We start from the raw sequence: 144,179 nt of genomic DNA, 5'->3' as shown, positions 1-144,179 counted from the left end.
AACTGCAGACTGAGGACCTGGTTCCACCTGCTCTTTATTTGGTTGGGCAGGAAAGGCAAAGGGCATAAAGAGCCATCTGAGGTGAAATCCTGGCCACAACGGGATCAATGAGAGTTCTGCCATTGACTTAGTGGGGACAGGATTTCATTCCTCTTTTGTGGCCTGCATAAGGGCCAGGCAAATTTGCGGTCCCTGTTCTCTGGGGAGTGCAGAGGCTTCTCCCTCTCCAATCCTGGGGTGCCTGGTACCCAGAAAGGATGTGGGAGGAGTTGACTGGATCATGACTTTGATCCCCTTTACACACTGGCAAGATGAACTGGCCAGCCATATAAGGCAAAGTGAGTTGAATCCCACAAAGGAGTGCGATAGCAGGTGCACTCACTTTGCATGCTTGGGAGCTTCAGAAGTTTTTTTCCAAATGATACTGTATAGCCCAGAGTTTTTCAGTGAGTAGGTTCATAAAAAGTACTGAATATTTTATTATAATTCTAAAACAAAAATGAAAAACATTCACAGAATAACTTCTGGGTGGCCAAAACCTTCAAAGATGGTGATTTCAAATGTAGTAGTAGCTCCACTCCTTTCATGTCTTCCCAGGAGACCCTGCCACACTATCTTGTTCCCTCATACCTTTCTGTGATGGGGTTTCTCCATCATCTGCTAGAGAAGAAATGAAAACCCAAGTAGAGACATGCTGCATACCTATGGGGTGATTGACTGATGGATTTCCTTCCAGCTGCAGGAGGTGGAGCTAGGTCATGAGCCAATGGTCAGCTGGGCCTTGTAAGGAGCCTGTGTGAATTCAGTTCAGAGAATGTATGGAGGAAATCTGATGCTTTGGGAGTGGCTGTGACTAAGTGGCAGGAACCGAGCTAATTTCTGCAGTGGGCCCCTGGAACAAAGGTGAGCTGTCCAGGGAAGCAGTCTTGGGACCTATGTTCTGGAAAGGAACAGAGAATAGGAGAGACCTACAGGGAGCAAGATAGACTCCTGTTGGGGAAGTCCTGAGCTAAGATCTGTAAGGAACAGGGGACTGGAGAGAAACATAGGAAGAACTGTGATCTGAGCTCAGGAGGGATAAAGAGCTTTTTGTTTGTTGGGACTTTGAGTACCCTGAAAGGTGGTTGAATTTTGTCATAGGACTGGAGGGCTGAGTTGTGGAAGACCTGGTGAGAGGCAGATGGACTGCAGGTGGCATTGGTGTTGCGGATACTAGGGATATTATGTGCTGATGCAGGGAAGTTTGCTCTAAAGGTGAGCATGCCCCTTCAAGGCAAGGCTTTGTTAATCTCTTGACACACACAATTAAACTCATATAACCCTTGTCATTGATACTTATTCCTATATCTATATAATTTGTAATGGGATAAGTTCCCTTATTCAAAGCCCAAAAAAGGGGTTGCTAACCTGAAAGTGATAAGAAACATTGGCTGAGCCCAGTGTTTCTGATGGAGTGAAAATGGCTCTTCCATTATACCTCACTTCTGCTTCGTACTTTGGTATTCTTTACTTACAAATATTTTCTCTTCCTTTAAAGATATAAAGGAAGTTATTGGCAAATGAACTTTAACACAGCTCTTCAGCTGGGGTTGCAATTTAGCTGCCTTGTGTCCTCATTCTCCTGTGAGCCAGATTCCCAAACTGAACTAATTTGCCCTCATGCACCATAGCTAGGGACTCCCAGGATGCACTGCAACACAAGAGGGAATCTGTGATGCATCATGGAACATGCAGTCCAACCAAGAAGCCTGGATCATAGAGAGAAACTGGAGTGGGAGGGGGCAGGCACAAGGCATCCAAACTAAAACTCCCATGAGGCACTGTGGTGGCTTTTCCAACGTGTAATTGTCTGTTTAAACAAAGTTTTTGACTGAAACGCTTCAGTGTTTGACCAAAAGTATGTGTGCACACTCCTCCTTCTTCCCTCTCCCTGCCCTTAAAGACTTCCTTGGAAATCTAAAAATCTAAAAAACAAAATCTTCCCCAGGAAAATGTTTTTTTCCTACCTACCTCTTGTTTTGACCATTCAAATGGTCATGCACTCTAGAGCTGCAGATATAAAATGCTCATTCACATCCCACCTCTAAAACAGAACAGTATTAACTAGACTGCATTAACTTTGCTTTACAGTCACATGAAAACATGTCAATTAACTTGTCATGACTATACATCCTCTGAAATAACTCAATGAATGGTGTGAAATAAAGGTTTCTTATATATCATAGTCCAAAAAATGAATAAGATACATGGGATGATTTGCCTCCTTTTGCTTGCATCTTAATAAGCAGTAATGAACAGCCAGTGATTTCTTTCTTTTCTTTTTTTTAAGAACAATTTTTCATTACTATTAAGGTACCCAAATTACTCTGCCCTGTGGCACTGGGAAATCAAATATATTACAAATCTCTAATGTGCCCTTAAGCATCTGTTTCATTTCATATGGGGTCAAAAACAATAAAATGCCTCAAACATGCTTGTTGCGTGAAAGCTGTTAAGGAGTTAACTGTGAATTTCCATACCTTTACATGTTTGGATTTCTTATGTGTCATCTTAATTCTGAATTTCCTGTTTCTAATGCTTGGTTTTTGGGTAATTGCAATGTCTCTGTAATTGTTTTACCCCTTGTAAATCTATCCAACCTTAACTCTATCTTAATGTAGACTTTTTTTTTTGAATTCTACTTGTAACTGATGAAGCATGAGCTAAACAAGCACCAGCTCATTCTCTGTAGCTGTACTAGCTATGTAGTGCTAACAGAAGTGAGGTATGTATTTTAGTAAGTCTGAATACATCCAGGGAGCAGATGAGTTGAATTGTCACTTTTACATAGGGCTTGGTTGAATGTAGCTTCCCAATTCAATGGGTGTACTATACTTCACTGCTGAGAGGGCACTGACCAGCCAGCTGCAGCAGCACTCTCTGCCCTAGTCCTAACCCAGTGTGAAGGGGAGGCACTGGACAAGGAGATATTGAAAAGCAGGCCTGTCTGACACTCGCCTCACAGCAGTGGCTCCTGTCCCATGGGGCTGAGCCCAGCTCCCTGGTCTGGCTGGTGCAAACTAGTGCACAGGTCACAATGCCACCCAAGTTTGGTTTGGCTGTCCCTCTGTCAGAGGGATGACCAGGTTGAATTTGAGTGAGTGGAGAACCACTGTTGTGATATGAGTGCAAGGTGGACTTGTTCTCCAGCCTAACGCCTCTCTGCTCTCTCAGACCAGGACCAGTGTATTTTCTCCTGTTTTTTGCACTCTTGATTTTATGATTTCTGTGGGTGCAATTGAACCTGTGAACACAGACCAAAGCTGCCTCATTTGTCACTTATGTTGCTGTAATTCCATTCACTTCTTCAGTGGAGCTGTTCCTGACTTAAATCAGTGTCCTATAAGGTCTAATTTGAAGTCCACCTGAGTCTTTCCATACACTTTAATGGGCTTTGGATCAGGCCCCTGGTCTCTTTACTTTAAAATTTGAACTTTTAGCTAGCAGTTCTCTCTGCTGCCAAGATCAAATATCAAGATCAGACCTAATTTTCCACTCACTTACACCAATTTACATTCGTTTAATTCTACGGACAGCAGAGTTAGAATTGTTCACATGTAAATGAGAGGAGAAACAGGCCTCAACTATCTTATTTCATCTTAAACATATCTGCCCTATGAGCACTTACAGTAATGTCCTAGAAATAAATGAGACTCTGGCAATTTTAAAACAATTGGCCTGTTTTACTCATGTTCCAGACCAACTAGTAGTATATTAACTTTACTGCAAGTAGAAACTTATTTTGATATTTTCTTTTATAGAGCATGCCTGAAAAGGTCTAAATATCATAGCTGTGAATCAGAAATAAAGTTAGCAAAGATTTAAAATTACAGTTTTGTTCATTTGTGGTACACATGTTTCTTGTCTTGCAGTAAATCTGGAAACATCTGTCAATTTTTAGCTTATAGAAGAAGCAGAGATATAGAGGACATATGGTGCTAAGGACAACTTATAATTTGAAAATCAAAATAGAACTTCATTTGGAACCTGCATATAAGCCTGTTTAAGCATAAATCTTTGAAACAACCAGTCATCTGTTTTTTTGTTTTGTTCTACAACAAAAATAGTGTCGTGGATGGACTAGATAGTGAACTTTCCAGTGGGTTAGTCTGAGTCTGTAACTGGAAAAATAGAATGGGATTTCTTTTTTAGTTATGAGATTATTGAAACTGAAAAATAGAGGTGGAAGCCCTCCCCCCACATTTATTTTACTATTTTTAATACTTTTTCAAATACTGAAAAAATAACCAACAGTGCACAACATTATTCAGACTATAAGGCACCATCACATCAGTACACATTTATTCGCTTGCAAACTTTGAATATGGGAAATCAGCCCATGAAATGATAGGGGGTGGGAGAGCAAATGCTGCTACTCAATGAGATGGCAGGGATGTATGTGTATTTTTATTCCAACTGGTGAATCTATGAAATTCACAGGCCCAGAAAAATGAATCCATAACTTCCCCTCCCCACAAGACCGTCTCATCTGTGTGCTCCGAGGACTGGGCCGCAACTAACCTCAACTCTACTGTGTTCAGAGTTCATAAAGATCTCTTACAGGGCCTCTTCACCACTGCAGTTTTGTATTGTGGCCCTTTTGAGGCTCTGGTGGAAGGGTAGCATTCACACATGTAATACATACAGGGACTTAACCTGAATACCACAGCTCAGTTTTTGTGTTCCCTTGATGGCAGAAATTCCACCATAATTAGGGGTGCAGTAGTACAAGTGTCTGAAGTCAGGCCTAGAACTACCCAACATCGCTGATAGGGTGTATATAGGAAGGGCCATACCAGCAGAGATATGAGCTGATTTGGATTAAATCCTATGAGATCTGGAGCGTCTTAGATGAAGTGAGGGAGCTCATATCTTAAGATGGAACAAGCAACCAGGAATGATGCTCTCGGCTGCCATCTGGTGCCTTGCCCGGCCACCAGCTGAATCCTCTGACACACAACTTCCCAGACAGGCATGGTAGGATCTGGTTTACACTCTTGCACTTGGTGTCAGGGCCAGCTCCAGGCATTTTGCCACCCCAAGCAGCCAAAAAAAAACAAAAAAAAAGAGCCGCAATCACAATCTGCGGCAATTCAGCTGGAGGTCCTTCATTCCGAGCAGGAGCGAGGGACCCTCCGCCGAATTGCTGCCAAATACTTGAAAGTGCCGCCCCGCTCTGGAATGGCAGCCCCAAGCACCTGCTTGATAAGCTGGTGCCTGGAGCCGGCCCTGCTTGGTGTGAATCTATTGTAAAGCACACTCTTTTAAAACTACATATATTCTGTTACTGATCTGCCAAAGGTTCAGTGTTATCTGCTTAGAGGTCTTTATTTTTGCTCTGAGGATTGTTGCTGTCACTGATACCTAAAGCAGCAAGGTAAATGTGGTTCCCTGCCTACTCCAGTGCAGTCCTCTTTTCAGTACAAGTATGCAACTCTGAGTACAGGTTTTGGCAGGTAACATTTTATTTTTTAAAGCCATTCCCTTTTACTCTATTTGCATAAATATAAGGCTACACATGCACCATTACTAATTTTAGATTCTAACTAGAATTTTTGCATTTTTAAAATCATCTTTACCTGCTCTTAAATATATCCAAAACACTTAAATGAAGCTGGAGAAAGCAGAAATGTACATTTTATCACTGGGTCCCATGTGACTCTAAAATTCCCTACTTGCAGCTAACCTGCTGTGGTGGTCCTATAAGTAAACCTGAGACTGAGTGAGGCTATCCAGGGAAACTGTAGTCCCAAGCTCTAGGTTGCTTGTCCTTGGGGCCTGGGGAGTGGCTGGGGTCCTGAGAAATATGAAGGGTCCACATGGCACAGGGGTGTGGGAGATCAAAATGGGCTGCTGCCTTGATTTTGATCCACAAATTTTAGAAGCAGCTTCTCTGCACATGTGGCCTATGCACTGTCTGTGAACTGGAGAGAATATTAAAGTTCCCATGTTTGTGTCTCAAACAAAACCCTTTTACCTTGACTACACACAGAGGAGAATTTTACCAATGCTGATGAACGAGTCATGCAACCCCTCTGATTTGCTTATGACAACTAATCAGTAGTTAAAACTTAATTACAGCATATGGCAGGTGTGCCCATGAAAATATTATTAATCTTTTGCCTGGAGACTAATACTTCTTTAACATGTGAAATAAGTCAACAGAAAATGGCCTTGGAAGCTAGAACCTGGTTTATATCTCTCAGTAGGCTTGAAACGTAGGGGAATGGCATTGTGTTTTTTTTCTTACTGCTTTATTTTAAATGAATTCGGACTTGCCACCAGCTTTTAAGGCGACGATTGATAGGTGTCTTAATGGGAATTCTAAAAACCCTATGAACAAGGCATAACTAACTGAGAAAATGGAGATAGTGATAACATTCCAACTGCACTTGCTATTACAGTTCCATTTACTGCTCAGTTGGACAAAAAGACGATCTTGGCCAATTGTAAAATAGTATTAAAGAAAAATCTTTGCTTAGCAAGAGAGCAGGCTTCACTTTCTTTTTTTCTACATGTGCCAGAGCAAACATAGGCATGGTAATGGTAATGTACTGTAAATTCCCAACAAGAGCTCTTTACAAATTGTGCTTTGTCCTTAAGCTATCATGTAGCAAACTGATCTATAACCAATTGAGGACAAAAGTATTTTGATGGGCTGTAATTCAGCAAAACCCCTCTTAGGCTAAAATATGTTGTTATAAGCACTCTGAAGGATTGCTTGATGAAATAGACCAAGGTACTGGAACAAAATCGGTTCAGAAAGATAGCTTGGAGCTCAATCCTACAAGGTGTTGAGCAGTCTGGACTGAATCCAGTTAAGCAGATGGTAACTCTCTAAGCATATGCATACTCCCATGACTACACCAGGTTTAAGATAAGTGATTTTTTGAGAGAGCTCAGTAGCCTGCAGGGTCAAACTTTAATGTCTTCTTTTAGGTTGGACAGTCAGTAAGCCTGTACATGCTCACTTTGAGAACATTTCACTATGCCCGCTATCTATTTTGAAACATTCTTTATTTCCATTGCCACAAACCAGTCCATGGTTAGACATTGCTTTGTACACTTATAAAGAGACCCAACAAAGAACTTCTTTTTTGCAGCTACATAGAAATATAGGACTGGAAGGGACGTCGATAGGTCATCTAGTCCAGACTGCTGCACTAAGACAGGGCTAAGTATTATCTGACCATTCCTGACAGGTGTTTGTCTAACCTGTTCTTAAACCTCCAGTGATGGAGATTCCACAGCTTCTCTAGGTTTAACTGTCCTTACGGTTGGGAAGCTTTTCCTAATGTCTAAATCTCCCTTGCTGCAATATAACCCATTACTACTTCTCTTGTCCTCAGTGGATAAGGAGAACAATTCATCACCTTCTTTTTATAACAATCTTTCATGTGCTTGAAAACATGTGCTAAAAAACAACATTTTTTTCAGTCTTCCCTGATAGGTAATGTTTTCCAGACTTACTTATTCTTGTTGCTCTTCTCTGGACTTTCTCCAATTTATCCGCCTTTATCAAAGTATGGTACCCCGAACTGGACACGCTACTCCAGTTGAGGCCTTATCAGCACTGAATAGAGTAGAAGAATTACTTCTCATGTCTTGCTTACAACACTCCTGACAATACATCCCAGAATGTTTGCTTATTTGCAACTGTATTACATAGTTCACTCATATTTAGCTTATCATCCACTAGATCCCCCAAATCCTTTTCTACAGTACTCCTTCCTAGATGTTTCCCATTTTGTATTAGTATAGTTGATTATTCCTTCCTAAGTGTAGTACTTTGCATTTGTCGTACTGAATTTCATCCTGTTCATTTCAGATGACTTCTCCAGTTTGTCAAGATCACTTTGAATTCTAATCCTGTCCTCCAAAGTGCTTTCAACCCCTCCCAGCTTAGTATTGCCTGCCAACTTTATAAGTGTACTCTCTATGCTATTATTCTAATAATTTATGAAGATATTCAATAGAACTGGACATAGGACACATCCCTCCAGGACCCCACTCAACATGTCATTTCAGTTTGATTGTGATAACTACTCCCTGGGAACAGTTTTCCAACCAGTTATGCACCCACCTTATAGTAGTTCTATCTAGGCTATATTTCTCTTGTCTGTTTGAGAAGGTCGTATGAGAGATTATCAAAAGCCTTACTAAAGCTGAGATCGATGCATCATATTTACTGTTTACCTCATCCACAAGACTTGTTTCGCTGTCAAAGAAGGATTTCTTCTTTGCAAATCCATGTTGATTATTACTCATCTTATTTTTTTCTAGGTATTTACAAATTGTTTTGCTCCATTATCCTCCTGGGCACTGACATTAAGCTGACTGGTCTGTAATTTTCTGTGTTGGCCTTATTCTCTCTTTATAGAGAAGAACTATATGTGCCCTTTTCCAGTCCTTGGTTATTTCTCCCAGCCTCCATGAGTTCTCAGAGATAATCTATAATGGCTGAAATCTCTTCAGCCAGCTCCTTAAATATTCTAGGATGTATTTTATCAGGCCCTGCCAACTGAGATCTGATTTTTTCCAAGTGATTCTTCACTTGTTCGTTTGCCTATGTTAGCCTCAGATCCTGCCCCATCTACACTGATGTTCATGACTGGAAACTTTATTTTTTGTGAAAACTGAAACAAGCCATTTAACACTTTGGCCATTGCCATGTTTTCTGCTGTCTCTCCCTCCTGAATTCTCTTTCCTTAGATTTGCTTCCCATGGAATCTTACTATCAATTCTGAGTTTACTGAAGTCCATTGCCTTTATTCTGCTCTTTTTCTTAGAATCACAAACTCATAATTTCATGATCACTCATCGAAGTTGTCTTCCACTTTGATTCTCAACAAGTTCTTCTTTCTCAATCAAATCTCCCCCCAGTAGCTTTCTTCACCTTCTGTAATAAGTTGTCTCAATGTGTTCCAAGAATTTGTTGGCTAAACATGTATCTGGGTAGCTGAAGTCCCGCCATCACCACCAAGTCCTGTGTTTTGGATGAAATGTTTAGGGTTTTTTTGTTTTGTTTTTGTTTTAAATCCTCATCCCCCTCTTCATGTTTAGGTGGTCTATGGACACCTACCATGACATCACCCTTATTTTTTGCCACTTTTATCCTTATCCAGAGACTTTCAATAGGTCAGACTCCCACTTCTATCTCAAATTCAGTGCAAGTGTATACATCTTTGATTTAAAGGGAACAACTCCTTCCTGAACAGGTTGTACCCTTCCAAATCAATATTCCAATAATGAGAATTATCCCAGCAAGCATTTCTGATGCCAGTTATGTTGTAAACTTAACTATTTGCTAGTATTTCTAGTTCTTACTGCTTATACAAGGAGTGTGAGGAATTAGTATGCAGACATTTAAGATATTTGTTAATTTCCCCTCTACAGTCCCTTTTGTGTCATCCCTATTGTGATTGCCCATGTCCCCTAAGATTCCAACTCCATATTTTGGACTGACTTGTGGACTTTCATCTCTTGCCCCATCGAACATAGTTTAAAGCTTCTTCATCAAAGCCTTGTCCTCCAGATGCATGTTCTTTGTTTTTTGTCTACCTGTACTGAGTTAAATACTTTGGGAATATGGTGTTTTCCTGCCTGTTGACACAACACCCTTTGTCCTACACACGTTTGCATCCTATTGTGATTACCTCCACACTTATTGCAAACAAAACTGGCCTCTGTCAGTGGTTTACCCTTATATTTTGTTTACCTTGTTATGCACTCTTCGTTAGATGCACTTCATTTTTCTCTGCTTGCTAACACTTGCATTTGGGAAGCAGTTTTCACTAGTTCTGCAAATACTCACTGTGCTTTGTAACGTGAAGTTCATTCCTCACAATAACCTTGCTTTGACCTGTTATACCATATATAATCTTTAACTAATTTGCACTTGTCAATTTCATATTACTTAGCTTTATTACACGTCTATAATAATGGTCTTCCTTGGCCCCTTGTAAAGCTGTTTTTCCCAAATAACATTTTTGCATGGATCCAAGCATTCTTGAAACTTTTGAAAGACTTTGTGCTTCTAATGGAATGTGGTATAGCTCTCCTGTACTTATGGGGCTCTAATACACAGTTGTGTGGAGGACTTTGCCACTCCAATTTCTCATCAATATCACTTGCTTAAAGACAAATTTGAAAGCAATGCAACCACCTCCTAATATTCCCTGGCAGGGGACCTTCCAAATGCAGGGATTTGGGTGCCTTAATTGACTCCACTTTCACACAGATTCAGGCAAGAAGAGTTTTAATTTCATGGTCCCAGTCACATAACAAGGGCCAGGGTTAAATCTCCTGATACCTAGCAAAGGCTGCTAGCCTCTAATCCCAGTGGCTATTCTTACAAACCCCATGAGCTGTGAATTTCGGAAACTTGACCCACAAAGGTCATTAGGGATTTCTTGGGCATTTTTGGTGGGTGGGGATAGAGAGATTGTTTCTGGTGGAGGCCAGGGAAATTTTGCTCCCTTCTCTCCCTGGTTTGAGTAAAGTGGTGGCACGCCCAAGAGCCATTTTGGTTGTTTGTTTTTGTTTTTGTTTTTTTGTTTTTTTTTTAATCTGGTGCAGTGGTGCTCCCCCTCTTGTTTCAATCTACTTTAACCACTGGCTGAGAGTACCAAATGCACAGGAACAGTTGCTACTTGTGCCTGCTAGCACTGCAAGAGTGAAATGTGGTGGATCTAGTGGTGCTTTAGCCTTCCTCAGGGCTGTGAATGCCTTTGTGCTGTTCAGTAAAGCTTTGTGTGCGGACAGTGACACTTTAAAAAGGATGTTAGGGGATGCAACAGTGCATGCAACACCTCCATGCTGTAGAATAGACAGACACATGGCCAGATGCAGAGGCTAAAAGTTCTTATGGGGAAGGAGGGCAGCTATCAGATTGCTGCCCAGGTAGGTGGCAGTGTTCATATGGCCTCCAAGACCTGGTCCTGACATAACTTTTAGGTGCTGCCAGACACCTCTAAATTTCACCAATGGGAGATTGCCCCAGAGCTCCTGCTAAATTCTCAACCCTACCTCCCCCTCCATGTCACACGTCTTATGCTGGAGACATAGTAGAAAGGCTGAGGTGCAGACCCAAATTGGGCACATCTACACCCTGCACTAGAGAAGTTCTCTGCTGGAATTTGTGACCACATTATAACACTCTTGTGCTACCTGAACAAAGTTGCAGGTGAATCTAATCCTGTGTGTGGGCACAGGACTGGATTAATCAGACCACACTGAGCTTTTCATTAGCCTGGCCCAGAGATACAAACTCTCCCAACCCCCAATCTGCCAACTCAGAATGCTCCCTTGGCAAGAGACAATTTTCCTCTAAAATGTTTTTAGCTTCAGATTTGACCCTTTCTATGTAACTAAAACATAGCTACAGCCTGTAACACTTTATATGTGTATATATAAAAATAAACGTCCTTCACACAATGGAGTTTACCTCAGGCAAGGCTCAAACAGTGATTTCAAGATCAAACATCCCTGTAACTTTAACATTAAAGTTCACATTATCCTACAGACTTGGTAAATCAAATTTGCTTTTCACAGTATTTCACTGAACTAGAAGTGCTTTTATTGTGCTACTCCCTTGTATCAAAAATATTTGTTTGATTGTGTGACAATTTGCTTTTTAAAGAACACAAGTTCAAATGTTCTCAGCAAAAGAAGATCTATGGCCTTCATTTAATGAAAAGCATATTTGAAGAGTCAAAAGAAAAATGCTCTGAAGTTGATACAGTACTTATATTTCCTCAGATGAGAGCCTTAGCATTGAAAAGCTTCTAAAGGACTTCTATAACTGTGACCAGTTTAAAACTTTGTCTGCTTTCCCTAAGCCATCAGAATGGGGACGGGGGGGTGGGAGGGGTGGAATGGGGAGGAAGTCTCAGTCACAGAAGTTGAGCAGAATGAAAGTAATATAATTGGATCATTAATGCAATTTTTTAATGGAATTTGTCATTTATTTTTGGAAACTTCTTATTCAGAAATAACTTTCACTGCACCCTACTTTTGTAAAACTAGCTTTCTCTCTCATTATATTTAGCAACATGGTCTAAGTTGATATATATCACTGGACTAGAGAGCTGGGGTAAAATCCTGGCTCCACTGAAGTCAGTGGAAGTTTTGCCATTGACTTCAGTGGATACAGGACTCCACATCTAGAATTTCTTCCCAAGTCTACCTCTGGCCAGTTGTGACATTGGGCAAATGACTTTACCTCTCTGTACCACTGCTTCCCCTGCCACTCTTATTTTTTACTAGTCAGAATATAGACTCTGGGCAGGATTTGTTATTTTATTTTATTTTGTTTGTTTTGTTTTTGCTTTTGTTGGGATTTGGTGGTTCCCAGTGAGTCTGATGCTGGGTAGAAATCATGGGACTTCGATCCAATGCGATTCAATTCAATAAAGCTTTATTCAACATGTGCACAAAGAGAGCCCCTGGTACAAAGAATCAGACAGAGTCCCTCCAGCAAGCAGCCCCTCCCCTCGCTACTTTATAGCACATGGTGCTTATATAACAAGTTATATAACAACTTACATAACATGAACCTTAACCAATCAGAGTTAAACAAACCCATATATGGGTTTGTTTATCACATGCTCATTGTGCTCCAGTCCACATGCCGAGCTCACACCGCTCCCCATGGCCTTCTCCAGAATGTTGCTAGGCCGGTGAGCCACAGTATGCTTCCCTATGCATAACACCCTGTAAACCACATTTTATTTAAAATAAACACAACCATACCCTTCAGCTCCCCCATTTGGTTTTGGGGCTAAGAACAATTCTTAGACCCCACTAACACCACTTCCTTGTATTTATTAGGAGCAATAATTAGCTTACTTAACTATAATTTTAGGAACAAATAAACTAATACATAATATTTACAATAAAATAATAAGTCCTTATGCCATTGCAAGAACACAACCCAAATCCATTTCCATTTGTTTTTGTTTTTACAGTGGCAAACCCTTTTATTCACTGAATCCGTGTAACTGCCTTACCACTTCTTTCAATATTTCTTTTAAAAGGCTTAACACAATAGGAAGAACTAGATATTTAAGCAAGGCTTGCCTGCCAAAGTTAACCACTCACATTTACACCAGATAGTGGAGTCCTTCCTCACTGCTATATCATCCATTAACTTACATTACATGCATTATTAAGTCAGGTCCCAACATTTGAGATAAGGCTTGTCCTGACTTCAGGTTTCCCATACACAAAACCCATCCTCCCGGGATGGAACATTGGTCCCGTGGGAAAGCCATGTAGTTATCTCCGGCCCTTATGTTACACAGGTGTCTGTGACATGCGAATGGAAGTGGGTGCCCTGACTGAGCCTCCAGTTCAGGAATTAACATCCCTTCAAGGATGCAATGACCATCTCAACATACCCCTGCTATCAATAGGGACCACTCCCCTGCCAGCATTCAAGGTGAAGACATTCAGTTCTCAAGAACCACAGCTGTCACCCAACATGGCACTTGTGGCACGAGTGAGTTTCCTAGCAGGGCTGCAACTTTCATGTTGAACACCAGGATGTTACCATGTCAGGATACTAACACAATTTTTCCACATGTCTAGACCAATGCTTGCTCATACATTTTAGTAGTTCTTAATAGATGGCTGAGTACAGCAGTGAGGACCTGACCAACTGTTGCTGAGTTAAGGTAGTATCTAACTTGATTAGACGTGAACCCCACTTTTACCACAGTAAACTGTCATTCCTGCTACTAACAAATTTTAACCCAGTCCCTAGTATTAGATTTGAGTGATGGCATTTACAACTGATCCAGTGACTCCTCCCCAGGTAATTACATTAATATTTTAGCTACATCAGCTGCAGTGGCCTTAGCCACTGGGAAAGCTTCTACCCATTTAGTAAAGTGATCCATGATCACCAGAACATATTCTTTCCCTCTGAACCTTGGCAAGGGACCAATGAAATCTATTTGTAACTGCTTGAAGGGCTGTGTTGGTCTTGGCTGATGTCGCATTCTCACTTTTAGAGCAGAATTACATTGAGCACACGTTACACACCTTCTCACATAATCATGCACGTTTGCATTAAGCTTAGGGTGCCACCAGGTGTTTGACATACGGTGAATCACCCTCCGTGCTCCATCATGTCCCAACATGTGATACACTTGTATCATAGTTCCCATTAGCACATTTGGTAACACTAATGTGTTCCCTGGACCTCTCCAAGTGTTATCATCACACAGTTTGCCCCCATTATCCATCCATAACCACTTCTCTGCCCTCGGTGCAGCGTGCTGAATGTCCTGTAATTCAAAAAAGATTGCGGTTTTTATGAGGCTGTGTTGCAGCAATTAATTGTGTCTCTTTACTTTCCACTGCTGCTTGTTTAGCTAGTTCATCTGCCCTTCGGTTCCCCTTGCTATGAGGATCTGTCCCTTTTGTATGGGCCTTTACTTTTATTACTGCTACTTCAGTAGGTTTCTGCATGGCTGCATGAAGTTTCTGCACTATCCCTCCATTTTGTATTGGGGATCCTGTACTTGTCAGGAATCCTCGATTTACCCACAAGTTAAGGTAATCATGTACAACCCCAAATGCGTATCTAGAATCATTATATATGTTTATAGCGTGACCTTCCGCATCTTCACATGCTGCAATTAATGCCTGCAGTTCTGCTACTTGGGCCGATGCTCCAGGTAAACTGCCATGCGCCACTAGCTGCCCATCTTGAGTACAAACAGCCCATCCTGTGTGTCACTTGCCGTTGACATAGAAGGAAGAACCATCCACGTATAGGCAAGGGGCATCAGGTATTTTAGTTTCTTTTACCAATGGAAGGTCCATTGGCTCTACCTTAAGGCAACCACGATGCGGGTGTCCCTCATCTGGGCTAGGAATGAGGGTGGCAGGGTTTAGCGATGATGCTCATTGCAGATGTACTGAAGGCATTAGCAAACTCGTTTCCCATCGAGTCCATCTTGCCACATGGACTGCCGAAGATTTCTTTCCTGATAAAATAGCAAGGACAGCATGAGGCACAACAATATTTACATCCTGTGCACTAATAAGTGGTAAGGCCTGATTTAGGGCCATAGAAGCTCCTTCCACTGCCTGGAGGTATGGTGGCATTGCTTGAGAGACAGCATCTAGTTTAGAAGAATAGTATGCTACTGGGCGCTGTTTATCCCCATGTTTTTGCGTTAACACTGCTGCTATATGTCCCTCACTGACATGCGTGTACAATGTAAAAGGCATTAATGGATTAGGAAGTCCCAACCCTGGGGCAGTACTTAGCCTCTGTTTCAATGTGGTAAATGCCTGTTCACATTCAAATGTCCATTCAATTGCATTACGTGGTCCACCAGCACCCTTTAGGAGATTATTAAGGGGCTGGACAATCCTTGAATAACTTGGGATTTGAGTTTGGCAGAAATTGAATAGCCTCAACTCTTTCCTAACTCCCCTGACCGTAATTGGTTGTGGGGATGCATTAATAGCCTCAATGAGGTCAACAGTTAAACGCTTGTACCCCTTGGATATTAGATACCCCAGGTATGATACTTCCTCCTTTGCGATCTGAGCCTTTTTAGCATTACATTTTACCCACTGTCTGCCAAGTGCTGCAGGATCACTTCTAAGTCTTGCATGTGCATTTGGCCATCTGGTGAGGAGACAAGAAGATCATCAACGTACTGTACAATACAAAAAGTCATGTCTGGCAGCTTTGCCAGCACTTCAGCTAACACTCTATGAAACATATTAGGTGAGTTATGAAAACCCGGGCTTAGGTGAGTAAAGGTATATTGCTTCCTTTTAACAGTGAATGCAAACCAAAATTGACTGTCAGGGTGCACAGGAACAGACCAAAAGCCACTGCTAATGTCCAAGGCTGAAAACACTATGAGATCATCAAAAGCATATAAGCCTCCCACTACCATCCACTCCTGTACCTTCCCCCAAAAGGGTAGGCTTGGGTTATTAAGCTGCAAAGATGGCAATTCTTTTAACATGCTCCGCAAGTCAGATGGGCTTATAGGAGTATGCTCTAGACAACTAACAATAGCAGGGTTCCCTTCCCCTTGATTAGGATTAAGGACAGTGTGCACTCTCACTGGAGCCATGACACTAGACTGATAGCCCCGTGTTCCATATGTAGGGTCCAAAGATGCTGAGGGACAAGATCTCTATCCCTGCAAGTCTGCTTCTTTATACTTTTTTGTTTCTGCTTGCAGTTTTTCTACCTCTGCTTCTAACACTTCTACCTTTCCTTTTAGCATATTACTCTTTCTAACCAGCTGTTCATAATCAACAATTAAACACATACCAGCCATTTCATCCTTCTCTTTGCTGTTTTTTAACCTTGTACACCAACAGGTAACATAATAGGGATGTTTAGTTGGATAATCATCATGTGTTGGATATCCTTGTTTCAATGCCTTGTCATACTGAGATAGGACAGATTTCACAGCCAGCAACCTTACATCTACACTGAGGACATCATCTTCCTCAGATAAATATTGTGGTTTATGCACAAAATCAATGTTGCTCGCCTGTAATGGGGGGTGGTCATCCTTTATTTTAATCATACAGCCAAAATATCTGCACAAGAAAGCTAATAAACTTACAACTACAATAGTTATAAAAGCACTAACCATATACTCTTCATATTGTGGATCATTATATCCCTTCATCTTTCCAAATTTATAACTACAATTCTGTTTACAGACTAAAAACAATTTATTCCAATAAAACACACCAGACTGAAATGCTCAATCAGCAGATTAATCCTTTTTCCAATTTATTTGATCTGCACAATTACAATGTCCAATTAGGAGATCTGGGCCTGCCAACACATCAGCTAGAGGTACTTATGACTATACCTGCCCCTTCACTAACTGTTGGTCCTTACAGCCTCTTTGATTTCCCACTTCAACAGCACTTAGTCAGAGGAACTTACAGCTTAGCCAGCCCCCACACTAAGTACAATGCCTTAAGACTGCAAAACCCCCCTGAATTCCCCAGCACCTAGACTTGCTTACTACAAAAGGTGTGAGAGTCACTAGGTCAGAGACACACAACCAAATAAAAAATGAACAATCTCACACTCTAATTTGATTGTAGGTCATGATCCTGTAGGATATTTCAAACCCTGCTCGCTGCGCCAAGAAACTGTTGGGATTTGGTGGTTCCCAGTGAGTCTGATGCTGGGTAAAAATCATGGGACTTCGATCCAATGCGATTCAATTCAATAAAGCTTTATTCAACATGTGCACAAAGAGAGCCCCTGGTACGAAAAATCAGGCAGAGTCCCTCCAGCAAGGAGCCCCTCCCCTCGCTACTTTATAGCACATGGTGCTTATATAACAAGGTATATAACAGCTTACATAACATGAACCTTAACCAATCAGCGTTAAACAATCCCATATATGGATTTGTTTATCACATGCTCATTGTGCTCCAGTCCACATGCCGAGCTCACACCCCTCCCCGTGGCTTTCTCCAGAATGTTGCTAGACCGGTGAGCCACAGCATGCTTCCCTATGCATAAGCACCCTGTAAACCACATTTTATTTAAAATAAACACAACCATACCCTTCACTTTGTTTGTACAGTGCTTAGCTCAGTGTGGCCTCAGTTAGGGCCTCTAGGTGCTATTGTCATACAAGACCTAATAAAATGTAGCTGAAGGCCCATAGCTTTATTTTCAGTGAAAATCAGAGGAAGGCAGGTGTGCAGTGTACTCTGTCTACAAACACTTTAAGCAGTGGTAAATTAATCAACAGTTTAAAAAAAATAGAATATGTTCCAGGGCACTGAAAGCCACTGCTATTTTCCTGAATTTAAACACAAAGCTTACTTTCCTTAATCCACAACAACAAGCTGGGCTTCCTGCAGGGAAGCATTAGTAAAAGACAGCTCTCACTGAAGGACCGTTTGATAATTAAAATAGAGTAGACTCCTACTAATCCACACACCTGATTCACCAAAAAGGCTGTCAGTCTTAGTGGCAAAATAATGCAGTAAAGCTCTCTCATTACTGCATCCTTATTATGACATACTTACAAAATGTACTACTCTGCATTTACTAGTAGTCTGTGAAATATTAACTCCTGCACAATACTTAAAATGGGAGATTTTGAGATGTATCTTCCTTGATTTTGTTATTTAGTCACTTGCAAAGCTGCAAAATGCAGACATGCAAGCTTGTTTACATGCCGAGTAGTCTCTTGCAACATACGTTATCTATTCCACCATTATCTGTATTTATCTGCAACAAAGTATATTTTCCAGACCTGAAGAAGAGTTCTATATAAGCTGAAAAGCTTCTCTTTCACCAACAGAAGTCAGTCCAATAAAACACGTCACTCATCTTGTTTCTGACACTAAGCTCCACATAATATCCATAAAGGCAGTACATTTTCTCCTTCAGACTTATAACTTATGTCTGCCATGATGTCTAGGAATCGTTGTTCTGGAGTCAAAATGAATGAGGTAATATCTTTTATTGGACCAACTTTAGTTGGTGAAAGAAGCTTTTGAGATGCACTGGACTCTTCATGTTTGAGGAAAGGTACTCACCATATCACAGCTAATACAAGGTGGAAGAGATTGTTTAACATAAGTAACTCATGTTCTAAGAGACCATTCAAGATGTAGTGGCTTGTTAACACCTTTGCATTCATGAGACAAAAAGGGGTTGGGGGTATTAGTGGGTTATAAATTTTGTTGTAATAACCCATAAATCCATTGTCTTTATTAAAACCATGATTTGTAGTGTCTAGCAAAATTATGGGTTTAAATTCCCAGCGTCATTTTTTGAAGGTGTTGTGCAGGTTTCCTTTGAAGACTGAGAGGTCAAATACAGAATGATCGTTTTCTGAAAAGTGTTTGCCACTGTGTGGTGATTGTCTGGTTTCACCCATGTAGTTGTTGGGCACTTATTGCACTGGCTAAGTTACACTACATGTTGTGATAGGCACATGTAGGACCCATCGATCTTGAAAGGTGTGTTGTTGGGGTGTTGATCATCCTAGAAGTAGAGAGATGCCTGCATGTTTTTCACCTGTTATATCAGGATCTGGTGCTGCCTTGAGTAGGTGGGCCTTGGTCTGTGGGGCGCTTATAATAGTGAGATTGGGAGTTGTTTGAAGGCCAGAAGAAGGGGTTCAGGAAAGGCTTCTTTCAGGTGGTCCCCACTGAATATGGGTTGTAATTGTTTAATGATAACCTCATATGGCTGTGGGGTGGTAGGTGACAAGAGGGTTTGACAGTTGATGTGCTGAGACCACTGTTCATTGCAATAATCATAGTTTTGCTGTTTTCTTCCACCCATTAGCCTGTGTCCATGTATTTATCTTCATAAGGTAAGATTAAAAGCTTGGGGAAGGGACTTTCTACCCCACACCCTTTCTTTTATTACCTGTGTATACAGCAACTAGCATGATAGGACCTTTCTTCCTCAATGGAGTCCTCTCATAATACAAATAATTAATGATAACCCATGATGGGTTGCTGTGACAGCATGTTTGTTTGTACGTGCTTAGCACGATAGGGTCCTGGTCCATGACTAGGTCTCCTAGGTGCTACATTAATCCAAATACAGCCCTCCTGCACTCTGCCCCAATGGTGTCCCCTTTAGGAGTATCTGCTAGGTCAGACAGCAGTGAGCTTTTTTCCTGATGAAATCGCAACAGAATTTCCATGACTCTACATGAGTGCCTTCCTGATCTTAAACTGTCAGGGTTAGGTTCAAATTCTTCAGATGGGAGTTTTGAAAAATCCGGCACATCCCTAAGTGAGTTGTTCCAACAGCTAATGACCCTCACTATTAAATATTTGCTTCTTATTTCTGTTCTGAATTCATCAAGCTTCAACTTCCAGCTATTGAATTTTCTTACACCTTTATCTGCTAAAGAACCCTCTACTGTTACTGTAGGTACTCAGGTAGGTGTGCACATCTTCTTCAGGTCACAGGAGGTGCATGCATGCCTTTGGATTTGCAACTAGAAAGAAATGAATGTCACAGGTATGGTTGTCAAATAGGTAATATTTAAAAAACAGACACTCCAACAGGAGTGCTGGAACCTCCCTTGCCCTTCCTCTTCCTCCCTCCCACCCTCCGGCTCTGCCCCATCCACTGTAACGATGCTGGTTCTGGTGGGACCCAACTGAGAGTATCAATCCAGGACAAATTGCTTAAAGCAGAACAGTTACAGCCCAAGGCTGGGGTTTCTATGCACACCAAGGCAAACTGAACCAGCCAGACAGAGAAGACTTTGGTTTTACCTCACTGGCAAACCATAAGTCACACAAACAATTCCTTTAGACACTCCCATTTCCCAGTATCACCACCAGTGCCACTCATTATGGGGACAAATGGTTATGAAAACCAATACTCCAGTAAAAGAAAAGAGGTTCTCTCGATCCCAAAGGACCAAGCCCCCGATCCAGGTCAATATACAAATCAGATCTTACCCACAAATCATGCTGTTGCCAATCCTTTAGAATCTAAAGGTTTATTCATAAAAGGAAAAGGATATAGATGAGAACTAGAACTGGTTAAATGGAATCGATTACATACAGTAATGGCAACGTTCTTGGTTCAGGCTTGTAGCAATGTTAGAATAAACTGCAGGTTTAAATCAAATCTCTGGAGTACATCCACAGCTGGGATGGGTCATCAGTCCTTAGTGTAGAGCTTCCATTTGCACCAAAGTCCCTGCAGAGGTATGAAGCAGGATTGAAGACCAGATGGAGATGGGCCATCAGCCTTTTATAGTCTGATGGGTCTGTTCTTGTCCAGGTGTAAGAACACCTCCTTGATCTTACTGTGGAAAATTACAGCAAAATGGAGTCTGGAGTCACATGGGCAAGTCCTTGCATACTTTGCTGAGTCACAAGGTGTATCTGCCTTCTTTCAATGGATCAGTTGTATAGCTGATGGTCCTTAATGAGCCATCAAGCATGCTAGGAAGCAGGCTAGGCAGAGCTCACACCAGCTTGTCTGGGGTATCACCCAGAAGCAAAGCATAAGTTTGAAATACAGACAGTATAGAGTCAATATTCATAACTTCAACTTCAAAAATGATACTCATATATAGACAGCATAATCATAACCTCTCCATAAACCCCTTACACGACAACCTTTATACAATTTTTGCTGCAAATATGTAACAGTTATGTATACAGTTACAGATTGTCAATAATGTCACACATTCCTCTTCTTTCCCCCCCACCACCGGCAATTGCTCACTGCTTTTGCCCTCCCAGCTCCCTGCCTGGGTCAAGGGGAACTCTCCCATGGAGCCAGGGCTGGGAGCTGCAGCTGTCCAGTGCAAGTAGGAGGCACCCCCAAAGGAATAGGGGTGGTGAAGGTGATGACCCAGTGCCTCTCCTCCTTGCAGTAACCGGACTTTAGGTGTCCAGTCAGTAGATCTGATAAGATACCATCAGGTCCCCTTTTTGGGCAGACTCTGGTTGAAAACTGGGCACCTGGCCACCCTAGTCACAGGGCTGATGGAATGGCCCCATATGCAGTCTGTGGATGTGGGGACCTACAGTATGTGCATCCTACAGGGCAAACTCCTCAGAGGTAGATGGGATATCCATGTACACAGTCCCAGAATACTGGATATTCTAGTGCTTCAAGGAATGGTGTAACTCTACCTCTCCTCACATGATCTTGCATGAACTGTGTATGCAAAGTTACACAAGTGTGGGCAGAGCAGTGCAGTCCATTATCGTGTCCATATCTGGGTTTGTCCAGTATCAGATGGGGGTTTTGTCTCGCTACCAGATGGGGGACAAACATTACAAAAGTAGGACTGTCCAATTTAAAACTGACCGAGTGGCCTGCCTATTGGTAGGCCACAGGTGGCCTCAGTAGTCTTAGGCAAGCTTTCAAAACAAAATATAGCCATTCTCCCTCATACACAAAGACCTAACTGACCCCTGTATGTTATGGTCACCTCATTATGAAGAGGGCCAGCCTGAGGATTTGGAGAAGAGTTAGTAAGATTATTTGGGATGCATCCAGGACCGGCGCCAGGGCTTCTTGAGCCCTAGATGCACGGCCATTTCGCTGCCCCCCGTGCTGGTCCCGTGGCTCCGGTGGAGCTGCCGCAGTCATTCCTGCAGAGGGTCCATTGGTCCGTGGCTCCGGTGGAGCTGCCGCAGTCATGCCTGCGGGAGGTCCACCGGAGCCGCTGGGCCAGCGAACCGTCTGGAGGCATGCCTGTGGCAGGTCAACTGGAGTCGCCTGCCGCCCCCCGAGCAAAATGCCGCCCTCCAATAATCCTGGCACCCTAGGCAATTGCTTAGGCTGCCTAAATGGTAGCGCTGGCCCTGGATGCTTCCCAAATTTTACTAATTCACTTATAAAAAGTGGAGGAAAATGTTTACTTCCTACTTCCCCAGGTGCAGATATGGAGGTCAGCTGCTTGTGCTGGGGCCTGTGTGTGGCATTTCAAGGAAAATTATCATGGATAATCTGGGCACGTGGAAGCCACTATGTCTGCAGCCTCTGGAGTCTTTTGTGTGGCATCCAGCCAAAATCTGGCTTGACACATGGTTCTCTACAAACAGCAACTGTTTAAGTTTCACAGCCCTCTTGCTGTGTGGCAGGCAAGTATTAACTCCATTTTATAGCTGAGGGAACAAAAAGGTCAAATATCTTGACCCAAGCTTCAGAAGGAGTTAGTTTCAGAGAGAGGATTAGAGTATGGGAGTCCTTGTTTCCATTCTCATAATCTAGTCCCTGCTGCTGTTCTGTTTCAGGAGTGTGCCCTCTACACTGGCCCTAATGGGTTTAATGTAGGCCAGGTGGGCCAATTAACCTACTGGGCTGCAAGCTGGGGGATATTTAGACTAAAAAAATCCCTAATTAAGGGAAGCTAACCTGTACAGGAACAGGCAGGGTTTCTATAAAACCAGGAAGCTAGTAGCAGAAAGAGGGCTGCAGTCACTCTCACTGAGAGAAGTGAGTGAGTAAGAAACGTAGAGCCAAGCAAAAGGGTTTGGCTAGAAGGGTGGAGAATGCAAGCCTGGGATAGGCAAGATAGGGAGTAGTCCAGGGGAGTGGCAGGAAGGTTTGTGATTGCCTGGACCTTTGCTACTGCAGATAATGCCCTGGAGCAGATGCCCCAGAGTACAGGGTGGGTCTGAATTCACCTACTGGCCATTGTGTGGCTCAGTCCTGGCAGTGTACTTGAAGGCTGTCTGGGACCACGTGAGGGAGTGGCCCAGCCAGGGCAGTGGATTTAAAGACTGTTTAGGAGGCAAGGAAGACATTGATATTACTCTGGAAGGAGAGGACTCTTGTGGCTTGGCCAGAGGACAAAGCCACAAAGATGAGGCACTGCAACTCCTGAGGAGCAAGAGAGGGTGTGCAGAGTGAGATGACAGGCCAAGGAACTGCAGGAAGAGAGCATCAGGTTCAAAGAGCTAATCCCAGAGTGACCAGAAGCAGGCACTGCTGAGTAGTGAGTAGCTGACCCCATTAATCTCCTTGTGTCCAAAGGTGTATCAGCTGTCCCACAGATGTGCTTGCTGACTCTGCTGCAAGGCCTCTGGCTGGGAGTGATCTTGTGGTGTCCTAACGCTGTTAGACAACTAGGTGATGCTGCTCCCCATAGTTGCAAACTAACTTTGGTCCCCACCAAATCTGAGATCTGATGCCACAGTTTTCATGGATCTCAAAGGCTAGCCCTGAGCACTTCTAGCATAGACCTGGCCTAAGGAACTCCTTACCACTACTTAATCCAACTTCACACTAGGATGAGCGATCATGAAGAATTTCCCCCACCCCTCCCCAACTGAGTGAGATGAGCTATATTGGCAAAAGTGTAATTTTGCTAGTATAGCTGGGTCTAAGCTGGCTTGCTGGCACATCTATGTTGGTCAGCACTGTGATTGCTGACCAACATAGCTATGTGCCAAGAGTGTTTAATGTAGTTCTGGCCATATAAGGACACATCTGGATCAGGGAAACTTGCTCTAATCCAGAGGCTCCCAAATTCTTTATTTGTGTGTGTGGGGGGGGCTCCCTTTAGAGATCTCATGTCCCTTGCATACTTGCCCCCTTCTAAGAAACAGTATTTCTGTGGCAGCCCAACCCAGCCAGGCCATTCAGCTGCTACTGACCTGCAAGTATCCTCTTACTCGGATGTGCTCCAGACAGGCAGCCCCAGCAGGACACACATTGCACCCATTCTCCCCAGAATCACTGACAGGCCACAGGCTTCTCTGACCCTGACACAATCCCTAGCATGCATGCACAAGAGCATAGGAGGAACCACCAGTGTGGGGCCATGTGCATCAATCTCTGCAGAGGTTAGTGAGCTGGAATGAAGTGTCCCCCACCCCCTCTCAGAGAGGCCATTTCCTTTCATCCTTCCTATCTCCTTGTTCTTCCAGCCTGGCAGCAGTGGCTGGAACAAGTGACTTGGTGGCTAGTGAAAGGAATTGTTATTTTATCGATAATAGTTTGAAGAAACAAGAGAATTCTTAACCAGTCAGGTCCTTCTGTCCTCCTGGAAACTCATTGCTCTTCCCCCTGGGAAGTGCACCCCACAGTTTGAATATCAATGCTTTAGTGTTACTATACTGAGTTACACTGGTGCAGACTCCTAAAATAAATGCATTGCAGCACCAGAGCAAGCTCTGTCTTAGGCTTGGTCTACACTATGCGTTTAAACCGATTTTAGCAGCGTTAAACCGATTTAACGCTGTACCCATCCACACTACGAGGCCCTTTATATCGATATAAAGGGCTCTTTAAACTGATTTCTGTACTCCTCCTCGACGAGAGGAGTAGCGCTAAAATTGGTATTACCATATCGGATTAGGTTTAGTGTGGCCGCAAATCGATGGTATTGGCCTCCGGGCGGTATCCCACAGTGCGCCACTGTGACCGCTCTGGACAGCAATCTCAACTCGGATAAAGTGGTCAGGTAAACAGGAAAAGCCCCGCGAAATTTTGATTTTCATTTCCTGTTTGCCCAGCATGGAGCTGTGATCAGCACGGGTGGCAATGCAGTCCCAAATCCAAAAAGAACTCCAGCATGGACCGTACAGGAGATACTGGATCTGATCGCTGTATGGGGAAACAAATCTGTTCTATCAAAGCTCCGTTACAGAAGAAGAAATGCCAAAGCGTTTGAAAAAAAAATCTCCAGGCTACGCAGTGCTGCGTGACAAGCATAACGGGAAGCCAGAGACTCAAATGGAGGGAGGGAGCGGGTACTGAGGACTCCAGCTATCCCACAGTCCCCGCAGTCTCCAAAAAGTATTTGCATTCTTGGCTGAACTCCCAATGCCTGTAGGTTCAAACACTTTGTCCGGCATGGGTCAGGGAATAGATCATCAATTTACTCCCCCCCCCACGTGAAAGAAAAGGGAAAGAAATAATTTCTTGACTTCTTTCAATGTCACCCTAGGTCTACAGAATGCTGGTGGTAGACACAATGCTGCAGCAGTGAAGAGCAGTATCCACTCCTCTCCGCTGCCCGGTGGCAGACGGTGCAGTAGGACTCGTAACTGTCCTTATTATCAACCCGTGAGTGCTCCTGGCTGGCTTCAGGTGAGGCTGGCCGGGGGCGCCTGGGTGAAAATAGGAATGATTTTCGGTCATTCCCAGTAGATGGTACAGAACGGCTGGTAACCATCCTCATCATAGCAACTGGAGGCTGAGCTCCATAAGCCCCCTCCCTTTCCTGTGTAAAGAAAAGATTCTGTACTGCTTGGACTATCATAGCAGTGGCATGCTGGGCTCCTCTCCCCCGCACCACTTAATGTCCTGCCTGGACTGTCATAGCACAGAGAGGCTGCCTCTCCCTCATTTTATCTCACTAACAAGTCATTGTTTCTTATTCTTGCATTCTTTATAACTTCATGACACAAATGGGGGGGACACTGCCATGGTAGCCCAGGAAGGTTGGGGGAGGAGGGAAGCGACGGGTGAGATTGTTGCAGGGGCACCCCCTGTGAATGGCATGTAGCTCATCATTTCTGCGGGATCTGACACGGAGCAGCTGTGCTCTGTGATACACTGGTTCTCAAGTACACTTGCCCCATATTCTAGGCAGGACTGACTCTATTTTTAGAAACTATAAAGGAGGGATTGACTCAGGGAGTCATTCCCAGTTTTGCCTTTGCGCCCCCGGCCGATCTCAGCCAGGGGCACCCATGATAGCAGCAGACAACACAGAAGGACAGATAACCATCATCTCATTGCCAATTTACACCGGCAGCAGACGGTACAGAATGACTGATAACCATCTCTGCTATCATGCAAAAGCAAATGAATGCTGCTGTGTAGTGCTGGAGTATCGCCTCTGTCCTCGGCATCCAGTACACATACGGTGACTGTAAAAAAAAAAAAAAGCTGAACAGGCTCCATGGTTGTCGTGTTATGGTGTCTGCCAGGGCAATCCAGGGAAAAAGGGTGCAAAATGATTGTCTGCCATTGCTTTCCCGGAGGAAGGAATGACTGACGACATTTACCCAGAACCACCCGCGACAATGATTTTTGCCCCATCAGCCACTGGGTTCTCAACCCAGAATTCTAAGGGGCGAGGGAGACTGCGGGAACTATGGGATAGCTATGGAATAGCTACCCACAGTGCAACGCTCCGGAAATCGACGTTAGCCTCGGACCATGGACACACACCACCGAATTAATGTGCTTAGTGTGGCCGCATGCACTCGACTTTATACGATCTGTTTTATAAAACCAGTTTATGTAAAATCAGAATAATCCCGTAGTGTAGACGTACCCTTACATTTCTACAGTGCAGCTACCACTTGACACAGGTGCTGAAACTGAGTGCTGCTGCACCCCATGGCTTGAAGTGGTTTCCATCATATACAGGGTTTACAGTTTTGGTTTAATGGCTCCTAGGACCCCCCCCCCACTATAAACATTTTACAGCACCCCTGTAGCATGGGGGTGTCTGCGCTAGTATAGTTACACCAGTGCAAAAGAAACACACAAGCAAAACACACTGGAATTTGACATCAACATTATGATTTACTACAGCACTTCTGGGTGATTGACGGGAGATTTCCACTACACAAGAAATTGCTGAGAAAGATTTGGTAATCCATGCAAGTTTATTACAATTCTGTGTTGATCCTGTGGCTGTTCTGTCAGGCTGTCACACATAAGTCATGGTAATTTAAGCACACAAAAAGAGGGGAAATACATGCTTTTTATGAATCTGAAAAGTAAAATTCAGCATGACCCACCCATACTTTATTCCATATGGTGGAATAAATATGATAAGAAGTTTACTAAAACTGCTTTAACCCTACTGCATATAGCAAAGCCATTCCTCTACACTGCTAATGTGCAATGTTTTGCTATTTGAAATGCTAGTAATTTTAAAAATACAGGATTATTCTTCTGCTACAAGAATAAAAAGGTTGCATATCAAAGAGCTCCTCTAGCATAAACATGTTGAAGGACAAGGTTTAATGGAAAAAAAACACAAGGAGGTGTTAAAATTTGGGGTTAAGATTGATGTTTTGTTCAAAGTATTAGTGTTTCCTGAACATCAACACTAAACAACTTAAAGTTAACACTGTTATTGTTTATCTATACTTGAAAGCAGCAAAGAATCCTGTGGCACCTTATAGACTAACAGACGTTTAGCATGAGCTTTCGTGAGTGAATACCCACTTCGTCAGATGCATGTAGTGGAAATTTCCAGGGGCAAGTATATATATGCAAGCAAGCTAGAGATATTGAGGTTAGTTTAATCAGGGAGGATGAGGCCCTGTTCTTGCAGTTGAGGTGTGAAAACCAAGGGAGGAGAAACTGGTTTTGTAGTTGGCAAGCCATTCACAGTCTTTGTTTAATCCTGAGCTGATGGTGTCAAATTTGCAGATGAACTGAAGCTCAGCAGTTTCTCTTTGAAGTCTGGTCCTGAAGTTTTTTTGCTGCAGGATGGTCACCTTAAGGTCTGCTATAGTGTGGCCCGGGAAGTTGAAGTGTTCTCCTACAGGTTTTTGTATATTGCCATTCCTAATATCTGATTTGTGTCCATTTATCCTTTTCCATAGAGACTGTCCAGTTTGGCCGATGTACATAGCAGAGGGGCATTGATGGCATATGATGGCATATATTACATTGGTGGACGTGCAGATGAATGAACTGATGATGGTGTGGCTGATCTGGTTAGGTCCTGTGATGGTGTCACTGGTGTAGATATGTGGGCAGAGTTGGCATTGAGGTTTGTTGCATGGATTGGTTCCTGAGCTAGAGTTACTATGGTGCAGTGTGCAGTTACTGGTGAGACTATGTTTCAGGTTGGCAGGTTGTCTGTGGGCGAGGACTGGCCTGCCACCCATGGCCTGTGGAAGTGTGGGATCATTGTTCAGGATGGGTTGTAGATCCCTGATGATGCGTTGGAGGGGTTTTAGCTGGGGACTGTATGTGATGGCCACTGGAGTCCTGTTGGTTTCTTTCTTGGTAAAGAAATTTCCACTACATGCATCTGATGAAGTGTATTCACCCTCGAAAGCTCATGCTCCAAAATTTCTGTTAGTCTATAAGATGCCACAGGATTCTTTGCTGCTTTTACAGATCCAGACTAACACGGCTACCCTCTGATACTTTACTTGAAGTTATCAAAGGAAATGATACATATTGAATCATGCCTTTGTGGAAAAAATATCTAACCATGAGAAGTGCTTAAACTGCTCAAAGGATTAATCATTCATTATCTAAGATTTTTGTTACACAACAAAAATAGAATGGCTTGTAGTAGCAAATGTGGTGTGCAAAATTGAATCAATTCTAAAGTGTTGAGCATATATGAATACCTCCCTCCTCAAGAACAGACATCTACCAAACTCCTCCTTGCAGTAAATTTAGTTAGAAATACAGAGCTATAGCATTTTATTGTTTTAAGGTAGAACTACATGAATTTAAATGGAGATTCTTTTTTAAAAAGTGACTGTATGATAAAGCTCAGAGAACTACATTTGTACTTTGACTGCAGTGGATTTATATTAGTTTAAATGAGAGAAGAATTTGGCCACAAAAGTGTTTTTTTGTTTGTTCGTGTTTTGGGCACAGATGCATAGAATGAAATGTATTTAGTGGGAAAAAACTTAATATGGTTTAACAATTGCAAATATTTCCAGTCGCTAAATTTATTCAGTACAAAGTTCAGGCTCTCTCATGAAGTCTGATGTTGGAACTAATTAGCACACAAAAATGTGAACTGCTTAAATGCATGATTTGTAGTATTCACAATTTTTTGCTTCTCCAATACCCCTCTATGAAAAATCTTCCTGTTAGCTGCCATGAAATATGATTTTCTGAGCATGTTTCTGGATTAGTTTAACTAAACTATTTAATTCATATTATAAACTATATTTGATATGAATTCTTTTTATGTAAATATCAGTTTTTATTAAAAAAACCAAGCCATATAATTTCAAGGCATAATTTAGATAGCTTGTTAGTGCTGTGAAGTACTGTTGATGGCCCATTAAAGAAAGGTAATTAAAAGAATTAGTGAAGTACTAGATAAGAATTTCAAAATTCTTTATACAGTAAACTCATTTTGTGTTGTAATAAACTGTCATTAGAAATAAAATGCACCACCTGGCTCAATTAACTATATGCCTCTGCTTATTACTTGACTACATATGAGAGCTAGAATACAATCCTATACGAGAAGGGGAAACATGGGCAGAGCATCCAGACAGAGGGTCTCCCCTCATACTCCCAATGGGCCTTGAGGTAGGGACTCAGAGGTAAGTGCTGAACAGACTGGCACAGAGGTGCTTTGGATAATGGACTGTGTCAAGTTGAGGAGGGGCCAATAGATCACATTTGAACTATTCTAGTGGCCAAAAAATCCCTGCATAGTGCACACAGATGGGTTGCAGTGTCCTAGCCTGGAATAGCAACCACAAAAAGGGGCCAAGGGGACAAATAGTGCATTCCTTATGCAATGAGAACACATCCAATGAGGTAACCGGAAGAAAAGGAAAATTGACGGTAATGAAAATAAATCAGAAGCTAGGAATTGTAGAATATTTGATATGGAAAGCAAAAGGCCACGAGAAATCTATGGCCAGCAGAGTTTAGGACAATAGGGAGTTTAATATTAAACAAGGAAACCTAACAATAGTATTGGTCTGTTACTAGATGGTGGTAATGCAGAAAAAGCTGAAGTGTTCAAGAAATATTTCTGTTCTGTATCTGGGGAGAACATTTTCCATTTTGCTATTATCTCTGGAGGATATTAAACAGAAGCTACTAACATCAGATATTTTTATATCAGCAGGTCCAGATAACTTTCATCCAAGTGTTTTAAAAAGAGCTGGCTCAGGAGCTTGCTGGACATTAATGTTGTTGACTTTTTTCCAGTAAGTCTTGAAACACTGGGAAAGTTCCAGAAGGCTGGAAGAAAACTAATGCCCCAATTTTTAAAAAGGGGTAAATAGGATGACCTGGGTAACTTAGACCTCTCAACCTGACATCAAACCTGTGCAAGATAGTGGAGTGGCTGATATGGGACTTTTTAATAAAAATTAATGTAAATCTATATGGGTTTATGGAAAATAGATCTTCCGTAACTTGATTTATTTTCTTAAAGACATTACAAGTTTGGCTGATAAAGAAATAGTGCTGACATAACATACTTTTGTATGGTGTTTTGACATGGTATCACACAACATTTTGATTAAAGAAAAATAGAACAACATAATTAATATGGCACCCATTAAATGGATTACTAACTGCTAAGCCTCAAAATATAATAGTAAAGAAGAAATAATCAAGTGTTACCCCTGTAGGGTACTGCAAGTTCTAGGCCCTATGCTTGTTAACATTTCTTATCAAGGACCTGGAACAAAACAAAACAATCATTGATAGTTTGTAGATGACCCACACATTTGTAGAGTAGGGTTGTTAACTCTCCTGGTTTTGCCTGTGTCAAATTAGGCCTTATCTCTCAGAAGCTACTGAAGCCAAATGAGGAGATCTTAGGCTCTAAAAGTCTGGCAGCACTAAGGCAGGATTCCTGCCTACTCTGCCCCCGCTGCTGCTCCCAGAAGTGTCCTGGAAGTGTCCAGCACATCCCTGCGGACTTTGGGGTGGGTGGATAGGGGTTCTCCAAATGCTACCCCTGCCCCGTTGGCTATGTCTACATTACGCAGCTTTTAGTGACAAAGCTGTGTCACTACAGTCGTGCTGCTAAAAGTTGTGCCATGTAGCTGCTGTTTGTCTGCTCTCCTGTGAACGAAAAATCCCACGGCAAGTGGTGTTAGCGTCGTCGGCAGGCGAGTGGTACTGCCTACAAAGAGCTGTTCACACTGGCACTTGTCATTGGCAAAACTTTTCTTTTGGGTGGAGTTAACACCTCTAAAAGACAAAAGTTTTGTTGTTCAGTTGCCATTGTAGACATAGCCTTAACCCCACTGCACCACCACCCGGAAGCTGCCTGAGGTAAGCATCTCCCAGCCAGAGCACGCACCCCTCACCCCCTATTGCACCCCAGCCCTGAACCCCCTCCTATAACCTCCCTCCCAGAGCCCACACCCCAACTCCCCACCCCAGACTTGAGCCTCCGCCTGCACCCAAACTCGCTCCCAGAGCTTGCACCCCGCACCCATTCCTGCACCCTAACCCCTTGCCCTAGCGCCATGGAACTGAGTGAGGGTGGGGGAGCACAAGTGACAGAAGGAGAGGAGATGGAGTGAGTGGGGCAGGGCCTTGGCCTCGGAGAAGGGGCAGGGCAAAATGTTTGGGTTTGTGTGATTAGACAGTTGGCAACCCTATTCTGGAGACGTAAATAAGGAAGAGGACAGGTCACTAACTCAGTGATCTGGATTGCCTGTGCACAATTTACAAGCAAACTGTGTATTTTAATACAGCTAAATGGAGAACAAAGAACGTAGACCCTACTTACAGCATGGGGCATAGGCGCCGACTTCCCCACTTTCCCCTGGCTCAACACCCCCTTGCCCCTGGCTCTGCCCCCACTCCATCCCTTCCATGAAGCCCTGCCCCCATTCCAACCCCTTCCCCAAAGTCCCTGCCCCAACTCCACCCTCTCCCTGCCCCTATTCCAACTCCTTCCCAAAATCTCCCCCTCTCCCCTGAGTGTGCCACATTCCCACTTCTCCCCCTGCCTCCCAGCACACTGCCAAAGAGCTGTTTGGCAGTGGCCGGGTGGGAAATGGTGGGAGGTGGGCGGAGGAGCAGGGACACAGTGTGCATGAGGGGGTGAGGAGGAGGAGATGGGGCAGGGGGGTGAGGGGAGTTTGGCTGCCAGTGGGTGCAGGGCATCCACTAATTTTTCCCCATGGGTGCTCCAGCCCCAGAGCACCCATGGAGTTGGCACCTAAGGCATGGGGGACTCTGTCCAGGAAACCAATGATTCTGAAAATGACATGGAGGTGATTGGTGCATAACATAAGCTGCCACTGTGGTGCTGAGGCTAACAATGCTAATGCAATCCTGTGACACATAAACCAGGGACTACTCAGTAGGGGTAAATGTTATTTAACTCCATATTTGGCACTGGTGTGACTGCTGCTGGGATACTTTCTCCAGTTCTGGTGCCCCAATTCAAGAAGTAGAAACATAAAGGAGGATAAATTGGCAAAGGTTCAGAGAAGAGCCAAGAGAATGATTAAAATATTAGAAATCTGCCTTATAGTGATAGAGTAAGCTCTTTGAATCTATTAAACTTGACAAAGGAGGAGAGGGTGACTTGATTACAGTCAATATGTATCTACATGGGGAACAAATATTTTAATGGGCTCTTTAGTCTAGCAGAGAGTGTATAACATGCTTCAGTAGCTGAAAGTTGAAGCTAGATAAATTCAGGCTGGAAATAAGGTGTAAATTTTTAATTTCACATTGGAACATGTGACAAGTCTGAGAAATGGAGTTTGAACCAGCAGTCTGGTTAGTATTAGCAACAATTACATTGCCCCAAGGAAGACCTAATTGGTCAGGAGTGTATCCAATTATTAGGCCAGAGGAAGTCAATGAGCTAATTAACCCATCACAGGCCAGTGTTTAAAAAGAGGAAGGGGAAGGGGGAGAGAGAGAAGGTAAGCGAGAGCCTGGCCAGGGGAGTTGCCTGAGTCTAGTCACCCTCAAACCACTGCCCCACACATACAGTGCAAAGGGGTGGATGCATTGATATGTATTGGAGGAGAGAGTGAGACATTGTAAATAAAGGACAGGCCAGTGTTTACAAACAAGAAGGTCTCAGAGTGGTCTGTGTTCATGGGAGAGGCAGGAATATAGGAATTACACCCTTATCGCAAAATAATTTACTACCATTTGTGGTGGATTCCATCACTGACAACTTTTAAAGTAACATTTAATGTTATTCTAAATTATAGAATAATTATCTAGGAATTATTTTGTGGATGTTTATAACCATGTTATACACAGACTAGATGATCACAATGGTTCTGACCTTGGAATCTATGAACACTTTATTTTAAGGTTGTAAATTTCTTGGAGCAGGAACCATGTGTTTCTCCATGTTTTGTATAACATGAAACCCACTATTACTCTGTAATATTACAGGAGTTTTCAACCTTTTTCTTTCTGAGCCCCCACCCCCCCTATAAAAACTCCATGGCCCACCTGTGCCACAGCAGCTGTTTTTCTGCATATAAAAGGCAGGGTCAGTATTAGGGGTAGCAAGAAGGGCAATTGCCAGGGCCTCAAACCACATGGGGCCCTGTGAAGCTAAGTTTCTCAAGCTTCACCCATGGGTGGCAGGGCCTGGACCCCTAGCCTTCAGCCCCATGAGGTGCGGCTTCAGCTTTCTGCCCTAGGCCACAGCAAGTCTAATGCTGGCCCTGCTTGGCAGACCCCTGAAACCTGCTCGGGGCCCCTGGACCCTTGGTTGAGAACTGCAGTAATATTAGACTGCATATTGCCATCACTAAATGGCAGTTCAGAGCACTTAATTCAAAATCTGAGTACGCTCATGAAAAAATGAATATATTGTACATCCTGCCTGCCATTATGGTATACATTTTGACATGTACAAATTATATACACATCTAACCAGAAATAGAAAATATCACCTATGTACAGCATGGCAAGTGGAACTGTAACTTTTGCATTTTCTTGTGATCTTAGCTATGCCACTTTAATATTATGTCAGTATAGATTTTTGTATTTCAAATATAATTTTTTTAAAAAAAGAGAAACTGCCTGCTCTTAATGGTAACATTTAAATGGTCCCAAGTAGCCTCTGAAGATCTCATCTCATAGAGATAAAGTGGTTTCCTACCTCTGATACTTCTATTTATCTGGAGACCATTGTCTGAGTCTGGGTTATCAGAGCAAAGGTACGCCAGTTTTCTTTGCTGTTTGATTCAGTTCTCATTAATGTCACTAGTACAACTTCTGTTGACTTCAATGGGTGCTGGTTCTGGACTGGGCCCATTTTCTGAATAACTATTAGCATTTGTAGATTATTGTAGAATGTACCAAATCTTAGAAACCATGCAACAAGAGGGGCTTCAGTCACTCATGCAAATGTGTGGGAGAAGGTTCTGCTGCAGTGGGGGACACCTCAGATTCTCATGAAGGAACTTAGGAATGAAAATTGTAAAGCTGAGTTGAGGGTTGGAAAAGAGCAAATTAACATTTTAAAAGGTGTGATCTAGGGAATTACAGACCAACAAGCCTTACATCTGTACTTGGTCAATTGGTTGAAATGAAATAAAAAAACAAAAAAACCTGCAAGATCGTGATGTGATAGGGTCTAATATGGTTTCTGCTAAGGAAAATTGTCACTAATCTCTGAAGTCTTTGAATGTATCAGAGTAATGGTTAAAAAATAACTGCTTGATGTAGGGTTTGTTTGTTTTTTCCCCTCTCTCAAAGGGCTTTCAACAAGATTCCTCACAAAAGAAACTAACCAGTTGTGGAGGAGAGTCAAAGGTTTTATCAAGTGTAGGAATAAACAGTCAATTTGTATCATAGCTAAAAGTTAACAATGGGGTGCCTCAATATTCTGCACTATATTTGGAAAAGGGGGATGACTAGGGATGTAATAATTTGCAGATGCCAAAGATAAATAATTGTGTGCCAATTCAGAAACAACTGTGAGAAACTTTGAAGGAACCTAAACAATGTAGATGAATGGGAAATTTGACAAATGAAGAACATTGTTGATTAAATACAAAGTAATGCACAGTAAAGGAGGAAAAATAAATTACTCTATATACATTATAGGCTTGTAAACCTCACGGATCATCAAGTTCAGGCCCCTGAATATAAATCTATTAAGCTCCATCTTAAACCTAGTTAGGTTGTTTGACCCCATAATTCCTAGGGGGAGGCTGTTTGCAGAACCTCACTCTACTGATCGTTAGAAATCTTCTTTTAAGTTCCAGCATAAATGTATTCACAGCCAGTTTATACCCATTTGTTCTTGTGCCAACATTAAGCTAAAAGACAAACAGCTATTCTGCTTGCCTGGGGTTGACTCCTCCCTCCCCACCCCCATGTATTTACCCAGTCAAACTCCAGGGATTCCACATGCCGTTGACATGTCAACTCTATTGGAAGAGAGTATAGCAGGGCCATAGGAGAGTAAATACAGCCCCAAGTGAGCCAGGTTTTGACTGTCAAGCTTTACAATTTTCTACTACCCATGTCTTTTTGTTTGGTCTCCCTCTGCTTCCCGAGTTTTGTTTAGTATTAAAGGGCCACTATTCATTTAATACCAATTGTCCCTGCAGTAGTCTGATAGTAACAGCCTATGGAGTGCCAAGCCAGCTAACAAGTATATACAATAATATTGAGCAGAGTGAGTTAGGATTTAACTATACCTTGCTAATATCTTAGCAACTGCTGTCCAGAGACTTATGCATATACTTAACTTTATGCATGCCAGTAGTCCTACTGACTGAAGGGACTACACATATGCATAAATCTTTGCAGGATCAGGGGATATGCACGGTCAGTTAATGTTGTTTTTATCCTCTAAACCAGGAGTCAGCAACCTTTCAGAAGTGGTGTGCCAAGTCTTCATTTATTCACTCTAATTTAAGGTTTCGCGTGCCAGTAATACATTTTAACATGTTTAGAAGGTCTCTTTCTATAAGTCTATAATATATAACTAAACTATTGTTGTATGTAAAGTAAATAAGGTTTTTAAAATGTTTAAGAAGCTTCATTTAAAATGAAACTAAATTGCAGAGCCCCCAGGACTGGTGGCCAGGCCCCAGGCAGTGTGAGTGCCACTGAAAATCAGTTCACATGCCACCTTTGGCGCAGGTGCCATGGGTTGCCTACCCCTGCTCTAAAACAACTGCAGCCTGCCAAGGTGCAAACGTGGGAGCAATTTGTGCTATCACCCCTCCCCCCTTTTAAAAGAATCTCTTTAAAATAAAATGTATTTTCTTACTGTCCCAGTGCTGCAGGGTGGTTGAAGAGATTTTACTGAAAATTCCCTCTTCTTACCCCACCACAATCTTCAAGTCATACCATCCAGTGCCTGCTTGGGGACATTGGGTGTATTGGGGAGGGGGCAGTATTACAAAAGAAATTGTTTTGCAACCTTGTTCCAGCTGTAAGAAACACCTTTTTACCCACATCGAAGAAATTGCTAACTGACTGCAGAGTGGATGACTTAATTCATGCCGGGTTGTTAGTGCCAAGCGCTAGTATGACACGGGATTTGCGAGCAGCGCACTGACCCTAGCGGTACATGCACAATACGCAGCCGTCCCCTTGGGGCTGATGCCTCCAGCCTCAAACGAAAGGAAAGAGGATCCCTGAGAAGTTTTCTACGGGGCGCGCCCTTCAGCGCGGGGAGATGCTACCACTCCATCCCCACCTCCAGCGCCAAAAGCAGCATTAAACCTCGGGGCGCCGGGAAAGGCTTTTAAAGTTGGGGAGGCAGCCGTCTCCGCCCCCTGGCCACTTATTGGCTGGGCTGTGCTCATCATTTCCTCGCCAGGGAAAGGGTGGGGCCAGCGACGTAGAGGAGCCTGGCGCTGGTTGCTGCAGCCACTGCCTGCGCCGTACACTGGGAAGAAACGTGAGAGTGGCTGCTGAGCCAGAGTGAGCCGCGGAGCGTCGGTGCGCACACAGGCTCCGGGCAGCGCCAGGGGAGAGGAGAAGGACTTACTCCCCCAGCCGAGGAGCAGCAGCCGCCCCCGCCGCCTCTGATTTCTGCCCATAACAGCAGCATCTCTGCCCTCTCCTTTTTTTTTTTTATTTTTGCAAATTTGCGTAGAGTCTTTGTGTTTTATGTGTGTTTGTTTGTTTTTTTTTGCACGCCCCTGCTAAACAAAGAGAAGAGGGGGCTCTGGGAGAAGACATGCGTTCCATCAGAAAGAGGTGGACTATCTGCACGATAAGTATCCTCCTGATCTTTTATAAGACAAAAGAAATAGCAAGAACTGAGGAGCACCAGGAAACGCAACTCACAGGGTAAATGCAAAGCCTTGACTTGTAAGGATTTGACAAAGGAAAGGTAGCATGTGAAATTTAAATGATCCAGGGTCTTTCTTACTCTCCTTCTCTCCTCCGCCCCCACCCCCCATTTCCTTGGTTTTATATTCTAGCATATTTCAACTTTGTGTTTATAAGCGTGTGGTATTGCTTTCATGTTCAGATGACAAAAGCAACCAGCGCTGCAGAATAGTCTCGTAATAAAGAGTTTGTCTTTACTTTTTCTCTTTAAATCTAAAATCAAAGTGTGATCTGAGGGTTGTTAAATACCCCACGCCCCACAAATGGTTGTTTTTTGCGCGCAGAAAGAGGCTGAAGGAAGTCGGTTACTTTTAAATAGAAGAGGGTTCATCAGTGTCGTGTAGATTTGAAACGGGTGGCACGTTAGATTTGTTGTTTTTGTGATCTAGGCAATAACACATTTTTCTAAGAAGGTTGGGGTGGGGGAAAGCTTTTTACTGAGGACTTGGGACACCTTTCTGGTGGTTACACTGGCCATAATAATAGAATCAAGTTCCATTCGTTTCCTGGCTGGAGTGAGAGAGCAGTAACGAGCTGTTTCTTTCTGCCTTTGTTGCTTTGAAGTTTGTATAGCAAATTGTCGTAACTTTGGTGATGGCTGTTGTTGCTGGTAGCCTGTTCCTCGGGGATCCGAGAATAGATTATAAAATCCCCTTCACTCTTCAGATGTTTCCTTTTTGCAAACCTTTTATTTCACAGCCCACCGCCTGTTTCCTTCTTCTCCCGATCTGTGATTAAGACAAAAGCTGCTTGCTGTCTTCCTCTTGGTTTATTGTCTTCGGTCACTCCATTTTTTTTAAACTTGAAACTAACGTGAAGAAGCTGGTTTCTTAGCCAAGTCTTTGTTTCCGTCCACCAGAGATGATTGTCGAATTTTTATTCTTTTATGATTTCTTTTTAAAGATAGCCAAGGACTGCAGAAATGCGATAACGCAGCGGAATTTAATACTTGGTTTTTATTTATGTCACCAGAAGCGTAAAATCGATTTTTTTTTTGGAAGCATTCACGGCGGGTTTTTATTCATGAATGTTTGCACACGCCCAGAGCTCATTGGTTTGGAGGCGCAATATAAATGCAAAGCAGTGTTACTTATTGTGAGGGTGCATTGGGAGTAGGGGGAGAGGAAGAATAGGAGATCCCCAGTGAATCATTAACAGGAAAGAGAGAGCTCCCTAAAGGGCTCGTGGCAAACCACTGCCCCCGTACGCGTGCCCTCTACGAAGGTGCCATGTGTGAACGCGGTGGGGCTGTGGAGGTATTACCCAGAAGGGGCATGGCTCCGTATGTGTATTTCTATTCATGCATACAATATGGTTCCGTTACCCATGTGCGGCTGGCGTGGCTGGGAAGCAGGATGTGTGCATGTGCGCGCCCCGGAGGATGGAGGGCCAGCCGGTGGCTGGTGTACGTCCTTCTGTTCCTCCTTGCAAGTCTGCCAGTGCCTCGGAGAGGTTTGATCCAGCCGCTGACGGGCACAGCTGTGCTAATTTGAAGGAGGCGAGTGCATCGCTTCCCCAAGCTCCTTTCTATGCTGAAGGGAGGCGAGTGCATCGACCCTTCCCCACCCTCATCTCTAGCATCCTGTTTCCAAGTTCCTTGACAGGTAGCTATGCTGGAAGGAAGCCAGTGCATCGCTTCCCCCTTCACCCCGACCAGGGTTCCTGACAAGCAGCTGTGCTGCTGGAAGGAGGGGCGGACATTGCACCGCTGGAGCGCTTCCCCTGCTCCCCCTATGCCTGGTTGCAGGGACCATGACAAGCAGCTGTGCTCAGCTGCCAGAAAGGTTGCTGCCGGCGGACTGGAGCAGATGCAGCAGCAGAGCAGCAGCTCCGGGCAGGCTTTGTGGTTGCCTCGTACGTAGCGTGTCGGAAAATTTGCATTGCGAGTGTTTCGCTGCAAGTCGACAGGAAAGCGCTGCCTGTCTCTTTCAACCGCTGAGCTGAGCTTAAGCCTCAGAAAGAGGCAAAAGAACGGAGCCTTTGTTAGCGCAGGCAGGTTGACCCGGTCATCGAAAGGAGCAGGCACAGTTCAGATAGCAGGGCTCCTCCTCCTTCATTAACTCCACTAATTACAGAGCTGGGGGGCCAGGCAGATTGTTCCACTCCTGTCAGGCTGCAGTGAGCTTGTTTCTTTCTTTCCCTGCTTTTTTTCATTCTTTTTTCCCCGGAGCACAGAGTTAAGCCTGGGAGCCCCTTTGTATTTCATATGATTAATAATGTATTGTTTGGATCACCTTTTATAAAGGGACACATAACTGGGCTATATAACCTTTTCTGTCTTGCTGCAATTTGGTATATTAAAATCTAAGGTTTAGTATAGTTTCTTTACAAAAGTAGATATTATAGATACTCACTTCACTCTCAACTCCTTTTCCCATTTACACAGGATCAGGGGTGCCCACAATTCCTCCCCACTCCTTTTGGACCATATCTTGGAGTTCGTTTCTCTTCAAACTTCTCTTGATGTCTTTGTATGTATTTGTGTATATATAAAGTTAAAGGTTTAGGTGTGTTCCCAAGAAGACATTTAAAACTAGCTAGCCTTCTTTCTCACTAGCTTAGTAAAGATAAACATGTCTCCTAATAAATATATATGTTTATATAAATATAAACATGTATCCTAATATATGTGGTTTTTGGGGCACATATAACTGAATGTATTTAAAATCAGTTTGAAAGTAGTCCCTAACTGTTGTAATAATACATAAAACTGGTGTCTCAGAGTCCATGATTTTTAGTGTCTAGCAAAGTTATGAATTTAAGCTTCTAGGTTTGTCTTTTTGAAGATGATGTGTTGGTGTGTAGGTTTCTTTTGAGGATCAAGAACTGTTTTCACCCACATAGTTCTTATGGCATTTGATTCCCTGCATGAGGTATACCAACATCTTATGATAGGCATATGTAGGACCTGTGGAACTCTGAAAAGTGTGTTGTTGGGATGTTGATAATAATGGCAATGGAGATCTGTGTTCCGGTTTTGCATCTATTGTTCTGGCAGGATCTGGTGCTGCTTTGAATTGGTGTGTCCTGGTTTGTGGGAAGCTTGCTTCTGATGATTTTGGTGAGGTTGGGGGTTTGTTGGAAGGCCAGAAAACAGGGGTTGTGAAAGATTTCTTTCCGGAATCATATTAGGCCATATTTTACCCAAGATTGATTGTTTGGTCCATTGATATAAATGGATATTGTATATCTCCAGAGAGTTTATATCTCCAAAGTCAAGAGAGTCAGCAGCAAGGTTGATGCTTTCAGTCCTAAATTGCTCTTTGTCTTCCGGTAGATTTCCCACTAACATCAGTTGTAGTTCCACACAAATCTGGAGGGTAGAATGCGACCTAAATTATTTGTTATACTTGTCAGACGATTTACGCAAAGAAAAATTTCAGGGTGTTTTGTGACACGTTTAGCTTTGTGTAAATGTAGCTTTTTCTTTTTGTGTATTTACGATATATAGGGGTAAAGAAAAGGGATAAGGAGAGCATTTTTATGAGTAAGCAAATTTCTACTGCATTTGGAGTAGAGCTTTAATGCAGAACATTGGGACTTTCAGCTCCTGAAAACATATTTTTTTTAAAGTTGTTTTATTGCATCATATTTGTAGTTTGTTGTAGCTGTAGAGTACATCTTGAAGACTCAAGTCAACCACATTTCAAATAGTGGAGTACTTTTTAGGTACAAGTTACTTAATTGCTAATTCTGTCATGTATGCCACCCTGTGAAAGTGCTTAATGGATTTCTCTTAGCTCAGCATAAACCAGAATCCTCTCCAATGTATTGTTATACGGTATACTTTCCTTGATTTATTTTGTTAATTTTCCTTTAGACGCATGTACTGTATCGTGTTGTAGGACAAATATATGCAGTAAATATATTCCCTGCTATTGTAAAGAAACTTTACTGCCTGTGGAGTCACAAGGAAGTGGTTAAATGAATTCTGATTTGAGATCTTTCCCATAGAACATATGCAGATAACTTTCATTGACACTAATGGGATTATTCCAGGTGGACTTTTGCAACATCCTCCTATCCACTTCAAGTTAAAATAAATCAAATAATTTGCACAAAGGTGCCAGACCTATAAAATTACTGAGTTGGTTTTTCAGTAGATGACATCTTACCTCTGAATTAGTACTACATCAGTGCCTCAGCATGATAGCAGTGGGGCACAGGGTTGCTAGTAGTGTCTTTTTGATGAGTTGTGAAACTGTTTGGCCACTTATTGGCTTTTTAGTGACTATGATTTTTTGAAATGCTACCCAGATCTTAGCTTAGGTAATTACATTAGCCTAACTAAAATTCTAATGCAGTTTAAATTCTGTTGGATTCATCACTGTAGACTAATCTGTTTTGTACTGTTTGTATACTGCCAAATATTATTTTTTGTAGTGCTTAGGAGCCCTTTCCAGCCAGGATCACATTTGTTCTAGGTGCAGTGTAAACACGAAGACAGACTTGGACCCAAAGAGCTTACTGTCTAACAGCTGGCGTGTTCCATTTACTTGCTTTGAGATGTGTTGACGAAAAGCTCTATACTGGAGCCAAGTATTAATTTTATTATTTATGTATTATTTCAGAGGTGACTGTGTTTCCTTAGTAGGCAAAGCGATTCCTGTACGTAGTTGGTAAAGTCATTTGAAATGTTATTGGATGAAAGGCACTCTAACTCTAAAATATTATTATCCAGTAAGGATTAAAGCAGTGATTCTCAACTATTTGGAACTCAGGAACCATTTGTAAATCTTGATGGACTGTCATGACCCAGCAAATAGATTTAGCACAACAATTAATCTGGTTTACTAACTATTTCTTACTCACTATATATAATATACACATTAATATAATAAGTGACATATGTACACCAGGTGTACCATAGCAGCTGCTCCTGTCCTGTGGGGCTGGCTGTGTTTTGCTTCCTGCTCTGGGTTTTGTGGTCTCTGGAGTTTCAGTGCCACTCATGTTTGGCCCAGCCTTCCTGATTGGAGGGGTTGGGAGCATTTGGAAAGGGGTAATTTCTGTGAGTGGGATTGTGAAGTGGCATGTGGGGTCGCAGTGCCAATCAAATTTGGCTGAGTTGGCCCCTTGTCATCGTGATGGAGGAGTGGTTAGGCCAGTCAAGAGTGGTGCTGCGATCCCATGCACCAGGACCAAATCTTCCCCCACCAGGCCTTGACACAACCTTTCGATACATTCTGGTGACCCAATTTTGGGTCATGACCCATAGGTTGAGAAACTCTGGCTCAGTGGTCCCCAATGTTTTTCGTCTGGCGGGCACCAGACAGCGAGCCATAGAAGACCATGGCAGCGGATGAGCATCCGCCGAAATGCCGCCAAGTGGCATCATCCAGAGGTGTCGCCACCAAAATGCCACTGAATTTTGGCGGCATTTCAGCAGCGATGCCTCTGGATGGCGCTGCTTGTCAGCGGCAAGCAGCATCATCCAGAGCCATCACCGCTGAAATGCTGCCGAATTTCAGTGGATGCTCGTCCACCAGCCAGTACGCGGGCACACTTAGATGGCCCTGGCGGGCGCCATGGCACCCATGGGCATCGCATTGGGGACCCCGTCTCTGGATTAAAGAACCTCAAGTTTGAACTCAGGGCTCCAAATTTTGTCTCTTATCTCTGTGCTGGGGTCAATAGGATTACCTACAAGAGAGAGAAATTTGATTGTTGTTCTTGCTATTTTTATTTCTAACTTCTTAGGTGTCCTATTAGATTTGTGCAATTCTTTGGCCCTCAAGCTTCCCACACACCAATTCAATAATTACAATTATTATTGTCTAGTTTTTAATTACAATACCTCTGTACATGTTCATGATCATCAGCCACCACTTCCTCTAGTGCACAAGGTTTTTCCACCTAAAAAATGTCCACCTCTGACTCTGCTTAATATGTAACTATAATAAGATTATTCTTTGACACTATATGGCTGTGTGAAACGTGTGTGTGCAAAAGTTCCTAAAAATCAAGCTTAAGTTACTGTGGGCATATTCTCCCCCTTGTTCCAAACTTGTACAGAAATTCCATGAGCATATCAAGGAAGAATATGCTCCAGTAGCTTGGAACTCCACATGTGGGGGACTTGTAGTATTATTGAGACAAAAGAATTGATGTGCCCAGCATATGCATAATAACTGAGAAATTGGGTGGGTGGGTGGGGTTGTTTGAAAGCTAAAACGTAATGCATAGCTTAGTAGTTGATGGCACTATGTGATGTACCAGGAGTACAGGTTCTGGCCCACATCTGGTCAGTTTGGGCCCACATTCACAATAAAAGCTTCCTCTGTATTTAAGATATATGATTTTAAATAACTTAATGTAATTAAAGAGTTTGTATATTTTTCAGATTAAGCATTTCCTTGTATCTAAAATACCATTTTGTTAGGTGGAATTTATTTTCTTGAACATGTACAATGAGTGGAGATGGGGGAGAAATTCTTGCTGCTTTGCTTCATGGATATAAATAAACCTTTACTAGTGTTTTGTGATGTGTAGAGAAAGCATCCCAGCAGCCCCAACCTTACCTTAATGATGTCTTTTCCGTATTGCATTTCAGAGATGGTGAGTTGAGTTTGAGTAGATCAATGCTCAATAGCTCTGATAAAACAATTCAAAAGAGTGGCGCTTCAATCTTTCATCGTTCTGTAGAAGGCTGGAAAATCAATTCTTCTTTGGTACTGGAGATAAGGTGAGTGCCCTGAATAACACACAGTTAATTTCATATTACTATAGCCTATAATTCTCTAGGTATAGCAAACTTATCTAGAACTCTTGATTTACAGTTTAAAGGTGGTTGTTGCTTAACAAAATACTGTGCTAGTTCTATTTAATGTTGCACGGTGAATGGCCTGAAAAGAAGTAATACTTCCATCCTCATGTATAAGAATGAATAAATGGGAGCTTTAAAGAACAATGATTGTGCTTTGTGAGGGAGTAAAATAGTAGTAATAGGGACACTTTGTGCAGTTTCCTTTTTTCCGTTAAGTTACTTGAGGCCAGAATGTGCCTGACCGTGCAGTAAGAGGAAGCCACAACCTCTCACTCTAGATGGTTATAGCAAGGCTTCCTGGACCTTGGGCCACAGCATGGGGGATAAAGAATGGGAGAGCACAGGGCTGTGGATATGGTACTTCCTCCCCCTGTCAAGCAAGCAGGGATCAGAAAGGGTAGGGAATGTGTGGAGCCTTGGCTAGCAGAATTGAGCCAGTAGGGGTGGTAGAATAAGCTATATCCAGTGAAGGACTGTGGAAAATTGCCTCTTTCTGTGTTGGGGCAGCAGGGCAGTCTATGTACTGGCCCATATTTGGGGCATTGAGAAAAAATTCAATCTAGTCCTTAAAGTGGGGCATCTGTGCCCTTCCTGTCTAACCATTTCCTTTTTTTAAGGGGCAAATCCTGAAGTCTTTAATCAGGTAAAACTTCTTATTTATGCAGGAGTAGTTTGCCTGAATAAACGTTTAGTAAGGACTGCTATATTGGGCCCAGTTCTTTTATGTCTTGAATTCTAAAGCAAAGGGAAGATATTAATAGCTCAATGATGATTAGCATGTGCAAAGTTTTGTGGTAAAAGGAATCTGTGGGATACTTATGACTATGGAGATTTTGAAAAGCTTATTCTGTGAGTGACCTCAGTGCCTCACCGTCATAACAGTTACTGAACAGTGATTGTGATGACTTGCATTTCAGTGATTTCATTGCTTTTTAAGGAAATAATAATTCTAAATTTTAAATTAAACATATGATTCTTAGATTGGGCTACATCAGATATTAATTATATTGATTACTGAAGAATTCCCAGTTATCACTCTGAGGTTTGACAGGTTCTTGTCCCAAGATCAGGCCTTGTATTAAAGTTACTATTTAGTTTGGAACCTCAATGTGCACAGTTACAACATTCATACTTCAGGAAATATTTGTAATTGTGACCTTGCTAAATGTATTCATAAAGCACTCTAACCCAGCAAGGCAGATAAAGATAATACAGACTGTACATCTGAACATCCATGTACTCGCACTATCCCTTGCAGAACAACCCAAAATGTTTGCCATTATCTTGCTCATCACCATCTTCCTCATCACCAGTGGCCATCATCTTGGCATCTCCCAAGGGCTACATCTCTGCCTTCCCGATCACATAGGCTGGGATACAATTCTTATGTTACGCTGATGCCACTATATCTAGTGCATATTCATTTGGGGATTTTCCCCCTCTTTCTTATTTGTATTTCCTCACTCTACTAATTTTGAGGTGCCCTTCTCACATAGGTTAGTATATGAATGATCTCAACTTACTATCATATACCTCAATTCATTGCCTGTGATGCTCTTGTGGTCAGACATCCGCAGATGTTCCCATCCTAAAATATCGAAAGCTGGTGTTAGCTCAAGTTCCCGTGGTTGGCTGGTGGTGTTATGGACAAACTTCATCCTTAAATACACTCTATTCTGGGTTCCCCAAAACTTAAGGTTGACCTGTTAGGCCATTTATCTGCACCTAAGTTCATAGGCCTCAAGCCTTATGCTAATTGCTGAAGCCAGTGTCTTAGAGGATACAGACCTGTAGGTTCCTTGCATTACTGCTGAAAAAAATAAATGCTAAAGCTAGTTCTACCGGCTGCAGTGATCAGTAGATGAACTCTAAAGTGAGACCTTTTACCTTCTACAGATACTTGGTCCCATTCTTCTTTCAGTTACACCAGTGTAAATTTGGAGTAAGTCCAGTGATTTTACTTACTCCAATTTTATGTTGGTGTGACTGAGAGCAGAAGTAGCACCACATGTGCTTTCTCAATTTAGTCCGTATATTGTTTTCTTTACTAGTACTAAGTTGTACCTTGATGTGTGAGTGGTCCCACTGAACTCTAGTGGGGTAATGGACAGAATAAAGTACTGCTTAGAAATAAGGGTGGCAAAATCTGTCTCTTAAGCTACTTTTTGCTTCTCTTAGTACTCTGAAGCCTATATGACTCATGCATAGTTGTTAATAGCTAAATTTTGCTCTAATTTACATCTAGTGTAAATCAATGTAATTCCTGTATCAATGAGATTATTTCAGATTTACATGGATGTAATTGATAGAACAATTTGAAGTGGGGGTGGTGAGTGAGCTCAAAAGAACACCTCTTGACTTTCAAATCCTAGGCTGTAGACCAGGCCTTTGTTATAGTAAGTTTTAAAAATTACACAATGGCTTATTAAAATGATGATGTAGGCTATAGTGTCATCCCAGGAACACATGTGAAGAAGAGCACATGCTTTCTTTTAGTATAAGTAGGAAATATTCCACTACACCAGTGTGAAGACTTGCAATAGCTGCTGAACACTAAATGGCTCCTGTCTTTTTGAGCTGTAGTGGTAATGAGCATGAGCATCAAGTCGTGGAAGTAGAGGATCCAACAGAAGCTTTTAGCGGAATATGACTTAGGGCTGTATCTTGCCCTAGTCGTCAGTGCAAGGGGGATCAGGGATGCTGGCAGATGCATCTCCTTTCCGGGAATCCTTACTGCCAGGGTACAAGCTAGTCAACAATGGTGGACAAAGGTTGGGAACAACTTCTGCAGAGCTGACCATGCCTTTTGGAAACAGTCCGTTGCTATATCTGGTCCCCTTTCTGACACTCTCTAAACACTAAGAAGAAATCTTACTCTTCTGCTTTCGCAACAGGCTCTCTGTGCAACCTTTCCGCCCCATGCATACCAGTAAATAGGATCTGTCCCTTAATATTTTGTATACTGTTGGAGTCATAGGGACTAATTTCAGAATGTCTCTAGCAAACGCCTAGAGTGTTTTTCACTGCTAAAGTAATTGTTTATCTTTCCAAAGTACATTAAAAGCACTATGTAGATCATGAAGATGATTCATGCTCCTATTATTGCAACGGTTAGTGTGAATAAAATGTTTGTACTTGTGGTGTGAGGTATGCCATAGCAAATAACAGAGAGAAACACACAATAATAAAAAAAAAAGCTAGTACCTATTGAATAATGTATAAAAAGTTGTCAGTTCTTTGCAATGGAGAGATAATTTGTGAAACCCTTAATGTACAGTGTACGGGCATTTTATAAAACCCATGACGGCAGCCACTGCTGTGTATTACATCAGCTTGACACCCACCATAAAAAGTTCAAAATATGAAAAATTGCTGAGTGGGATTTGCTTTCTATAAGGATAGCATGTTTCATTGTGTGCCTGGACCTAACCACTAGGCAGTTGAAAGTCTGATTCATTTTGTACCATGTCTTGAGCACTCTCCATTACCATTTTTTACTTGCTCCAGTAAATGACAGCTTTCCACTATCCACAGAAGTCCTAACTTTTTTTTATTTATTTATGTATATTGAATCAGATTCTTGATGTCAGATCCACACTGGTGGGAGGGTGAGTAGCTGCTAAGCTGTTCGATGATCAAGACTCTGTGGGGAGGTTTATGTCTGAGTTCCTGACATATATCAACTGGCCCTTGTGGATCCTTAGCCCTTGTCTCTTAACCTGGGAATTAGCAGAGGCTAATATGGTAGCCCGTGAGAACATGCCTGGGGGGGGCGGGAGGGCGCAGGTGTGGAAGGAGGCATAATTAGTTAGTAACTGGAGGTTGCAGCAAATCTGCTGCCTTCCCAGTTGTGACTGTGTGGTGTTTAGATGTTGCTTGTAATTATTAGAACTGGGAGCACTGGCTGTTGGAAGTCTGAAAGGACAGGAAACAGGAAGGAGGGGAGAGGAGTTGAGGAGGCAGAGTAAGTTACAGAGGGTGCAACAGCAGCTTGGTAAAGCGGTTTCCACTTTAAAAATAAAGTTCTGTTGTAGTTTGTTAGTACCTTACCTGGTTGATACGACAATTTGGCGAAGAGGATGGATCTTCTGCCTCTGAACCTACCTGCACCCTTTCTGCAAAGCCCAGGTGAGCCTCCAATTGCTTTTACTGCCTGGATCCATGTGTTGGAGACTTATCTGCTTGCAATCAGTGCTACAGAGATTTCTGAAGCAAGAAAGCGTGCTCTGCTAATCCACTGCCTTGGAGCAGAAGGGCAGCATATACTTTACACTTTTTCCCTTGCAGATGATAAATGTGAGACTGCATTCACTGCATTAAAGAACTTCTTTGTGCCAAAAGTGAATGTAGTAGCTAATCACTACAGATTTCACCAGCGTGAGCAGAAACGGGGGAGACTATAATGCAGTATATTGCTTCCCAGAGGAGTCTGATTGTAACTTGTGACTTTGGGAATATGGCAGATGAGATGATTAGAGACCAGCTCATTGAGAAAACAACCATGCTTCGTGTCAGAGAACGCTTACTTCTAGAACCACAACTTACAGTAGAAAAAGCAATAACCATTGCTGCTCAGATTGAGTCAGCTACAGCTGAAGCCAAAATAATGAGCAAGAATACAGGAGGCACAATCCAGGCTGTGACTCCTTTGCAGAAAAGTTTACTATTGCTGCAGACAAGCTATAGCAGGAGGAAAACTAATGAAAAGCCACTGAATCAGCAAATTCAGAATACAATAAAAGCATCCTTTCGCTGTGGATCCCCACACCACCTTGCAAGCTACACAGGATGTCCAGCAAAAATAGCTCAGTGCAATCATTGCAAAAAGATTGGGCATTTTGCTAAAGTATGTCGCAGTAGCCAGTTCAATCAACAAGTGCATGCAGTAAAATACCAGATGTTACTGTGCTGCACGTGGACAAAACCACTACTGCACATATTCCAGGAGAGAGAGAATGCACTGCAATGTTTCCGCCATACCCTCAGGCACATCACACTCTATTCAGCTAATGTTGGACACTAGCTCAGCAGTATCTATACTACCTGAGTCCATCTATTTGCATTACTTTAAAGATGTGCCTCTTACTGAACCCAAACTTTATTTGGTGTTCTGTTTGAAAACATGGCTGTCTGCCAGCAATAGTTACTTTTGGTGATTGCTGTGTAACTGCAGAGTTCAACATTGTCCACACAGGCACTCCTGTCCTTAGCAGAGATTTATTAGCTGCTTTAAATCTCAGGGTGGTTAATGGACGAATTGATCTTCCTCAGCAAAGCACTCTTGCAGTACACACACCAGTTTCAGCTGGGACCCAACACCAGGTTGAGGAGAAACTTGGCTGTGCTTATGGGTTTCTGCATAATGTGATGCCTGTAAGGCAGAAATTACTGCACTTATCATTTTCAGTCAGGGAAGATGTTTCAGAGGAACTTAGAAAACTTGTTCAAAAGGACATTATTGAAGAGTAACTCCTTGGAATGGGTTTCACGTATAGTAGTGATGCAGAAGAAGGGTGGAGGCATTTGCCTTTGTGTGGACTTACGGGAGCCAAATAAAGCTATTGTGATTGACAGCCATCTTCTTCCTCACTTAAAAGAAGTATTTGCAGAACTCTGTGGAGCAAAGATGTTTTCTACTCTTGATTTGCAGAGCACATACCACCAGGTTATGTTGCATGAAGATAGCAGAGACCGCACAGCATTTATTACACATGAGGGACTATTTTGTTTTAAACATGTTCCATACGGTCTCGCATCAGCCCCAAGTGCCTTCCAAAAAAGTCATTGATTCTGAAGAATCAGTGTAGAGTTCAGTGCTATTTGGATGATATTATCGTGTTTGGAAATACTACTGAGGAGCATGACAGTAACCTGCAGTCTGTACTAAAGTACATCAACAAAGCAGGCCTCAAGCTCAATAGGTCCAAATGCAAATTTAGACAAACTGAATTCTCCTTTCTGGGGCATACAATTTCACAGGCTGGACTAAAACCTGATCCAGATCATATCCTGGCAATTTCAAATGCTCCTCCTCCAACAGATTTGCAAACCTTACGTTCCTTCTTGGGTATTACCTCCTGGTATGCAAAATTCATTCCCAATTATGCTTCTGTCATTGAACTGTTATGAGAATTACTACAGAGAAGTTCAACCTTAGTGTGGACAGTGGATGCACAAGCTAGTTTTGAAACGGTGAAAGACTTGATTGTATATAGTCAAGTACTTGCACTATTTAGACCTGCATTGCCACAATTGTAACTACTGGTGCTTCTGATTATGGACTTGGGGCTGTCCTCGCACAACTTCATGAAGATAGCACAAAGAGGACTGTTGCTTTTGCTCCAAGGACACTAAGTAATGCTGAGAGAATATTCTACAGTCAAAAAAAGAAGCACTTGCTTGTGTCTAGGCTACTGAAAAATGGGGAAATTACCCGTGAGGCCGCACGCTAAAGTTGCGCACAAACCACAGCCCTTTGACGATGTTGCTCACCATGAAAGGACTGGGAAGAGCAGGATATCGTATTGCTAGATGGTCTGCAAGACTATGAACTGGAATGTAACCCTGGAAACAAAAATGTGGTAGCTGACTCTTTCTCACCTGCCTTTGCCTTCACCAGATCCTCCACCAGAGGATGAGGATAGTAGTTGCGCTTGTAACTGCAGTAAGAGTGCTTGTAATAAGAAAACCATTTCAAGCTGCTTGTTCAGCATGTCCAGTTCAACAAAAACTACGGGAATTTCTGACAAAGATGGCCCAGTAACCCTAAAAACCTTGAACCGGTTTTGCTGCCTTTATTTTAGAGTTTGGGATGAACTTTCTTTGCTCGATGGCTGTGTGCTATGAGGTACACACCGGCTACTTGTGCCTGAATTACAGTTAAAACTCACAGCTGGCACACGATACTCATCAAGGAATTGTCAGAACCAAACAATGACTACGGGATCTATGTTGGTGGCCGGGGATGGACTCTCAAACTGAAGCACTCATAAAATCCTGTGTCACTTGCCAAATGCATGATAAGATAGCAGTGACGTGTACCCCTCCATTACAGCCTGTTCCTCTTCCTAAATCTGCATGGGAAAAGAGTAGCGATTGTCATTGTAGGACCCTTTGATACTGCTTCAATTGACTGTCGTTATGCCATCACTTTAATAGACTATTTCAGTAGATGGCCTGAGGTAGCGTTTACATCGCAAATATCTTCTGCTACAGTAATTAAGTTCCTCTCTTCAGTTTTTAGCAGGGAAGATTACCATTATCTGAAACCTGTTCTTTGGGGTTGTCAATTTACTCCCCTGGAGTTTGAAACTTTTCTAGCAGAGAGGAACATCTTACACAGAAGGTCATCCCTATATTACCCTCAAGCCGATGGGGAAATCGAACAGTTTAACAGAAGTTTGAAAGGGTTTGCAAATGGCTAAACTGGAAGGGCAATTGTGGATACCCTTCACTACTGATATCTTGCAGGCATACCGAGCTACACGACATGCCACAACACAAAGATCACCTGCAGAATTACTGCATGGGAAATAGATGAATACTGAGCTGAGCATTGCTGGATTGTTAAAGGCGTGACCTGAGCCCCAACCGAGGATGATGTGAGGAAAAACAGTTGAACAGAACCAAGCAAAGTATAAGGCTTTCACAGACAAGCAGCGGGTGCTAAGGAACCAAAGTTTGAGGGTGGTTCCTTCATTAAATACAAAAGCCTGGAATCTTACGCAAAGGGGATCATAAATTCACAGCTCCTCTTAAAATCATAGGTGTAATGTCCCTTCTTCTCTATTGACTTTCTGATGGGTGGGTAAGGAATACTTCTTATCTTGCACCTGCCTATGCACCAAGAGGAAATTATGCCAATGCCCAGTCTGCACTGGATGACTTCACCGTAGTATCAACACAACACGACACTGCATTGGAACCAGGGCTTGAGAGACGGTCTCTCAGACCCAGACGACCACCTGTCTGGACTAGACTGTTATGTAGTAGCTACAGTGTTTTGAGTGTAATATTTCTGCCAATAGTATAGTGTCTTGTTTCCTATTTGTTCCTGTGGTTAGAACAACAATGTTTATTTTAGTTGAGAGAGTTGAGAGGCGGGATTGTGGTGTTTAGATGTTTAGATTATTAGAACAGGGAGTACTGGCTGTTGGGAGTCTGAAAGGACAGGAAACAGGAAGGAGGAGTTGAGGAGGCAGGGTGAGAGTTAGAGGATACAGCAGCAGCCTGGTAAAGAGGTTTCCACTTTAAAAATAAAGTCCTGTTGAGGTTTGTTAATACCTTGCCTGGTTGATTTGACATCTTAGATACAACCTCCTAGATGTTCAGAGTCCCACTCAGTGTGTGTGACCACCTTCTTCTTTCACCTCCCTTAAACTGTAGGGGGTTGAATCCACTGAGGGAAAGCAAGGAGAAAGTTACCCAAGTGTCTAGTGTGCTGGGTCAAGGAGCAATGAACGGAGTCTCCTGTTAAGTAAGAAGAGTGGAAGCCTGCAAAGTGCCCAGCCAGGATTTTAGTACAGGAAACGTCAGTAGCTGTTTTTTGTAAACAATCCTGCATCGGTACTCAGAACTAAAATGATTGCCCTCACCTTTGTCTTCATTCGTTTGTGAAGTCCATCAATTAGAGTATAAGTTCCTCAGAGAAGGGACCTATTTTGTATGTGCCTTCTGTGGTGGTGCTCCTAGCACACAGATGGGCACAGTTTAAAAAAAGAATGAATTGGATCGGATAAACTTGGCTTGCAGCAAAGCTTATGAACCACGCACAACAAATTACATGTACCAAATGTACTGAATGATTCTGTAGCATCTTTCTAAAGGAGCAGTTAGTAATGTGTGAGACTTGCTAGTTGCTTTTATATATTTTGACATTTTGTTTATTCTATACAAAAATATGTACAAGGACCAAAATAGAACTAAAAAGCCCAAAGTTGGGTTCAAGTGAAAACACATGCAAGATTTGCTATTTTTGTATTCTAATTAGAGAAATTAGTTTTAGCTACTGTCAAAATGATCCGTGTGATATTTAAAAATCAGACTTTGTTTACAGAGATGCTTTAAGGCAGTTAAAAACACATGCAGATATTCTTAAGTGACCTTTTGCCTTTAAGTAATCAGCAGCAGTTCCTTGGAGAAGTTAAACATGAATCTCTCTTTTTTTTAATAGCATGCAGAAAGCTCATTGCAATTACTAAATATATATACTCAAAAATGTACAGTATGTAAATCAATTGTTAGAAGTGCTAAGTTTCTTAGTGATCACTATGCATAGTAAGAGCATGAAAAGAAATACAGAAAAATAAAAATTGGTTAATCAAATTAAAGTATGCATTTTTCACTTTTTCAAAAATATTAAAAATCAAATACACTCTCATTTATCCAAATAGCCCAGGGGGCGAAGGTGATGCTAGCCCATTGGGGGCCCTAAGCAGAAATGGTTTTGGCCCCTACCCCAACACAAACTTAAAAAAGCAAATGGGGGCTCCCTTGAGCTGATCAGGACCCTAAGCAATTGCTTATTGCTGCTTATTCCTGGAGCCGACTCTGCTGGGCAATATCCAAAACTTTCAGATGACTAGGCATTTAGATAAATGGAAGTGGTGTTAACTAATTTAAGACTGCATGGGGGGCACTATGTGGATTTGGATAAATAGTATTTTCAGATAACTGGAAGTATATTATACTACTTTCTGTTCGGATGCGCAGCTGAAGGCAAGCCCAGTTGTTCCCTGTGAAACAATAATGTTTTTGTTTCTCCCTCTTAATATAAACATTAAAAAAAATCTGTATTAACATAAGGCCACAGTCTGCTTTCAGAGACATGTGTAATTCCTATAGACTTCATTAGGAGTCAGTGGGGGAGGAGGAGGAGGCAAAATTTTGCGCCAAAATGTTTATCTAAATCTGTATTCAGCCAGATAAAGAAGTTGAGTTAATAATACCTTTTCAGGGAAAGCGCCATTTAATTGACAACAAATCATTTTAACTAAATCTTCCATAACTAATTTTGAAATTAAGAACTTCCTCTGCATTCCGGATGGTATATGCTTAATGAATGGTAAGAATTAGGCTAATGTCTTTGCCAGGGCAGGACCTCTCAATATAGTTCTAACAGCTCTAACACTACAGTGTTTCTGGGGTTCTGGCTTCCTAGATATTTATGGTGCTCTTTGGCAAGTTCGCCTCATGAGTTGTTTCTACTAGAGACAACTGGAACATAAACTCTGACCCTTTCTGGAAACTAGGACTTCCAATGCTAGCTGGCTTAGGGATGTGAATCTTCGTGGGAGATAGGTGAAAGCAGGATATGTGGTCTCTGTGGATCTTTCTGGGACATTTGAAGTTGGGAGATTGTTCAAGAAAATGGACCAATCATTAGTGGGCTGCAAATTAATCCAAAGCCTTTAAGTTAAAGTCTACCCACCCAACTCTTCTTCAGTCTACACAATTCTCAGACAGAAATTGGAGAAGTTACCGTTGTTTATGGTACTATGGCACAGTACAAATATTGCATTTTGAGCTTTGTAATGATAAACTACATCTTAAGAGAAAAATGCCAGTTTATTAAAAGGAGTCTATAGTCTATCTCCCAGAAAGCTATAAATAAGTGTCATCGCTAATAATTGTATATTGCTTATTAAATAATCTGCAGATATGCCCACAGTTTTGATAGAAACTGAAATCAGAAGTTCATATTAAGAGTGAACTCTCCAACAAATAATCATGTCAGCAACAGAGCTATCTTGTAAACTTCTCTGGTAAACAAATCTGTAAATTCTGAATGATCTCTTATTCAAATTATTTCATACATATGTATGAAAGACTTACATTAACTTTAACGGGAGCTGGATCAGGACCTTCATGCATTTAAAAATTAGATAACTAGTGAGTTTATGCTGTGAATTACCCACATTCAGATTAATAAATACAAGTCATAGTTCAAGCCAGGGCGCTTTCTATCTAATTTCTTTCGTGTTAATTGAGGATAGAAAGTTAGATTCATAGATTCTAGGGTCAGAAAGGACCAATGTGATCATCTAATCAGACCCCCTGCACAAAGCAGGCCACAGAACCCTACCCATCCACTTCTATAACAAACCCCTAACCTATGCCTGAGTTATTGAAGTCTTCAAATTGTGGTTTGAAGACCTCAAGCTGCAGAGAATCCACCAGCAAGTGACCCATGCCCCACGCTGCGGGGGAAGGCGAAAAACCTCCAGGGCCTCTGGAGGAAAATTCCCTCCCGACCCCAAATATGGCAATCAGCTAAACCCTGAGCATGTGGGCAAGTTATTCCCCACTTGGATGCCTTAACATTTAAAAAGACACAGTAAAACAATACATGGGAAATCCTGTTTATGTGCAAATGTAGCTGCACTTTTGCTGACACATAATAGCCAGGTGCCTCTTAGATATTGAAAGTGTATATCGGGTATTGAAAAGTGAATCTTCCCAATCATCCCTCTTCCCTTATGATTCTTATTTCACTCAGGTCCTCGAGAGTCCTTTTGACATTTTCACCTATTCATTGAGGCTGTCCATTGTAGCCACTGTCGTTCTAGATGTAGTCACCATCTCCTTTAAAAAGCCCCAACTCAGAAGGCTGCATTCCTATGTAATGAATATTTTTATGAGGATTTTAATTCAATCTGCTCAAATGTTTTTCTTCGTTCATTCTTTTTCTAGTCATTTACATCTCTGTTGCAGGTGCCCACAAAAGTAGGCACATCAAACCCACGGGACTTTTAAATCTATTAAACTTATGGGCTGAAGAAAGTCTTTATCTTGCTTTACAAAAAACAAAACAAAAATCACTTGCCTTGCCATTTACATCATTTACCAAAAGCTTAAGGCATTTAAGGTTTTAATATCTCCCATTCTGCTTCATTAATCTCGGTCCCTCATACATGCTACATCATGAGATGTCCTTGCTCTGATGCTACTTCATACATTCACAAGAGCCCTAAAATATAATTTAAAGGTTTTCTCTTTATTTTAGTTAGGTTTAAGATACGTGAGATAACATTAGAAAAAAAAATCTTACTGTGTTTCACTTTCCCTTAGGCTTTTAAGGTAAATTCCAGGGTTGCAAATGTCTTGTAACCAGTTTCATTATCAGACATTCTCTTGTATCTTGAGGCAGTGACAGGGTAGCTGACTGGCCTACATGATGATGATGTGTTTTTTGTCCCTTCACCTCTGGAGGTTATTTCCCCCCTTTCATTTCCAAGTAGGTACTTCTAAATAGCTTGTACAGCAGTTAAAACAGCAGGAGGGTTTTCCTGGTAAGTATTGATTCTGTTCTAAGGATTAGAAATGCAGAGTCCTCAAAGTGACTGTAAGAAAATGCTATTTTTACTCTCAACAAAATGCTTGTTGTGCATCCAGAGTCTTATCTGCTGACTTGAATGGTAAAAATGTCTCTTACAGCTTTTTTTTCTCCTGTTAGAATTGCAGAGCCAATGCTGAGGTAGGATACCTTTTTAGGGAAAGCACCATTTAATAACAAATCTGCTTTAACTAAATCTCCTTCCATAACCAATTTTAAAATTAAGAGCCCTCTTCTGCCTTCCAGATGGCATATACATAATGAGCAGTCTCCAATAAGCTTTAGTAAGAGTTAGGCTAACGTTTTTGCCAGGTCAGGCCCTCTTGGTGTAGTTCTAACCCCGCTTCTGCGTTCCATTGAGCACCTGCTTAACTTCAGACATGTACTGTAGTCCCATTAACAAATGTAAGTACATAGCTGAATAGAGATGGACTTAAACATTTGCTTAAATGCTTTGCTGATTTGAGACTTGTAGCTGGTGGTATTTATACAATTGGGCTCTGACAGAGTGGACCAGATCTTTTCCAACTTCTTCATTATCAAGGAAATTGTTTACTCAGGCCCAGTCTACATGTACAGTAGCACTGGTGATTTTAAAAACTGACCTAGTGAAAATGGTACAGCTTTGGCTGTGGACAGTCTTAGATTGGTTTAAACCTGGCTGTTTGCCTTGCAGAGGTGCAAGCTCATAGATTCATAGACTTTAAGGTCAGAAGGGACCATTATGATCATCTAGTCTGACCTCCTGCACAATGCAGGCCACAGAATCTCACCCAACCACTCCTGTATCAAACCCCTAAGCTATTGTGAAGGCCAAGACTATAACAGGGTTCAAAAAAGAACTAGATAAGCTCATGGAGGAAAGGTACATCAGTGGCTATTAGCCAAGATGGACAGGGATGGTGTCCCTAGCCTCTGTTTGCCAGAAGCTGGAAATGGGCGACGGGATGAAACACTTGATGATTACCTGTTCTGTTCATTCCCTCTGGACACCTGGCATTGGCCACTGTCGGAAGACAGGATACTAGCCTAGATGGACCTTTGATCTGACCCAGTATGGCCGTTCTTATGTTCTTGTAACCCTTTTTTGTGTAATGAGGGGCTCTACAAACCCCACATCACAGCCTTTATTTTTCCAGATTTAAATCTTTGAGTGTCAGCACAAGGGTACTCTTAACTTGGTTTAATAGTGGCTTATTTTGGTTCATCTTAAACCCGTTCCCAACTGACTTAAGGTCAACCAAAATAAGCCAATATTAAACCAAAATAAATGTGTACATTAGGGTTTGCACCAATACAACTGAACTTGTTTAATGAAACCACTGCAAGTTTGTGAAGAAGAGGCTTAAATTGAATTTAAACTGATTTAAGTTACAAAACTGCAATTTCTCTGTGTAGACAAGTGCTAAATTCTAATGAGTTATACATGTGCAAGCACGCTGAATAATACCAACTTGGTGCTTAAAACTGAAGGACATGGTGATGAGGAACTCTGTAAATCTCTTAAGTGCTGTTCCAACATGATAATGAATCTGTAAAAAGAGACTGTGACGAAGCCAGACTTATCTCCTGCTGATTTCCATGAGAGATGCTCAGTTTAGAGGTTAAAAAAGGGTTTTATCTAGCTGCTAGCTCTGACAACTCGACCAAGGCTGTGAGACCCATGCTAGTTCATTCCTTGATTTTTGACACACAAGGCTACATTGAAATCCTTGCAAATATTTTTTAATTTACCGGTTGTTAATAAAATAGAATGATGCATTTTATTCCGGAATCTGTGCATTAACCCACATGCCAGATAGTTTTCTAAAATACTACTCAAAACCAGTTACCGCGCATGTGCACTGTCCAATTTTTAAAACTTGAATCTATAGTCACTTAATTCTTTAACATCTAGTGATTAGACTGTCTTTGAGTAATTGTCACATGACATTTTTTTTAATCAAGACCATAAGGGTTTTTAATGGAGCTCTGACATAACTTTATAGCACCTGAAATGGCATAGTCCAATACTGTGGAAATGAAAATCTGAAACCTCACACTTTTTTTTATGTTATGTTTTATACAATATTACTAGAAGATGAGCTGATTGTGAGGAATGAATACTGTCTGCCTGTTTCTTTCAAAATAGGAAGAATATTCTTCGATTTTTGGATGCTGAAAGAGATGTCTCAGTGGTCAAAAGCAGCTTCAAGCCAGGAGACGTAATTCACTATGTGCTAGACAGACGTCGCACCCTGAACATTTCTCAGGATTTGCACAGCCTCCTTCCTGAAGTTTCGCCAATGAAGAACCGTCGGTTTAAAACATGTGCAGTTGTGGGCAATTCTGGCATCCTCCTGGACAGTGAATGTGGAAAGGAGATTGACAACCATGACTTTGTAATAAGGTGAGCTTTCATCTGCTGCTGGGGATTATAACCTGCTATCTGTCACTTTTGGGGTTGGAAGAGGGAACAGGCAGAAATGCTTTAACCTGAGAGATCAATTATAATTATTTGGAGTTACTGACTAATTTATCTGAAGTGATATTTTCACTGTGATATGCCTAAATTTAAATACATTTTTTGAATGAGAGGTGTGCATATTTGGAGGTAGAAGACAGATTCCAATTACTCATTGCCTGTGTTTGTTCATTTGTGTTATTCCAGATAAATGCATTATTCTGATAGAAAAGTTGTTCATGTAAATGGAAAATTTTTCTTTTTCCAAAATCTCTCTTCCCGTCTCTTGGCTAGTAGACATGGCCTAGCAGTAAATTACTGAATTACTTTATATACGGGGCGGGGGATGTCAAAATTTCATTGTGAGGCATTGAAATTTAGTCAGATGACTTCTGGTATCATAATTGAAAGCCACACACCTCACTCACTTCATATTGCTCTGAAAATATATCCCCACAGCTGGTACAAAAAAATATTTTTTTTTTTAGTGTAGACACTCAAACATGCTCAGCCTCAACAAAATTTTGTCTTCACGGATCAGTGGCAAATTAAGAGCAGCTACTGCCTCCATTTGACAAGCTGTCATTATGTGAACATACACAGATAAATTTAGGCAGTCTCCATTGGTATGGAATAAGGAGGGTGAAATGGTGATGGTAGAAGATTACTATATATGTAGGGTTAGCTCACATCACTGCTTCTGTTCCTGTTTTTCCTTTTTCTATTTTGTACAAAGCTGGTGGTCAAAGAAACTTGAAAAGGATGGGGTTTTTGAAAGGAAAAATTATAGTTCTTTTCTTTTCATAATGTTAAGGCTGGGATTTTCAAAAGCTTTCAGTGGAGGATGGACATCTAACTCCCTTAGGCAGCTTTGAAATAAATACATCACCTTTTTCCTAGTAGTAACAATTGCAGGAATTATTGTGTAGTATTTTCTTCAAAGGCACGATTTTAGGCTTGAATAGAGAAATACAGCAAGCTTTTTAACAGGACTTAAGAAAACCTCGTTAGTATATTGGGCAATGTGAAATACATTTCATCATTATGCACTTCATCACAGCTAGTTATCTCATTTTATAATCACTTGTATTAATCTGCGAAAAGAGCACTTTTCCAAAGATGCTAATAAAAATGGATACAAATTCTTTGGACTCTTATGGAAAAATGCTGCATGTCATTTAGGGTTGCCAGAGACATGAGATGCTCCTGCACCTTGCTAACTGAAGGGCCTGACTTCTGTTTTTGATAGTGACGCTGCAGAAAGCTGGGAGGATAGAGACAAGAAAATTATCAAGAGTTGGAAGCGATATTACAATGTCTGTCTTCACACTCCACCTTTCATCTCTCTGTTCTGTCCTACAACACGTGACCCAAACACTGCACATGCAGATATAGGAGCTATATTTTATTTTGGAGTTTTTCCAGTGACTGGCCAGAGACTGCCCTTTCCTTTTCCATGCATGTTCGACTTATACTGAGAATGCTTTGATTCTGCCAAGTTAGAACTCCTGCTTATAGCTGAGAGAGTTCATTATAAACAGTCCATTGCCTAACTGCATTTAGCCTGTAGCTCTTTTCTTGATGTTATGCCCTCTTGCAGGTTTAATGTGTTTGACTTGACAAGCTGCATAATGATGCAGATACCATACTTTCTGCAGGAAGTTCTTCTATGTGAAGGTAAACTCATGATTGTCCCTCAAAAAGGCCTGGATTCAGCAAAGTACCTAAGCACGTACAGTATTTAACTTTATCGTGTGCTTAATTCCTGTAGATGTCAAAGAACTCATTGCTAAGACCACCTATGCCTATCCTCAAAACACGTCTTAGCTAGTAGTGAAACCAGAGGATGAGATCTAATATGAATTTTGAACTAACAAAGAATTTGAGCTCTGTGGAATAGAGGAAAGTAGGTTTGCAAAGGTTCAATCTACAGAAATTAGCCTGTGAATGAAAGGAAAATGATAAAGCTCAGTATAAACATCAGGAAGCAAAACCTGCAATTTAGATTGGAGGCACATGTGTTACTTCAATGCAATCCAATTGCATCAGAGGGACCGCCATAATAATCAGTATCCTTAGTACTCCAGAATAGGGTCAGATTAGCCAAGAGTGAATCCTTCATATGAACAAGAGGCAAGGAAATGGGTGTGACACTTTGGAGTATGTATGGTACAGAGATTTTATTCACTGATCAGACCTTAAAACTCTTCAGAAGTGCACAGAATGTGTATGGCTAAACTGCATTCAGAGACTTTTCACTGCTTAAAGTATGTAGTAAGGAAGTCCTTTAGGAATTATGGGAGAAGACTGAATATATCTCTTTGCTAGGAGGGGGAGAGAAAGGAACCTAATAAAAGTAAACAGCACTCTATGCTTCTTTCATGCTGGATAATTGTATTGCTGTAAGGGCTCAGGTATGAACTCCATGATCTGACTTTGCAGATTCCTTTGCTTTTGGTTGATTTCACTGAAAAGAAAATATATATGCATCTTATTCACCATGGTTTTTTTTTTTTTGCTTTTTCTGTAAAAGCAGTTGTATAGGCTATATTGGGCTCACAGTTGACCGTACGGGCTCACAGTTGACCGTACAAGCTAAGGAAGAAAATTTCTGTAGACTCTTAACAGTTTTGTGTAGTATGAACAAACCATTTTAGAGAGATTCTTATATTGTTTTGGTGAAACTAAATATTATTCTGTTAATTTTGGTAATACTGTGTTTTCCCCTTAAGAGATTTATGAAAGGAAATACATAACAAAAAGTGTGTGTGATTAATTAGAACAGGAGTATCTTGATCACACTACCCCTAATATCAGTGGTCTTGTTAATTTGATGGGGGCAGTGATAGTGAAAATGAGACCAGTGTCTGAAGGTAAAGAAGCTACTTCAGACATTCTACAGTAACTTCAAAAATCTCACAAAACTAAGTGATTGGGCAACAAAATGGCAAATGAAATTTAATGTGGATAAATATAAAGTAATGCACATCGGAAAAAATAGCCCCAACTATACATACAATATGATGTGGGGGCTACTTCAGCTACAACAAATGAGGGAAAAGATCTTGGCATCATCGTGGATAGTTCTCTGAAGACGTCCACGCAGTGTGCAGCAGCAGTCAAAAAAGCAAACAGGATGTTAGGAATCATTAAAAAAAAAAAAGGGGATAGAGAATAAGACCGAGAATATTTTATTGCCCTTATATAAATCCATGGTATGCCCATATTTCGAATACTGCATACAGATGTGGTCTCATCTCAAAAAATATATACTGGCATTAGAAAAGGTTCTGAGAAGGGCAACTAAAATGATTAGAGGCTTGGAACGGGTCCCATATGAGGAGAGATTAAAGAGGCAAGTATTTTTTAGGTTGGAAAAGAGGAGACTAAGGATGGATCTGATAGAAGTATATAAAATCATGAGTGGTGTGGAGAAAGTGATTAAGGAAAAGTTATTTACTTGTTCCCATAATGTAAGAACTAGGGGCCACCAAATGAAATGAATAGGCAGCAGGTTTAAAACAAATAAAAGAAGTTCTTCTTCACACAGCACGCAGTCAACCTGTGGAACTTGTTGCCTGAGGAGGTTGTGAAGGCTAGGACTATAACAGGGTTTAAAAGAGAACTAGCTAAATTCATGGAGGTTAAGTCCATAAATGACTATTAGCCAGGATGGGTAAGGAAGGGTGTCCCTGGCCTCTCTTTGTCAGAGGGTGGTGATGCACAGCAGGAGAGAGATCACTGGATCATTATCTGTTAAGTTCACTCCCTTTGGGGTACCTTCCATTGGCCACTGTCGGTAGACAGGATACTGGGCGGGATGGATCCTTGGTCTGACCACTATGGCCATTCTTATGTTCTTATGTTAGTGTTTAGATTGTGATACAGTAAATCCAGCAATCTTGAATTACAATATGATGGAATTGGATACTACATTAAAGATAACCTGAAAATATTAATAACCAATGAAATATGACTTGGACACCCTAAAAGCATTATCAAGGGGAGAAGGAAGCATTCACTATGTAGCTCATTTAAATTTTATAAAAAGAACAGGAGTACTTGTGGCGCTTCAGAGACTAACAAATTTATTTCAGCATAAGCTTGTTTGTTTGTTTATTTATTAAATAAATTTGTTAGTCTCTAAGGTGCCACAAGTACTCCTGTTCTTTTTGCGGATACAGACTAATGTGGCTGCGACTCTGAAATCTTAAATTCTATAGTATCTTGTCTTATCTCTAGGGTAGTTATCCAAGGTCATTAATAACTGTTCTCCTTTCTCTGAGACATCACAGTGTGCTGTATGCTGATGATATCTGACCTATCATAGTCAATTGGAGCCTACAGCTAGCTAAAGAAGAAAATAACTAGGTTGTGTTTAGAATATGTTTATTAAGCCACATTTTTAAAAATAGGTACCTAACATAGAGAGAAGTGTATGCACACATGGGAACAAACAGGTAATTGTGCTAGTAAATTATACAGTTGCAAGAATGCAATTATCACTCCTCTTTACAGAGCGCTAAAAATGCATATGTAAACACACACTTTTTTGCAAATGTAGTTGTATGCTTTGTCAGAGTAACTGTCTGTTTCTACCATATTTAGGGCACATCTTAAGCAGCTATATTTGAGATAAAGTATAACTCTACACATGCAGGACTTGATTCTCTTCATGCACCTGTGTAAATCAGGAGTAACTTCTTTAATGTCAAGGGGCTAGATCTTCTGCTGGAGTAAAGTGGCTTAGCTCTGTCAAGTTCAGTAAAGCTACAACAGCTTAAACATCAGAAGGTCTGACCCAGTTGAGTTAACTTGGTGAGAGAGGAGAATCAGGCTTCTGTTCTCTTAAAACGATACTGATTGCAAATTGTTTTCTCTCTTCAGATTCTTTCCTCGTCACCTTTTAAAGCTAAGTGTATCCAAGTAAATGAGCACTGATCCCTGCATCCACAGTACTGATGTGATAAATCACAGCATGTAGTATTTCTGTATGATACCATGAAAAGGTTCCTTAAGAACACCTGTCACTCCATGAAAGGAATCAGTGCTGTAAAAAATAAGATAATGCACTGATTGCTCGCAGGTTGCTGAGAAATGGCCTGGCTCCACTTGCTGCTGTTCTTCAGTTCTCTAGCTGTTGAATCAGATGGCTGTAAGATGGTGCTCCTGTCTAAGATTAAAACATGTCAGGCTTGTTCCTCCACTAAGGATGTTCTAAACAATATTTCTATTGCTGTTGCTGTCAGGTAAAAAAATACACATGCAGAAAGATTCACTAGATCTTTGCAGCTCTAAGGACTCATTTCTTTGGTTTCCTTTACCTTTTTGTCTTTCCTGTCCTTTGTCTGCATAGTCTGGTCATGCTCTATCTTTAGAGATAAGTTGCAAGTACTTAGAAAACCAACCAGACACTGGCCATAGGACAACATGTGCTGAATGCCCCCAAATAATGAGGGTGAAATAGGCATTCAGGGGACACATGATTTTTAACCTTAACCATTTTTCTGTTTTAAGATGTCTCAGTCATGGAGTACCAGCTCACACTGTCTGAGTTTTTTTCAAGCATGAACTCTGCTAATGTCGTTATACCCACTAAAGTGTATAGAGCTAACCTTTGTAGAGTAAGCAAGTGGCAATTTTTTTGTTTATATGGTGGTTTTAAGACCTTTGTTTAAAAATATTAAATTATATTTTTAGTCATATATTGTAAGATAATTATAATGTTTCCAAGTATCAAAAAGAAGAGCCACTTGGGTACCTACCAAAAAATGAGTTCAAGATTCTCTGATTTATTTATTTTTTCTTCTCTATAACAGTTCATGATTTCATGAGCACACAAGATAATTCAGTTTACTTTTAGGTTGAGAATGTTAAGAATACTGAGGATTTTAGAAAAACAGCTTCGTTTTTTCCACAGGACTTAAGGATTCTGATCACTCAAGAAACCTTTGATGGAGCTGCAGATAGTTTATTGTGCTTGTGCAAAGGACTAGATTCTGCCAGGCTTACTGACACTGAGTAGCACCTTATTCCACAAGGAATCCAGACCTAAATATATTAGTGTGGGCTGGATGGTACACTTAGATTTATCCTGGAGTAAGAGACAACACCTACTGCTCTGCTTAAGGAGATTGTGGCATGCCTGCTCCCCTCTTGTTTGGTGTGGGGAGTATGTTGTGAAGTGGCATCTGAGATAATGGCAACTACTGCATGTGTATTAAGCAAATTGTTGTTTCACATAAACCTACCAAATATTAATTTTGATAGTAGATATTCCATGGAGAGACAGGCTGAGCAGAGAAAAGGATTTTTCATTGTATTCCATGACTTTGACTCTCTCACAGCACCTCAGAACTGTCCACATAGTAAACATTTAATCAGTTGTGGGTTTCTGTTGCATCTTAAGTACATTTTACGAGAATACTGTATTTATGCATATATGATGCAGTCCTTACTTGTACAACTAGTTCCATTTGGCTTTATATAGGAAAATGATGCATCTCTTTTAGGCTAGGTCTACACTGGGGGAGTCGACCTAAGATACCCAACTGCAGCTATGAGAAGAGCATAGCTGAAGTTAGTGTATCTTAGATCAATTTACCTGGCCGTGGGGATGACAGCGAGTCAACCCCTGCCACTCCCCCATTGACTCAGCTTCTGCCTCTCGCTGCGGTGGAGTTCCAGAGTCGACGGCAGAGAGATCAGGGATTGATTTTAATCATGTCTACACTAGACACCATGAATCGATCCCTGATAGATTGATCACTACCTGCCAATATGGCAGGTAATGTAGACGTTCCCTCAGAGACCGACAGAAAGACACTTGCCCCAAGGTCTATTCATGTGAGTAAGGATTTGTAGGATCACTCTACATGTATGACAAAAAACAGCTCTCTTGTAGATTGCCATTGTGAGTCAGATCCAAGTAGATAATGGTTAAAACTCTACTGTTGCAAATTGATCGGAGTGGACAGCCCTGAGCCCTTTGACTTAAGGGTCTGCAGATATCAGCTTGTAGGATCAGGGCCCAAATTTTGACCAGCTGATGACTGCTGGGCCTCTGAGATGAGTTGATGAGCTCAGTAAGTTTCAATATGTGTTTGAATGTATCAATCAATTAAAAAAAAAGATGTGAACTACAAGAAGCACTGGGAAATGCCTTCAGTGCCTTTCAGGTTGCAATCTGAAGTGTGCAACCTCGGGGAAACATCAAAAACATGTATTTAAGTCATTACAAGGATCACTGCGTGCCAGTGATTTGAAATGAGTGAATCATTCACATTTCTGCCAGTTGAGAAAGGGGAGGGAGGAAGAAAGGTGGGAATGGGGCATCACTTTCAGCCTTTTGGCTGAGATCAAGTGTAGTACTAAGATGTGAAAAAAGTTATCTAAGTTATAACTGTGGTTATGAATGAGGGTGTTTGGGAGGGGAGGAGCAGAGAGCAGGGGGTTGAGTCCTTCCCATGTTGGGGGAAGGAATCTGGCTATCTTTTTAACCAGTCTTTTGAATGTCTTACTGAACTTATCTGAATCTGATTAATGTGCATGACAATCCCAAAACATACCATTTCCGCATTTGTATGGTTTAATTTGTTGCTGCGCATCGACAAAGTGAAATGGCCCCTGGTGTAAATTAAAGCAGTCCCTAGCTGCTCAAAGTAATGGCAACCCATCCTGGGCTACCATGCTGCCTAGAATCCTCATAGTACCAGTATGGGCCCACCCCTGATTTCTCTCCGGTTGTGTCCCCAGCATGCCCTCTATGCCAGGGCTAATGCAGGAGAGGGGGAGCAGTATATACCAGGCCTATGTTGTGCCTGTACCAGGGGAATATTCTCATGTACAGCAGTTGTATGCCTCCAGAATGGTGGATGGAATCTTTCTCAATTTTCAGAGAAATTCTTTAAATTTAGAGAAAAGGGATACCTTAATAAAGTTACCTACTGTACATTTTCATATCTCCTTCTGATATTGTATTTACTAGCCAGGAGCTGTTTGTCTTGGCCCTTGTGTTTTTTTGTTTTTTATAGCTTCACTGGGAGTGATTCCTAAAAGTTAGAGGAACCTGCTCTTAACGGTTAAACCACTTACATCTATCATAACAAAGACAGGTTATATTTCCCATATATTTTCTAATATCTAATATCTACTTTTAACCATAGTACTCTACAAAGACTAAAATTCAACACACAAGCCCACAAGCAAGCCAAATAAAAATAATGAGAATTCCAATTTCTCTGTAAATTTCATCTTCATGCAACAATTACTGCTTCTGTAATCCAGTAGGTTCCCCAGATTTGTACTTCTGCTTCTGAGGCTTCTGGTCAGGTGCAGTAACATTTTTTTTAATACTGTTTCAATGAGAACTTATTTCTCTTCTAAATCTCCAAACTACCCCTACCCCAATCTTTTATCTGACTTCCCCCAAAAAAGGGAAACAGTCACAACACTTTATCCCATCTGTCTCCACTGAACTCCACATGCTACTAATATGCCATGTTACACAACTCTACTTAAGGTGTGGTGTTCTCTCAAAATTGTATATGTAAAAACAGCATTTTGGAGTTCCATGTTAATTATCTCAGATTTTTAGTGCAAAAGTGCACCGTTTAGAAGTATAAAGATACTCCCTGACCTCTGCAATTGCTATTCTTGCTGTCCCTTCTTTCTAGGAAGCAGATGGATCTTTGTTGCATGCAGGGTGGATTTGATTTAAATCAAATTGATTTAAATCACTAGTCAGGAAAACTCGATTTAATCATGGATTTCTACATGAAAGTGCATTCTTGATGGTTGTTATAACCTTAATATGTATTCTTCACAGCTCAGAGGTAAATGTGGGTTTCATTTTCAGAGGTTACACACTATACATTTTTAAAGTGATTTATTCTGAAAACTTTTCAGATTAGTTTTACAGCTGTATCAGAAGATTGGTAAATGAAATAACAAACAATCACTAAAGGTAAATGAAGCAGATATTTATGAAGTCATTGGAAGGTGAACTATCTCCAATTCAACAAGTTAATCATTAATACTTGGAGGATTTTCTTGCCATGCTCTATTAGATTCATAGAATATCAGGGTTGGAAGAGACCTCAAGAGGTCATCTAGTCCAACCTCCTGCTCAAAGCAGGTCCAGTTCCCAACTAAATCATCCCAGCCAGGGCTTTGTCAGGCCTGATCTTAAAAACCTCTAAGGAAGGAGATTCTACCACCTACCTAGGTAACCCATTCCAGTGCTTCACTACCCTCCTAGTGAAAAAGTTTTTCCTAATATCCAACCTAAACCTCCCCCACTGTAATGTGAGATCATTACTCCTTGTTCTGTCATCTGCTACCAATGAGAACATTCTAGATCCATCCTCTTTGGAACCCCCTTTCAGGTAGTTAAAAGCAGCTATCAAATCCCACCTCATTCTTGGGGGAGGGATAGTTCAGTGGCTTGAGCATTGACTTGCTAAACCCAGGGTTGTGAGTTCAGTCCTTAAGGGGGCCACTTACGCATCTGGGGCAGAAATCAGTACTTGGTCCTGCTAGTGAAGGCAGGGGGCTGGACTCAATGACCCTTCAGGGTCCCTTCCAGTTCTAGGAGATACAGGTATATTTCCATACATTCCACAGACTAAATGACCCCAGTTCCCTCAGCCTCTCCTCATTAGGGGGCTGGAGCACATGGCTTATCATTTTTGTTGCCCTCTACTGGACTCTTTCCATTTTTTCCACATCCTTCTTTTAGTGTGGGGCCCAAAACTGGACACAGTACTCCAGATGAGGCCTCACCAATGCCAAATAGAGGGGAATGATCACGTCCCTCAATCTGCTGGCAATGCTCCTACATTAGGAGGAGGAGGAGGAGATCAGCAGACAGACATCTAAATTGTGTTATTTAACTAAAACGATGTTAAGTATTCTGAATTTTTTTCTTCAACAGTGAACATAATATTTTTAACAAAACAAGCATATCAATTTTTGAATTTAGTTAAACACTCAAGTTTTTTAAAATTGTTTTTGTTAAAATTGTTAACTAGAATAGTTAAACAAAATATTAAAAAAAATTAAATTGACTGTCAGCTGTTAATTATGTTATCTCTGGAGGGACGCATCCACAGTTTGGGAACTGCAAAACTAAGCATCTCTGATGGTATATTCTAGACTGAGCACTGAGTCCCATTGGGTAGATAGAAAGATTAACCTAAATCTATACAGAAACTCCTAATCCATGGATCCCTAATCCATGAACTATTGGAACTCATTTGCAAAACTCTTCTTAAACATTACATGAAAATATTGAATTTATGAGGCTTATTCCATGATGAGTTATCGTTGAGCTATAATGTATCTTTATCTTTAGATGGATTTTTTTGATTAAATGCTTTTTGAGGAAAAAACCTGATTTTAAATTTAAAAAATCAGATTTTATTCATTTAAAAAATAATTGATTTTTATCCACCCTGGTTGCACATCATCTTCAGTAAGAGAGATTTTGCCAGTCAAATTAGGCCCTCAGTTTTCCAATGTTCACTGTCTTTAAATTATTCCCTTAGCCCTGGTCTATACTACAGTATTAGCTGGATGTAAGGCAGTTTATGTTGACCTAATTATGTCATTGTACATACAATGGCAGGAGCAAGGCTGCAGTAAGTGCCCTACTGCACTGACATAGTAACTCCATGAGAGGCATAGGGCTTATATTGATGTAGTTAGAGTGATGCAGTGCCCTGCAGATACTGCATTACTTATATCTATTGGCTGTCATTCTTGTCAATTTCTGGCTCTGCAGTTGGGCTGCTGCCTGGTCTCTGCTCCAAGATGGGCTGTCACCCAGGCTCCCAACTCAAGATGCTGCTGGGCTTCCCTCTCCCTTTGGGGAACCCTACTGTGACCCAGGTCCCAACTTCCTGCTCTCAGCCAGGCTGATTTGGGCTGCTGTCCAGGCTCTCAGCTCCCTGCTCCCTTCTGGGCACACAGCAGCTGACCAGACTCTGGGTACAGGTCTCCCAGCCAGGCTCCTGGTTCTGCACTAGGGTGACCAGATAGAAAGTGGGGGAAAATGGGGACAGTCTGGGGGTGGTGGTGGTTAATAGGCATCTGTATAAGAGACAGCTCCGAATATCATGACTCTCCCTATAAAATTTGGACATCTGGTCACCCTACTCTCCACTGGGAGCACGGCAGCTGACTAGATTTCAGGTGTGGATCTCCTTGCCAGGAACCTAACTGCCCTCCGAGGCTCTTGGCTGCCTGCTGGGAGCACGGCTACCCCTGGAAGGGAGCTCTGTGTCCGGAGACTGGTCAGCTGCCCCATTCCCAGAAGTGAACGGGGAGCCGAGAAGCCCGGTGCAGCTGCCCCATTCCAGGCAGGGAACTGGGCTACTGGCAGGGAACTTTGTGTGGGGCTGTGAGTCCTGGCTCTCAGCCCCTGACACTACCCCTCTTAAGTTGGTGGAAGCACTTCTGGTGAGGAGACACACCGCTGACAGAAGAAGGGCAGTGTGGACATGAACCACCACAATAATTACTGTGGTGGCTATAATTTGCCCTAACATAGGTCAACTTAAGTTTACAGTGTAGACATGCCCTTAGTGAAACCTGTGCATTCCCCTTGCCTTTAGTGAGGTTTTCACAGGTGTAGGTAATTGGAACTTGATAAACAACTTCTGTTGATTATTCACCAGAAAGAATAGAATCCAGCTCGGTTACTCTTAACTGTCTTGACTTTGTAGGAATAAGAGGTAGGAAAGCAGTAGAAACTTTTCATTGCGAAAGTAAGCAGTTACAACAAGGAAAGCACACAGGCAGCAGATCTGTTGAGAAGTTGCCAATTTTACAAACTCACTCTTCAGAGCAGAACTGCACTTTAAGGTGTCATGTGACTGTGTGATAGACATTTCAACAGAACCTTTAAAACTCTCTTCCTCTTCATGCTCTACAAATGCTTCAGCCCATTGTCTGTCCTCTTTCTGCAAATTATTCTGTTGTGTACTAAAATAGCTTTAATTACAATATGTGAGTACTGAGTGAGAATAATGTCGAGAGTAATATTGCTCACTTCACTCAGTGTTTACCTATGCATAGGTCCCAGCTTTCTCTTGTTTTTTCCCTCCTGTATCTTAGCAAAAATTTCAGTGTAGACTTGTCAGCACAAGATTTAGGGTGATACTTTACCCTTTTTTTTGTCTTTGGATAATACTATCTCAACTTACGTTGTGTCTTTTATTTTATTTAAAATATATTGCAAAGTATCATAAATATAGATGGCACTTCAAAGACAACTTTTCAGCTTCTGCTGACACTTTCTCCATCATAGATTCTGATGCTTCTGTTGCTTCTCTTCCATACATGAGAATTACTACTTTGCCAGCTGATTTAATCTTTTTTCTATTGTGTTCCCAATTACTTTTGTCAGACAAAACAGTTGCATAAAAATAAGTCATATCTTCAGCTGTTGCTCTTCTTTATTTGGTGCCTCTGAGAAGTGAGGAGGGCAGAAGTGACTACTACCACTACTGTTTCCAGTCTTTGGGATGACTGAAAGCCCCTGGTATGAGTTGGAGCAGCTCTGAGATTATTCTTACTTTGTTGCAGCCGGAAAGTTTCCATTTGAAGTTCTGTTTCGGCCCAGGATTTCTCTAGCTAGGCCTTTTCCATGTCTTGGCGTGCCTGCTGTGCCATATGCCCCAGAGTAGGTGAGGTAAAACCAGCTTTAGAAACTTTTCATTACCCATGGGAATCATCAGTTCAGTGAGCACCTAACATGGCCGTTGACTTCATTTGATGATGTCAGGGTCTCAGCAGTTTTGAAAATCATGACAGTTGTTTAGGGATGTCAGGATTTAGAAGCCTAATTTAAGACACTCAGTTTCATAAATCTTGGTCTGTACGTGCAATTTGATGTAAGATCAGTCTAAATCAATAAAACAATAACGATGGGTGATTTCAGCTGCCCATATGAAGGCTAGTCAAATATCATAACAGGATATTAGGGAGACAAGATGGGTGAGGTAATATCTTTTATTGGATCAACTTCTGTTGGGGTGAGAGAGAGAGTCTTCCCTCTTATCATCAGAAGCTGGTCCAATAAAATATATTACCTCACCCACTTTGTCTCCCTAATATCCTGGGACCACCATAGCTAGAATACTGCATACAACAGATAGGATTTAGATAAATAGTTTATTGATATCAGAAATGACTGCTTTTTAGAACAGCTAGTTCTAGAGCATGCCAGACTGGATCTTGTATTTTTTAATGGTTTTCCTGGGAGAGACACCTAAGAAGAATAGTAAAATTTCCATTAATGGTTAAGATACTCATGTTAGTCACTAGCAAAGAATGTTCTAATGCAGAACATCCATTAATATTTTTTCCTTCAGAAGTTACAAAACTCTAAATTTACCTTTTAAAAATCACCATTATTCAATTACACTGTAAAACTCTCCTAAACAAAATTCTATAAAACAGTAATCTGAACTCAAAAACCGCAAGTTATCAGTTCTGTAATAAATCTGCTTCCCTAGCCCCCTTCTTCTTTTGGTAAGTTTTGTGGTTTTAAAAAAAACTAACCCTTCAGTTGCTGCAGCTCCACCAGCATAAAAAGTCCCCCTTTTTCCTTTTGAATATCTTAAGTGCTCCTTCTTGCTATTCACAACCACAAAGATCCTTTTTCTGTATGACTGGAAAAGAGAGTTCCCCTTAACCCTCACAGAAGTGTAAATAATTGTAATATTTAACCTCTCTTCCTTCACTGAGTGACATAATGGCTCTAAAATTACCTATATTAAAATAGTATGAAAAGGCTAGTGGTGTGAGATCTGCCCTCTAGACTAATCCTCTTATATAGAGTCAGTAAAACTACATGTATGCAAGAAGATAGAGACAGGGTGAAAACTACAACTTAGTTTTCTGGCTTTCCGTGATTAAGATCTCATTCTTGATATTTCATTTACTTAGTTTTTTGCATATACTATGCAGCAACATTCAGTGATATGAATTTATTTCTTTATAACCATGTCAGAAGAACTCTACTGGAAACAAGAGTAGCTACTCAGTAACTCATGGGTAGCGGTGCAGCAAGGTCTGCTGCCAAAGAAGTAAATAATATGTCATCACTTTTTCTAAGTATTTAATACCCTTTAAACCTTCCCTGTTACTTCATTCTGTGGCCTCACGTCAGAAGAACCCATATCACAGTCACTATATTATTGCAGGAACAAGGAACTTAGTGGTCATAAGTTTAAATTCCTGTTTCGTAAACAACTTAAAAATAAGCGTACTAGAAATGAGGAAACTTGTTGGCAGCTCACTTTAAAGAAGGCAAAATTTTTTTTTAAATAAAACCTGAATTCTTGTAACAAGTCTTACAGAAGGGAATAATTAACAAATGATAACATCACCGTGATAGACCTTAAGGGGCAGACCGGGCCCCTGTACATCAGTGGCAGATAGGAGCTGGAATTGTGCTACCACAGAGGGCCTTGGGAAAACTCCCCCAGCACAGGCACATCGTATTACTTCTATAAGAAGTTCTATGCTGGCTCCCGTGCATACCCAGCAGATGGGAGAAAGTCTTAGGAAGTGAGACCATCACTTTCAGGAATTCTGGGCTATGAAGACTGTGGAGTAGCCTAGAGAGAGCTGCTAGGAGCTTAAATTGCCTTAAATTGGAGCAGCCGGTGCTCTAGTTTATGGCAGGAACCACACTGGCTCCCAGATCATCCTACAATTCTGAGGGCTCCAAACTATTTGCTTTTCAAATCACTGCTATTGCCAGACCTCTTCCGTTCTTTTAGGAAGAAATACAAATTCCTTTTTAAACTAAGGGCTGGGGGAAAGCCAACAGGTTTGGAGAGCGCACCGTTCTCATAGAGATGTCCCGTAGGGGAGTCTCTATTAAAGGGACGTCTCTGTATCCTTATAAAAAGGTGAGGATAGATGTTGATAAAATTCAGGTAGGAACAAATGAAAGAGTCCCATTCAGTTACATCACATAATTGCAGACAACTAAAAGTGACACATTTTATAAATGCTTGTGTAAAAAAGCTAGAAGTAAGTTGATGATGATATCAATGTAACTGGCATTGCAGAAACCTGGTTGAATGATGATAATCAATGGGATATGGTAACACCAGGGTACAAAATACATAGGGATGACAGAGTAGGTCATGCTGGTGGGGGAGTGGCATTATCTGTGAAAGAGAGTCAAATATAGTAAAACAATTTAAACGAATCAAACTGTACCATAGAATCTCTATAGATAGAAATTCCATGCTTAAATAATAAGAATATAGCAGAAGGACTATACTACTGACTACCTGACCAGGATGGTGATGGCGATTGCGAAAAACTCTGGGAGATTAGAGAGGCTATAAGATGGGAGTGGGGGCGGGAAACTCAGTTACAATCCCTCATTATTATCTTCATATTGCCACAGGATGAGATGCAGAGATAAAGTTTCTATACACCATAAATGACTGCTTCTTGGACCAGCTAGTCCTGGAACCCACAAGGGCATACTTACAGGATCTGGTCTGAGAGGTGAATACAGATGAATCACTCAATAATAGCAACCATAATATAATTAAATTTAACATCCTTGTAAGGGGGAAACATCAAAGAAGCCCACCACAATAGCATTTAACTTCAGAAAGGGGAACTATACAAAAATGAGGAAGCTGGTTAAATGGAAATTAAAAGGTACAGTCTCAAAAGAGAAATGCCTGCAAGCTGTATGGAAACTTTAAAAAAACACCATAATAGAGGCTCAAATTTACTGTATACTTCAAATGGGGGTGCGGGAACCCCAGAGGACCAAAAAGTGCCACCACGGCTAAACAGCAAAGTAAAAGAAGTACTTAGAGCAGTAGTGCCCAAACTTCTCTTGTTATACCCCACCCCTTTACACAGTAATGGAATCTGTGTGCACCCCCTTCCGTTACCACACAGTTGGCTCAGCAGAGGAACAGGCAGAGCTGAAGGAAGAGCTGGGCTGGGGGGTGGAGCTGGGGCTGGGGACAGAGCAGGGGGTGGAGTAGAGCTGCCGCTGAGGCACAGCGGGGCTGGGTGGCACTCCATCCCAGCCCCCCAAATGTTCCTCTGAATTCCCCCCCCAAAACATTCCTCTGCACAGTTTGGGGAACAGTGAGTTAGAGGCAAAAAGGCATTCTGTAAAAACTAGAAGTTAAATCCTATTGAGGAAAACAGAAAGGAGCATGAACTCTGGCAAGTGAAGTGTAAAAGTATCATTAAGCAGGCCAAAAATGAATTTTGAAGAGCAACTAATAAAAAATACAGCATTTTTTTTCTAAGTATATCAGAAACAGGAAGCCTGCCAAACAGTCAGTGGGGCTACTGGATGATTGAAGTGCTAAAGGAGCAGTCAAGGAAGATAAGGCCATTCTGGAGAAGCTAAATTAATTCTTTGCATCAGTCTTCACTGCAGAGGATTTGAGGGATGTTCCCACCCTGACCCATTCTTTTTAGGTGTCAAATCTGAGGAACTGTCCTAGATTGCGGTGTCAACGGAGGAGGTTTTGGAACAAATTGATAAATTAAATATTAATAAGTGAGGCTCAGGTGGTGTTCACCCAGGTGTTCTGCAGGAACTCAGATATGAAATTGCAGGATAGTCAATGTGGCACCAGCTTTTTTAAAAAAGCTCCAGAGGCCATCCTGGAAGTTACTGGCCGTTAAGCCTAACTTCAGAACAGGCAAATTGGTTGATTTGAAAATGTACTAAAGAACAGATTGATTGGACATATGACTGAACGTGATTTTTTTGGGGTAGAGTCAATGTTGTTTCTGTAAAGGGAAATCATACCTCACCAATCTATTAGAATTCTTTGAGAAGGTCATCAAACATGTGGATAAGGGTGATCCAGTGAATATAGTGTACTTGAACTATTGACAAGATCCCACACTAAAGGACAGGTCATGAGCAATAAGCAAAAATTCATGGAAGCCTGCGTCCTATCCCTGACTTTTACTAAGAATACCCTGGGAACAAGGGGGGACAAATAGAGTGCTGCCAAGGTTTGCAGCTGCTCCAACCCCAGGGTGGCTGACCCAACCCAAGCCGCTGCTCCGGTGGGTTAGGGACTGCATCTCTGGCAGCCCTAGGGCTGATTGCTGGTCAGTTGTCACTGCGGCCCTGGGGGAAGTTACCTCCATGACAGAATCATAACCTTAGACATGGGTTAATAAGGCAGGTCCTCTCATGGATCAGTAACTGGTTAAAGCACAGGAAACAAAGAAGAGGAATAAATGGTCAGTTTTCAGAATGGAGAGAGGTAAACAGTGGTGTTCCCCAGGGATTGGCACTGGGGCCAGCACTAGTCAATATGTTAATAAATGGTCTGGAAAAAGGGCTAAACAGTGAGATGGCAAAAATTGTAGACGATACAAAACTAGTCCAAAGCAGACTACGAAAAGTTCCAAAGGGATCTCACGAAACTGGGTGACTGGGCAACAAAATGGCAAATGAAATCTTCTTGCAAAATATTGCACAGTAGTTGGGATGCAATTTTCCTTACGTACAAAATTATGGGATCTAAATTAGCTGTTACCACTCAAAAAAGGGATCTTGGCATCTTCGTGGATAGTTTTCTGAAAACATCTGCTCAATGTGCAGTGGCTGTTGAAAAAGCTAACAACATTAGGGACCATTACGAAAAGGATAGATAATATCATGTCACTGTATAAATCCATGGTACACCCACACCTTGAATACTGCATGAAGTTCTGGTCATCCCATCTCAAGAAAGAATTAAAAAAGGTACGGAGAAGGGCAGCAAAAATGATTTAAGGGTGTGAAACATATGAGGTGAGAGCAAAAAGACTAGGGCTTTTCAGCTTGGAAAAGAAACAGCTAAGGGGTAGAGATCACTGAGGTCTATAAAATCATGAATGGTATGGAGAAGATGAATAAGGAAGTGTTATTTATTCCTTCACATAACCAGGGATCACCCAATCAAATTAATAGGCAGCAGGTTTAAAACAGCACACAAAACTAGTTCTTCACGCAACGCGCTGTCAAGTATAATTCCCAGTTCTGGACCTTAGCGTCCAAAATATGGGTACTAGCATGAATTCCCCTAAGCTTATTTACCAGCTCAGATCTGATAGGCTGCCACCAATCAGGACTTAGAGTAGAGCACCTGATAGACTCTGGTCTCCCCCAAAAACCTTCTCTGGGGGTCCCAAGACCCAAATTCCTTGAGTCTCACGACAAAGGGAAATAAACCATTCCCTTCCCCCTCCCAGCTCCTTCCCGCCCTGGGAACACTAGGAGATCGCCTGATTCAACTTCTTGAATCACCACACCGAGAGGAGGGTTACCTTCCCCCTCCCTTCTTCCCCTTCACCCAGAGGCCATACAGATTCAAGCTGCGTGAATCTAACACAAAGAGAAAAGTTATCCTTCCCTTCTCCCCACCAATTTCCTGGTGAGTACAGACACAATTCCCTTGAACCTTAACTAGGAGAAAAAAATCAAACAGGTCTTAAAAAGCAAAACTTTTAATAAAAAAAGAAAGAAAAAGTAAAAGGTTTATCTCTGCACTTTAGATGGTAAAAAGTTACAGGGTCTTTCAACTTATAAACAATAGAAAGAAACTTTCTCCAGCAGAAACACAATTTAAGCTACTTCCAGCAAGTACACATATGCAAATAAGAAAACAAATTAAAAGACTATAACCGCCTTTTTTCTTACTCACAATTCTGAATAGATAAGAGACTGTAGCAGGGAGATTGGCAGAAACCTGGTTGCACCTCTAGTCCCATCCAGGACGCAGAGAGAACAAAGCCAAACCCAAAACCCACAAACAAAGGCTTCCCTCCATGAGATTTGAAAGTATCTTGTCTCCTGATTGGTCCTCTGGTCAGGTGTTTGCAGGTCACTGTTTGTTAACCCTTTATAGGTGAAAGAGACATTAACCCTTAGCTATCTGTTTATGACACGCGCAGTCAAGCTGTGGAACTCATTGCCAAGGGATGTTGTGAAGGCCAAAACTTATCAAAAAAGGATTTGATAAGTTCATGGAAGACAAGTCCATGAATGGCTATTGGACAAGATGGTCATGGGTGCAACCCCATGCTCTGGGCGTCCATAGCCTCTGACTGCCAGGAACTGGGAGTGGATGACGGGATGATCATTTGATGATTGCCTGTTCTGTTCATTCCCTCTGAAGCACCTGGCATTGGCCACTGTTGGAAGACAGGATATAAGGCTAGATGAACCATTGATCTGATCCAATATGGCCATTCTTATGGTCTCTCCTTTTTTTTGCTTCATGCTATATGTAGTCCAAATGCAAGGCAGTGAAGCTGTTTTGTATTAAGTATGCAGACGTCATAGTGATGTGCTTTCTGTAAATAGACAGATGAGCAGGTATTACTCTCTCTGGTAGGTTCTGTGCTATCCTTGCTTTTGTTTTTTGTTTTGTTGCAGTGCACATGAGCCTTGAAGTTCAGTTCCAGATTTAGATACATTCTAGAAGTTCAGGGGCATCTGGATTAAGGTTTCAAGTTTTGGTCCATTTTAGAGATCAGGACTGTATCTGTATTACCAAAGTTTTCAGGCTGTGAGGGGGAAGGCTTTGGGGTTCTTGGAGCCAGTTTAGATGCATCTGTAGAGTTTAGGTGACATGAATACATATCGATTTTCCAACAACAGGTTAATCTTAATATTTTGGCTTCCAGAGTACACCTCGAGTTAATACCATATGATGGGCATATTATTCTTTGATCCACAAGGAATGGTTTGCTGAAAGAGGAAACACTTTCACAGCAGTGTTCTGTGCAGGTTCTGCTTGATGCCAGCAACAGTTGCCAAACACTTCTATTTCAACCAAGGAGCCTGTATTCTACAAATTGCACAGATCAGATAATGGATCAACACACTTAAAATGTATAGGGCCAAATCCTGAGATCCTTGCTCAGTTTTTACCTGTTGCTTTACATTGGAATTTGTCTGAGCAAGGAATGCAGGATTTGGCCCATAAATACTAGAGTTGGATATGTACATTTGGGTCATCTAGCCCATTCCACTGCATCACTGTGGAATAATAAAATCTGTATTTGGCTGTGGCTTCCATGAATGTGATTGCAATACCTTCTTTATGAGGTTATTCAGTTCTGCAACTTCACTGTGCGACAGGCTTAATTGGGCCATAAAACTAGCATAATGAGCCCAGCCTGGATAATTTCTCTGTAAGAATATACAGCCTCTCATGATGTAGGTGACGGGGGCATGGCCAAAGGAAAAGAAGTACATGCAATGCTAATCTTTTGGCAGCATTTTTAACCCCTTTGGCCTCCTAGATTTTAAGTTTACTAACAGTAGTCCTCAGGCTGTTCTGACATGGTTTAGGGGACTGTTCGTGGACAGTGCTGTTGGAGGATCAAGGGTTTAAGCACTTTGTGTGCACGCGCATAACCTGTACTCTGTACATCTCAGGATGTGGTTCATTATATGGGTTCCCAAATGACATGCAGTGTACTTCAGTACTTTGTTTCCTTTTGTGGTGACAGCATCACATTGCATGCTCATGTTCACTTTATTCTTTCATGTCACCCCCAATGGAGTATTGTTTCCTAATACTTTAGAATATTTTTTCTCCCCAAGTGAACCAACTCATAATTTATCTATTAAATCTTGTTATCTTAATTTCTGACTGTTACTCTACATTTTTTTTGAAACAGGCTACTGAATTTACTTGTTAATTGTGCTAGTCCATCCATCATTTTGTCAGCCACTCTGATCACTGTCCTCTCTACTCCTTCCTCTAAGTCAATGGTTCTCAACTTTTCCAGATTACTGTACCCTTTCAGGGGTCTGATTTCAGCCCTGGGCGGTGGGGCCCAGGCTTTGGCTTGAGCCACAGGTGGTGGGGCTTGTGCTTCAACATATATCTTAGCTTCAAGGGCACATGCTTGCCACCACCTAATGTCAGTCCTGCACTTGCGACCCCTCCCCCCCCCCGAACCCATCCTGTGACATCCCCCTTCTCCCCCAGGGGTTGCGACACCCACATTGAGAAACACTGATATAGTATATAGAAAAGTATAAACAAGTCATGGTATGACATTTTAGTTTGTATCGACTTTGCTAGTGCTTTTTATGTAGCCTGTTATAAAACTAGGCAAATAGCAAGATGAGTTGATGTACCCCCTGGAAGACCTCTGCGTATCCCCAGGGATACACGTACTCCTTGTTGAGAACCACTGCTCTAGGTCACTTATGAAGATACTAAGTAAAAATGGATACAACACTGACCCTTGTTGAATGCTTCAAGATACTGTTACACGTGGTCACTAATAATTACTCTCCTCCAGCCAAATCTGTATCCATCCTTCTACTTTTTGCATATTTTTACATGAGTACTTTTATCCAAACTATATTTTTGCTTTCTAATTGAGACTCCACTTGGAACTGTTTTTAATATCTTTATATATTATGTCCATTATGTTTGTTATAAATACACACGCAATTTAGTTTGACTTGAACCTGCTTACCTTAACTATCTTCTTGCTGCTTCTTATCCTCCTTACTAGGTTCTTGAATCCTTATTATTCACTCTAGTTAGGTTGGTTGATTTTTTTTTTTTAATATATGATGCTGAGGTTAGATTTATTGGCCAGTAATTTCCTCGATATCCTTTTTATGGGATGGTGAACCAGCTGAGTTAGGATTTTGGATATTGTCTTCGTTCATCCAAGAGGAAGAGTAGTGAGCTGTGGAACCCAGATGTGTTGCCTTGTATTCAGTGGAGTGGATACTAGTGAACACATGTATTATGATCCTTCCCCACCTGTTTACTTTTTCCCACAGATAAAGACCATTATAGTTAAACTTTCTGCACCTTCAGACCAAGAAGAATCTTTCTAAGAACTGGAGGATAAAACTAGTCAGTGCAAGGGAAAAACAAGGAGCTGAAGCTGCTAAGCTGTTTTTTCCATATAAAAATATTTATTCTTTCAATCTCGAAGACCAGAACCATTTCCCAATGTGAAATTTAATGGATAAAAAACAAAGAACTAAATAAAACAACCTCTTTTTTTGGTAACATTCTTGTTACCAGGGCAATCCCTGTTTACATTGCAGTCCCTTTAAAAATAAGCTGCAGTAAGGAATTTGTGAATACTGTGCTGTAGCATTGCAAATTTCCGCAGGATGTGATGAGGTTTTGTCGATTGTTCATAAGTAGAGCCACTCATCTGCTTCCTGAAGTCTGTCTTCAGTGTAGAATATAATTGATATTTCTGTCCTGTTTTCATGTTCCCAACTTCAGTACATGACTTCAGGGATTTTCTATATTCAAGTCTGTCCTCCTGGGCATTGATGAGTTAGGCTTGCTTCCTTGCAGGTTGACTTAAGTAGTGGTGATACTGTTTTTGTTAAGATGGTCATGTGTCTGTGAAGCTTAAAGAGAGTTGCTGAGATCTGGGAGAGAATTGTGTTTGAGAGTGGTATTTTAAAAGTAGTGCAATAGGAAGAAAACAATATTGGGGTAGATGGGCAGGAAATAGCCCAGTAAATACCACTATAGTATTTATTCTCCCTTGTTCAATCTGGCTGAGTGGTAGCAGGGACACTCCTGCAATAGCCTTTTATTAACAGGAGAAATTTAAGTTTAATTTGAAGCATGTCATTTAATGTCCAGTATGGGAAAATATTATAGTGAATCAGCTGGCTTATTACTGGGTATCCACCTTCTTCCCTGGCTGAACTGCAGTGAAAGGATCTAGTGAATGGAACATAATGTGTTATGCAGTTTAACGCTGGCCAGTAGAAAGCGCCGTATAAACATCTGTCAGGGATGGCCTAGGTAAACTTAATCCTGCCTCAGTGTGCGGGGTGCCCAAGATGATCCCTGGAGGTCCCGTCCAGCCCTACATTTCTATGGTTTTGTAATCCCTCCAGTGCAGAAAAGGAAGAGAGTTCCTGAGTAGGGTGACCAGATGTCCTGATTTTATAGGAACAGTCCCGATAATTGTGGCTTTGTCTTATATAGGTGCCTGTTACCCCCCCAACCCCTGACCCGATTTTTCACACTTGCTATCTGGTCACCCTATTCTGAAAGCAGAGGAGAACAGGCTCAGGAGGGCATAAGAGGCTGTGCCTGTGTGTGACCAGGAGTAGTAGGCCAGAGTCAGCAGTTGAGGGCTTTGAGGTAAAGACTGGGTAGCAGGTGGCCTGAGAGCTGAGCAAGGAAGCAACATCTTTCCTGTGGCTGTCAAGAGATGCACAGGTAAGCAGCAGTAGCAAGATACATGATGATGGCCTGAAAGTATTTGACATGGGACTACAGTACATATGGTTGGGAGGATTATGATGTGAAGAGGTCTCAACAAGACATGGTTACTCTTTATACCCCTCTCTTAGGCTGCCCCAACGACTGGGTTAGGAATGGTTGGGTTGACCTTTTTGTGGCAGCCATATAATGTAATTGTTCCTAGATTATTCCTCTCCCTTTATTTCTGGGAACCCTAGTGAAGTAATCTTCAGTTACTTCCTCAGAATACTTGAGTGTTAATAGGGACTCACTGAGGGCTAAAACCTATTGATCCTTGTGCTTAGAGCACTTTCAGTGCTGATCTCTGTGCTCATATTACATAGAACATGCTCCCAGACCTATAAAGGAGTCTGGTGTATCACAGCAATACCCTGCAGTGGGGTTGGGTGCAATTCATTATGGTTAAATAAACAATAAGTGGAGTAAGATGCATACCTTTTTAGTGACTTGAACTGACAGCATGATAGAAATGAATTAATTGGGCAAAAAGCTGTGGTAGTTTGAAATATGGTTAAAAATTGAATATGTGATTAAAATATGACACATTCTTATTCAGATACCATTCCTTTTTCCCATGCCATTCATCTGAGGTCCCGATTCAGGAAGGCAATCAAGTATTTTTTCCATGTATTTGTATTCTGGTATGCAGTAAACCTGTGCTTTTCTTTAAGCATCTGCTTAAGTCCATTGACTTCAGTAAGATTTGAGTCCATGCTCAAAATTAAATACGTTTACTGCTTTCCTGAATCAGGATGCTGTCCTGAAACAGGTCTGCAGAACAGACAGTAGAAAACAGTTGATGTCAACTAATAAAACAGTTATGTTTATTTAAGTACGGTATTGCAAGCATGATACATCACAAAGGTGGTGCATTAGAGACTCCAAAAAGGGTTTGAAAACAGATATAGGAAGTTATCTACATATACTTAGATCTGTGTGCAAGGGCAGTGGCTGGTTTTATAAGGTTCATGTATGTGTGTCTGAAAACATGAAGTCCTAAATGGAAACTACAACAACTAAAAGCTTTAGAATCTGAGCCTTCCAAAAAGAATAAAAAATGACCTGATTGTGGATTCTTGAGGGTGGAAACGTGGAAGTGTGCAATGCAGCTAGTTTATTGATCTAGAAAAAGATATATTCTGCATGTCATTGTATGTGAAGTCTAATACCAGATATGAATGTATTTAGACATAGATAGTTATCATTCAGAAAATGCAGTGCTGAATTCCAAGAAAAATCCCAGTTGCACAAAGAAAGAAGACCATTTTGCTGATAATGTAACAACTAAGTCTCTAAAATGTTGTTAATTTTTTTAGAACCCAAAGCATAATGTATGCAAATGCTGAATATCTCTGTGGAAATCATTCACATCCAATTTTACAGAAAGGTACCTATTTTTAAGTATGCTACTCTGAAACTTTCAGAAAGGCGCATACAGACATCTTATGTAGTGTGCTCTCTCTCCCTCTCTCTCTCGGTGTGTGACCCCACCCCACATTACTGTAGTATGTGCATGTCCAAAGTATTTAAAAAAATAGATTCTGAAAGGCATTTTAACATAAGATTTCCAAGAATCCTATGGAAATATAAGTTGATTAGTAGTGGCAGTGTGGTGTCAAAAATACAGTTGAAGACTATTGTGAACATAGTCTCGGATGGGTCAGTTAAAATGGCAGAAACAATTGTACCATAAGCTGCTTTGTGAAGAACATGCTATTTTTAATTTACATATTTTGCAAGATTTTGCATTGCCTCTAGACTGGGATATAAGCTATTAAGCTATTGAGAAAACATTAAGTACTGCTATCTTCTGTTCTGTAAGCCACAGTTTTGGAGAAAAAAAAAATCTGTTAAATAGATGGAAAGTGAACGAAGTCTGATAATACTATTATAAAGCAATCAGCTGCTCCCAAGGTAGTATTGTTCATTCTCCTAACACAATTCTATATTGCTGTAACAGCTAGTATTACACTGATATTCTACCAAAATAATATTAGTGTAGGCACTGCACTAGCATAGCAACATTGAGGTACTTCCATGAAATTAGAGTTTCACAGGGCATTGTCTTACTTTCACTATCACAAAAGTTTTTCAAACTGAGTATCTAAAATGATTCTCTTAAATTCATAATTATGTACCTAAAATAACTGACTAGATTCTTAGAGGACCAAGCACCAGTACTGAAGATACACGGCATGTCTAACAATAAAACCACTTATTTAAATTCCTCTATCCATATAATGAGGCACCAAGGTTTGAAAAAATTGCTTAAGGTGTTTAATAACAAAGCAGGGACACCTCCATTACCAAGGAGTGAATTTGGGCTGGCTTATTACCTTTTCTATCCCAGGGTTGAAAAATCTCATGATGCTGCCTGTTATAAAACATGTACCGCCAGATACATTAGATCAAGAAAGTACACCATTATAAAACATAACCTTTTGCATTAGGTATGTTTCTCGTGAATTGGCGATAACTCACAAGGTATTAGCCCTTATAATTATTTTTCAGATTTATGGGGAAATTACATTTAGGTACCATTTTCTAATTGCAGAAAACCTTTGTAATTGAAGAGAGATGATGCTACCTAAACAGTACTGTAGTTGCCAGGTCAGAAGAGGTTTGTCTTAAAGACATATTGGCCAAATTTGTGTCAGTGCAATGTTCAGCACCATATCCTTCGCATCCATGTGATTCTAGCACTTGTATGTACAGGTAATAGAATTTGCATTGCAAATCTTGTTTCTTCTTAAATGAATTAACCTCTATTATAATAACTATTATTTATATTACAGTAGTGCCAAGGGTCACATTCAGAATTAGCCATTGTGCTGGCACCTGTACAAACTCTAGTGATTTCATTTGAGTTACACCACAGATATGAAGTGGACCCAATGTTTTTCCATTTCAACTCCTACTTCACACTTAACTTTCTTCATTTAAACTTACACTGTTTGAGAATTATTGAGAGGATGGCTGCTCTTGTGATTTTAAAGCACTAGACTGGGACGGTAGTGTTGTCAGGATAAATTCAGTGTTTTCCAGGGGCACATTTGTGATACTGATGAGCACCATAAAATAGTCACTACATGAAATTTTCTGACAATTTTTGCTAAAATTACATCTTATTTTTGTCACAAACAAAAAGATTACTCAGTGGAAGAGTAGGAAGATTTTGTTGCAAGGCAACAACTGCAGAAACAAAGAAATGAGTAAGAAAAACCCTACCTATGTTGATACTTCTGTGTCCTATACGTATATGTAGTAAATAGATTCTCATATTCTTCTGGAGATATATTTTGTATATTAAAAGTTTTTTAAATGCAGTTTATTCTAGAACAGATTTTAAATATTATTAGGTGTATAATATGTGGATGTGTTACTAATGATGAGCTTAATGGCCAATATATTACAGTAAAACGTTAAGAGACTGATCTCTTTTTGCTTAGTTGGTGATTATTAAAAGTTACATGTTGGTGGAAAAGGCCTGAACAAGCTCAAAATTGGAGATAGCAAGGGGTCACTGACAACTGCAGCTGGTCTAAAAACAGGACATAATTTTCACAAAAAAGTCAGTCTTCTGGTCAAAACTTGAAACTTAGATGAAAAATGTCCTCCAAATCGTGATTGTCAGAATTTTTCAGCCAGCTTTACTGACAACTAAACAAACCCAAACCAGTTTGATTTTTCTGACAGTTATTTGTGATTGGTATGAAATGATGTGCTGTACAAACTACATAATGGATAACAAAAATACATGAATTTTACTTGATTGGCATGACTACCTTTAAAGAGCTTCAGCTGTCCCCAAGGAATTTAATCAAGATAGGTTAAACAACTGCACATTAGTGAAAATAACAATAGCTGTAAGAGACATATTGTTATTGTTAAGCGCTTGTCTAAGTATTGACACATTCTGTTTGAACACTAATTATATGAACTTTAAACATACTGTACAGTATCTTCTTCACTGAGTTGGTTACACATAATACCTTTTTTAGAACACGCTGGGAACATCCAGGCTGTATACAGTGCTAAGTAATATCATGCAGATTACCGTTGGTACTTTTTTGCTCACCTATTGTGAAACAGTCTTACATGTTCATTTTCAGTTTTTCCTTCATGCATACCCTTATCTAAGTTAATGGTTCATATCTATTTTCATTTGTCCACTAATTTTTTCCTCTTCAGGTGCAATCTAGCCCCTGTGGTGGAGTTTGCTGCAGATGTGGGAACTAAGTCTGATTTTATTACCATGAATCCATCAGTTGTACAAAGAGCATTTGGAGGCTTTCGGAATGAGAGTGACAGAGAAAAATTTGTGCATAGACTATCCATGCTGAATGACAGTGTCCTTTGGATCCCTGCTTTCATGGTGAAAGGCGGAGAGAAGCATGTGGAGTGGGTTAATGCATTAATCCTTAAGAATAAATTGAAAGTGCGAACCGCTTATCCATCACTGAGACTTATTCATGCTGTCAGAGGGTAAGTGTCTGTAAAAGACTGGACTGTCCTTGGCACAATGGAACTCATAACTAAAATTTCCAGTAAATAGAAAAAAGCTCTAGTAAACCTCTAAAAGGGTTTATGGTATATCTATTATTTTCATAATGGATTGCATTTGTTGATAAAGCTATTTGTTTGGTAATAAATGTCTGCTCGTTGCGTCTGTTCAAAGGTAAACATTTGGGGTGTTTTAGTAACTTTTCTTTTCCGCCTTCATGAACACTTCTATTATCATACGGAAGAATTACTGAAAAATAAGGTGAATTCAAAGCATGGGTGGGAAGCTTTTGACACACAGAATGCAATAAAAGTGCTTCATGTTCTCTATTGGGCCAGGCTGTGGAGGACAAAAATGATTGGTATTTCATGAGAGAGAGTTAGATTCCATCTCCAGAAATGGTATACTACAGAAGAGTCTGTCTGGCAGATGTAAAAACCTGAGCTCCTTTCAAAATGTTCCCTGTTTTGTCCTGAATTGAGAGCCTTTTGGGCCATCAAAAACAGCCAACTAGTCAGAATAACTGAAAGCTTAAAAGTAGTTGTTAAAAGCTAGGTATGTGTCCAGTGGAGCTAGGAAACTGTTTGTTTTCTTTTTTTTTTTTTTTCAACCAGATAAAATTGCATGTGCTTCTTGGATGTGGACGTTGTAACTGTCATTCATGTCTGTCATTTTAAGATTAGATTACCATGATGCACATAGGGAGATACCTTAAAACGACGAACTGGAGTTGGTGCAATATTTCAGCTCATCTATTAAGTGCAATACCTTGCTGTGAACATATTCAGCCCATGTTCCATGAACTTCACTAGTGACTTGTAGGTTTTCAGGTGTCTGTTTTGATTATACAGCCCTAAACAGCTTAGAACCTGCCTGTCTACCAGACCACTGCGGCTGAGATCAGATGAGATGTTTGAGCTGAAGTCTCACTAGTAGGCCTGAGAAGGAGCTGCTGTGGCGCAGTGCTTTCCATGAAAATTGGTTTACAGTTCGCTCACCTCCCAGTCCAAAGAGGTTAACTTGAACTACCTTCAGATGGCAAACCTTGTCTTTCTTCTTCTTCAGCCAGTTGAGAATAGGAGGACAATTGTTAGAGAGGGAGGTAGATTTGGCATTGAATTGCCTGGTTGCTGTTGGTGGGTTGTTTTGAATTGCACTGCTATACTTTAATTACATTTGGACACTGATTTTGTTGAATTTTCAGGTTGTCTCTAGTGTGCCTGGAACATATGGATAGGTGATCTTTATTTAAAGTGTATAAATCTGAATGAATAAATACATAACATAATAAATCCTTTAAAGTAAGTCCAGTTTCAGTTAACAAACAACTGTTGTAGTAGTAATAGCTTACATTCTCAAAAATGACTAGTTACTAGGGGTGCTTTCATTTTGGGTGGCCAACTTGAGGCACCTTGAAGGGGCCTAATTTTTTAAAAGCACTGTGCACTTACCCTTTGAAAATCAGGTCCCTTTATTGTATCTTAAATTGATAACCTATAACTCAGTCACCAAAAATCACTAGTCAGTTTTGAAAATTTAGGCCAACAATTTTAAATCTGTTAGGATTACCCTATTTGAGACCCCATATTTAGAAAAGTATGGGATTTGAGCTCCTGTGATGCGTCAGGAAGCCTGTTAAATCTCTTTCAAATCATTACTCCGAAGTCAGTTTTGGGGATGGAGAGGATTAATAATCTTTTTCATTTGGACTTCTAGCTGCACCCTGCAGCAGGTGTGGAAGTCGTCATTATTCATTGTTCTCATTTACAGTATGAATAAAAATGAAAGTTCATCTAATGAAAACAGAAACTAAAAGTCCTGGGTCTGATTCATCCCTGATCTAACTGCACTGACTTCCACAAAGTGACATGAGGAATTAATTTGGCTTCATGTGTCTGATTGACAGGTAGCATACAGATATCTATTGATTAAATTTAGAGTCAATATCCTTCTAGATTTCCTAATAGACAGACTTTTCTGGCTTTTAAAAAATATAACAATAAGATTTAGTACTAAATACAATTTATGCCTCTGAAAAAAGTACCATCTCTTTTTCATGTTTAGAGATAAATCTCAAAAGCTATCACCACAGTAGGTATCTGGTCTATGTATTTCAAGCAGAACAATTTGTATGTTATAGCAGTGGTAGAAGTTGATAGGCAAAGGTTAATTTTGAAGATTGATTTTATAAAAATAAAATTTATGCCTAAATTTCAGTTCCACATTCCCCAGTGACAAACCTATAATGTGAAAACATGAAGTAAAATTTGTGTTCTCCCTCCTCCCCCCCCACCCTCATGAACTCACACTAACCTTGTAAAATAGTTGGCTGTGAAAAGGTTTGTATAGTTACCTTGTCTGACATCAGTAATAGCTTGAAACAAATACAGAACCACTGATTGCCACTTCATGTAGTAACTGTTATTTGCATATTATGGTATAGTAATTTTGAGGAACATTTAGTACATGACAATTCTATTTTTATTTTTGTTCCATTCATTTTTATTTCAAACCCTATGTGAATTGTGTGTGATGATCTGTGCTCTCCTGAGAAGACACATTCCAGAAGCAACACTCCTAAAATTCTCTTATGTGGAGGCTGAACTTGTCTTCTGTATAACAGTATTTTTTCCTATGCTTGAGCACAAGTCTTCATAATTTACTGTCTAATAAATAAACTGTGATAATTAGTGGAGTCCTCAGCTACTGCAGAAGTGAAAGAAATAGCATGAAAACATGTAGAAGATTGCTGCTAGCTCTGCGGTAAAAAGGAAACAGGATATGTACAGCCAAATACTCTGCTTGTTTATTTTAAGAAAAAGGGTGGGGTGAGACGTGTGAAAAACCATCTAATTTATTGTATACACCAGCTAAATAATCTGTTAGACATGGTATATTTTACATCAGTGTTTGAAACAATCGGAGGAGATCAAGTTTTAACTTTTGATTAAAGAAAGATATGCAAGGCTGAACTCAATGGCTATTAGCCAGGATGGACAGAGATGGTGTCCCTAGCCTCTGTTTGCCAGAAGCTGGGAATAGGTGACAGGGGATGGATCACTTGACGGTTACTTGTTCTGTTCATTCCCTCCAGGGCACCTGCCATTGGCCACTGTCAAAAGATAGGATACTGGGCTAGATGGACCTTTGGTCTGATCCAATATGGCCATTCTTGTGTTCTAACTGTAAAAAGTGGTATTGTCTGGTCAGGTACTTTATTTTACAATATGGTGCTAATTGTATATCCATTACTTTTGTGACCCTTGGTTTGTTAAATATCAAGACTCTTTTATAGTTTTCATATCCTTGCCCCTGAATATACTGTGGTGATTTTCATTAAGGACCACAAAAAGCTTGGAGTATACATATGTGAACGTGACTTTAGAATCATTCTCCCAAATTAACATTTGCATTTTCTCCGAAGACATAGAAACTTCCTTTTAACTTTTAAACACATACAAGACTTCATTGTTTTACATTTTATTTTGCATTTAAATAATCATTTATATGAAGGTGGCTTTTTAAATTAGACTTCATGATAAGAGTATCAGTCTGCAAATCATTAAGGCTGTAATGTTGCTTTTTTTTTTATGTTTTGAAATCCTTCCAAAGTTATATTAGGTGAAACATGGAGAGATTTGAATAAGACCATGCTAGAGACATACTAGGAAGATCTTCCAAAGTAGTATCTTGAACTTAAAATGATAATCTAATGGGGATAAATAAAATGTGCAATTTGATGTTTAAATGACTCCATAAAGTTGTTTTGAAAGAAAGGAATTTTCATCTCTGATAGAGAAGAGGCCCTTTATGGCTTACATGTTCACTGGGTTTTTTTGTCTTTTGAGGGACAGAGCACTTTCATAGAGTTCTGATGTGCAAACTGAGACTCTTTAGTGAGACTTTATTTTTTTATTAGATTTGCAAGTACACTTCTACAAAGGCCTGCAAAGTAGAACAGTATATTATTTGTAAGATGGTAATGCTCAAATGCTCCGTCAGCCTTACGATATGTCTACATTGTAATGAGGTGGCTGGCTCAAGTCAACTGACTCAAGCCTGTGGGGCTCAGGCTGCAAAATTGTAGTCTATACATTTTGAGCTCAGGATGGAGCCTGGGCTTAGAGACCCTATTAGAGGAGAGAGTCTCAGAACTTGGGATTCAGCCTTAGCTCAACTGTCTACACTGAAATGTTGTGGTTCTGCGGCCCGAGTCAGCTGACCTGGCCTCTGAGACTCAGTGCTGTAGTTTTCTTATGGCAATGTAGACATCCCAAATACAATGGATCTCTGTGGGTGCTTTACAAACACGCATTAAGAGACAATCCCTACCCCAAGGAGCTTACAATCAAATTGTAAAATATTCATTTTTTTGTAGAACAAGCAAAACTTTGTCTTGTGCAACTCTATATTTAATTCAATGTCAGGAGCCCTGTGGTCTGACTCACCTGAAATTTTCATTAAAATTTGGTGCTCTAGGGAGACCTGTGGTCTAAAACAGGCTGGATGACTTTGATTCTTGTTTTCAACTTGATGTGTTGAGCAAGGGTTAAAGAAATTTCATGTTTCATTGTGTAGGCTGATGACTGCAGTGTTCAGGAAGGAATCACCCCTGCTCTCTGCCTATGAACAGCATTGCCAAATCTTCCAGGGGCATTGTTTTTCCTTCATCTTTCTGTGACCATCAGGTTTAAGCAGTTTCCAGAGACAGGATATTAGACTTGATAGACTACTGAGGTGATCTAGTATGACCACATTATATCTTCATGTGTACTGGTGTATATAATAACCAGACAGTTTTGCAGTGATCACACATGGCACTAAACCTTTTTCTTCTTACTCATTTAACTCTGTTGTCTTTAATAGAATTACTTTTAGCTGGATCTGGCCACTTTTCTTATTCAGAATGTATCCTAGTCTCCCTCCACGGTATGAGAGAATTTAAAGAAAACTTTTTTTATTCTGGTCACCTGTGGGCTGTTTGGTTCATAAAAAAGGTAACGTGGTGTTTGAAAAAGAAAGTGCTTTTTGCAGATTTCATGCTCTATTAAACTTCTGTGAATGATGGGTATTGCTCAGAAATCTCATGATGATTTAAAGCATTGTATGGACATATTATGTAAATACTAGGTCCAGTATGATAACTGCATTTTTAAGCCACTGCATATATTTAGTGACCTTTACATTCAGATTCTGACTTAAGCAGTTCTTGCCCAGGATGATCAAATAGTTTTATGCTGTAATCCATTTCCTGTGGGCAAATACAAAGAAATTTTTCTTAAGCATTGTATTGCTTGCTCAGATATCATTTTATATCACTACTTTACAATTTGGGGCACAAAGAGTTTTTCTTTGTACAGTTGCATGACTTACTTACGCATTACATCTAATAGCTTTTACTGAACTTTTATGTAATTGTGCATGCATTATTGACAAAATAATTGAGGTAATCAATATCCCATGGTGTTCAAGATTAACGGCAGGAAGTAGAAGCTCTAAATTAAAGGTTTAATTGATTTAAATGATTCACTCTCTTTAGCCGCTGACCAGAAGGTTAATTATAGGGTAATTCCAGTAAGCAAACCACACAGCTTTTAAAAATAATTGAATTGAACAAAAAAATTCAGAAAGATGAAACGGGGGTTTATTTATGGACCTGAGACTTCATGCTGAGCTGTTTGTGTTTCTGTTTATTTGTGTTTGTTTTTAATTATACACCATAAGACAGCTGAATAGGAAAGTAAGTGCAGTGTGTACATGTAGGGTCTTCTTCAAGTACCTTGTTGAGTCAAAACGTCCACATTAAACAGGAGACAAAGAGATGAGTAGAACTTACTAGGACTGGCTAGCATTGTGGGCCAATTGCTGCTCTTCATTTCCACTAATGGAGGGCAATTAAAACTAGCAGAGCAAGGGATGCTCTCTTCCATGGCATGCTGCTCTGCAGACCACATGGATAACTGAGCAGCTGTTAACACTGCTCCAAAGATCATTAGGTTCCAGTGAATTCCCTCTGCTATTACATGGCCACAGAGAGAAGCAAACAGTGGCACCAAAGCTCCTGTAAGAACTACACCATCAGGGAGAGAGGAACCAGCAGGCAACGTGGAGGGGCTGGATAGACGTACACATAGCTCCAGGAACTGGAGAGCTGTGGCACAGAGATCCACAGATCCCTGGGTTCTGTGGGTCTGAAGGTCTCTTCCCTCTGATTCCTCCACAGTCTTCACTCCTCACTGATGAGAGTATGCAGTGAAACAAAAGAGAGTCAGTAAAACAATTTTACGGTCTTTTATACTACTCTTCTATGAAGTGAAGCTGCCTTATCCAGCCCTGTTCCTCTCTGGGAGTCCAAAAACAATATTCTCATGTGCATCTTAATTTAAATGTAATGCATGATCCTGACTTTTTTTTTTTAGTTGCAACAGTTCATTCCCTTGAACTGTTCGCCATTCAGCATCCACATCACTGGAAATTTCTTCATGCCTTCATAATCTTTTCTGTAGGGGAAATCACATAACCATTCTTCAGGCTTTCCCTTTATTAAGATTTTCATCTTGCCACCTCTTACGAAAGATAGTAATGAGCTTGATCTTGTACTCCCTACTGAGGCATAATTCCTAATGAAGTCTTTATGAATTTTGCCTGAGTAAACAGTACAGGGTTGTACCTATTCATGGTCATTTTTTTCAGTGCAGAGCCCTTTTCCTTTATAAGTTGAGACAAACAGCTTATTTTGAAGGGAATGACCTTATATACATCTTCACTATCTCTCTGATGTCCTTCACAGTGGGCAGTACAGAAAAATAATACTTTGTGAAACTCAAACATGCATAAGTCAAATTGTTCTCCTGTAGCTCTATGCTAAACAATTGCTGGGAGGGATCAATATTGCACTTTGTGGTTTGTTCTGTTAACATTCTTTCTCTATTTTTGCTGCCAAAGTAGCAAAATATATATATATATATATTTATATTTTTGGAAAATAAAAAATATAAGTTACACAATTAGTCTAAAAATCATATATTGTTTATGTTTAAATACAGTAAATGCCTTAACCTGTCTTTCTAAATATCTCACAATGAAAGATTTCTTTTAAAAATGTCCGTACTGCTTTTTTCTGTTTTTGTTTTTTGTTTTTTTTTTTACATTTTGTTTCTAACTCAGGTTGCTAATGAAAATACGCTAGTCAGGGTAATTTGTTTTTTAATTGTCAGTTTCTCCACAAAAAGAACAAAGAGTACTTGTGGCACGTTAGAGAGTATCAAATTTATTTGGGCATAAGCTTTCATGGGCTCAAACCCACTTCCTTGGATGCATTCAGTGGAAAATATAGTAGGAAGATATATATATGCACGCCCACACACACCCACCCACCATGAAAAAATGGGTGTTGTCATACCAACTCTAACAAGACTAATCAATTACAGTGGGTTGTTATCAGCAGGAGAAAAAAACTTTTTTGTAGTGATAATCAGGATGGCCCATTTCAAACAGTTGACAAGAAGGGGAAAAATTAGCATGGGGGAATAGTTTTTACTTTGTGTAATGACCCATCCACTCCCAGTCTTTATTCAAGCCTAATTTAATGGTGTCCAGTTTGCAAATTAATTCCAATTCTGCAGTTTTTTGTTGGAGTCTGGTGTGTGTTTGTTTTTTGGAGAATTACACTTTTAGGTCTGTAATTGAGTGACCAGAGAGGTTGAAGGGTTCTCCAACTGGTTTTTGAATGTTACAATTCTTGACATCTGATTTTTTTTTTCATGTTTTCTGTGTATATATATCCTCCTACTGTAATTTCCACTGCATGCATCTGATGAAGTGGGTTTTAGCCCACAAAAGCTTATGCCAAAATAAATTTGTTAGTCTCTAAGGTGCCACAAGTACTCCTCGTTCTTTTTGCTGATACAGACTAACACGGCTATCACTCTGAAACTTGAGTTTCTCCACAATTTCTCATTTGGGTTTTTATGCAGTAAGCCTCTATTGCAAAGTTTTAGTTACAGGGATTTAACTTTTTATTGGAAATATTTCTGTTGGGTTTTACAAATGCTAAATTTTAGTTGAAATGTGATTTGGCAACGTATTTTTAATGCAGTAATGGCCTGATGATGTGAGGTGCAGGGCTGCAACTCACATGAAAGGTTGTGACTTCTGAGCATCTCTGAGCCCGCATGGATCTGACTCTGAATTTACTTACACCAATTTTACACTTGTGTGATTCAGGTTTAGTGGAGTTACTGATTACTGTAAACAGTGTAGTAATCCTCAGTGCATTACAGGAATGCCACACTGGAAGAATAAAAAGGAAAATATCACTTTCCAATATAAAATAATGCTAATATAGATTGTATTATTATATTTCCCTTCAACCTTTACATAGAATAGCATTAGAACTGGCTTTGCAGAGAGTCCTTAAATGGGATACCAGAGTACATCTTCTCTACCAGCCGTATTGGGGGGTAGCAGTCGATTTCTCAGGGATCGATATATCGCATCTCTTGTCGACTCCGGAACTCCACCAGCGCGAACAGAGGGGAGCCGCGAACATCAATCCCGCGCCGTGAGGACTGTAGGTAACTCGATCTAAGATACTTCGACTTCAGCTGCGTTATTCACGTAATTGAAGTTGCGTATCTTAGATCGATCCCCTCCCCTCGTGTAGACCAGCCCCTAGTTAGCACTGATTTTGTGAATTAACACAATAAGCCAAATTCTGTGGTCCTTACTTTGAGTCCATGCTCCCTCTGCTGACATGAGTAGAAAAGTGAGGTGAAATTGGGAATGAGAGCTTTGGAGGGTGAGAAGATGGAGCTGGATGTGCTGTTTCTTCCCCTTTTAAATAGTGGGAGAAACAAGTACAAATTAATGATCTCAGCTAACCATCATAGATGTCCATTCATTGCCATGGCACTTTTGTGGTCAGACATCTGCAGACGTTCCCATCCTAAAATAACAAAAGCTGATGTTAGCTCATGTTCCTGTGGTTGGCTGGTGTCATTGTGGCCAAACATCCCTCTTAATCATTCTATTCCCAGTTCCCCAAAACTTAAGAGTGACCGTTAGGATATATATTTGTGACAAAGTTGGTGGCCTCAAGCCTTAAGCTAACTGCTTAAGCCAATGTGTTACAAGATACAGGCCTATAGGTTCCTTATGTCACTGCTAAGTAAAATAAATGCTGAAGCTAGCTCTATGGGATACCCACCCAAATTGGGGGATAATATTGGGGAGAAAGTGCACATGATGATGGTGGGAGGTTTCTGCCCTTAAAGGTAATTTGCAGAATATTTAAAAATAATTTAGATTTGCGTCATCTAGTGCTTCTACATCAGTGGTTTTCAAATTGTTTTGTGGGGACCCAGGTGAAGAAAATTGTTGATGCCCGTGACCCAGCGGAGCTGAGGGTGAAGGGTGTGGGAGGGGTGAGGAGCTGGGGCAGAGGGTTGGTGTGGGGGAAAGAGGGCTGTTGGGTGGGGCCGGGAATAAGGGGTTCAAGGTGTGGGAGGCGGCTAAGGGCTAGGGCAGGGGATTGGAGTGCAGGAGGGTCATGGCTCTGGGCTGGGGGTGCGGGCTCTGGGGTGCGGGTGGGGATGAGGGATTTGGGGTGCAGGAAGGGGGTCTAGGTTTAGGGGGCACTTAGGGCTGGGGCAGAGGGTTGGGGCATGGACTTACCTCTGGCGGCTCCCAGTCAGTGGTGCAGTCGAGTTGCACCATGGACCACGCTGCTCCCTGGAAGCGGCCAGCAACAGGTCTGGCTCCATGAAACTCTTGCCCGCAGGCACCACCCCTGCCAGTCCCCATTGGCCAGTTACCAACCAATGGGAGTGCAGAGCCAGTGCTTGGGGTGGTGGCAGCATCTGGAGCCCCATGGCCCCCCTGCCTAGAAGCTGGACCCGCTGCTTGTCACTTCCAGCGCACAGCACGGTGTCAGAAAAGGTAAGCACTAATCTGCCTTAGCTGGGCAGCACCGCCGACATTTTAACGTCCTGATCAGTGGTGCTGACCAGAGCAAAGAGACCCACCACCTTACATGCCGCAACCCAGTAGTGGGTTTGCGACCCATTGTTTGAAAAACACTGTTCTACAGGACATATAAGAAAATGCTATAAGATTTGTTTGTGTTATTGTTTTAAAGTTGATTTTTACCTTAGATATTTCTAGAGTATTAGCTTACCTGGTATGATCTTACCTGGTTAGTAGTAGGTCTTGGAAGATGTATATTGTTAGCTCTCACACATTATTTCAACTTGTAAAGTGACAGGATAGGGATTTTGAATATTTAACCAAGATTTTTTTCTCTAAATTGTTAGTTAATGAAGTGAAGTAGGAATAAAATAAATTGAGTTTTAGTCTGACTAAATATCCCTTTCTCTCTTACCATCTCAGTTTATTTTCTTTTGGCTATTTTGTCATAATTTCACTAGTTCTCCAGTCACCATTGAGTTCTCCAGACAATATTAGATCTGAATTCCATACACATAACCACCTTCCATTTGAAAAAACAACTAAGTATACCACCACCACCACAATCATTTTCAGGTCTTTATTACAGAGGATGGAGAAATGAAACAACCACAACAAAAAACATAAGTCTGTTTTTTTTATTTCTAGTGTGAGTCACCTTTACACTACATTCCTGGGTTTCACCGTTTGACTTCAATGAGTTGGATCCAGCCGTTATATATATATTTCTGCATAGGTGATTATGAGGTATAGATGATGTCACCACAGATTCTGACTGGTACCTTTTACCTCACTACAAATCACAGCATTGCTTATTACTTTATATGGAATTTTAAAAATAGCCCAATCCTGTTGCCAGTAAATCCAATGGGAATTTTGCCATTGGCTACAATGAGAACAGGACAGAGCCCTCACAATTTTAAGCTAAAACAAATTGGTTTGGTTGTCCTACTGTTAAAAATGCAGCAAAAATTCCAATCAAGAGGGCTTAAGTATGCCTTCAGTTATGACCCATAACAACTCCTGATTTCAGTGGGAGTAGTGGGCATATATTTGAAGGAAGGATTTGGCTCAGTCTTTTTTTTTCTTTTGATAGCTCTAACGTATAAGTCAAGTAATAAATAATCCATTATCCTTTGTGTAACACATTCTAAATCCACTGTTTTTAGTTTACATGTAGATTTTTAAGAATGGTCATTTGGGGATCTGTTTTTCATATAGCACATATTAATTTGAAACAGTAAGAGGAGACTTTAAATGCAAGATGTGGGCTTGGTGCCTAAAAACAGAATTAACTGGTTATTTAAAAGTTATGACCATCACCCTTCTTAAAGTAAAAATGGAAGTCAGTCTCAATTTTCTGATAGAAATCACACTTGAAAATATACCCAAATTCACATGAGCACGGTATAGAGAATGGGAACAGGAGTCTTATTTCATGTAGTTTGCCCCCCATCAAAACACAAATGCACATCAATGACAATGCTGAGGCATAGAAGTTATTGCTAGCACTTTTTTACTTTTTAAATTCGGTTGCTGTTTGTGTGCTAGAGATGGAACTGGGGGATTTCCATTCAGAATTAGTAATCATTTTCTGCTGTACTGTTAAATACTATCTGTAGAAATAATCTGAGATAAGATGTCATTTTTAGCAAATGCAGTAACCGTTTTCCACAGTGTTTTGGGGAGGAGCATGACTTTGTGTATCTGTTTCAATCTAAATATGTGCACTGTTGCCAGAGAGCTTTGCAAAGAGGAAGTTGTGGGTGTATCAGAGTTGTGCCAGAATGCAAAATGGGTACATTTTACACTCATATAAAAATCATGTCTTCAAGTAAAACTTATAAAACTCACAAGGATCTTAAGATGTACATGTGTGATCTGAAAGTGGTATGACTTTTTATCAGAGCAGGATCCAGTTTCTCATTATGTTCCCACACATAAATCTACTTCAGCAAATATTTGAAACTCTTTGGAAGGAAGACTCATAATCACAGGTTTCTGATGCTTAGGCACAAAAATTCTTCTCACAACACATGGTCTCAGTTTTTGTTTCTTTCCGTCTTAGCAGAAATGTCAGTCACAAAAAGATCTGTTATGGAGAAACTTGTAATGGTCTCCAGTTTCATAGTGTGTCTAGGAGCTTCAGGCATGATGCACTGGTGAATGCGGGCCACCAGCTTCAGTGATAGAACTCATGGCCTGATTGACTTCAATGTGTGCTAAATGAGGCCATGGCTACACTGGCGCTTTACAGCGCTGCAACTTTCGCTCTCAGGGGTATGAAAAAAACACCCCCCTGAGTGCTGCAAGATACAGCGCTGTAAAGCCTCAGTGTAAACAGTGCTGCAGCGCTGGGAGCGCAGCTCACAGTGCTGCAAGCTACACCCATAGAGGATGTGGAGTACGTGCAGCGCTGGGAGAACTCTCTCCCAGCGCTGGTTGGGAGAGCTCTCTCCCAGCGCTGGCGCTGCGACCACACTCAAAACTTCAAAGCGCTGTCGCAGCAGCGCTTTGAAGTGCAAGTGTAGCCATACCCTGAGTGTCTTTCCAATGAAGTCAGTGGGCATTGAATGGGGTCTTCACAAAGGAAGAAAGTCACTGGTTAAATTGATGTCTCCCTAAATCCCTTGGGTCATTTCACAGCATGACCCAAGGAGGAGGGAGACAATGGGTGGGAATCTGGGCCTGAATGACTTGTCCGAGGTCAAACAGGAAACCTGTGGTAGAGCCAGGAATTGAACTCCCTGAGTGCCTTAGCCAGGAGACCTCTGTAAATAGTTGTGGGTATTCTGGCAAAATATTTGCCTACTAATATAGTTAAGAAAGGGTAGATTAAAAAAGTATTACATCGATTTACGAGTGTTAGGCTTTTTCTGTTTTTGTTTTTGGTATTTTTCTTTTCAATTTTTTTAAACTTCTGTGCATGAAACATCTGGGAACTGTGCCAGTATGCACACACACTTAATTTCTATAACATTGATGATGAAGTTGAGTAGTTTGAATTCAAACTAAAGATCTCACTTCAAATTAGTATTAATTATATGGTTGTTGGTAAATAAGTAAGGCCATTGGCAACATGCAATGACTTGCAGCTTATTTATTCAAGTAGACATTTTAGTATTTGCTTGAGGGGTATAAGCAACAAAATTAATAATATTTGCATTTTAAAAATATTAAAATAGATTTGCACAGTTTCATTTTTAAGACTGGCTTTCATGCAGTTCATTGGAACTGGTTAGCTAGTTTACTGGAAATTAGTCATGACACTCTTTTATTGAGTTGATTTATAATAGTAATAACGGGCATCTTTCCACTTCGACATCTTTGTTTTATATTAAAAACTCATAAAACCTGCAATAAGAAAATAAAACAAATGATATAATAAACCACACACATATACACACACCCTTATATTTGCCTGACAAGAATTAATAGTTGTATAATAAAGCCCCTCAATCATACTCCATTATCTCGATTTCCCAAACACCCAATAGAAAAGATGGGCTGATACAAAAAGCTATCGAATCTGGGTTTTGTCAGACCAATGACGGAGGCTAGTCATGGGATCCTCATCGAGAACATGCTGCCAGCCATCCCCTGCTGTGCATCACAGATTCTTTTGTGGTTAAGTGTTTGCTCAAGGAATTAATAACGGTATCTAGAGCCTTTTATCTATATGTCACAGGTTTCTCTCTGAGCTAGTCCAGCAGTGATTGGCAGTCATTGTCAACTGGTGGCTATGTGGCCTGTATGAAACAGGTTGGTGGTCTTGGCCTAGTTGCTGTTCACAATTGGTGCTAATTACACTTATGTTAGCAGAGAAGTCAGAGACTGAGTGGACATGGAAACTAGGAAGTAGACTGTGGCATTTTGGCTTGGCAGTTTGTGGAAGCTTGTGGTGCCTGTAGGTGTGCTGTATGCGTTTTATGGGTGAATAGAGAACTTCATTTTGCCAGGCTGTCAGTCTGGCATCTTTCACAGCATTAACTTCCAGTAGGTTCTGATTCAGCAAACCATGCCTTTTGAGGAAAGCAGTTAAGCATATGCTTAATTTTAAGCATGTGTTTAAACTCCATTAACTTCTGTTCATAAGGACTCTGCTGAATCTGGGTCCTAGATTGTAACTTGTACCTCTTGGGTTATTTATTTAAGTACTTTCTTTGTATACGTATCCACCATGGCTAATGCTGTGGATCTTACAGGGAGGTCATGGATTCCGTGACTTTCCAGGACCTCCGTGACTTTTGCAGTGACCAATGCAGCTGACCTCAGTGCCGTCTGAGCAGCTAGGGCAGCCCAAGGCTGGCCGCACTGGCCACTGTTCAGGCAGCCCCAGGGAGCTGGTCCCAGGTGCTGCCCGGAGCAGTGGTCCGGGAGCACCAGCAGGGCCGTGGGCTGCTGCTCCTCACCCGGAGCAGCAGTGGCAGGGTGGCCCTGCGCTGTCTCCGCCACTTTCCTTTCCCCCCAAGCAACAGCATTTGCGGGGCCCTGGGCTCCACTCCACCCCAGCAGTGGCAGGGCCCAGAGCACCCACCTTCCAGCGCAGCAGCACCTCACCCCCGCCCCCTAGCACTTAAGTTTTAGTTAGGTGTATTTTTAGTAAAAGTCAAGGACAGATCAGGGATCATGACTTTTTGTTTATTGCCCATCACCTGTCCAGGACTTTTATTAAAAATACTCATGCCTTATCATAGCCTTAATCGTGGTTCTTCTGATTGGCTAATAAAAATACACTGACAACTGGGATATATAACTGCAAAATCCATAGTTTTATATCTGATTAATATGTCCTGGTTTATTGTATTTATCAAATCTAATTCTCTGTAATGAATATTTTATATGTAATAATCTCTAAAAAGGAGACCTTAAATTGTCTTGATTTAAAGAAAAAGCGGTCGGATTTCCAGCTGTGTGATTGTAGTTGTTCTAACAAACAACACCAAATAATAATAAGCATGTGTTTCACCATATGTATCTGGAACAGTCCGTTAATTTTAAACTGCATGATGTGTAGTTTTGAACTTCTCATCAGATCTCAAAAGTAAAGGGTGCTCACCACATCCTTAGTGTATTGAACATCCTGCAGTGTATTTTCATTTTTTTACATTTTTCCTTTTTATCTTAGTGTTGACAGTGTGTCCAAAAGGGAGATGCATTGGGATCTTTTCTATAGAGAAAACACGTTTCTTGGAAATTAGCCTAAGAGCAATTATCTATGTTATTAGGAAAGACTAGAGCTAATGGTGGAAGATAGAATCAGTGCAAGTTGTTAACTTTAATTATTCCACTCCAGTGGTATGCTTTTGCAATTTAAAAAGAACAAAACACGGATAAAAGGTAATTTGTGATAATGCTTGAATAAAATAGTAACTAACTAACCTCAATAAATTTAGTTTCTGGGTAGAACGTGTTACCTATTTATCTGTTTGTGTCTAGATCTCTCTAGTTTCTTGCTTTTAGTTTGTTAACTTCAATAGACTAGGACCTCTTTATTTTATATTTAGTTAGGGGTTTTTTTTGTCTTATTTTTTTAAGTTTTAGGGTCTTTTTATGCAGGATTACCAACCTAAGAATGAAGGCAAAGTATGAAATATAATTTTTTAAAGTTCGAATAAAATACCGCAATGGATTTTTTTGTTTGATTCGCATAGTATTACTGATTTAAATATTCTTGTCAAAGATCAAAGTAACAAATATTGCAATAGTATCAGATTAGCTACTATAGTCAGTCAATATTAGTTTGACTAATTCCTCTACTTGTGTTACTTTTGTTTCCAAGTCACGGTTTTTATACTCTTCATCTTTTCACAAACGTTTTGATGTCTGTCTCATTATCTCTTTGCTGTTCTCCCTTTTCCTCAGTCTTGTGCTGTTTTAATTCTCTTACAACGATGCTTACAGAATGAAAATGAAATATTTAAAGTATATCTAACAGAAGAATCTAGGGATGCTGACACTTACTCATGTGAGTAGTTCTGCTGACTCCAATGGGACTACCTAGCATGAAAAATGACTACTCAGTGGAGTATGTGTTTGTGGGACCAGGCCCATTGTTTCTCTTAATTTTAATCATAACACTACTGTTGCTGCCAAAGAGATTGGTTTTATGCTTGTGCTATCAGCATGCTTAACTGCTCCGACCTTGTGTTGAATTGGCATTCCGGTGGACTAAGGGGTGTAGTGGTTCACTAGCCTTTAACCTCTGGAGATTTTTATTAACAGTTGACTTAGCTCACCAGTGAAAATGAGTTTAGAGGTTTTGATACAGTCTCCAGTGTATGTTTACCCACATCAAAAGGAACTGTACAATTCAGCACCATTTAAAGTCTCTGATCTGAGGAAACAAGGGCCTGAAACAGCAGAGATGTGTCCTAATTGAGGTGCACTGGCAGAGCTACATGATCAGTGTAGCACAGCTCCGTGTTCACATTATACTTTTGCCCAAGCTATTTGTTAGTCAGTTTCATGAGCATCAGCATTAACTCACGTCTCCAGGAAGTATTGCTACCTTCTACTTGTGATTTACAGCAGGCTGTGGTAGCTACGTTTTATTAGTTACATAGTGCCATAAGAGTATGTGATTCGTAGAGTGCACTTGCTGTCAGACTATCCAAACTTTTTGAAGGTTCTGCATTTGTTAAAAATGACATTTTTGCCAGTTGATCAAGTTGCTTCAAATTCTGGTCTCTTTCACTAATTGTCAGTTAAGATTTGGATAAATGTTAATTTGATTTAACCTGACCTGATGTGACCAGACTAAAGAGAGCTCCTAGCTCCCTCATATCCCCATCCTCATCAACTCACGCACATACATTTTCATCTCTCCTTTCTGACCGTTTGGCTGTTTTGCTTTGCAGAGCTGTTTTTCTGCCTTAAAGAATTCCAAATATTTTCTTTCCTGACTTTTTGTTAATAAAAACATTTTAATCAAGTGTGATCTTAGACCCTGATCCTGTAAACTCACACATGCTTAACTTAGCCTCTGTGGTGTTCCTAGCCTCTGTTTGCCAGAAGCTTGGAATGGGCGACAGAGGATGCATCACTTGATTACCTGTTCTGTTCATTCCCTCTGGGGCAGCTGGCATTGGCCACTGTTGGAAGACAAGATACTGGGCTAGATGGACATTTGGTCTGACCCAGTATGGCCATTCTTCTTAGTTTATGGACTACTCACAGGAGCATATGTGAAAGTTTTGCAGTATCAGGGTACTTAGCAAATAGAGTAAGAAAACACTAATGCTGATAATTTTCAACCAATATTAATGCACGATTTGTTCACTATGTGTAGGTACAGTCCATGTTAATTAAAAATAGATTCAACTAATTTCTGTGCTTTAAAAGAGCAAACTTGCATTCTCTGAATAATCAGTGTTTACAAAAATATTTTGCAGAAAAACTCTCAAGTCTTTGCATGTTTGCATGTGTGTGCGAGAAGAGAATTGAGACCAAAAAAGAATTAAATGAGGAACCTTTCGTAATTTCACAGTAATGACTTACCACTTTTAGGACCAAGAATGTGAATTGATGACTTTCTTTGGACAGTTGTTTGAAGCCAAAACCTGAGGCAACACCCAAAGCAATTAAAAAACAGTTTTTGAGATGCACAGTAAAGAAACTTGTGAGGAAGATAATAATCAAGCATTATACAAGGTTTATATGTACCTATCCTATCTCACAGAACTAGAAGGGACCCTGAAAGGTCATGGAGTCCAGCCCCTACCTTTGCTGGCAGGACCAACTTTTCCCCAGATCCCTAAGTGGCCCCCTCAAGGATTGAACTCTCAACCCTCGTTTTAGCAGGCCAATGCTCAAAGCACTGAGCTATTCCTCTCCTGAAAGATCATTAAGTCCAGCCCCCTTCCTTCACTAGGCAGGACCAAGTGCTGATTTTGCCCTAGATCCCTAAGTGGCCACTCAAGGGCTGAACTTACAGCTTTGGGTTTAGTAAGCTAATGCTCAATCCACTGAGCTATCCCTCCCTTATGCACATCAGTGTGCCCCTTAAGTGTGTGAACAGATGGTTGTGGAATGACTAAAAATGACATGTGAGCAACATGAGCCTACAACCAACAATTTGGTACGTGGCACATATGAACTTCACCACTGATCAGAAATGCCATTTCTTTGGAGAAACTAGTGAGGTAGGCACTTTCTTAAGAACTTAGTGACATTGCATTAAGGAATAGAGTTCACATTCGCTGCTGGTGCTACATCAGTGGAAGACATTTGCCTGCCAAAATAGCTTCTGCTTTGCGCCGAGGTAATTATGCTGATGAGAGAGTGCTCTCCCATTGGCATAGTGCATCTTCACCAGACATGCTACAGCAGCACACCTGCATCGGTGCAGCATTGCCGATGTAACACTGTAGTATAGACTTGCCCTGAGATCCAGACAGGACATAGGCCAAATCCACAAAGGGCTTAGGTGTCTGGGGGAATCTACAAACCCTGATTTAGGTGCTCAGGTGAGAGAGACAGGGGAACATCTAGTTTCACCTGGTTTGAGGATCCCGCTGTGGCTTAGACATGAGAGAGGTGCCCAGGCCCCTATAATGAGGGATTGTGTGCATGCCCAGAGCCAAAACCATAGGTGCCTAGGGGACATCTACAGCAGAAATTTAGAGTAGCAGCCATGTTAGTCTGTATCCGCAAAAAGAACAGGAGTACTTGTAGCACCTTAGAGACTAACAAATTTATTTGAGCATAAGCTTTCGTGGGCTACAGCATCCGAAGAAGTGGTCTGTAGCCCATGAAAGCTTATGCTCAAATAAATTTGTTAGTCTCTAAGGTGCCACAAGTACTCATGTTCTTTTAGCAGAAATTTGGGCACCATTGGATTTTAGGCACCTCTGAGGGTTAGTTGGCAGTTTAGTGGGGATTTTGAGGTTCTCAGTGGTGCCTACTTTCTGGATTTTAGGCACCTAGGTCCTTTTGTGAGTCTGGGCCTCAGTTGCTTCCTAGCTATTTTGTAATCTAGGAAATATCCTCCTTTAAGCAATTGTAATGAAGCTTTCAGCTTCTAACCATACATCTAATTGTTGTTCTGCTGATATAAAAGTGCATCACTAATAATATAAGTTCCTGAATTGGTTAATTATTGAGATTTTTAAGGACATGCAAATGTTTTAGAGACTGGTTATGTTGGTAGACTAAGAAACAGGTATGTAAAATTAATCCAATATATAAAATGAATCTCCAATTTCACCCTGGAAGTAAACGATCTGTAATCAGAATAAATGCCCACTATGAAAACTAAAATTAGAACACAAAACTAGAAATTAGGATATATACTGTTAATCAAAACTATCTAAATGGTACATTGAAAATGAGAAGTGAGATGAACAATCGAGAAATCTGAAAGAGAGCAATGAACTCCATCATATTAAAGTTTTTCATTTTGATAAAAGCAACAAAACTGACAAAACACTTAGGTGGAAAAGACATAACAGTGTTATCAGAAATCCTATCTAGTCAAGGCACAATAGTATAATCTTGCTGAAATAAGTGAAGAATTTGTAGAGTATATTTGAGTCCTGTATAGTTTAGAAAGGGAAGATTATCCACTTATGTTCTTTATAATGATGCACACCATTATTAGGATGCCTCCAAAATCTCATTAGTCCAGTCATCTGCTTTTCCTTCCTCCTGAAGCAGTAGAAGTTTTTTTTTTTTTAATGTATTTACTTTCTCTCTACTTACCTGTCTCCTGCTTCTTTCTCTCTCTCCCTTTTTGCCTTCACTGCTTTTTCTTTCTTTTCCTTTTTTTGTGGTTCAGAATAGCAGTTGAGGGAATGATAATTGGAAGTGAATTTAACACTTTGTTCTGAGGGCAGAGAGATTTGTGGTCCTTCGTTTCTGGGAATGAGTTTCAAAGCCTTGGCCTTGTTTCCAAATAAGACTTTTCAGCTACTCTCAGGAACTCCATCTTTGAGCTTCGCTGCTTCATAGTTCCTGGGGAAAGTCAAGGGAAATCTTTTTGTCTTGGAAAGCATCTGTGGTGCATTGGGCCAATTCCATGGAAGGCATTGAAGACCAGCACAGAGATACTAAATACTGTCTTTAGCTAATAAATTTGGGCCTGCTCCTGATCCTACTGCCATCAATAGTAAAACTCTCATTGACTCCATTTTGAGCAGGAGACAGATCCTTGATGATTGACTGCATTTATTTGACAGCTTCTTAAAAATACCTTCATGTTTCCATTTTAGTTGTGTTGTTTACTGTGGCACAGGGTAAGATTTTACACAAATTTTGGATAAGATTAACATATTTTCTTTCTAAAATAACAAACGGTAATTTATCTTGTAGCACTACATTTAATGTAAAGGAAAACAAGCTCTGTTGCTATGGCTCCACAATTACAGAGGAAAGCCAGCATACATTTAACCATTCCTGAAAAATACATGTTATAGCACAATTTAAAAAAAATCTATTTAAGAGTCTATATCTTAATAGTCATAACTACTCCCATAGCTTGCTATCCTTCTAATATTTTTATCTAGGAGAAAACAGTTTTGCAGCTTTTTGTATGTTATTGTTTAATTAAATTCTTCTAAACATCTGATTAGGTGGTTTTGTGATTCATCAGTGGAGTTCTTAGGTCCGGTAGACTGTGATCTAGTTTAAATGTTCACTTCCAGTATGAGTCATAACTGTTAATCACATGAATAGTTGCAAATCAGTCAGTAGAACAACGCTCATGGGGGAGGATTGCTTTCATGAGTAGGAGCTGCAGATTGAGCCTTTTCTCAAGTCAGCAATTTGTATTGTTTTTACAATGTGTGCTGAGTGTATTTAGGTCTTTTCTGAGTTAAGTAACCCTAAGCTGAAATAGTTTTATGCATGTGTGTTGATCATTATTTAGGAGACATTCTAAGCATGTTAGTATTTTGCTCCCAGATTATCTGCCTTTGTGTAGTTCTTAATAACATTAGTAACCAGAAAAGTTAGATGGAAGTTTAAGGATAGATGTATTGCTCCTTCACCAAAAGCATGATATGACAATTTTGTATAACTTTTAACACAGTTATGCTGTTCTTATTTTGAGATGTTTATCATTTTGGAGGCTGAGTCAGTACTCTTTCCGCAGAAATATTGCAAAAGGAAAACGTATAGAGGCTCCTTGGATAGTATGCATAAGTTCATGTTGAGTTCATTTCACCTGTGCTTGAAAAGTAATATAGGATGGTATTTTGCCATTACATTTATAGTGTGACACCTGTGTGTTTGATCTTCAAGAGAGATCAGTACATTAATTTTTCTTAAATTCATCTAAAACTTGTTCAGCAGTGAAGTCCAAATTGAACTTGTTACTGTATCATGGGTCGGCTTGTCCATGTGGGATCTTGTCTTCTGAGCTTCTAACAATCAATTTTAATAATTCATACTTGACACTTCAGCAGCCATTATGGGATATCAGTCTATTCTGGTTGTGTTTTATTCAGTGATATATAGGCTTATATTGTGACTTTTATTTATTTATGTTTTATTTTTATTTTATTTGGTCATGTAAAGTTAGCCATTTGGAAAACTTCACAAACAGATTACTTTTTAAGAATCATCGATGCACCTACTCTTCGGTGGGCTTTTTAATGTTAGTGTGGATTTACAGCCTATTTGAATATACACAGTAAATTCTTGTGTGGGAGCAGGACAGTGTACCTGAATGCGTAAATGTAAATTTTAGGCTTACAATTTTTAAAAAACAAAACAAAACATGCCTTTTGATGTTTTTGATAGTATACAATTTTAGCTCCTCTGGACATTCCTGAAAACACAGAGCTAAATTCTGTTCCCCTTTAAATCATGAATTCTGCAGGTCTAAATATAGACAGAATTTGCCCCAGAAGGTTCAAAACCACCTTAAAAGGGAAAACATATTTTCAGGTATTTCGTTTAACCTGGACAGACAAAGACAATGAGCAAGCTTCAGCTGATATAAAGTACAGGTAGAGGTAGGTACAAAGGTTGTTTAAAAGCTCACATTTGCAGTTTCCCAACCCTGATGCTGCTCTGCACAGGGCCATCTGGAAGGCAGTTCTAACGTATGCTAGGTTATAAAGGCAAGTTAAATGCAAGTCAAAGCACAGCCAAGGGCTGGTGTGGTTCAGATGCATAGTAGTCAGGTCCCCTATCTTTTTGCCATGCCTACTTTTCCACAGTGCACTGATTGCAGGGAGGGGTGTGTGACATAAGTGCCCATACATCGCATCTGTGTCACTGGAGTATCACCCTTGTACTAAGGTGGTCTTCTCTAGATGATTGGCTAAATTTGCTCTCAGCCCAGATTACGCCCCCAGAGTACTGTAAACCAGCTACACTATAGCAGAGAATTTGGCCATTATTTTTAAGATTGTACAAACTGAGCTTTCATATATTGTTAGCTGTTTTGTCACAGTCACTAAAACTAATATTTGAAATGTTTAAAGTTCTCCACAGTGGTGATTAAGATGAATACACAATCTTCTTAGCACTTTCATGCTTATTCATAACAAGATATAGTACCTCTTGTAACTTGGTTGTCTTTACAGCTTCATTCACTGATTTTTTTTTCCCTTCATTCTCAGAAGAACAAAAACGCTATCATCAAAAACCCAGGCTAATGGTCTTTTCATTCACCATCTGCTTTATAAACAGGAACCTAAATTTGCCTGAAAATATTTAGCAGAAACCACTTGGCACCAAGTCAGGTCAAAGAAAGAGGAAAGGGGGCAATAACATTGACTAAGCTCATTAAAGAAAGACTCACAGTTTGAGCAAGTGCATCTCCCTTTAATAAAGTGCCTTACTACTTTTGATAAAAACAGTTTTGTCTTGTATACTAACTGCTTGAGAATGCCATATAATAAATATTGAAAATTAGCTCATAGGTAAGCACTCAACAGTGCTTCCTGTGCTCTTATTGTACAAATGTAATTGGCAACAGTTTAACCTCTCCTGGGCTCCGGTAACATGGAGGAGGAAGCTGCATGATTCAAATGAAGAAGAGAACAAAATCTGTAGAGGGGCATAGGCTGGGACCTGAAGTCCTATGGGAAAAAATAGTATGTGGTCATATCATAATGCCAAGTTTTTTAATTAGGGCCAAATTAAGTAGCACAGGCAACCTTAATTCTAGCATTTCCTAACTTTTGAGTGCTTGACTTTACAATCTTAATTACATTCTTTTAACATAGATTTCTTGTGTGTGTAATTATATGTATATTTATTAAACAATAGGGAACAAAGTTTGTCTGTCTTTATACTTATAAACATATTGTGCTAGTTTTCATTAGCCTATAACAGCGTGGACTGTGCTTCAGTGGGGTTTCAGAATGCTACAGGACATGTGCCAAGATTATTAATGGATAGTCTGATAGCCAACAGCTGATGCTGTTACTTTTTTTTTTTTTTTTTTAAGTTTACTCTTGGTTTTGTAGCTATGCTGTGTTTTCCATCCACAACTGAATAAAATGGTGTAAAATATATGAAATAAAATCTACTCCCATCACCATTTCCATTTGATTTCACCCTTAATAATGTCAGTTCAGATTTTCAGTTGTTTAACTTCTCATGCAGGAATGTGTAATGATTAATATGGCACAATTTTTGCTAGTCACAGTACCTCAACATCTTTTATCTTACTGGGATGAAACCACTGTTCTGAAAGGCTGTCTCAAAACTTTGCCGTACTTGAACAATGCAAGATGGTGAGGACAAGGCACCATTAGACAAATCCATCCTTACGTCACCTTTCCACCATGATAGGATTTCTCAAAGTCTATTGTCCATGAAAACTTTATTCTAAGTGTGTCTGCCAGACTTGTTGCCAGTCACTCCTCTCCTAAAATCTTGTACCTGGGACTTCTGCATCAGAAGTTCAATAGAAATTATACATTAAGCTTGTAGTAATAATCCTTAATGCTAAACACTGAAAATGTAAACAGGTCTCATTTATATGAATATTTTTGTTGTGTTCTTTCTGATACATAAATAATTTACCTCACAAATCTTTTTAAATCTTAATATTACAGAATGCAAGGCTTTAATGGCCAATTCAGCTTTCTATGTAGTATACACTCAGTATACTAATCTTTGTTTAATGCCATTAGCCAAACAAAAAGAACAGGAGTACTTGTGGCACCTTAGAGATGACCAGATTTATTTGCGCATCAGCTTTCGTGGGCTACAGTCAAGTGGACTTTAGCCCACGGAAGCTGATGCTCAAATAAATCTGATTGTCTCTAAGGTGCCACAAGTACTCCTGTTCTTTTTGCGGATACAGACTAACACGGCTGCTACTCTGAAATTAGCCAAACAGTATTTTGCTAATGACTTCTGTTTTAAGATGACTAATCAGGATATTTAAATTGGCAAATTGCTACTATGTACATCCATTTTAAGCAGATATGCAAATGCTTACTGTCATTGCTTTTTGAGAGGCATGAGGGAGTTTGGATGGAAGTAGTTGACTTTTTCACTGCCTGTTGCAACTTTAGGCCAAGAATGGGAAAATTCAAAGTGAGAGGGTATCCTGTCGTCAGGCCTATGCCTGCTGTATGCTTCCTAGGGCTCCAAGAGTCAATATTTGATGTGGATTACTTTCTCCAAGAAGGACTCTGATAATACGTCTCAGTGGGAGTAGCTGAAGTACTCAGTTAACAGGAGGATTCACAATCTGTGATAGTTTAATGGAACGTGATTTAGCAGCTGCTGTGGTGGAAGAAAGGTGGGATTTCTCTGTTTCTTCAATAGCCAGGACATAAGTTTGTATTCCTTGTACTGGGACATGTTGATATCTGTTTGTTTTTGGTCACTGATGCATTGTCTTCCTTTGTACTTTTTTTGGTCAGAGATAATCAGAAAACAATAGAAACCCTTGGGAACTTTGAGGAAGGAGCAAATGTTTCAATGCCAGAATATCAGCTGTTGTGGTTAATGATGACACTAACACTGAATGGTCATAATGACCTACTTGGTCGTCTTTTTTACGGCCTTTTGATGAATTGAAGTAATATTCAAGGATGTTTTAGAATTTGACTGAATCCAGGAACTTCTTGTTAATAGGGCTGCTCTGTCTTGCCAGGAGACTTGGGTGGATTCTGATCTTAGCCTGAAGGAGACGATAGTCTGTTCAGGACTGGTGGTGTTTCTTGTTTTTTCTATGTCCACAGCCAGTTTGAAAATCAGGTCTAGGACATCGATCGCTGTGAATGTAGGTCCAGAGATAACCTGTGAAAAACTAAAGATGCCAGCTGCATTTTCCAGATCCTGAGTACAGCTGCCTTTTCCTTTGCTGCTTGGAATTCTTAATCTTACAGAGACCATACTTTCAAACCATACTCCTAAAAATAAATAAAAAGAAGCTCTCATTATAGCTTAGATTTAACTGAATGTGTTCACAGGCAGGAAGGGAAAGGTGCAAAATGGTTATTGATCAAACAATTACTTGCAACTTTAAGGAATTTCCAAAAATTAAGCCTTAATTGAGCTCATAGTAGAGCAGTTATTCTAGTAACTAACAATTTTAGTCATATAATCCAGGACTAAATGACAGAGGCCAGGTAGACGAAAAGGTCTATTTTAAAATCAGTTCAAACAGTGATTGGGATCTTGGCTTTGCAGAGGTGAGATGTGTTCATTCCTGATTAATTTCAAATCTGATTTCTAAAGAAGGCAGTAAGCTTCAAACTGCTCTAACCTTTTTATTCATTTCACATCTTGTGTTCTTTGGATCTGTATTTGAGCTGATCTCAAGCTGCAAAATTCAGCTACAGATTTAAACCCACCCCATATTTTGACTATGAAGTTTAGTTTGGGCCCATGTCTCATCTGTATGAGTGGGCGAACAATTACATTTTTCTCAGTATGATTTGGATAAGAGTTTTGACAAGTAGAAGAAAGTTTCCTTGCAGGTTTTTAATTCCTAGCGTAAACTCTACTAGCGATAGACTTTGGTATGCTGGGGGTGTTTTTCATTCTAGCAGTAATAGAATATTCATCTCTGTCTCTTGGAAATAACTTGTACTAATTCCTTGTGCCAAAAATATGGAAGTGTCTCTATATATTGCAGATTTATTTAATGAACATTTAACTCTGACATTCTTACTAGAGTCGCTAGGCATCTGGTTTTTGATTGGAATGCCTGGTCAAAAAGGGACAATGGTGGCTCCGATCACCCCCCGCCCCCTGTGTCCCTACCCTATCCTGGAGCCCTCTTCTGCACCCTTAACTCCTCATTTTCTGGGACCACCACACAGCCAGCACCCCCCGCTGGAGCCCTCACCCCCTCGCACACCCCAGCCCCCTGCCCCAGCCCAGTGAAAGTGAATGCGGTTTGGGGAGAGCAAGCGAGGAGGGAGAGGGGCTGGAGTGAATGGGTGGTGCGGCCTCAGAAAAAGAGTGGGGTGGAGGCAGGTCCTCTTGAAGGGGCAGGGCAAGGGTGTTGGTTTTGTGCAATTAGAAAGTTGGCAACCCTAGTTCTTATATGAGTGAAATTCACCCAGGGTAAGAGGAGGCCATGGAAGTTTCCCAACAAAAAAAAACGGAAGTACCTGGTTGGGCTTCTGAGGGAAAGGCAGCAGTGTAGTAAGTAAGCAGCTTGATTCTGCAACCTCCTGCATGTAGTGAGCCTGCCACACCAATTCTACGTAGCCCTGCAACACCTGTTTCTGCTGAAACTAGATCCCAGGGTTTCAGCTTCAGCCTATGTTGAGCAGATATCTGTATCTGTGGCTTGAAGTTCTTGAACTAACTATTGCTCAGTCTGAAGTTGTTTTCAGCTCAGGGAGCCTAGCACTTGTTAAAACAAAATACGACAATAAAAATCTTATCAGTTGTAAAATGCTGGATCAACAGAGGGAACATCTCAGAGGTCTCTCCTGCCTAAAAATGCACGTTAATTAAAACATTCAAAATAACACATAGTACTGTGCAATTATCATAACCGCATACCATAATATTCACTTTCTTAATTTGCTTTCATTCATATGTCTCTTAAACTAAACAGATTCCTGAGTCTTTGCTGTCTTTTAAAGTGGCTGTGGCTCATCCTGGAGCTGCTTTCAGCTCACAGAACCTGTCAGCTTTTTAAAACTGTGTGAGTGCAACAGGAATTATTGCGGGGAGGAGGGACTGGAAGAGGGAGAGACGGTTCTTTTTCCCTTTTAAACAAAGGCCATTTTTTTTTTGAGATGAAAGAACCACTGTCGAAGCCACATCCACTTCAGACACTCAGACTGCAAGACACTAACTGAAACCGAAAAGGTCAATTTTAACAGAATTAATATTTTTAGGATTTTGGGGCTTCTGATGCTTTTAAGACACTTTTGATATTAAAGGCTAAATATTGCTACTCTTACTCATGTCTGTAAACATATATATTCACATGAAGTCCCAATGTTGCTCTAAATGAATATAATTTTGTGTGTCTTTAAAAAAACCCCAACCACACCACAACCATAAGTATGCACTCCAAACCAGCATTTCTCAAATGCGGCCACTAGGGGCTTTTCATGCAGTCACGAAAACCTCCTGGGTGGTGATGGGGGAGGGGGGCAATTATCAACCTTTCCCCCTCCCTCCCTGTTGCTCCTGCATGCACTGCCAACATCACCGCTGGAGGGCAGAGCATGGAGCACAATGCTGACTCCTGGTCCTGGCTGCGCAGCAGCAGGCTCTGACCCCAGACTTCAGCTATGCAGCCCCCAGCTCTGACCACACGGTATGTGCGCTGACCCCTGGCTCCGGCCATGCAGGCTCACCCCCTTTGCCCTGGGCCCCGCTGCCTTCCCTGGCCCCACATTCATCGCCCCTGGCCCCGCTGCCACCTCCTGTGCCGCAGGCTTAATTTGTCCTGGGTCTTGCTGAGAAAAGTAATATTAACAAACATTCAAGTATCACTTTTCACAGCAGACTTACTAGCTAGCTGGGAGGCTGTGATAAGTGATACTTGTATGTTTGTTAGTCACTTATCACAGCCTCTGAGCTGGCTACTAAGTGTGCTGTGAAAAGTGATATTTAACGAACATACAAGTATTATTTTTACTATTGAGTCTGCAAAAAAACTTACATAAATAAATTACAATGATTTGGATGTGTGTGTGTATAAGCATATTTATTTGTTTTTTTCCTAAAGTTAATTAAGTGTTTTAGAGAAAAGTATCAGTATGGCAAGAGCTGGTGGCCACACTCTTGAGACCACCAAAAAATGTGTTGTGAGAACCCCTGCTCCAAACAGTAATAATACTTAACACTTACAGAGCTTTACCTCTTCAAAGTGCTTAACAAACCTTAGCTAAGTGTTTGAGCAAGCACGAGGCCAGTCCTTACCAAGCCACTAATACGCCAAAACCTTATTTAATGAATATGGCCATATTTTTCAGAACTAGGTGCCTAAAGATAGGAAGACGGTGAAGATTTTCAGTTAGATGCCTAACTCCCTTTGACTTTCCATGCAGTCCACCCAACTTCCATTTGTGTCTTTGAAAACATCCCCTGATTCCTAAATCCATATTTAGGCACCTATGTAAAAGTGATCTGATTTTCAGTGGAGCGAGCAAACATAATCTCATTAACTTCAGTGGAATGTATGGCTATTCAGCATAAAAATCAGACCACTTTTCTTTGTTTCAATTAATAATAAAACTTAGCTGTCATTTAGCACTTTTCATCCAGAGATCTCCACATGTTTTGCAGAGGGTAAATGTCATCCCAGTTTTACAGACAGGAAAACTTTTAAGTAAATATACATGAGCAAGACAAAATGTAACTCTTGATCTGCAGTTATGCGAGCTATGCAGTACTGTTATGTCTTGCACTTCTTATTTTCATTCACTGGTTTTTTAGGCAAGAATGATATGTGAAACAGCCTCTGTACTTGTCAAAGGTTCAGTGTGAGGCTGGTCTGCTTGGGTAGTAGCACGGCAAGCTAGTGTGGAAGTAAAGGTTTATCATTAGAGAACAACATGCTGTCGTCTTTGTTCAATGGACAGAGCAGGTTATCTGCAATTATTTTCAGCACCTGCTTGCCTTGAGAGCTTGTTAGAATTTGGAACTCAAACTCATGTGCCTGGCTTCTCTTTAACCTGGTGTTAATATAAAAATTAATATATTTTAGAAGAAAATAAGTTGACCTAATGAGTCATTGTCAGTGTAGCTGTAGCTCTATCTTAATGTTATGTGGATTAGTTCCATTGACCCTAACAAAAGTGTTTCCTTTTTCATAAGCCTGTGAAATGCTGGCACATCTATCTCTTAAAAACATACTTTGGCAAACCCGAATAGAACCAAGAAAATAAAATTCTGTCAAAACATGGTTCAACTCAGTGCCTCCTTTCAGAATACAGTTCCCTCAGTTTATTCAAAATGTACCAGAAAACAGATGTGAATGGTCTTCCAATGGAGTGTCATTAGTCAGGATTTATTTTTGTCACGCAAGAAAAAAAGCCTAAATTTATCAGATTCTTCACATTCTTGTGTTTCTTCCTCTGTCACTCTTTGCATCAACTTTTGCAGTTGAGAGGCTCTATCTCATTGCCAACATATGCTTTAAAAAACCTTAGAAACCTGTGATTAATGACATCCAGAACTAAGCCTGGCAAGATGTACATTTGTCATTGTTGCATTTAGAAGGAGAGCTTGCTGAAAACCAAAGAAACAGTGTAACTACAACACTGCACAGTATTTCAGATTAGAAATTAGATACATCATCTTTTGGTAACATCTTGATTTCGTGCACAGATTTGTCTATCAAGTCTGCAAAAGCATGTTCAGATTTATGAGGGTTTTGTTAGTACGTATAAAGAGATCAATCGAGAATAGAGACAGTTCATTTTAATGGTGAATTTATAAAAAAGTTGCTATCCTTGTGATAGGGAAAAGAAATAGTCTCAAATTTGTAGTAAACATGCAAACAAGTTAAAGGGTCAGATTACTTTAATAAATATGTCCTTTATTATTCAGTAAAACAAAATGAATCAGATTTTACAAAAATACAATTTTGCCTTTGTGTGTTTTCTTAAGAGAAGCTATAGGGCATTACACAAAAATGTTTATCACTGCATCTACTTTTGCACAAGCAATTAATTTGCTTATTTGTGTGTTTAAAATTGGCTAATTAGATATTTATTTATTAAATTGGATCTTTCTAAGTACAAATGATCAGATATATGTCTACGTGGCCCATTTTGCCTATGCAGTTACCTGATAATTAGAACAGCTACATGCATATTTTTGAAGAATAGTCCAAAAGACTTTGGCCCAAAGATTTGAACTATTTCACAGTCAAAGTGAACTATTTAGACATTTGTTTGGCACAGATACTTCCTCCTATCTTAGTGTTTAAATATAGCAAATGATCCTGATTAGTAGGTGCTAATCTTGAATCCATGTTTCCCAAACTTTTCCATACCATGACCTCATCTCACAACAGAAAATAACTTAAGGCCCTGTCCCATTAAGAAAGAAGGTGTAGTTGTTACTCTCTGGACCTGTTAACAATGCCCCTGAGGGTGGCAGTCCCCATCACCTAGGTAAACTGGTATTCTAGTTCTTCCCTTCATCTAACGTCTGTGAAATAATGTAAAAAGAGTGTCTTTTCAAAATGAATGAAATCTTTCTATATCTTTTGGAGCTGGTAGTTCCAGGGGGGGAGGGATAGCTCAGTGGTTTGAGCATTGGCCTGCTAAACCCAGGGTTGTGAGTTCAATCTTTAAGAGGGCCACATAGGGATCTGGGGCAAAAATCAGTACTTGGTCCTGCTAGTGAAGGCAGGGGGCTGGACTCAATGACCTTTCAAGGTCCCTTCCAGTTCTGGGAGATTGGTATATCTCCTATTATTATTATTCATTTTGTTTTGGAATTCCTAACTCCTAGTATACAATCGAGCCAATGTAAAGCTTCAGTTCAGGAGCAATACCATGTGTTGGTCGCAGCTTCAGCCTCCTCCTCCAAAAAGAAAGTTGACCCCTTTAAAAACTTGTGAACTCCTTTCTCACACAAGTGAGCAGTTACCTACATAGGTCATACCACTGAAAATTAATGGAACTACTTTTGCAAGTAACTGCTCACCATCTTGCCCTAAAGGAGAAGAAACAAGCTAATCAGTATATATCCATTCCAAGGAAATGAATGAAGCCCATAAAAACATGCATGAAAGAAAAATAATGTATATAATGAAAATAAACTACGTGCATTTCACAAGTTTTGTTTATATGAAGTTGTATGTACGTTTCATGACTTGTCTTTTTCTTGTTTGCTTTGTAGTTACTGGCTGACAAACAAGGTCCACATCAAACGACCCAGCACCGGTCTCCTCATGTACACACTCACTACCAGATTTTGTGATGAAATTCACCTGTATGGGTTCTGGCCATTCCCAAAGGATTTATATGGAAAACCAGTCAAATATCATTACTACGATGATCTAAAATATCGGTACTTTTCTAATGCCAGCCCTCATAGAATGCCATTAGAGTTTAAAACTTTACATATGTTACATAACCAAGGAGCACTGAAATTAACAACAGGGAAATGTGTACAGCAATAAAGCACATATAAAGTACAATATAGAGTACAGAATAGTCACTTCATCATAAAGATGTTGTGAAAGGCAATGGGATCGAACAGAGGATATATTTCAATACCCACTAAGCCATTGGGAAAAGGAAGCTTACCTGAAGTCCATGACCAGCTGATATTATACCTGTGAAGTGCTATAAAACTAAGGTATCTTGACTGCAAGGGTTCAAGTAAGTGCCACTTTCACTAAGAACAAAGCTTGAATGTATAATCAGTAGTGTTTACAAGATCCAATGATGCATTCATCGTCAATTAAGGAAGAAGCAAATAGTCCATTTAATGCTGACTTGCCACCACAAAATTGAGCAGCTTGTAGAAGAAATACCCAGCAGATGGAATCTGTCCTTGGGGAAATAAAACAGCCTTTGTCATCAGAAATCATGGTGGAATTACTGGAGAAAGTGGTGTCTATACGATTAAATAGATCAAGTAAATGCCTTCAGTCAGGGGACTGTTTGACCTTGTATTATAACCTCATTGTTTTTGTTGGTGTTTTTTCTGATTGCTGTTTTATTCATTTGGGTATTGGAATCCTTAAAGGATTTTATGAGGACAATAGGAACAATTAAAAATAAAATCTTCAAAGAGTTGTATTTGAAGAATTAAGTTCTTATTGGAGGGAAATCAAATACTTAAAAAATATTTGTTGTATCCTGCTGTTGCACAACTCTAAACCTCCAGATTGCTTTTTTTAACTGCGGTTGTCAGTACCAGCTAAACAGAACCACTATGAGATTGGTAATTTTGAGCCATTCTTAAGGAAAAGTTTCTGTTACTTGCCAACTGGGGAGGACGTACTTAATAAGAAGGTGCCCTTACATTTGGTACCAAAGATTACACTGATTTTTTTTTTTGTATACAAATACCTTTGTTTTTCTTTTCATGCAGAAAACATACATTTAGTATTGTGTTGCTGTGCTGCTGAAGGAAAAATGTTTCTGGGTATTGTTGTCTACTGGAATATATGTTGCCTACTTTGTTTGAATGAAGAGCCTCAAACAAATTTCCTATGCTGACTTTGTCTCAAGTGATTTGTTCTGTAGAAATATCCAAATTGTTTTTATTCCATGCACTTAAACATATGGGTGTGATTTTTATTGCCTTTGGAGCAAAATTTTCAGTTTTTAATTACTGTAATAAAAGAATTAATGACAAAGAATTAATGTAGCAAAATTTTGCACTATGTAATATCCCTGTCATTGGAATGGGTAAAAATAACTGAATGGAAAATAAAGCATAAATTGAACAAAGTCCTTTTTAAATCTAAATTTCTCAGTGTTGGACAATATACTTGTCTTGTATCAGTTTAACATGCTGATAAGTGATGAAAATAACACATTGCTGTATTATTCCCATATCAGTTATATTCTTCCAAACCTCCCTGACTCATTCATTTTCTTACTCAGAACAACTGCTCTTGTCCTGTACTTGTCCAAGAAAGAGATTTAGAAGTGGCAGAAGGAGTATCTTCAGGATCTAGTACAGAAGAGTCCATAGTACCGTTTCTTAGTCTGTTCATATCAGAGACTTGGGTAATTAGAGTGATTGAATGCATTAGAGTTAAGCAAAACCAGGACTTCCTTTTTAGAATGTATATATCAGGAAACTTAACACCTGACACATGAGCAAGGATGCACCTATTTAAAGAAGGGAAGAGCTAGTTTAAAGAACTTTACTCACACCTTGGTAGAGGAATGACTGCAGCCAAGTGAAGACCCCCCTGATCCCAACTGCTGGTCTTGGACGTGATGGTTCTAGTGGAATGAGCTCCATATCACACTTTCACTCTGATTACTCCCTAATGACAGTGGGGTCTGAAGCCTGATTATGTCTCTAGTCATGTGCCAGGCTCCAGAACTAGCACTTAAGAAAGTTCTAAGAGTATATCTTTGCCTTGTTGACTAACTCTTCCTTCCTCCCCCCTGCATCTATACAACACATGGGGGGGTTTAGCCCTAAAGCATAAATCTTGTTCCTAATTTGTGGGTCCAGGATTCATTACCCATGGCAAAGGAAAGTCTATAATCATGCAAGTCCACTAGCCAGACTCCCCTCAGAGGAAGCCACAGAACTTATTACTGCAGCCAACAGACTGTGGTTTGAAAGCACAGCTGTCCATCTCATAGACATAGTCAGTATTTCCCCCCTTGCCCCACCAAGCTTTCCTGCACAACACTTGTGTGCTTTGGCTTTGTGCTGGGGTCCAAGATTTGGCCTACGTGATCATGGATTAATACCTTTTTTGTTTTGTTTTTTTATTCCAGAAATCATAGGGGAATTACTTAAAGCTACTTGGCAGCACTGAATGGAACATATTTAAATTGGGTTTGAAAAACTGCAAAACTGTGTAGGGTAAACATTAAAGGTTTGTATTTTAAAACAAATATGGGTGATATCCTTGTTAACAGTAGATATGCATGGAGGTCGTCTTGTTCCACCCATTATTTTTTATAGAATGATTGACTGTCCACTGAGAGATGTACTGATATTCATGTCAGAGAAGCTCAGAGTAGTGCCTTTTTTAGCTTATTCACATGCCTTTATTACTACATACTTCGTGGTCTGTGAATTTGGGCTCCCTGTTGAGATGGCAGAGTCTACAGTCAAAAAAGGGCTTCCTCGAGGATTAAAACTGTTTTTTTCTGCCCCATCTCAGGGAACTTTTTAATACTCCAATATGAGTTCAATGAAGATAAAGTTCAAAGTAGATGGACATGCTTTATTTCCCATTGCACAAAAAAAGAAAAATAAATGGCTTTTTTAGTAGACTTAGGGAGACCAGTGAGACCTAGAAACAGAATGGTAGATGAGTTTTTTCCTGTTCAGATTTAAAATTCAGCAGATGAAGATTGGGGGAAGTAGGCAGAATATGAATAAGTATTTAGAAGATATGCATGAGCCTTTTTTGCAGTGTTCACATCTAGTTCTGTTGATGAAACTGACCCCAGTGCAAAAACTACAAACAAACCCAGTAACTCAATGTAATGCAGGGAGATTCTTTGGTAGACTGAAGAGGGGGATTCCCAGTCCTGCGTCCATTATTGCAGCCACCTTCCCCATGATCCTATATCTCCCTTTGTGAAGGTCAATGTCCAGTAAATCTTCTCCACATCAGCAGATCCATTGGTGCCAACCCATCCCTGGCCTGCCATGCCCTGCTCCTAAACACTGCTGCACAAGGATTACAGAGCTGGTGTCCATAATGTACAGGGCTGCCCCTGGACCTCCATTCAAATTCCCTAAATCCTCCCCTCAACTGTGAAATCACACTGCTTCCACGGTGTGACCCTCTTTTTCCTTTGGAGGTTGGTGAAGGATTGGCCTCACTGAACTTATATGGAGGTTTGAATATGGCACAGGGCCTATGCAAGGGAATGGATTTCACTGTGTGGTTCTTCAACTCACAGTACAACAGTCTAGCTCAAATCTGCATAGCAGCTTTGGATGAGTTCTGTTGTTTTCATCTCCCCACACTGCTTACAGAACTGCTAGTATAAACATCAATTGTAATTATTGCCCAACACTTATCGCTGACTTATGTTAACTAGAGAAAATAAAATGGACAAGTTGTCTGCCTGCTATAATGATAACCCATTTGGTGGGGATATGAAACTGGGCATCAGATTAAGCTGATTATGAATGAGGAACAGTCTCAAATGACTGACTTCTTCCTGCACAAGATATAGCAATCACCAGTAATGATTCTAGCAAATATGTTTTAAAAAGAATAATAATTGAAAGCAAAATTCTGGAGACTGTCTGTTACGTTGCCAGAATCTTGAGGCTCAGCTACAGTGAGGCAAAGTTAGCAGAGGAATTTGTTTTCATTCAAACATGTTTGCTGTAAATGATTTATAAACTAGTATTTTTACATTTCTTTGTCAGGGACCCTCTCTCCTGTGGTTTAACGGAGAATATATTTGCTTGTTAAGTTTGCAGTTTTTTACCCCACTTCCCTAAATGACCCCCTCAAGGACTGAGCTCACAACACTGAGTTTAGTAGGTCAATGTGCAAAGCACTGAGCTATCCCTCCAGTTCTTCCTCTCCCCTTTCCTACCCCTCATCTAACATCTACTGAATGTTTCCAGCCTTGAAGGGTTTGGGCAATTTGATGTGTTTTGCAAACTGAACCACAATTAATAAATCCTACCATGAAATAAACTTCTCATTAAAAATAAAATCAACACGCTCATGAGGATGACGACTTGTTTGAATTGACTGCAATTTGCAGATAAATACCTGTGGGTTCAGTACTTTTTTTTCTTTTCTTTTTAGGGTCTGATCCTGTGAAGTGCTGAGCACTTGTTGCTCTCATTGAGTTCACTGAGAGTTGAAGTGCTCAGAACAAATAGGCGCCTAGCCTCTTGCAGGATTTAAGCTTTATATTGCACATTAAGTTTTATTGTTTTGAAGATATGTTACTTTGTGTAGGGAAAAGCACAATTGTTCTAAATGTATATAATGAAGAGAGTTTATGGAGTAGAGCATTTCTGCACAGTACTGTTGCTACTGAGCATTCACAATACCATTTGTGTAGTTTACAGTATTAAGATGTATTCTATCGGGCTTGTCCTCTAATATTATTTTGTGTACAGCATTTGGGTATTACTGTTTTATTATTTGTATAACTGTCAAATAAATTAAACAATTTTTTTTTCATTTTTTTCTGTTACTTCTTATACTGTGTTCCTCTATATTACAATCAGCCTTGAGTTTTATTTTCACAGGTTTTCAAATTAGTCTTAATATTTGCAATCGAAAAATCCTTTAAAATATATCATATGTCAGGATTTAAGGGTTAGAAAAACTAATCAAATATGGCCAGATTTAATACTTAAAGTTTAGAGGAGGAGGAGATGGCTCAGGGTGGACACTGGCAGCTGGTTACTTCTGGCAGCGGGCAGTGCTCCACCCCTCCTGCGAACCCTCCTGCTGTGGTAATAGATAACCGTTATGCTCTTCTTGATACAGGTGGGAAGGAATCACCCTCAACAGTTAAGGAGGGGAAGCCTCGTATCCCTAAGGCTGGGAGGTCTGCTGCCACCACTGATAATAAGAAACGTAGGGTAGTGGTGGTTGGAGACTCTCTGCTGAGGGGGATGGAGACACCCATCTGTCGCCCTGACCGTTCATCCCGGGAGGTATGCTGCCTGCCAGGGGCCCGTATCCGAGATGTTACAGAGGCATTGTCGAGGATTATCTGGCCTTCTGACTACTACCCCATGCTACTCATCTGAGCAGATCAAGAGTGACTACAGGGCTCTGGGAGTACGGGTTAAGGAGTTTGGAGCGCAGGTGGTATTCTCTTCGATTCTTCCTGTCGAAGGTAGGGGCCCGGGCAGAGACAGATGCATCGTGGAGGTGAATGCCTGGCTGCGAAGATGGTGTCGCCAGGAGGGCTTTGGCTTCCTCGACCACGGGATGCTATTTGAGGAAGGACTGCTAGGCAGAGATGGCGTTCACCTTTCGAGGAGGGGAAAGGCCTTATTTGCGCACAGACTGGCTAACCTAGTAAGGAGGGCTTTAAACTAGGTTCGATGGGGACAGGTGAGCAAACCCCACAGGTAAGTGGGGAACAAGACCTGGGAGATGGGTCAGAAACAGGAAGGAGCATGGGCTATAATGGCAGAGAGAAAGGAGGGTCATGGCAAAGCTGGGAGGCAAGATCAAACCAGTATCTTAGATGCCTATATACAAATGCAAGAAGTATGGGTAATAAGCAGGAAGAACTGGAAGTGCTAATAAATAAATACAACTATGACATTGTTGGCATTACTGAAATTTGGTGGGATAATACACACAACTGGAATGTTGGTGTGGATGGGTATAGTTTGCTCAGGAACGAAAGGGGAAAAAGGGAGGAGGTGTTGCCTTATATATTAAAAATGTACACACTTGAACTGAGGTGGAGATGGACATAGGAGATGGAAGCGTTGAGAGTCTCTGGGTTAGGCTAAAAGGGGTAAAAAACACGGGTGATGTTGTGCTGGGAGTCTACTACAGGCCACCTAATCAGGTGGAAGAGGTGGATGAGGCTTTTTTCAAACAACTAACAAAATCATCCAAAGCCCAAGATTTGGTGGTGATGAGGGACTTCAACTATCCAGATATATGTTGGGAAAATAACACCGCGGGGCACAGACTATCCAATAACTTCCTGGACTGCATTGCAGACAACTTTTTATTTCAGAAAGTTGAAAAAGCTACTAGGGGGGAAGCTGTTCTAGACTTGATTTTAACAAATAGGGAGGAACTCTTTGAGAATTTGAAAGTAGAAGGAAGCTTGGGTGAAAGTGATCATGAAATCATAGAGTTTCCAATTCTAAGGAAGGGTAGAAGGGAGTACAGCAAAATAGAGACAATGGATTTCAGGAAGGCGAATTTTGATAAGCTCAGAGAGCTGATAAGTAAGGTCCTATGGGAATCAAGACTGAGGGGAAAAACAACTGAGGAGAGTTGGCAGTTTTTCAAAGGGACACTATTAAGGGCCCAAAAGCAAGCTATTCCGATGGTTAGGAAAGATAGAAAATGTGGCAAAAGACCACCTTGGCTTAACCACGAGATCTTGCATGACCTACAAAATAAAAAGGCGTCATATAAAAAATGGAAACTAGGTCAGATTACAAAGGATGAATATAGGCAAATAACACAGGAATGCAGAGGCAAGATTAGAAAGGCAAAGGCACAAAATGAGCTCAAACTAGCTATGGGAATAAAGGGAAACAAGAAGACTTTTTATCAATACATTAGAAGCAAGAGGAAGACCCAGGACAGGGTAGGCCCACTGCTCAGTGAGGAGGGGGAAACAGTAATGGGAGACTTGGAAATGGCAGAGATGCTTAATGACTTCTTTGTTTCGGTCTTCACTGAGAAGTCTGAAGGAATGTCTAATATAGTGAATGCTTATGGGAAGAGGGTAGGTTTAGAAGATAAAATTAAAAAAAGAGCAAGTAAAAAATCACTTAGAAAAGTTAGATGCCTGCAAGTCACCAGGGCCTGATGAAATGAATCCTAGGATACTCAAGGAGTTAATAGAGGAGGTATCTGAGCCTCTAGCTATTATCTTTGGGAAATCATGGGAGACAAGGGAGATTCCAGAAGACTGGAAGGGGGCAAATATAGTGCCCATCTATAAAAAGGGAAATAAAAACAACCCAGGAAACTACAGACCAGTTAGTTTAACTTCTGTGCCAGAGAAGATAATGGAGCAAGTAATTAAAGAAATCATCTGCAAACACTTGGAAGGTGGTAAGGTGATAGGGAATAGCCAGCATGGATTTGTAAAGAATAAATCATGTCAAACTAATCTGATAGCATTCTTTGATAGGATAACGAGCCTTGTGGATAAGGGAGAAGCGGTAGATGTGATATACCTAGACTTTAGTAAGGCATTTGATACGGTCTCGCATGATATTCTTATAGATAAACTAGGAAAGTACAATTTAGATGGGGCTACTATAAGGTGGGTGCATAACTGGCTGGATAACCGTACTCAGAGAGTAGTTATTAATGGCTCCCAATCCTGCTGGAAAGGTATAACAAGTGGGGTTCCGCAGGGGTCTGTTTTGGGACCGGCTCTGTTCAATATCTTCAACAACGATTTAGATGTTGGCATAGAAAGTACGCTTATTAAGTTTGCAGACGATACCAAACTGGGAGGGATTGCAACTGCTTTGGAGGACAGGGTCAAAATTCAAAATGATCTGGACAAATTGGAGAAATGGTCTGAGGTAAACAGGATGAAGTTCAATAAAGATAAATGCAAAGTGCTCCACTTAGGAAGGAACAATCAGTTTCACACATACAGAATCTGAAGAGACTGTCTAGGAAGGAGTATGGCAGAAAGAGATCTAGGGGTCATAGTGGACCACAAGCTTAATATGAGTCAACAGTGTGATACTGTTGCAAAAAAAGCAAACGTGATTCTGGGATGCATTAACAGGTATGTTGTAAACAAGACATGAGAAGTCATTCTTCCGCTTTACTCTGCACTGGTTAGGCCTCAACTGGAGTATTGTGTCCAGTTCTGGGCACCGCATTTCAAGAAAGATGTGGAGAAATTGGAGAGGGTCCAGAGAAGAGCAACGAGAATGATTAGAGGTCTTGAGAACATGACCTATGAAGGAAGGTTGAAACAATTGGGTTTGTTTAGTTTGGAAAAGAGAAGACTGAGAGGGGACATGATAGCAGTTTTCAGGTATCTAAAAGGGTGTCATCAGGAGGAGGGAGAAAACTTGTTCACCTTAGCCTCCAATGATAGAACAAGAAGCAATGGGCTTAAACTGCAGCAAGAGAGATTTAGGTTGGACATTAGGAAAAAGTTCCTAACTGTCAGGGTAGTTAAACACTGGAATAGATTGCCTAGGGAAGTTGTGGAATCTCCATCTCTGGAGATATTTAAGAGTAGGTTAGATAAATGTCTATTAGGGATGGTCTAGGCAGTATTTGGTCCTGCCATGAGGGCAGGGGACTGGACTCGATGACCTCTCGAGGTCCTTTCCAGTCCTAGAGTCCATGAGTCTATGAGTCTAGAATATACTAGGGATGAAATCCATGGGGTTATGTAGGAATTAACCGAGTTCTATAAAAGTTACTGTAAAAACTCCTGGAGTTAATAGCAAATGTTATCATTTGCCATTGACTTGCAAGTTATACTGTAGAATCAAATAGAGAGTTTATATCCTTACTATGGAATTATTTAGATTTAAAAAAAATCTATAAAAAGTACTGTTCTGTAATAAATTTGATCACCTGTTTCCGTAATGGTAGATTCAACTTGCACACACTGCTGAAGCCTGGGCATATTTGAAAAAGCCATGAAAGTCAATATTTTGCAGAGCTCCACTGTTTTCCACTGCATAGAAGTCAGACATTCTATTTTTTACTGAATCCAGCCCATAGTACTATAATATGACTGAGATTATTTAAATAATGGTCAGTTTTTACAGGGTCAGTGGTATTGCTGTAATTATCTTCCAATGTGAAGATGTATGCATACCAGATTATACAACAGTACCATGATATATGCTTGCAGTATAATGAAGAGCTACTTATGCTCCGTATTCTGATCTGTTTTCTTGCACAGTTCTCAACAATGACCTCATCTATTCCTTCTTGTCCTCTATTTTCTCGTTCCAAAACCTATATGTATGTATGTATATTTAACATTGTTTAATTGCTTCCTCAGAATCCTAAGAAACCCTGGTTAGCAAGAATATAAAAGACTATTTCTAAAAGAGTAATTTTAGAATGTAATTTTCACTTTGTCTTTTTTAATAGCACCCAGATACTATGATATTAGATAGACAGCAAAGTGGAGGAGGCTGTGGGCTGAGAGAGAAATTTTTTTTCCCTAGGGACTAAAATTTGCCTAAGGAAAAGTGTGATGAGGAACAAACAGAATGAAAAAGACACCCCCTTTGTTGATCCACTGTTTTTTGTTTGTTTGTTTGTTTTGTTTTTTGACTCTGGATCATATGGAGGACCAATCTTATTCTCATTGAAGTAAACGCTAATTTTCCCTGAGTATCAATGGTAGAATATGGTCTTACTGGCCAAATTCTGCTCACAGTTACATCAGAATAAATCTGAAATAACTCCATTGATTCAAATTCATTGACTTATTCTATTGTTGAAACTCAGACCAGAATCTGATGCCATGTGGTTACTAAAATGAAGAAAGTGCCTATTATTTAAAAGTCCGCCTCTTCATGGAGAACTCATCAAGTTCTAGTGTAGTGCATGGTCTAAAAATTATTGGGACTGCTGCTCACCTCCACTGGGTTTGTACCAGTAAAACTATACTAGAAACAATAGGAGTACTTGTGGCACCTTAGATACTAACAAATTTAAAGCTCATGCTGAAATAAATTTGTTAGTCTCTAAGGTGCCACAAGTACTCCTGTTCTTTTTGCAGATACAGACTAACACGGCTGCTACTCTGAAACTAGAAACAATGGAGTTTGCTCCTGATTTATTTCAAACTCGCATTAATTTAAGAGATTATGTTGGTCTTGAAAGAGATAGGGAACCAGAATGCAATAGCTTTGTGTTAGGGCTACACGTATATCAAAGACTCTCAAGAACAAATTCAGCCCTAGAACAGACCTGTTGACATTACATCTGATTAGAGATATTTGGAATTTCTTTCTAATATTTTTTTCAATGAAAAATGTGGTTTCCACAAAGTTGATGTTTTCCATAGGTTTATTTATTTTACCTTCTCTACCTCCTCAATTGGGAAAAACTAAACAAAATATTTAGTTTCAGGTCGGTTTTAGCCAAATCAAAATATTTTCATTTGTCAAAGCAAATTGATACATTTCATTTCAAGTCAGTTTGACAAACTGTGTCCATCTGAGCTGCCACACTTCCTCATGGGAGTTGTAGTTTAGGTACCTCATGTCCCCATTCTTACCTATGGCCTTGGCCCCTTGGCCTGACCCATTTCCTATGATGTAGTGTGGCCGCCTCTCTCACTGAACTGCCTTGATGCATCATGGGAATCCCACGATCTTGTTTTATCCTGGGAGATGTAGTCCAGCCAGAGAGCCCATTGAGGAGAAGGGGGACATGAGGTACCCAAACAATAGTTCCCATGAGGCATCACAGCAGCTCGAGCAGATGTAGTTCAATGAACCAATCCAATATAAAATATTTCAATTTGGGAAAGTTGAAGTGATTTACTTTGATCATAAATATGTATTCTATTTTTAAAACTAAATATTTCAATATTTCCAAACTGAAAAAATCAGAACTTTTCTTTCTGCAAAAAGGTTTGGTATTTTGACTTTTTCCATCCTGATTTAGGAAAAAACAAATGTCAAATTCTTGGATTTTCCCACAGAATGGAATTTCCAATTTTCTATCAACCCTACTGCACACCCCAAGGTTGGTTGATGCATTTAGAGAGTTCCTTCTGTGGGAGCAGCCTATTATAGTCCTGCTTTTGTGTGTCCCTACACTGAGTCATTTTTCTATGAATTAGAGCAATCTATAGGCTTTCACCATTACTGGAATTTTTAATTCCATTTATGCAGTGTTTCTCAAACTGGGGTCACCACTTGTGTAGGGAAAGCCCCTGGCCGGCTGGGCCGGTTTGTTTACCTGCCCCATCCACATGTATGGCTGATCGCGACTCCCACTGTCTGCGGTTTGCTGCTCCAGGCCAATGGGGACTGCTGGAAGTGGTGCAGGCTGAGGGACACTGCCCAGTTCAAACTAGATGGAAGGATAAACAAAAATATATCTGGGACTAGGGTTTTTTATTTCAAAAGAGCTAACGTTAAAGAATTAAGGAAATTAGTTAGGGAAGTGGATTGGACTGAAGAACTTGTGGATCTAAAGGTGGAGGAGGCCTGGAATTACTTCAGGTCAAAGTTGCAGAAACTATCAGAAGCCTGCATCCCAAGAAAGGGGAAAAAAATCATAGGTAGGAGTTGTAGACCAAATTGGATGAGCAAGCATCTCAGAGAGGTGATTAAGAAAAGGCAGAAAGCCTACAAGAGTGGAAGATGGGAGGGATTAGCAAGAAAAGGTACCTTATTGAGGTCAGAACATGTAGGAATAAAGTGAAAAAGGCCAAAAGCCATGTAAAGTTGGACCTTGCAAAGGAAATTAAAACCAATAGTAAAAGGCTCTATAGCCATATAAATAAGAAAACAAAGAAAGAAGTGGGACCGCTAAACACTGAGGATGGAGTGGAGTTTAAGGATAATCTAGGCATGGCCCAATATCTAAACAAATACTTTGCCTCAGTCTTTAATGAGGCTAATGAGGAGCTTAGGGATAATGGTAGGATGACAAATGGTAATAAGGATATGTAGGTAGATATTACCACATCCGAGGTAGAAGCCAAACTCGAACAGCTTAATGAGACTAAATCGGGGGGCCCAGATAATCTTCATCCAAGAATATTAAAGGAACTGGCACATGAAATTGCAAGCCGATTAGTATCAGTAAACTCAGGGTGTACCGTACAACTGGAGAATTGTTAACAGAGTTCCTATGTTTAAGAAAAGGAAAAAAAGTGATCCGAGTAACTATAGGACTGTTAGTTTGACATCTGTAGTATGCAAAGTCTTGGAAAGAATTTTGAAGGAGAAAGTTAAGTAGTTAAGGACATTGAGGTCAATGGTAATTGGGACAAAATACAACATGGTTTTACAAAAGGTAGATCGTGCCAAACCAACCTGATCTCCTTCTTTGAGAAAATAACAGATTTTTTAGACAAAGGAAACGCAGTGGATCTAATTTACATCGATTTCAGTAAGGCATTTGATATGATTCCACATTGGGAATTATTAGTTAAATTGGAAAATATGGGGATCAATATGAAAATTGAAAGGTGGATAAGGAACTGGTTAAAGGGGAGACTACAATGGGTCATACTGAAAGGTGAACGGTCAGGCTGGAAAGAGGTTGCTAATGGAGTTCCTCAGGGATTGGTTTTGGGACCAATCTTATTTAATCTTTTTATTACTGACCTTGGCACAAAAAGTGGGAATGTACTAATAAAGTTTGCAGATGACACAAAGCTGGGAGATACAGCTAGCACAGAGAAGGACCGGGATATCATACAGGAAGATCTGGATGACTTTGTAAACTGGAGTAATAGTAATAGGATGAAATTTAATAGTGAGAAGTGCAGGGTCATGCATTTAGGGATTAATAACAAGAATTTTGGTTATAAATTGGGGACACATCAGTTGGAAGTAACAGAGGAGGAGAAAGACCTCGGAGTATTGGTTGATCACAGGATGACTATGAGCCGCCAATGTGATATGGCCGTTAAAAAAGCTAATGCAGTTTTAGGATGCATCAGGCGAGGTATTTCCAGCAAAGATAAGGAGGTGTTAGTACTGTTATATAAGGCACTGGTGAGACCTCATCTGGAATACTGTGTGCAGTTCTGGTCTCCCATGTTTAAGAAGGATGAATTCAAACTGGAACAGGTTCAGAGACGGGCTACTAGGATGATCCGAGGAATGGAAAATCTATCTTATGAAAGGAGACTCAAAGAGCTTGGCTTGTTTAGCCTAACCAAAAGAAGTCTGAGGGGGGATATGATTGCTCTTTATAAATATATCAGAGGGATAAATATCATGGAGGTAGGGGAATTATTTAAGCTTAGTACCATTGTGGGCACAAGAACAAATGGATATAAACTGGACACTAGGAAGTTTAGACTTGAAATTAGATGAAGGTTTCTAACCATTAGAGGAGTGAAGTTCTGGAACAGCCTTCCAAGGGGAGTAGTGGGGGCAAAAGACATATCTGGCTTCAAGACTAAGCTTGATAAGTTTATGGAGGGGATGGTCTGATGGGATAGCCTAATTTTGGCAATTAATTGACCTTTGATTATTAGCGGGTAAATATGCCCAATGGTCTGTGGTGGGATGTTAGATGAGGTGGGATCTGAGTTACTATAGAGAATTCTTTCCTGGGTGCTGGCTGGTGAGTCTTGCCCTCATGCTCAGGGTTTAACTGATAACCATATTTGGGATCAGGAAGGAATTTTCCTCCAGGGCAGGTTGGCAGAGGCCCTGGAGGTTTTTCGCCTTCCTCTGCAGCATAGGGCATGGGTCATTTGCTGGAGGATTCTCTGCACCTGGAGGTCTTTAAACCACAATTTGAGGACTTCAGTAACTCAGACATAGGTTAGGGGTTTGTTACAGGAGTGGGTGGGTGAGATTCTGTGGCCTGCATTGTGCAGGAGATCAGACTACATGATCATAATGGTCCATTCTGACCTTAAAATCTATGAGAATGAAAATAGGAAAGTGTGTGGGAAGCCAGTAAGAAGCAGTGGCAGATTGAGAGTGGCTAGGATCTTCTACTCCTCAATCCCCAATTCACTCCATTCACTCAGCCTTCCCCCAGCTCTCTCAGCCCATCCTCATGGTCTCCAATCACTCTCCTGCTGTTATCCACTGATTCAGGGTATGTCTATACTATGGGATTATTTTGATTTTACATAAGCCGGTTTTGTAAAACAGATTATAGTAAGTCAAGTGCACACGTCCATGTACCAAGGCTAGCATCGATTTCCAGAGTGTTGCACTGTGGGTAGCTATCCCGTAGCTATCCCGTAGTCTCCCCCGCCCCTTGGAATTCTGGGTTGAGATCCCAGTGCCTGATGGGGCAAAAAACATTGTCACGGGTGGTTCTGGGTACAGCCTCACCCCTTCCTCGGTGAAAGCAGCAGACAACCGTTTTGTGCCTTTTTTCCTGGGTGAACTGTGCAAATGCCATAGCACAGCAAGCATGGACCCTGCTCAGATCAAGATCGCAATTGTGGACGTTGTAAACACCTCGCGCATTCTCGTGCAGTCTGTGCTGAACCAGGACCTGCAAAGCCAGGCGAGGAGGAGGTGGCTACGGCAGAGCGGCGACGAGAGTGATAAGGATATGGACACAGAATTCTCTCAAACCACGGGCCCCTGCACTTTGGAGATCCTGCTGGTAATGGGGCAGGTTCTAGTCACAGAACGCCAATTTTGGGCCCAGGAAACAAGCACAGACTGATGGGACCGCATAGTTTTGCAGGTTTGGGACGATTCCCCGTGGCTGCAAAACTTTCGCATGCGTAAAGGCACTTTCATGGAACTTTCTGACTTGCTTTCCCCTGCCCTGAAACGCCATAATACCAAGATGAGAGCAGCCCTCACAGTTGAGAAGCAAGTGGCAATAGCCCTCTGGAAGCCTGCAACGCCAGACAGCTACCGGTCAGACAGGAATCAATTTGGAGTGGGCAAATCTACTGTGAGGGCTGCTGTGATGCAAGTAGCCAAAGCAATCATTAAGCTGCTGCTACGAAAGGTTGTGACTCTGGGAAATGTGCAGGTCATAGTGGATGGCTTTGCTGCAATGGGATTCCCTAACTGTGTGGGGGCGATAGATGGAACCCATATCCCTATCTTGGCACTGGAGCACCAGGGCGCCCAGTACATAAATCGCAAAGAGTACTTTTCAATGGTGCTGCAAGCACTGATGGATCACAAGGGACGTTTCACCAACATCCACGTGGGATGGCCAGGAAGGGTTCATGATGCTCGCGTCTTCAGGAACACTACTCTGTTTAAACGGCTGCAGCAAGGGAATTACTTCCCAGACCAGAAAATAACAGCTGGGGATGTTGAAATGCCTGTAGTTAACCTGAGTGACCCAGCCTACCCCTTGATGCCATGGCTCATGAAGCCATACACAGGCAGCCTTGACAGTAGTCTGGAGCTGTTCAACTACAGGCTGAGCAAGTGCAGAACGGTGGTAGAATGTGCATTTGGCCGTTTAAAGGCGCGCTGGCACACATTTCTGACTCGCTCAGACCTCAGCCAAACCAATGTCCCCATTGTTATTGCTGCTTGCTGTGTGCTCCACAATCTCTGTGAGAGTAAGGGGGAGACCTTTATGGCGGGGTGGGAGGCTGAGGCAAATCAGCTGGCCGCTGATTATGCGCAGCCAGACACCAGGGCAATTAGAAGAGCACACCACGAAGCAGTGCGCATCAGAGAAGGTTTGAAAACGAGTTTCATCACGGGCCAGGATACGGTGTGACTGTTGTGTTTGTTTCCCCATGATGAACCCCCCCCCTTGATTGACTCATTCCCTGTAAGCAACCCACTCTCCCCCATTGATTGCAGCTTGCTTAAGGAAATAAAATCACTATCGTTTAAAAATCATGTATTCTTTATTAAAAAGTCATTATAAAAAGAGGGAGAGACCTGACAAGGTAGCCTGCGTGTGGTTTGGGAGGAGGGAAGGAAAAGGCCACTAAAAGAGTTTCAAAGTAATGACAGCCTTTTGGTTGGGCTGTCCACGGGGGTGGAGTGGGCGGGTGCACGAAGCCTTCCCCCACATGTTCTTACACGTCTGGGTGAGGAAGATATGGAACATGGTGAGGGGTGAAGGTGGTTACACAGGGGCTGCAGTGGCACTCTGTGACCCTGCTGCTGTTCCTGAAGCTCCACCAGACGTTGGAGGATGTCAGTTTGATCACGCAGCAGCCCCAGCGTTGCATCCCGTCATGGCTGATCTTCCTGCTGTACCTCTCATCTCAAGCGTCCGTCCTATCCTCATGTTCATCCCTCCTATCCTCACGTTGGTCCCTCGTGTCCTCACATTCACTGGCATCTTTTCTGTAATTTGATACTACGTCCTTCCACTCATTCAGATGAGCACTTTCATTGCGGGTCACTTCCATGATTTCCGAGAACATTTTGTCTCACGTCTTTTTTTCCCACCACCTTATCTGAGATAGCCTTCGGGATGGAGTAAGGAGGCTTGAAAAATTTGCAGCTGCATGAGGGAGGGGAAAAAGGGAGAGAAGTATTTTTAAAGTTACATTTTACAGGACAATGCTTATACTCTTTCACAGTGAACACCATTATTCACCTTACATAGCACATGTGATTTCACTACAAGGTCGCATTTTGCAGCTTAATATTGAGTGCCTGCGGCTCTGGTGTTAGAGATCTCACAGATGCAGGTCCAGGCAGCAGAATTCGGCTTGCATGCATCCATGGTAAGCCATTGTCTTTCGGCTTCTACAGCCTTCATATACACAGTGCCCTCCTTTCCCAAATACCAAGCAAATCCCTTTTAGTGCTGCTTCTTTCCTGTTAACATGCAGCAGCAGACACCCCCCCATCCAATTCTCTGGGATGATCGCTTTACCCCTCCTCCCACTGCGTGGCTGGTATCATGGAAGATCACTGCTAATCACCCCCCTTACTCTCCCACCACGTGGCTGGTAGCAGGGAAGATCCCTGGTAGCCAAACGCGAAAAAGCTCAGCGCCATTCCGCCCCCCTCCCCTCCTCCCGCTTGGCTACCTGCAAGGAAGGATTTCTTCTAAACAACAGGCAAACAGCCCAGAAGGAATGGCCATCTCTGTCCCCTTAATTAAATTCCTGAATTTCAACCAGGTTACCATTAACGATATCACTCTCCTGAGGATAACACAGCGAGATAAAGAAAGGATGTTGCTTGAATGCTAGCAATCACTGGGACCATACGCAGCTAGGCTTTGTCATGCAATGGTACCAGACTACTTGCTACATGCATGGCGTGGTCAAGTGTCCTAGCATGGTGGATGGAATAAGGCTGCCTTGCCCAGAAACCTTCTAAAAAAGGCTTTTGGAGTACCTCCAGGAGAGCTTCATGGAGATGTCCCTGGAGGATTTTCGCTCCATCTCCAGACATGTTAATAAACTTTTCCAATAACTGTACTGGCCGCGAATGCGTCCCAAGTCCTCAGGGCAAATCAATCATTAAAAAATTCTTGCTTTTAAACCATGTTTTATATTTACAAAGGTACACTCACCAGAGGTCGCTTCCATGGCTTCATTGTCTGGGCCAGTGGCTTGGGAGGGCTGGGAGGGTAATTCCGTCTGCGTGAGAAAAAGCTTCTGGCTGTTGGGCAGAACGGAGTGCTGTGTGCTCTCTTCAAGCTTGTCCTCCTCTTCCTCCGCATATTCTCCATCCGCAGAATCCTCAGGCATGGCTGAGATTATCACCCCCACCTCGGAATCCACGGACAGGGGTGGGGTAGTGGTGGCGGACCCCCTTAGAATTGCATGCAGCTCAGCATAGAAGCGGCATGTTTTCGGCCCTGCCCTGGACCTTCCGTTTGCTTCTTTGGTTTTCTGGTAGGCTTGTCTGAGCTCCTTAACTTTCACTCTGCACTGCACTGAGTCCCTGGTGTGGCCTTTCTCCATCATGGCCTTGGAAATTTTTTCAAATGTTTTTTCATTTCGTCTTTTGGAGCAGAGTTCTGTTAGCACAGAATCCTGTCCCCATATAGCGATCAGATCCAGTACTGCCCATGCGGTCCATGCTGGAGCTCTTTTTCGATTCTCAGGAGACTGCATTGTTACCTGTGCTGATGAGCTCTGCGTGGTCACCTGTGCTGGTGAGCTCTCCACGCTGGGCAAACAGGAAATGAAATTCAAAAGTTCGCAGGGCTTTTCCTGCCTACCTGGCCAGTGCATCAGAGTTCAGATTGCTGTCCAGAGCGGTCACAGTGATGCACTGTGGCATACCGCCCGGAGGCCAGTACTGTCGATTTGCGGCCACACTAACCCTAATCCAATATGGTAATACCGATTTCAACGCTACTCCTCTCGTCGGGGAGGAGTACAGAAACCGGTTTAAAGAGCCCTTTATATCGATATAAAGGACCTCGTTGTGTGGACGGGTGCAGCATTAAATTGGTTTAACGCTGCTAAAATCAGTATAAACGCGTAATGTAGACCAGGCCTCAGAAAGCTATGAGTGGAGAGAGGATGACACCTGGAGTGGGAAATAGTACTTGTTCTCATGGGTGGGAAATGTCACACATGGAGTTGCAACAATTCTAACTCTGTTAATGAAAGAATGATCCTTCTGGAGTAGAGGACAGAATTGTGCATCTAAGGTAGGAAAGTGATGGCCTGAAAAGAGTCCCAGTTCATACATATTCTCCCAACCCCTGTAGAGTCTGCATTTATCTCTGGTTGTCTACTGCATTTGTGGGAAAAGATAGATGAGCACCAGTTACCCACTTTCCTCTTCCTTTTCTCCTCTTTGATTTCGTACACTGAGCTTATGATAAGGGTGGGGAGAACAATGATGTATGATTCCTGATAGACTGATAACCTGTCAGTAAGAAATGAATACACCAATTACAATTCATCCCAGCAGGGGAATAAGTTTTGGTCCCTTGTGGATCACAAGATCATTTTCTGACTATGTAGTCTTTCATAAATGGCTCCAGTTTGAGCGGGTCTACAAACAAGTGACTTAATTTTGGCAAGGGACTGGAGGAAAGCCAATTAATTGCTTATTTTCAAGAAAAAGTGCATAAGTCCATCCGACAATCAGATGAACACATACCAATTAGTCTGATCAAGGTTTTCAGAGCTAAATGCACAATTAAGGATTGAGAACTGGTTTTGGGTGCAGAGTATCAGTGTAAATGGGAATAGATCCTTTTGGAAGATGATGACGTTTGGGGTTCACGATTTTAAAAAAAGAGAATGAGCAGTATGATTTTGAAACTTGCAGATGACTCAAAAATAAGAGTGCTCATTCTATGGATAATAACATTTTTGCAAGGAAACAATTTGTACAGAATATATTTCTTAGCCAATAACTTTGACTTCTCTACACAGGGTACAGCCAGAAGATGGCAACATACCAAGTGCTACAATTAAAAAAAAAAAAAAAAAGTAAATGGGAGTTTGCTGAGTAAGGACTAGATAAACCTGAGTAAGAGCCTCAGAATTTGGTGCATTGACTGAGCTGTGAGTTTTACCTGAGTAAATCTGCAGGACATGAGTGGAAGAATTTGCCAAAAGAAGTCTTTTTTTCTTCTTCTTTGTTTGATTTTTCAAACAGAAGTCAGAAAATAAAGGGAGCAGAAAGGTTTTAATCAGACACTTAGGCCTGGTCTATACTAGTCTGTTATTTCGGGATTAGCCGAATTAATTAATTAAAAGATAAAAGATTCCATCCACATGACCAAACCGTTTTTTTCAATTTAAAAGGCTCTTTAATCTGATTTCTGTACTCCACCCGAGCAAGTGGAGTATCGCTTAAACTGAGATCGCAATCGCGGGTTAAAGGTATTGTGGACGCAATTCGATGTTATTGGCCTCCGGGAGCTATCGCAGAATGCTCCCTTGTGACTGCTCTGGACAACACTCTCAACTCCAATGCACTAGCCAGGTGGGGAGGAAAAGCCCCGGGAACTTTTGAATTTCATTTCCTGTTTGGTCACTATCAGCACAGGTGACCATCAGCACAGGTCACCATCACAGGCAACCATGCAGAGTTAATCATCACAGGAGATCACACCGTCCCGGATTCACAGATGAGCTCCAGCATGGTCCAAACAGGAGGTACTGGATCTTATTGCATGCTGGGAAGACAAATCTGTTATGGCAGAATTATGTTCCAAAAAAAGGAACGCAGATATGTACGCTAAAGTCTCCAGGACCATGACAGAAAGAGGCTACTCCAGGGACACAGAGCAGTGTCATACAAATCACAAGGAGCTCAAGCAAGCGTATCAAAAAGCCAGGGAGGTGAATGGGCATTCTGGGTCACAGCCCCATACATTCCGCTTCTACCATGAGCTGCATGCAATTATGTGGGGCGACACCACCACTACCCCACCAATGTCCGTGGACACCTTCAAGGGGGGAGTTGCACGGAGCGAGGAGGAAAAGTCATTGGAAGATAAAGAGGAGGAGGAGGTGTACAGTATCATGACCCTGGAGAAGGTATTTCTGGTGAGTGAGAGCCTGATCGGAGCTGCGCTGGTTAATTAAATCACACAGTGTTTTAATATCATGTGCTGCAAAGAGCCACAGGAGAGACATTGAAGAGCCACTTGCAACTCATGCCTCAGTCTGAATCTCACTGATCTAGATCAGTGTGTCCCAAACTTGGGACACTGCTTGTGCAGAGAGAGCCCCTGGCAGGCCGGGATGGTTTGTTTACCTGCCCCATCCACAGGTCTGGCTGATTGTCGCTCCCACTGGCCGCGGTTCGCTGCTCCAGGCCAATGGGAGCTGCTGGAAGCAGCGGCCAGCACATCCCTGACCTGGAGCAGCGATTGGCCGGACCTGCGGGCGGGGCAGGAAAACAAACCAGCCCGGCCTGCCAGGGGCTTTCCCTGCACAAGTGGCATCCCCAGTTTGGGAAACACTGCTCTAGATAATACTTAGTCCTACTTCAGTGCAGGGGACTGGTGTAGATGGCCTGTCGAGGTCCCTTCTAGTCCTACATTTTTACGATTCTATGATTTAAGCCACTATGTCCATATTTATGATGTAAATTACAATGTATAGAAACAAAGCAAACAAAATTATGTTTTAAAACCCAGTGCATTTAAAGCCATAAAGCTGATCAATAATTTTTTAATGAATTCCTAAGTTGCACAAGCTACTTGTAAGCAGTATTTTTGCCTACAGCATTCACTGTAAAGCAAGAAAAGGACATGATAAATTTGACTTCCAACTGAGCTCATCAATAACTTTGTTTCAGAACTGTAAGATTTGCTGTGTCTTGTTTGTACGTGAGCACAATACCTGATGCCAGGGGTGGAAGTGAGCCAGTACGGGCCAGTACTCCGTACTGGTAAGAACCTGCACCAGCCCATACCCAGCCCTTCCCTGCCCCTTTTGCCTCCCCTGTTGGAGGCCCTGCCAGTAGGGTCCGTACCGGCAGGGCCGTCGATGGTGGTTGGAGGTGGAGGTAGCAGAAAGGAGCAGCAACTTTAAAGCGCTGCTGCGGATGGTCCTTTGTCGCTGCAGCACTTTAATGTTGCTGCACCCCTCCCCCATTGGCGGGGCCACCGAAGGGGGCAGGGGCACAGCCACCTTAAAGTGCTGCTGCAGCAAAGGACCCTGCAGCGCTTTAACGTCCCTGCCCCTTTTGCCCCCTTCTTTCCCTGGCCACTGACGGGCAGAGGGGACAAAGTGAACAGCTGCCCTGAGGCCAGCAATTTCAAAGGGCCTGGGGCTCCGGACGCCACTGCAGCATCTGAAGCTCCAGGCCCTTTAAATCAACACAGGAGCCCCGAGTGGTGCAGGCCAAGGACTGGCTGGGGGATGCTAACTCCCCTTCTGCTCGAGGCCATGCCCCTTCCGGGCGCCAGAGCCTCCCCTCGTACTGGTAAGTGTCCTCAGTTACTTTCACCCCTGCCTGATGCAACTGCTAGAGGTGATGCTGAGCATCTGCTGCTGCTGCCAGTGAATGCATCTGAATCCCATTCCCACTTCCCTTCTTACTATGAAAAAGCAAGAGCCTAAAGTAGGAAGAACAGCTGAAGGTCACAGAAGTACAAATTACCTTTATATGAGCTTGGATTAGAGAGATAACCAAAACATCACTTCACAGATGAACTGGTGTAATCATATTAATTATTATTTAATATTTAAATAGTGCCAGCATTGTGTTACGCCTTTTACAGGTTTTCTACAGGGCTAGGTAAGAAATTCCTTGCCCCAAAGAGGTTAAAATCCAGAGGCAATATCACATCACAGCTATGGGATGTGGGAATGGGGTGTGAGAAGAGAAGTGTGACTGAGAAGAGATGTTTGGCACATGTTGCATAATTTTTGTGTGGATTTCTTATTTTAAGGAGTGGAAATTTTCATGCTTTGACAGCACTTGACTCAGGACAGGCCTTTTGGAAGAAGGATTGAAACCACTGAGGTAGCACTGGTGTAAATGAAAGGAGGATTTATGCCAGGAGACGTACTAGTACTAATGATGCACTGGCCAAATGCCCACCATATGAAGTGTGACTGAAACACTGCCTCCCAATTTAATATTTTATGTTGGATGAGTGTATCTGTCTAGGGAGTTGATTTCAGTTGAGTTATTCCATATTTACACTGGTTTAACTTAGGGCATGTGTACATTAGAAACTTAAGTCAACCTATGCTAGGGCAACTTACAACCACCGCAGTAATTACTCTGGTGGTTCATGTTCACACCACTCCCTTCTGTCAATGGTGTGCATCCTCACCAGGAGCACTTCCACTCACTTAAGAGGCACAATGTGGGAGGCTGACAGCCCAGGCTCTCAGCTCCACATGCAGCTCCCTCTGGCCTGGGAGCAGGGAACCAGGACTCATGGGGCAGCCCAGCTCCCAGGGGGAGAGTGCAGCCTGGCTAGAAGTGAAAAGTCTGAGAGACAGCTGGGCTCTAGCTGGAGACCCTCACCCTCTCTGGATAACAGTCCAGTTTTCTTGTCAATGTCATGGCTCCATTGATGAGTGACAGCCAACGGTGGATGTAAGCAACTGCATTGTCTATATGGACACAGCATCACCCTAACTACACCAACATGCCTCTCTCTATAGCAGACCAGGCCTAAGAACAGAAGTAGTCTCTCAAAGGGACATGGTAAGAGGCCACCCTAATTTGTCCTTCCAGAAAAAAATGTAGTGTCTATGAAGAGCTGTTAAGAATAAGTCTATTCATGGTTGTAGATTTCAGTCACATAATCATTGGGGCAGTTTTTTTAAAGTTTTTTAAAGGAGAAGCACTTTGAATAAGAGTGAACATCTGGTGTGAGTGACTCACTGGAGTAGCAGCACATTGGAGTCATTCACATTGTTGAATAAATTGGATGCTGCTGCTCCTGAATGTGTGAATTTTGCAATAATAAGGAGTTTAGAAGCATAATTCATATGACCTGATGGGTTAAAGAGGCAGCTTAAAAATGAAGAATTAGGGCATGTCTACACTTGCAAAGTTACAGCGCCACTCAGAGAGTGCTGAAGGGAAACCACTGTTGTGTGTTCACACTGACAGCTGCCTGCGAAATAGCATGTTCACATTTGCGACACTTTCAGCAGTATTCAGAGCAGTGCACTCTGGGCAGATATCCCACAGAGCATCTCTTTCTCTTCTACTGCTAAGAGTTGTGGGAAGACAGAGTGGGTAGTGGGGCATTCTGGATCCTGCCCCAATGCTCCATGATGCATTGCTTTATATCCCAGAAACCCATGTGTTTCCATCCACATTTGGTGCCATCTTTCAACGCTTTGTGTACTGCACGCTCTGCCTCTTTGGGCTGCAGGAATGGATCGTGAACTGCTGACCTGTATGCTGCTCACTCTGACCAACATGTCACCAGCAGCAGTGGAGTTATTCCTTAAGCTACAAAGGCAAGAGGAGTGCAGCATTGATCTTGCCATGCATAGTAGCTATGACACGAGATTGCTTGTGGCATTCACGGAGGTGCTGACCACAATGGAATGCCACTTTTGGGCTCAGGAAACAAGCACTGAGTGGTGGGATCCAATCGTGATGCACATCTGGGATGACTCGCAATGGCTGCAGAATTTTGCATGAGGAAAGCAACATTCATGGGACTCTGTGATGAGCTTGCCCCAACCGTGCAACACAAGAACATGAGAATGAGAGCTGCCCTGTCACTGGAGAGGTGCATGGCGATAGCACTGTGGAAGCTGGCTACTCCAGACTGCTACCAATCGGTCACTAACCAGTTCAGACTGGGAAAGTTGACCATTGGAGTCATGTTGCTGGAAGTGTGCAGGGCCATTAATCGCATCCTGCTCTGAAAGACCGTGACTCTGGGAAACGTGCGTGACATTTTGGATGGCTTTGCACAAATGGGCTTCCCTAACTGCGGAAGGGCGATAGATGGCATGTACATTCCAATTCTGGCACCAGACTACCTAGCTACATTCATTGCAAGGGGTATTTCTCAATGGTTCTCCAGGTGCTTGTGGCTCACCGTGGGCATTTTACAGACATTAACAGAGGCTGGTCAGGAAAGGTGCATGACAGAACACTGGCCTGTTCAAGAAGCTACAAGCAGGGACTTTCTTCTCAGATCATCGTAGGGGAAGTTGAAATGTCCACTGTGATTCTGGGAGACCCGATCTACCCCTTAATGCCATGGCTCGTGAAGCCATACATGGGACAACTTGATAGCAGCAAGGAGTGGTTCAACAACAGGCTGAGCAAATGCTACAGATTTGTATATATCCAGGGATCATACCCAACCTTCTGCTTTGGAGTACAATGTGCCCGGTGCAGTACTTCAGCAGGGCCAAACTGCTGAGGGATGGATGTTGAGTGCAATGGGTAGTGGGAGTACACACTGTTGGACTGTGAGGAGGGAGGCGTGAAATGCTGAGGGTAGACAGTGGAGCCAGGACGTTGATCAGTGTGTTGGCGGTGTGTGTGGGAGGGCTGCATAGGAAAGAGTTTTGTGACAGAGGCTGCAGGGAAGGCCGGGCATAGAGCTGCTCGGTTTGAAGAACTAGTATTGCCTGGAGCAAGTCCTCTTGGCACTCCATAACTGTTAGGAACCTCTCCATGGCTTCTTTCTGGTGTGCCACATTCTCCTTTCAGTCCTTCTTCTCACTGTCCTGCCACTCCTTCAATTCCTGTTTCTCGGTGCCTGAGTGCATCATAACCTCATGCAGAAAGTCCTCCTTAGTTCTTCTTGGCCGCTTTCTAATTCTGCGCAGCTGTTCTGATGCAAATAAGGGAGGCTGGTCTCCCAAGGTCATCTCTGTGAAATTTGAATGCAATATTTTAAAGAAGCGGTATTGTTTACAACACAGACAACAGTGATTCAGTGCTTTAAAACACAGCCAGTACTCACACACCTGTCACTAACTAGCTGACCCCAGGCAAGCACACATGAGCCACACGACCCCCAAAATGATAAGTAGCCACAGGGGCAGGGTAAAACACTCTTCCCAGATCCTGTTGTACACTTGGCATGTGGCTCTTGGGGAGAGCCAGCACTATAGAGTGGGCCTGATAATAATTTCTGTCCCCACACTTTCCACAGGAGGTGAACATTATGGAAGATATCTCGCTGCTGAGGGTGAACAGGGAATCAATAGAGGGTCTTCTCCAAGTCTGCAGCTTCTGCCTTGGCTCCCATGCAGCTAGCCTGTGTGCAGCAATGGTTATTTCTCCCCTCTCCCCCGCCCCTCCAGTCACGGCAAAGTAGCAAGAAACAAAGCAGCTCTGCCAAGGATTGCCCAGTATCTCCACAAGAGTTTCCTGGAGATCTCTGAGGGAGATTCCCATGAAGTGAGGGAGTCAATCAACAGCCTCTTCCTCTGCTCAAACTAGTCATGCGGTGGGAGACAAGCCTGTTTCCTGCAACTCTCCTGCCCCCGACAACTCACCTCAACAATTCCCAAAATCCACTTACCAGGAGGTTTCCTGTCTTGTTTGCGCTTCGCCAAGCTCTGACTCCTGTGACTGGCTAGGCTCCTCTGGGGTAGAAAAGAGCTCCTGACTGCATGCA

At 41.2% G+C, this 144,179-nt stretch overlaps 1 protein-coding gene and 1 long non-coding RNA gene across 2 annotated transcripts; one reads left to right on the top strand and one right to left on the bottom strand.

The window, feature by feature from the left end:
- Positions 1-37,008: 37,008 nt before the first annotated feature.
- Positions 37,009-123,037, top strand: ST8SIA4 (ST8 alpha-N-acetyl-neuraminide alpha-2,8-sialyltransferase 4). Its single transcript, XM_050945927.1, has 5 exons — positions 37,009-37,471; positions 44,067-44,198; positions 58,745-59,002; positions 86,542-86,835; positions 118,067-123,037. The coding sequence occupies exons 1-5, from the start codon at positions 37,359-37,361 to the stop codon at positions 118,347-118,349; spliced, it is 1,080 nt and encodes a 359-aa protein (XP_050801884.1). The 5' UTR covers positions 37,009-37,358; the 3' UTR covers positions 118,350-123,037.
- Positions 107,959-114,671, bottom strand: LOC127047617 (uncharacterized). The gene is made up of 3 exons (XR_007773413.1): positions 114,631-114,671; positions 113,356-113,686; positions 107,959-112,146 (listed from the first exon to the last, which is right to left on the bottom strand). It is a non-coding gene; the product is annotated as an uncharacterized LOC127047617 (long non-coding RNA).
- Positions 123,038-144,179: the final 21,142 nt, after the last annotated feature.

This window comes from Gopherus flavomarginatus, chromosome 3, assembly GCF_025201925.1.
Source record: "Gopherus flavomarginatus isolate rGopFla2 chromosome 3, rGopFla2.mat.asm, whole genome shotgun sequence".
Classification (NCBI taxonomy): domain Eukaryota; kingdom Metazoa; phylum Chordata; order Testudines; family Testudinidae; genus Gopherus; species Gopherus flavomarginatus.
Note: the sequence above shows the minus strand (reverse complement) of the source record. Positions and strands in the feature narration are given on the sequence as shown.

Coding starts and splice junctions, on each gene's coding strand:
- ST8SIA4 (XM_050945927.1), top strand. CDS start 37,359: ATGCGTTCCATCAGAAAGAGGTGGACTATCTGCACGATAAGTATCCTC. Junction 59,003..86,541: donor AACCATGACTTTGTAATAAG/GTGAGCTTTCAT, acceptor TTTCCTCTTCAG/GTGCAATCTAGCCCCTGTGG. Junction 86,836..118,066: donor CTTATTCATGCTGTCAGAGG/GTAAGTGTCTGT, acceptor TTTGCTTTGTAG/TTACTGGCTGACAAACAAGG.